The following is a 140,269-nucleotide window of genomic DNA, read 5'->3' on the forward strand; positions in this document are numbered from 1 at the left end:
GATGACTCATCGTCGCTCACTCAATCTATTAAGTTTTATGGAGCTATCGTCTTGAGGTACCTCTCTCAACATATGTTATTCGTTGCACATGATTCTCTCTTTAAAGAACTGTGATTTATTATTCTTGGATATTTGTCCTATTAGAGCAACTTTCTTCTTTGCATTATTCTCTCTAAAAATTTTGGAGACCATCATTCTCTTGGACTACTCCACCTTACTGAACAAATAGTGTACTATTTTATCATCATGAATGCACTTACTAGATTATGATTCTTTGCCAATACAATCCTCGATGTACCCCTCAGGACCTAGTAACATGTTGAACTTACTATACACTTCAGCTTCCTATAGACATATCCTTCATATACCAAAGAAAAAATTTTCATGCTCCATGATGTCGAGTTTCTATCGCCTTAGGATGGCCATGGGCAATCTATCGACCATATATAAACTCTTACATGAGCACTGAACTCTTTGATTAGCAATTCCCCTTACTTTTGTAAGCTTTACATAAATACTTCGATCGTTGAGCAACCCATCCCTTCTTACACAGTCGTATCATTTACCAAGCGTCATGGTTTGCCTTAAGCAATGTCAAATTTGATTGCCAACATCAAGCTATGGCTTAAACTCAACTATCTCAACTTTTGTACGTTATATGTTCTTCCTAATTTATTTGTACTCAGTGGTGCATATTGTGTAAAGAATTGATCATTCCTTTTAACGCCAATCTTATATACTCACTCTTTACAATATTCATATCTTTACATTTCTACGGTCATTTCTTTCAAATGATTTCACATGTTGGTTGCTTTGAACGTAACCCTATTAGGTCCTCATATTTGCATGCCAAGTGTTTTTAAATGTGTTTATCCTACTTTGATATCATACTTGATGGACTTAGCTGGTTTTGCCTAAGTCATGTGGTACTCTTACGTTTTCGTCCATAAATGAGCAATCTCATCGAAACTTTTTATGATCTCTTAAGTACCTAAAAAATAAAAGACGAGATAGAGAAAGCATTTGAGAATTCAGATATTTCAACCAATACTTGATAGATAATATAAATTATAAATATAGACTTCGAAACAGTAAACCAAACAATATCCCAAAAATCTATCTAATTATATACCACTTTGATAGCTCTAAAATATTATAAATATAATCATAAAAACTAATCAAAATAGAACGAGTAGGCTTAAAAGGACTCTCGTGAAGACATCACTAAAATTTAGAAACACATACATATATAAACATTATAATTATAATTACGGAATAAGATTTTTCGTGACCGGTAAACACGCTCGATCCTCCTTTTATATAACCTACTGCTGTGCTGAAAGACTCCGTCGGAACCGGCGGCCACGACGAGCTAAGGAGCGATGCACGGCCGGCCGCGGAAGGACCCGCGGCCGAAGGACGACGCCGCGAAGGCCGCGCATCTCCGCGAGCTCCAGGCCCAACTCCTCCACAACCACCGAAACCGCACGTAATCCCCCTTCCTCTTCCCAGGATGATCTGCTAACTCTCCCGCAGTCTTGATCCTTGAGGCGACGCAGGTACACCAAGGAGGCACTTGCTTCCTGCTCGAAGCTTTTGGAGATCAACCCCGAGGTCTACACCGCTTGGAACTACCGGAAGCTCTCTCTCCAGCACAATCTTGATGGGGTCGACGATCCCGACGCCCTCAAATCGGCGATCGAGGACGAGCTAAGAGTCGTGAGCTCCGATCCGTATTTTTCTCAATTGGCGCAGTAGTTCTCAAGTTCTGCTCTCTTTTTTATCAGCGAGCTTTTGATTTTGAAGGTGGAGATAGCATTGAGAACGAATCCGAAGTCCTACGCCGCATGGTACCACCGGAAATGGGTGCTCGGTCGCAGGCTCATGCCGGTTGAGTTCGAGCGTGAGTTCAGGCTTCTGGATCTGCTGCTGAACGCGGATCAACGGAATTTTCACGGATGGAATTACCGCAGGTCTAATTTTGTTTCTAGGGTTTTCTTTTTCTGGTTTTATTAGTCGTGGGGATAATTTGGATCAAGCTTTATTAGAATCTTACTTTCTCTGTTCTTCAGGTTTGTTGCGAAGTTGAAGAATGTGCCCGAGGAGGAGGAGCTGAAGTTCACAAAGAAGATGATCGACACTAATTTCAGCAACTATTCAGCCTGGCATAATCGTAGGTATGGATCATATAATTCTTTCTCCTTTTTGGAGAAGATGGAACATATAGTTCTTTGTTCTCTTCTTAGGGCCTTCTATTAGTCATCTGAGGTGTTACAATAATGTAGTAGTTTTCTTCAATCTTTCTCATATTTGTAAGTCAATGATATGCATCTGTTAGAAATACAGAGTTTGTTTGGTATGCAGCTTTCTAGATGGATAAATTTCTTTCAACTTAAAGATGTATGTATTATATGTTCTACTAGTCAGACAAATATATAGTTTTATAGTTAAATAAACATAGAAAACTTTTGAAATGCTCTTCTTGATCCTTTAACACTTGTAATTGTAACTTATTATTCTTATTCATCAAGAGATGAATCATTTGAAAGATGAATAAGGGTTGGATGTGTAGGCTAGCTAATGACTGATTCTAGTAATGACACCTAAATCCTATTGTTGGCTGAAGCTAAATTGCAGGAGCAATGTGAACTTTAAAGTTGGCAAAGCATATGTATTTTTTAGTACATTAAATTAAACATAACAATTGGTACTACAGTTTTGAGTGTGACAATATCTAAGAAATCCACATGCTTTGGCTTCATAAACGAATCTGGAAAAGATGCAATGTTTTGTATACAAATATCTGGGACTTGAGGCTTTTTTGTTGTATCTGTTTCCAGTAGGTAAGTCCTTGGTTCAAACCCCTATATTCAGCCTGAATCTTAACCATCAGTTGTAGTTTGAGTTATTATTGTATTATGACGCTTGATAGCAGCTTAATAATGGAGAAACAAATTAAAATCGTAGTATAATGCTAAAAAAAGGCCTTTTCCCATAAAGGAACAACGTTTACTATATTATGATATTGATGGTATCTATATCATGTGTGTATGTGTGTGTTTTCTTTTTGCTGTTGTCTCATCTGTTGCATTTTTTGCTTGTATCTTCTGGTGGATGCAAAGCTTTATGCCATATGTTGTGGTAGGCTGTTAGCTGATTCCATTTTATCAAATCATGTTCACAGTGCACTTCTATCACATCTGCTAACGAAAAAGTCCCAGGGCTTTGATTCTAAGAAGAATACTTTAACAGAGGAGTATGAACTAGTACATGATGCCCTTTTCACTGACCAAAGCGATCAAAGTGGATGGTTCTATCATCTCTGGCTTCTGGACCAGACAGTTTGTCTGGATGATCCACAGCTGATCTCTTCATGGCCTACTCATAAATCGGATCTGATTTTATCTGAGAGCAATAAGATCGATGGTTGCCAACTGTTTCCATCCTCAAATTCCAGATCCTTCTCTTTATTGCATACAGGAACATTTCCCATCATTCTCTATTTCAATAAAGCTGTAAAAAATATAGATTCATCTACTGTTATTGTCAGTTCCGTGTTTGTGACAAATGAAGATCTTAATTGGAGGCCACTCTCAACTAATAATTCAGGAGAAGCCTGTTGTTGGGTGACTTTTCTCACAGTTCCTGAGGAAAATTGCAGTAGTTCAACCTCTTATCCAGTTGAGGTTTGCCTTGACAGGTATAAGGATATTGTGTCATCAGATGTTTCTGATTGCAAAAATCCTTCAAAGTTCACATTTACAGTTGCATTTAGGGGTCATAGTTTAGAACAGACCAGCAAAGAATCTGTTGAGGAAAATGTTGTCTGGAAATATGTTGATATATGTAACCCACAGGAAAGTCCTTGTCTGATGTCGTTTGATCAGCTAAGCATCAATGAGGACCATGCAGAAGAAGGTTTCAAGTGGAATTTACAGACATTGTCCAATGAGATAGAGCTTTTCAGGGAATTCAATGATGAAGATAGGTTTGTCCCTTTTGCCCCATTAAATGGCTTAAGAATTTTGCTTTATGCTGTTTATATATTGGTGATTCATCTGTTCCTGACTTAAGGTTCATTAATTTTTTTGCAGTAAATTTGTGAAACTAACATTAGCAAGGCTCTTGGTTGCTCATGACTTAATGGTTCCAAATGGATCTCATAATCATATAAAGACTCATTCTGGTGAGGTCTTAACACTCTATGATGACTTGATGAAGTTGGATCCGTCACATAAAAGATACTATGAAGATGAACAAAGTGTCGTTCTAATGGATCAGGTAAGATTGATTCTATAATTGTCTTAATATCTTTGAACTTCATTTATCGGATTGTGTGCTTTTACCAGTGTTGGTGAAGATCATAAGCTGTGAAACTTCTCAAAGTCTCCAACAGAACAATTTATGATAATTAAAAGAACAAATGATAAAATGCTGTTTATTTTGATGTTAGGCTTTTCTGGCTTGAAGGGAATGGTATGTGTGGTCCGAGCAACATTCTGCTTACATGAGTGTCTTCCTTGTCTTGAGCTGTGACAATTAGTTTTGGATTTTGACAATGAGTGTGGTTCACCTAGGCAAGGTACAAACAATGGAATAAATTATATGTTCAATTTGGTCAAGTTGAGTACTTAGTGCTACAGAACACTGGTACATTCAAGAATCAGTAGATGGACCAGTTTCACCTGCATACTGGTTAGCATTGGTTGAAAGTTGAAACTAATGAAATTTTAACCAGTACATTAAACCAGTTAAAAGGGACAGTCCTGAAACAGAGTGAACCTGTAGTACTGGTTCATATAAAAGTTTGAATAATGAACAATAGATCCTAACCTTCAACAGTTTCAAACTTTGAACTTGACTTTCCAAGGTAGTGAGAGAGAAAAGAGGAACAATACAAGGAAGAACTACCATTAACTTTCTTCACTGTTTCCTCCCTACCTTTTTCGTTCCCCACTTTTTTTGGCAATAAAATGTAGTATAACATTCCACTGTCCGTAAGGTGGCTGGTGCCTGGTATGGGTCTGTATTCAACCTTGTTACCAACATAAGAGATGAATGCATGCACATGTTGTATATAGTCATACTAATTAAGAACAATCTGACGGCATAGGAGGGCGTGTGCCCCTGGCTCATGGAAAGTACCAATTCAAATCAAATAATGGAGAGTGATCTATACATATACACCACAGAGAGTAACTTTCTCAGAGTTGTTTGTGATTCATCTAGCTTCTAAACATGTCAATCCTTCATAACTCATTGATACTATAATTTCATGGCAACTACTCCAATTGGCTTCGGAAAAAGATACAGTATGACCTAGTGTTGATCAAATTTGACAGTAGCTATAAGGATTTAATCTATTTTTCCCCCTTGATGATTCACAAGGAAAGATGGTTGGTGAGCAACAATCCAGAACTATATAAATGTAGTTATCTGGTGATGGTTGGGGAGAAAGTAATTCAAATTTGACAAGTTTATTATCTATAAATCTCCATGTAAATTGATGGTAAACAGGTTTTAGCTCTCTAATTTATTCTAGTATCCGGCCCTCATAGTTATTTACTTTTTCGCTTAAATCACCACAAGGCTCTATGCTCTACATGGTTATGCAGTGTACCTACTTTATAAATCCATCATTAAATGATGATCCAATTTTTTAACACCACCCATCAAACAGAAACATGCTTAATCAACATAATCCTTTTTTTATTATCTTTGATACTGCTAGTCATTATTTGTGTGAATGTGTTGTAGGATTCTATCTGTTGCTATGATAACTAATATAGTTTTAAAAGTAAAATCCATGTGAATTGAACTTTGTATAAATGATGTCTGATAGAGGCTTTCCTCTCCCAGGTCCCCAGAGAAAGTGTGCTCTATAGCTTTTTAGGATCATAAGTGAGACATTTTGCAGAGTAGATTATATGAAGCCATGTCAGGAAATATGCATATGATTTATACCATCAGACACAACCCTTGAATTTACAGAAAATATCTCCTCATAATTTGCATATGGACTTGTGATCCATAGGATTGCATAAATAAGAAACATTTAACCTTACTAAATTTCATAATCAGGTCCAACCATGAACCATGGACCTAGGATACACACAACACGGCATGCATACACCGCCACTAAGTAATTGAGAAGTAGGCTTTGACATGGATTTTATATCTTCCATATATTGCTCATCTTTTTGTATATGAAGATATATCATGTAGAGAGATGTTTATGAAGATATAGCACTAATATATTGTCTCAAGTGCCACAAATTTTATTCTTGTGATTATTTTGCAGCTGACTTCTGATAAAGATTCTTTAACTAAGCATTGTTGGCAATTTGATGAACCTACTTCCTCAAGTTTCCATTGCCAGTATTGCCTTTGGCTCAATGAGCTATCGTTAACACGGATTGGATCTGTCAAGAATATATTGTGGGTCCAGATGCTAGATCTGAGTCATAACAAACTTCGGTCTGTTGAAGGTCAGCCATTCTTGTCTTTTTCCAGATGCAGCAAAAGTAGATTTCTAATCATGTTGCTTCAGAAAATTTTCAGTCACAAATAGATTTTTGATTTTCGGAGTCAAATTAAGAATGATATTGTGTTCCTGCTAGTGGATTCTTCATTTTAAATATTTAAATTCTCATGACATGATGCACCAAGAACAAGATTTTCTTCTATTGCACTAAAACATGTGAATACTCATTGCTGCAGCACAAACTATAGTTAAGTTTGAGTTTTTGTGAATTATTGATACATAGAGATTGACAGTTTTCTAGCAGCATTGCAACGTGTACGATGAATTGTTTTATCTTCCTGACAGTTTTCTAGCAGCACCGCAACGTGTACGATGAATTGTTTTATCTTCCTAACTGTTATAAATGTTTGTTCTATAAAGTAATGGCTTGTGTAAAGCTATTCCAAATTATTTCCTTGTTCGTTATTGTATCAAGTATACACTTGGGAAATATATGCACCACTTCCCTGTTGAAGAATGGGATCTGTTGGATAACACCATCATCAATTATTGTTTAGGTTCTTCTTTTGGACCTCAATCTTTTCCCTTTGTTATAATTATGCCATGTTTTTAGTGTAATTTGATTTTCACCCTTGTTAATTCTTGACTTGATATACTGCTCTATGATTTCTCTCTTTATTTCCACTTGTTTGTATTCTTCGGTGACTTCAAGCTCCAGAGGACATTGCTACTATGGTTAATCATACAGTAGGAACATTAGGAACATCTATTTTACTACTACAAGTGGCAACAACTTGATTCCGCCTTCCCTCAGAAGTTGCTCGCTTTTTGACAGGTTTGGAGGCATTACAGCTTCTTGCTTGCTTAAACCTCAGTAACAATCAAATAAGCAGCTTTACAGCCCTGGAGCCCCTAAAGCTGCTCAGTTCCTTGAGAGTACTTGATGTCTCTTTCAACATGATCGGTGCTCATGCGATCGACACAACAAGGTACCTCTGCTCATCTCCATTATCACATACTTTGGATGCAAAGCAACTCAATGTAGGATATGAGAAGGAAAATACGGAGGTGCGCGACCACTGGGAAGTCACGTCGCTTTTTAGGGCGTTGCGCTTAACGCAATTGGATATAAAGGGAAACGCAGTCCTGAATGAGAAATTTAGTGTGTTGGCGATCGAGTTGCTTCCGTCTCTGAAATGGCTTGATGGGAAACGTGTAAGATGATTACAATCTGACTTGAAAATTTTGTGAAGCTATACATTTATATAATCTGCGTAGAAAATTTTGTGAAGCTTCATTTATCATATGTTGTGCCTCATACTTTGCGAGATGTTTACCTTAAAAACAGATAGGGCAGTGGTAGCCAATGAAATATGGAGTTTGATTAATTTGTTGTTGACATAATTGACTTTCCAATTACAAGCTTATTCTGGCTTAGTGAAAATGAATACTGCAAAGTCTTTACTATTGCTGTTGCTTTTGGTTTTGGTTTTTGCGATTGGTCGGATGGTATGTTAAATATATTTAATAAAAAAGACAATTACATGTTATGTTAAAAATATAAATCACATGAATAATAATTTTTGTAAAATCTATGGTCTAAATGTGATGGTACTATCAAGCCCAAGTAGTGGTATCGCCTAACTCAGTCAAAAAATACTAGAATCATGATTTGTGGTCTCGTTACGACGGTAGCACTGTTCGATGTTGGTAGTAGTATCGTTAGTACTTAAAATTTCAAAGATTTTAATTTTTTATTTTATTCTTAAAATTTTTTGAGGTATATAAATATCCTACTCATGCTTGATTGATAAAGCACATATTTCTAAGCACAAAAGTATTGTAAACTCTCTTCTTGAGCACCGTTTGAATCTATTTCTCTTTTTAAGTTTCGAGACGATTTTAAGTTGTAGGAGATGAAAGATCTTGTAAAAGAGTGAGTGTGAAAATTCTTTCTTAGACTTGTTAAAAGAAAAAAAATTATAACAATGATAATTAATATTCGTTTGTTGGATTTGTGTTTACTTACTCATTTATTTTACTCATAACCCTTACTCATATTTTTGGTTAATTGTGTTTCTAATACGAATTTATCAATCAAATTTTAAAATCGATTCTAATTTACTATGATATTATTTCACCCTCTCTCTCTCTCTCTCTCTCTCTTGGTGTTATTATGATTCTAACATGATCTAAACATATATAGATGCATCGGGCTATAGAACGTTCCCTCATCCTCGATGGGGCCAAATTCAACCATAAGCGTCCCATATCTATGTAGCTAAATTCGATCATAAAATTTTTCTTTCTTACATCTAATGTGATCAAATTCGACCATCAATATCTTTTATATATATTCAACATGATCGAAACCAATCATAGCACATCTCTCGCCTCCAATGCAAACAAACTCAATCATAAAACAACCCTTACGTTCGACACAACTCAACACCCTCTCATGTCTACTAAGTGGCCTACAAGAATTACACAATTTGACAGCTCCAATGACGACTCATATTCAAAGTAACAAACACTTCAATCACACAAAGCTACACAACTCAACACCCACTCAAATTATCTTATCGACCCAACATGTCTGTCTACCAAGTGGCCTACAAAGGTTGACAATATTTGATGCCTCGAATGACTCCTCATATTCGCCAACTATATTGGCTTATCTTGAGCTTTATAAACCCAACAAATCCTATATTTCTTCTGTCTCACTAACTCAAAACAATAAAAGGGCTTTTGTTGGACATCCATTCATTTCCCGACCTCAAACTCATGACCAACTTGAGCTCAATCAAAAGGTTAGCTCACAACATGTTTGTAGAGTCCTCCAACACGCACGATCGATGTTCACAAGATTACCACACACTGAAATCAATGATAAAACATGAAGAGCCCACCGAGCACCTTGACTCAGCATTGTCATCATGAGATTCCCTAATGCACATGCACTCCAAACGGATGCGCCGACTGACGCTTCTGATATGTACAATACCATACCTAACCAAGTTCCAACATCCAATGACACACATTAATCATATGTGATGAAGCAACCCAAGTATTGGATCCAGTAATGCCATCTTGTATCGAGAAAAACAATGCAACAACAACAACAAACTGTATATCAATCTGTTGGGAAGAACGAGTTGTGAAATAGCATGTAGGTCTGACCTAGTTGATTCCCATTTATATCATAGCATCATATATTCCTTGGGAAGATAACAATTGATGAGGTGCCTGCAACAGTTCAATGAACTCACTCGGGTTACCGATAGTTTTGTTAGAATAAGATTCAAATGGCAATTCATTCACCTGTGAAGAGTGTGGAGTCTTCACTTTCAACAAAGTTGTAGTTGATACTCACCCAATATTTGTTATTGTAGCACCGATATTTGAGGGGAATCACCTTCCCGAACATCGTTAAGTTCTCTCATGGACCGGTTCCAGGCCACCAATGCTGCCCCAACTGCTGGCTCTAGCTGCAAACAGCTCAGCGCTCAGTGGCGAGAAAACAAAGAATGACTCAAGTATGGATCTGGTTGCAAAGTCGTATAATTTTAATAGAAAGTTATGAAACCCAGGTTTTGCTCATAAAATCCTAGTACCCTTATCCGGTTCAAAGCCAAAACACAAGATCAAGCTCTGCCATAGGTCTCTAAGATGTCAAAAGGAAATCAGATGAAGATAAATGGCAGTGCTTTTTTTTCAGCAAAAAATGCAATATTGTGTTTGCCACATTATTGAAACTAACAACTAACCAAAGAAATAAATAGAACTGTAAAGCTATTGGTATTATTAAGTGCATTTAACAGGATCAGATATTACAATTTTTTCCTTTTTTTGGGTTTGCATCTTATACATTCTTCAGTCATCTTATTGAATCCACAGGTTCTTTTCATATCTTATTCAATTTGTGAATGGCAAATATAATTGAGATATGTTCATATGCACATTAAAGTAAAAAAGCAGTGGCACAAACTTACGTATCTTTTTTGTTTGATCTGTGAAGACAAACAAGAATGGACATGGTGGCTTTCTCTTTTTTGTCCTCTTTTTTCGTATCTTGAGTGTGAATATGGACTCGGTTTCATGTTTACCAGTTTAACCAATCTATAGGGAAAGTATCAGAACAGAGTATCACATGAAGACTTTTAAAAGGGGCACACTTGAATGACAATATCTAAAATGAGATAAACAGAAAATGTAAACAAAAGTAACAGAACAGAGTATCACATGAAAACTTATAGAAGGAACACACTTGAACGACTGTATCTAAAATAAGCTAAAAAGACAAGATAAAAGGGGTGGAGGGGTGGGCTAATGTTTGTGAACCTTGGGTCGAATAGGTAGGGCCCCTGGGAAAATCTTGGAAACGCAGTTTACAACTTCCTTTCCAATATCCCATCTCTTATTAGCTTCAAGAACACCTCCAACCATAACAAGTGGGAAGGCCTCTTTGCCATCTGCAAATACAGAGCACCTTTAATCTACAAGAGAATGTGACTTACATACCAAAAGGGGAAAAAAATGGTCAAAGAAAGAAAATCACATTCAAAGAATCACACAATCAAGAACATTTAGTGAAAGTTGCAACCGATGCAGTCAAATGTCACACTACACCTTCGCCACACAATCTAAGTCTTCTAACAACTGCTATGATACTGTCTGCCAACTCCTGTACAGAGTCATATAATATCCTATTTGCAACTTCATCACCATCTTCAGCGGTAGATACCACAATGGGAACAAGTGCAGCAATACGAGCCCATGAGGGATCTGCATAAGTCCACCTGTGCAATAAAGACAGAAGAATTATTTGAATTCTCTAATCACAATAAGTTAGCTACAGCAGAAGCACTTCTATATGTCTGACCGTAAAAAGATTATGCAAGATACTGGCAGCTCCTTGCTATAAACATATGCCTTTCAGCTTTCCTTTATCTTGCATGTGTCCTATAGGCAAGAATTGATGCAGCACGCATATGCTCTCAATGAAATGATTGTATATGTTAGCAATTTCATTAAAATTTTACAAGTAGCTGCATAAGTAATTAACTGAAGGGGGAAGCAATCACTCAATATTGAGAAGATAATTAATTTCTAAAACTGCCAGCAATCAATGCATGTGTCAGTAAACTAGCCTGCACAGCAATCTCGTTCTTTCTGCTTCTAAGTTTCCAGTTTTTTTTGGAAAATATTCCTTTAACCACTATAACAGAAGATTCCAATTTGAAACAAGAACATCATATCATATTAGTCATGCAATAGATCTAGAAGTTAAAGGGGTACCCAATCAGTTCATCTGGTGAAGGAAGCTCAAGCATGTCAAGAATGCTTTTCGTTAACTTTGTCTGAGGTCCCCGACCATCATGTGCCCTAATCACGGCAGTCAATGCCTGTGCAGCAATGCCATATCCACTGCATATGCCCACATATCAGTAAATTTTCCCATGATCATACAACAAGAAAGAAGAATAGGAAAATATGATTAACACAAAAGTTATGCTCAATAAGGGCATTCAAGTATCATTTGTGTTTAGAGTGCATGAATAATGCATGTTATTTTAAAACCTCCATGGAAAAATACACCATGTTTGGAGACACTGATGCCTACTTAAGCAAGCACATAGACCCACATTTCAACAGAATGCATAATAATCTGACTAGTATCTCTGCAAAATGTGCCGCAACAGGTAACATGTTCCTAGAAAAGCTTCGACATCAGGAATAAAATGATCAAGGATTCAGGAGAAAGTTCACTTCACATCAAAGAGGCTCATGTGTTACACCAACAATGTTGACAAAAGGAATTCCATTTAAACAATATCTGATGTAATTTTTGAGTGAGAAGATTTAGAAGTAAAAATTAAAAGAATATAGGAATGGTGCAAGAATAGATAACAAGGTTTAAATCTCGGTCTAGAGCATTAATTTGAATAGCAGTTTTGGTGTGAATTTATGAACTAATAATCAGTACAAATCAAAACTGCATGGATCAAAACAAAAGTGAGGAAGGGGAGGAAAAGGAGAAAAGGAAGAAGACTGGTGGCAGTGGAGGAAGAGCAGGTGGAGAAGAGGAAGGCATGAACTAACAGGAGGAATATCAAACAGGACGAAGAGGATAGTGCCATGGTAAGGTCAAGGAGACGGCAGCACTGGTGATGCAACATCAAAGAGGACGAGGCCAAAGTGTTACAGGAGAGGAGAAAGAGAGAGCACATGAGAGAGCTTGTGTGGGAGAAAGAGAGAGAGATAGTGATCATGACAGAAAGAAATAAAAGAAACAAAAAGAAAAAAAAAGACAATTGTGAGTGACGCTATTAAAAAACTTAAAATGATTACCTTACTGCCTGATAGAATTCCATATCAAGTTATTCACTATCTAATACACCGTGTTATTTATCGCTTAGTATGGTGAGCTTACCAGGTGGTATGACCTCGATTGGATTGAATCGGATGAGATCACCTGGTCCACGTCCCAATTGGCTGTCAGACCGAAAAATACCAGCCCAAACTAATTTGTACAAACACAAACCTTGCTAGATATTAGTTATTTACCATGTCTAAATAGTTAATAGATAGGTGCAACCAGTAAACGAAGTTGTGGATTATGGAAGATCATATTACTTTTGAACTTGTAAAAAAGACAACAAAGAAGGGTAGGGGTGACTAGAAGAGACAAAAAATAGAAACCAACAGTATCAGAATTATTTCTATGTTGGTTTCAGAACTATTTCTATCTCCACTCAAGCACAAAGCTGTTATGTTACAAACTGGAAAATCTGATAGGATACCTAAACCATGGACAGGTTGTGAATTATCAATTCAATCAACACCAAATTGTAAGGCATTGACATTTCTATAACAATGTCCACATAAAAGCATTTGATCTTAACTTTGTATAGCGTTAATATCAAAAAGGAGATACTAAGATACCTAAATATCAAAAATGCATGAGAACATCATGTTGGAAAGTCTAGACAGCTAACAAAAAGTTAACAATTTAGTGGTTGTCCATCATCTCTCACTATATTAATTATCTGTCATCTCTCACTACAATACTTGTGTTCTCATTTATATGTGCTAAATATAATCATCTTAATGCAGTTTAGTTGTTTCATTCAACAATATCTACATCATCTAAATTTTAGAATGACAACAATTTCCAGGTATCACCCAATCCTCAATTTTCAATAGATATATAAACTAGGAGAAACCTAGCATCAGTTTGTGGTCAACAATAAAGTTGTGAGGTGCAATCTGAAAATTGTTGAGTGCAAACAATAAATGGATGATAAATCTTTATACATCGTGTATGTGCAAAAATCCAATTTAACTAGGCTAACAAAGATAACGAGTAAAAAACAACCTCCCCCAATCACCCAAGACTGGTCCTGCACCAGCAGCTCTGGCTTCTTTTCCATCCTCAGTGAACCCATAAGCAATGGTGCCTGTGCCTGCAATTAATACACAGCCATGGAGCTTTCCCATTGTGCCACTGGCCAATGCTGCAACGGCATCATTTTCAACATAAAACTTGACACTATTTGGGAATATATCTCTGTGAAAAGAAAAAAAAAAAGAATTAGCATATTCAGATGTAAATCAAGGCTAGAAAGTCTTCAAAGTCATGAGAGCATCTAAGACGATGTTCAAAAAGGATTCAAAATTGCAACGACAGAAGTATAGGAAGTTCATCTTTTCAAGTAAAAGTATCATACACACCGGAGCCAATCTAGTATCCTCTGTTGATCTGTAGGATGATTTACTCCAGATACGGCTAAGCAGACCGCTCGAACAGCTTTACGACTGTAGCAAGCCTTTGAAAGAGCTTGAGCCATAACCTCCTCTAGGGTCTCCCTTGCAGCATTTTCTGCATAACACCATCTATACACTATAACACCTTTGACAGTCATAAATTTAGAGCAAAGGTACATGCCACATTACTTGAGTTCTATCTATAATGTAGCTAAACAGATCCGGGTTTGCCGTACAGAGTTGTCCTGCCCGGTACGGGTGCCACATATTGGTCCAACAAGGGGACCAATACGTGGATTGCCCTATACCAGGTGGTACCATTACATGACCCCAGAACGGGTGATACGGGATCTGTACCAATTGGTAATAGTTGAAATTAAATCATTATTGACCTGTACTGAATGGTAATAGTCGGATTTCAACTGTTACCAATCAAGGGCTGAGATTGTCCCATTTTAAACGATCAATTTGACCATTTGAACTAGAGGAAAGGGCTTTTAAACCTTTTCCTCTCCTCTCTTTCAACTCATTTCACTCTCTCAAACTCTTTCACTCATATCTCTCTCTCATTCTCACATTTTCACTCTCCTAAACTCAACAAAGTTGCGATTTGTGAATTTGTGCATTACTGGAGCATCAATACATATATGAGGAAGCAATGAGGCATCGGCGACCTGATTCACAGTGGAAGCGTCGTGGTGGCAATGGGTCTATACCACAAGGAATCCAGAGGTCGATCGGCTAACATGAGGCAGCCAACTGCCCCTCAGTTAATCCGAATTGTCATAACAGGAGTGGAACTACTTTACATTGTCTTTCATAAGATCGATATGGACAAACATCCCCAAATGTCTTATCTTAGACATATGATGATTACAACCAGATATGAGGTCAAGAAAGCATTCAAGGATGGTTTTAAGGACGAGCAATACTTACAAATCATTGATCGCAAGGCTGAAGTTCATATGGATCAAGACATCCGTAATGCAAGTAAATTCATATTCAGTGTAATTTAATTCATAATTTTTAATATTTAAAAAATCCTTACTAACAAAATTATTTGTCTTGCAGTGTATTATCTAAATTCGACCATTCAATTTCAGTATAATCTTGGAACGTGATTGGATTTATTATCGACACTTAAAAAATGTTATATATCGACTCTTGTCAAACACTGTCAATGCTATTATAAAGGGCTGATTATTCCGAGAAACAATTGGTTTATTCTCTAACGTTGTAGTTGTATCGTGTCATTAGAATATGGATCCTGATAAGAAAAAGTTACACACATGTTGATTATAGACTATATTTAATATTAATTATTAGTTATGCTAATAAAATCCTATTTAAATCCTTTTGCAATCGAGTGGTGGCTATGATTTGGAGGGGACATACCAAATTTTATAAAGTTGTCATTCGTGTACTTTAGCAAATAACGACATCCAGTGGTTGTGAACGTAATTGGTCAACATTCGAATTGATTCACATGAAGGTCCGCAATAGATTATCGTATAGACGATTGGAGAAACTGATATATGTCAACTATAATATGTGGCTAAGGTTACGTTGTGCCAAGCCGGACAAAGAGTCGGAGGAAACAAAGATTAATTCCATCAGCCTCCAATTCTAAAATGAATATTTAGAACCAATGTTAGGGTGGATCGAAGCAACGATGAACTAAGAGGATCCTCTACTTAATGAGGCAGGAGATCCTCCATGTCCTGCACGTTTTAGCATCAAGGCAATAGAAGAAGAGGAAGCACATCCCTAATAGGAGGAAGATAACCCTTGGTCAAAACGTGGTAGAAGGAGTCGAACAATATTGAGTCAGACTACTCGAGGAACTAAACACCCAACCGTCACAATCATCCACTTAATGTGCAAAGGCAAAGGCAATCCGCACTGTTGGAAAGAATCGAGTCAGGTGATAAAACACATTCTCAATCACATTCAACAACCCACTCAGTCTAGAGACATGGCAACGACGTGGACAACAATGCCTTAACCAATGATCACGACGGCATTGGGGAGTCGATGGTCCCATCTTACACAATTTGAGGGTGGTGTATGGACCAAGGAGTAACACTTTATACATGTTACCCAAGAATCAAATTATAGAGCTCAACGAAGTACTAGTAAAGTTTATACACGGAAGGCGAAGAAAAAAATAGTGGATGAATTTGAGTAGATGCGATAAAGCTTACACGACGTAGACACAGAGTGAAGCTCGTCATATTCACAGTCATCGTATTATGAAGAATTTTACGGCTAATAACAATACGATGATAGTTGGTCATATTTCTCCGAGCAATAATACGATGATCGATCTTATGATACAGAGCAGCAAATAAATAACAAAAGTATAAGTTCTAAAATTCTCTATGCTCCACACCAATACATGCCACAATCATCCTTGCCTCAGGAGCTGTCATGAACACATGTGGTTCACGACAATCAAACTACAACCATCATATTGATGCACTAATGGCTTATGATATATCAATCTACTATGTGGGATCAATTTCGGGACTAAATCCGACAAACATATCAAATTAATATACAAATACATAGGATCGAGGACCTTGATCCACCGTCCGTGAAGTCCCATCATTCCTTTTAGTTGTAGAACTAGGTACATCCACCGATTGATTACTTAATTCATTTGAATCTTAAGGTTTAAGTTGTTTAAAAAATAATCCAATAATTCAAATTATTTATTTATAGATAATTCAATATTAATGGAAGGATGGTTCGAAACGTACCACAAAGCTATTCCTTCAAGCCTAAAAAAGATGTGTCACTATTCTTTCCTAATTTAGATTATTTATGCTAAAATTATACTAATTTATATTTATTTTTAACTTAAAAATCTTAATCTAACTTTTTCTATTTTTCAGATATTTTTGGAGCTATTTTCAGTGATTTTACTGTATCATCAATACATATCTATATACTGACATATAATATGTTAGTACGCCTCAGTACATACCATACCGACGGCTGGTCGATAGATTGGTATAGCCCGATAAGATGAACCTTGAAACATATAACTAATTAACTTTTAACCAACATGATCAAATGAATTTGCATTTGCATTTTGCTATCATGAATAAAAATCATAAAGAAAAAACTGTCTTATCAAATTGATTTGGCTTAAAATAGATTCACCACAATATTACACAATAAATACCCATGAACGGTTTGCAAATGATATTTATTGAACACGTCATACAAGAAAAAAAATCAGTTTTATGAAAGCTTTCTCCCAAGTTCTTATCAAGCAGGTATACCACTTTGTCCCTTCAGTCAAATGGATCCTCTCCTTGCAAGAATATAAAATGATAAAGCTAATAGTTTTAAGCAAAAAGAAGCTACAGAAAATAATTTAGGATCTCAACAATGTCCCAACGTCATCAAAAAATCTTTTAAACCAAGAATCATAATAATCAAATGTTCCTCTAAGAACCAAGATTGATGATGCCAACTCCTCTCCTATGTGAGGCATTTGCCACATTTGGGATAGAAGCCCAAGGCCAGGTAAAGGCTTAGGTATTTGCTAGATTGCAAAGAAAAATCCCAAGTTGTGACATCTCAGTTCATATTCGGCGACTTTATTCTTAAAAAAGCAAGAAAAGTCCCTAGCAGTGTGAAATATAAGACCTCTGAGCAGGTTAGGATCCAGCAATTGGGAAAAGAAAAAAGAACTTTACTTGAGCATGATTTACTGGATTACTAATTATTATCGTCTAGTTGATCCCCAAGTAAAAAACAAACAAAAGAATGTTTTAGAAAGGACACCCTACCAATATTAATACGTTAGAGAAAGCTTTTTATCTGTCTAACATTTTAGTCATTATCTTATCCATCAAGGACAAACCATCTGTTTTTTCTTGGCTCATCATATTCTCTCAACTTCCCTAGTAAGCCATGGTAGTTGCTAATTTCTGTATAGCCGGAGATTGCCAACAGCAAAATAGTCTCCCTCCTCTTCTATATAGTAGCTTCACCACAATGGTCAAGCAATATTACATTTCACAATGATGTAAAGGTTACATGGTGCGAAGCAAGATCATGAGAGAAAACTTGTGGAACGTATACAAATTATTATAACCTAAAAATGATGCATTGGAGAACAACAACAAACAGAGGACCACAAAGACTAAGATGACGGAAGATAAGTTCATCGAACAACATACAACCATTATGTTTGATAAAAGGCTGCAAGATATTGTCGGACAAAACATTGACATGGCAACATGATACAAACCAAAGCCATCCCACTCACATTCTAAAAGCGACAAGAACCAAAAAACCATTAAGATTTGACAGTAGAAAGAGTTATAAGAATCAAACTCAACTAGATTATATATGCCAAAAAAGTGAAGGACGCATATTATGGTTTGGCATGCACCCAAGAGGGCAAAAAGACTAAGAAACAGAGAGGGTAAGGGGATTACATAGTTGGATCCAATCAAGAAAACCATTTAATTTAATTTAAGTAAATAAAAATAAATTTTCAAAAAATAGAAATATCACACGTTTTCCTAAGGAGATATCTCAACCTACATTCACGCATTAGCTAAGGTTTCCACCCTAAGATATAAATAGGGCAGTCATGAATTATCTTTCAATCTCATATCAGTAACAGAAAGAAAAAAAAAACCAGTATGCATCCCTAGTACAGAGTTTGATCTGATATCATCAGTATACACCCATAGTACAGAGTTTGATCTGTAAAAATCAGTGAAAAGCTCCTCTCGTATATAGGAGTGAGACGCCGATCAGCGTCTCATCCGAGTGGGAAACCGGTACAAGAATGCGAGCGGCGGTCGATTAGAAATTTCTACGGATTAGAATAAATATATTAAAATACTAAAGATAAATTAGATAAGGGAAAATTTTGAGAGTCAATACCTCCGACTGAGTTGTGGTTGGAGCACCCACCGACGGCGCGGGAAAGGATGGGCAAGGGATCCGGCAGCGGCCCGGCGGCGGGCAGGCAGACGCAGACGGTGGAGGTGGTGCCCCCGTCGACGCCAAGGACAACACCGTCGGCGGGTCCCGTCGGCGCCTGCGCCTCCAAACCCCAAATCTCCCCGTTCCTGAACCGTTTCATCGCTGCCCCTCTCTCTCTCTCTCTCCCCCGGTCTTCCCTCCTTCCTTCCCTGGGGAAACAAACGGAAGAAGGAAAACGATCACACGAATCTACCACCTTATCCTCCCATCGATCCGCTGCGATGAATTCAACCACCACGGCACAGAATTGGAAGGCGAGCAGGGGGTTCGGATCGATCCAACTCTTTTGAGATCACAGAAGCAGTTTAGTCGGGAAGGGAATCGCATTCGCTGTGGACGGCACCGCGGTCGAACGAAGAACGAACGAAGAAACGAAGAAAATTAAACAATAACAATATTATTAATAGCTTCCTTGAGCCTGCATTGGGCCCCATTCGTCAGGAACGTGAGAGGCTGGATGGTAGGAGAAGCTTTTGGGGACGGACTCGGGGGCCGTGTGTCTGGGCGCATCGCAGTCCTTGGAAATCGGATATAGTAATATTTGATATGGAGTCCCTTTCATCCTCCCCGACTTAGGGTACGCGTTCCGGTACGAGCAGGGACGTGGCGCTCCAAATCATAATTTCCGAAAACAAAATATTGTACTTATTTATTTTCCAAAAGGACATCCCTATTTTGAGTTTTTTTCCTCTAATGTTTAAAATAAAAAATATGCTCATCTATTTATTTATTTATCTTTTTGCTCGATCTCCCTTTTTTTTTTTTAACTCAAATTCAGGTGAACTAATTTAATCGACTCAAAACTTAGATCGATTCAAAATAAATAATAACTAATAAATTATATAACATTGAAAAATTAATAAGAATATAATATTTAAAAAATAATAAACTTATTATAAAATAATGACATAATTTTAAGCTTTTACGGATTAAAGGCTTGGAAATAGAAAGATTATCATATAGGCCTTACTAAGTTCTTTGCAAGTTTTTTCTGAAATTGATATTTTTTAAAAAGGTGAAATATGAGTTACATAATTTTTAGGGTTATAGTATTTAAAAAATAATAGGTCTCCAATTTTTTTTTTCTCAAAACCTGTTTTTGATAAATGAATATATATATATATATATATATATATATATATAATTTAATGCTTTAAGGATTCAAATAAATAAAAAAAAATTAAATACTCAAGAATAAAATCATTTAAGCCTTTCTAAGTAGTTTACAAGGTTTTTTTTTTTAAATTTAATATTTTTAAACAATTTTTGGAGATTTGAGTTACATTATTTTTAAATGAAATTACACCGTATAATCTCGTTCAAAAATCTCCAAAACTTTTTTGTATCTTCAAATTTTCATAAAAGTTAATTTTGTTGAATGGGATCATATGTGGATTTGCCTTTTATCTCACTATGAAAGATATAAACATACACATGAGAGCATCCAACACTGATAATTAAATAGAGAAGAAACATTGTGGCATCAACCTTCCTTCCAACCCAAAAGTCTATTTGAGAGAAATTAACATATTAACCATCTATTTTTTTTTCTAAAGTAATTAGTTTGAAAATCAATTTTCAATTAACTTAATAAAATCGAGCCTAAGGGTCAACTTTCAACTCCCATTACAATTTTTTAGGATGGCAAATCAACCACAGGAAGATAGTAATACTTGGTATGAAGAACTCTACTCCAAATGGTGGAATCCTGAGTCAGATATTGATGAATACACTTCATTTCTAAAACAAATTTAGTAAGATGAAGTCATGAATCTAAAGTCATCACAAGATTTAAGAAGAATAACCATGGGGTCAATCCATAAGGTAAATAGTATTTGTTTGTCTTTTTTTTTATTGTAAAAGTTTTTCTAAGAATCCAAATGATAAATAAGAGAATTAAATTATATGACATTTAAAAAATAAAATTTTCATTATATATATGTATATACATATATTCAATTTCTACCTTTCTGGGTATGTTTACATGCTTTTTACTGTAGTTAATTTGGACCTTTTTTCCTTTGAGACAAGGAAGAGAAACTGTGTCAAATGGAGTAGATGGCAAGTCAACTCTTATCTGCTCAGGAATTCTTCAAGTTTCTTCTACCTCAGACAAAAAAGTTCTTCAAGTCATCATCTGATTTTTCTTACGGTCAGCTCATGTTTGACCATGTGTTTGGGAGTATCTACTAGTCAAACACATTCTGGAGCTCTGTTTCCTCTTCTCCTTATAAATTTCTGCCAGCATCTATTGACTTTGATCCACGCAATTTTGACTGTTCCTCACCTGACTCGTTCTTCTCAATGTAGCTACCCATCAAGTTGCCTTTGAACGAGGCAATTGGAGTCACCCTTTGCATTATTTATTCTCTTAGATCATCCTTGGCAGCAACACAGAAGAATGTGTCGGACAGAACGCATGTAATGCTGATAGATAACGTGGTGAGAATTGTGGTTTCTCATTTGGTGATTCTTCTGTTGTAAGTTTGATGCTCTCCTTCTAGAAATCCATCACAAGAAGAACAACATGAGCTAATAATTCTCTTGCATTACAAGCAGGTGTGGAACAAAGAGATGGAGAAGAAAGACAGCAGCACCGAAGGGGAATCAGGCACGGTCTCACCGGACGTTCGAGCTTTCTTCGACTTGGTCGATCGAGAAGGACGTCGTCGTCGTCGTTGCCTGGAGTTGCTGAATAAGAAGGAGGAGGAGGCGAGCTCAGGGAAGCAGCCAGCAAACAACGTCCTGCCATGGCAGCCCAAGTTCGAGATGGAAGATTTCGAGCTGTCATCAGAGAGAGTACAGCTCAGCTCAGCTAAGCCATGTTACGAAGGAGATGACGGTTGCTCGGGTAGAGGGATAAAGAGGAAGAGCGAGTTGACTCCTCCTCCTCCTTCGATCCATAAGAAACATGCTAGTAGTAGAAGATTTGAGTTTGATCTGAACAAGACCAATGATTCCTTCTAAGGTGAGCCACCTATGTGATGCTTGTTTCTTTGTTGTACTGATCTCCATCAACAGCAAATGTTGTGATGTTAAGATCCATCAGAACCTTTTTAATGGTTCAGATATATGAGTTGTCCACACTCGAATGCTTCTTTGGTCTTGCATGTGTTGGATTGCATCAGAACAGTCACCCAAAGATCTACTCCACCTGCAGTAACTTGGAGAAATCTTTACTGCTTGGCAAAAGAAATCAACAGCCTGATGGCAGGAAAGCCTACAAACTCACTCACTCTTAGGATGCTCTGAAGGGCATCATGATGAACCTATCTATCCAGGCTGCACTCACAATGATTCTTCTTCCCCAGCAGATCTCACTGTGCAAATGCAGTCACTCCTCCATTCCATTTTGCTCTGGTCTTATGTGAGCATGGCATGTGCCAACAATAAATGCCAGACCAGGTTGGTTTGTATGCATCTGCTGCGAGTAGATGTTTTGCTTCCATGAATGGCTTCATTGGAGCTGTGTCAAAACTTGCATGAACTTTAGTCACCGGGTGAAATATATGCCCAACACAGGAAGTAGTGATCTAGAGGACACAAAGTATACTGGAATTTGGCCTACAATGGCTGACAATGATTGATAGAACTTTATACTGGGAAACAAATGTTCTATCACAGCAGGGAGCTTGTGATGTGATCATTTACCAGTCACCAGAATCTTGGTGGTGAACCTGCTTGCTTTTGTGTATAGCAGGCTGAGTTACTCCTCTTTAGGTTTAAAGACAGTGGTGAAGTTGTGTTCTTGAAAAGCAACAAGTGGTGATACAACTTCTGCAGTGTAATAGATGTTATGTCTATTCAGGTCATATAAAATTAGGATTCAGGTTATATGGGATTAGATGTTAGAGGAGCTAAGACAATTCATCACAGCACTTTTCTTCTCCTCGAGGAAGAACAACAGCTTATGAATGGGGAAAAGGAAGTTTCTGAGATGACTCATCTCTTGGAAACAGAAGCAAATAAATCTTTAGGAAGCACAAGGAAAAGAAGTCCAAGAATGAAGTGGTTGTGGCATTCATGAACTGGTGGTTCTTCAGCCTTCACGCAAGGAGGAGGATGAGACCCTTCACGCATGAAAGAAACTGTCGAGGGAAGACGTGACTCATAATTTCACCTGACATTATGCGTCGTGTATTCTTCTTGGGATTAATTTGACGTGACATTATGACGACGAGATTCTGCTCGGACGTGCGAGAAAGTACACGTCGAACAGGCCAAATCTATGGACATCGGAGAAGGAATCTTAGTGCGAAGCTGCTGTTTCATGGATAGATTTTGCTTTCCACAGTCTCGTATGCACACCTTTCTTTGTGTGCGTCACAGACTCGAGTCTTTTTCTCGGCCATTGGTGGTGGGAAAGAGACGATTACGATGAACGAAATGGTTGATTTTGATCGAGAGTTCACGTAGTTTACCGCGGTTTTGTGATAGGATCTAGCAAAGATTACGTTTCGGCTTACGCTCGTAGATCATGTCGCGCGGAGAGCGTCGCTAACGTGCGCGACTCCTGCCTATATGAAGCCGCGACGAGAGCAAGCAGACGCCTCGCCGACATCACCACTCCGCTCTCTCTCTCTCTCTCTCTCTCTCTCTCTCTCTCTCTCTCTCTCTCTCTCCATTTCTTTCGGCTTTTGTTGTGCGGTGCATAACATTGGGAGATGTCGGCAGCGGCGGCATGGATGGAGCCGAGGCTGGAAGTGGACAAGTTGAGCTACGAGATCTTCTCGATGCTGGAAAGCGAGTTCCTTTACGACGACCACAAGCTGTTGCTCCGCTCCACGCCCGCCGCACCCGCCGCCTCCTGCGCAGTCGCTGGCAGGGTGCGAGTTCTTTCCGTCGACGCTGCTGAAGGCGTCGTCACAGGCGCCACCCTCGGCCGCCTCGAGGCCTCCCTCCGCAAGCAGTCCGGCGATCCCGACGCCCGCGTTGCCGACTTCTTCGACCTCGCAGCCGGGTCGGGCTCCGGGGGAGTCCTTGTCGCCTTACTCTTCACCCGCGGCCCCGACGGCCGACCCCTCTTCTCTGCTGCGGAGGCCCTCCGCCTGCTCGCTAAGCACCGCCGCCACCTCGTCTCTGGTGCTCGGCGGAAGGGGATACTGGGGGGCCTTCTCTGCCGATCGGGAGGTCTGCTCCGACGGGTGTTCGGGAACACAACGCTGCGGGACACACTGAAGCCAGTGCTCATCCCGTGCTACGACCTGGCGACGGGAGCACCCATCGTGTTCTCGCGGGCGGACGCCGTGGAGGCGGACGGCTATGACTTCCGTATGGAGGAGGTGTGCGCCGCCACGTGCGCCGGGCCTGCGGCAGTAGAGGTGCGCTCCGTGGACGGTCGGACGATGATCCGGGCGGTCGGGGGCCGGCTGGCGATGGGGAACCCAACGGCGGCAGCCGTCACCCACGTGCTCAACAACCGGCACGAGTTCCCCACCGCCGGCGGGGTGGAAGACCTCCTCGTCGTCTCGATCGGTGGAGCAGAAGCCCCGGCACCACACGGCAAGGCCCGGGCGCTGCTCTCGGAAGCGGAGCTCGTGAGGATCGCCAGTAGCGTCCACGCTGACGTCGTACGGCGCCTCGACTTCTCCCCTCCCGTCACTTAACTGCCAATAATTAATTTCCATTTTATTTTTTTTATTAAAAGACTAATATAATCTCCATATAAGAGAACAATTTCGGTATTAGCAGTCCAATATTTGGGTATTTCCGTCAATCCGCAGCCTCATACATTCTTTTGCTTGAAACTGACGTAGGTGGATCAAGCTGTGGCGACAGCGTTCGGGGAGTGTCGGGCCACCAATTACGTACGGATCGAGGTGGGAACTACAACAATACTTCTATCGTAGAGAGGGTTTTTGGGAATCGCCGGGCCTAATTGTGGCTAATAACTGCGTGGGGGCACTGCAGGGCAACGGGGCGGTGCCGGGGACGACGACCGCGGCTGCAGCGGGGGAGGGGATGTTGAGAGAGAGGGGGGTGGAGTCAGTGCTGTTCCGGGAGAGGAAGCTGTCGGAGCGGACCAACGAGGAGAAGCTGAACCTGTTTGCGGCGGAGCTGATCAAGGAGCAGGAGCGGCGGAAGCAGAGCACCGTGCCCGCGGTTGCTCTGAAGACCTCAGTGACGCCCTTCGAGTCCTCCTCATACTCCACCGCTACCTCCGCCTGATCGCGGTTGACGTTGGCCGATCCTCTTGTCGGGTGCATGCAGTTTGTTTCACCGGCAACCTCAAAGCATGTCTTAAGTCCATCGTGAGAGTTAACTCGATCATATTAATAATAGATGGCATATATTAAGTGAGAATAATATTGCTTATGTAGATGGCATGCTAATAATGATGATCTGAAAGTTCTATCAACCACTAATGACATTTATAGGCTTATGATAAAGTTCTAAATCGTATCAACTGAGACGTTGATAGTCCATAGTAAGGTTATGGATCAAACATAAGTTTCATCCGAAAAAATACATGCATAGATAGATAGCCGACAAATCTCTTTCCGAGATGTTTGAAGACTGTGGGGCTCTATAGTATCTTGGTTGGTAACTAGAATGGATTCTCTCACAACTTATTGTCAAATCACTGCCCCCTATATATATATATATATATATATATATATATATATATATATATATATATATATATATATATATATATATATATTGGGTTTTTCTTTGTCCTTATTTAAATATGTTTTCAGTTATAATTATGTTGATGCTTTAGATTTCGGACTATTTTAGATGATATCATCTGTGTTCCCCGATGATCGCGGCGGGGCGCGTGCGGAAAGGCCCGCACGTGCCGGGAGTCTCGCCGTTGAGTCCGGGAGGAGGGCAGTCAAAGATGTAGTGGAGGTGCCCACACGTGTTGGTCAACCGAACCCCAAGCTATATGGCATCCACGAAACAGAAAAGCTTACTGCATTCCAGTTCTTCTGCAGCTTCTTCCTCCTGAGCTCTCCTTTTTCTGGGCTTTGCCAAGTCACTATGACCAGTTATGTTAATGCCAGCAATGGCCTTCACCAAGTCGAGATATCTCATCTTCTACCTGCTTCATCTTGGTCTTCTGTTCAGCTTTGCTTCCTTCTGAAGTAGAGCTTGGTAATCTCTTTCCTTTAAATACACAAGTTAACATTTAACATCTCATAAGAATATGATCATATTTACCAAAAAACTTGAATTGGAGAAGAAGAAATGAAAAAATGCAGATGAAGATAAAAGGAAAGAACAATATTATGCTGTTAGGCAATTGAATATAGGATGCAATTAATCAGCAATATCAGATCATGATATAAGAAATTATGCAATGGGTAGAATACCACATTTAAAATCCCTCGAGTGTGATCAATCTCCAGCACTAGAGTTCACCAAGTTACATGAAAGCCATAAACATTGGGAAAAAAGAAGTTCATTGATCGATTTTGTAGCAATTTGTAAGGTGAGCAGACATCTAAAGTAGCACTCTTACCATTCTACAATTCGATCTAAAGAGCACAGATCATCAACATAAAGTCCAACAAAAATAATGAAAACCAATGCTTTGTAGGCTCAACTTACTTCCAGTCGCGGCAAAGTTGTACATGGTGGAAGTGTCATCAAAATTGTTTCTACATATGTATACTGATTACATTATTCACTAAGCAGATGTTACAGAAATCTAAAACGTTGATTACAAGGACAAACCTCGGAAAGAGTATGCATACAAGTATACTGGTAAAAAAACATCTCAAATCTAACTCAGTGATGAAATACAGCCTTCTGCAGTCACATCATTTTAAAGGCACTTTAACAAGACAAGATACCAATGATGACAAATGAAAGTGAACATTCAAAATGGTGAATGTTAATTCGTTCATCATGTTAGGAGTAAAATCGAGAATGTTGCCATCCAAAATGATCCTTCTCTATCACACTGTCATGATCTATCTCGCTGTGCACAAGATAATTCTTATTTTTAGCACATATCAAAATACATCAAGGCCCAATCCCAGTGTAGGTCTAACCCAAGGAAACCCTGATCTATGTTTTGACTCGATTGAAACATATCTACTATGCAAGTTAGCTAGTTCTATAAGCTTTAAACTTCATGGTTGTTTTAAGAGGTGGATTAGCATTCACCAAGGTGAAATCTCATTCATTCAATTAGAATATTTGCCTTTATTATCTTGAGTAGCGATTCAATTTTAATATCCATATTTAGGCAAGTTCAGCATTGATGTTAATAATAGTGAACAAGACATGCAACCTAAATGAATAGTCCAAAGCATAGAAACAAAAAACAATTATCTCTTGTCAAGAACCAGTTCAGTTTTCCGATAGTACTGTACTTATGTAAAGTGTTCCTATCAATCGAAGCTTTGTTTTCTTTCCTATCAAAGAAAGGATTTTAGTAATAAAAAACAGAGGATGATATCTGTTCTGTTATACTACTGCATCAAGGAATTTATGATCAACCATATTCTACTGCTATAGCCCTCAAAATCATGTAGAACAAAACCTATTGTAATGTCAATGCAACTTCAAAAGGAAGACATGCTGCATTGTCCTGCCAAACTTTATAAAAGGTTACAATTAATTCAGGAAAATAATTCCTTCTTTTTTGATAAATATGATGAGAAAATAGTTAGATCATTACCAAAAATCAAAAGAGATTCAATTAACTTGACCTTCTTAAACCATATCCATCTTCTCAACAAACAATTCAATATCACATGATTATCATTTTTATGTCATTTGCATGGCTAACAAAAGTTTTTATTATAGTTTCCAAAAATTTTCTACCAGTTAAGATATACCAGAACCAAAAATATTTCTCAAACATTCAACTATCAATCTAGTTTACCATTGATTACTGCATGGAAAAGAAAAATATAACTCAATTTCTGGTCTGACCTAACCTATTGTATTTGGAAAGGAATCACAAGCATCTAGCTATAGAATCAGTATCTGAACAAGACAACAATGGCCAGTAAGTAGCTCACACTTATCTAAAAGGTCATCTTGGAACTAAAGTCTACCTGCTGGCTAAGCAGTTTAACCCTTTTTGGCTACCAAGCTTAGAGTCAAAAGGATAAAACTGGTGGCATATTGGTAAGGCTACCAATATGCCTACACAACCATCGACCATAATCCTTCTTTCAAACGTAAAGGCCCAGTGTGCATCAACAGATGGAATTAGTACTGTCCTATGCTGAAATGTACTATAAGTCTGTAAGTTCTTCGCACAAAAGTACCGCATCCAGCATTTAAAGAGACAATATAACTCTTCCAATCAAACAAACCAAATCGATTAATGGATAGAACTACAGATGATCTCATTTTTCATCCAATCAACAGACGATAGCATATTCCACTTCAAGAAGTGCTACTTCTCGACCCCAAATCACAACCGATGGCCGTGAACCGAGATCTTTCAAGCAAACCAAAACCACATAACGATTTACCAGATAAAAGAAGAAGGCAAAAGAGAATAAAAATCAGCCTCCGGAAGATGAAGGTATGCTACAACCGGAATGCGTCGGGAGAATCTCTTCGAAAGCTTCAGCGCTTCCCCCGGCTGGTCCGGCCGTCTCCGTCTCCCACAGGGGATCGAAAGAGAAGACGGCGCGCTCTCAAAAGCCCTTGAGGCTTCGTTCGCTTATACGTTTCAATAGTTGGATTAGATCGCCGGGCCGCCACAAGAAGCCCATGGGCTTCTATTGGCCTTTCTTCGACTCTAATACATGGAGCCCATACTCTGGTACACACTATATATATATATATATATATATATATATATATATATATATATATATATATATATATATATATATATATATATATACGTTTGTATGCTTTTTTCTTATGACAATAATACGTCACAATGCCATAACTACTTAGGGTTTTTAGTTAAATTTAAATTATTTATATTTATTTTTTTTATTAATTTTTAATAGAGTAATTTTGGACTTCTGTACCTCTTTTGGTACCACTAATAATAATAATTTTTTTTTTATCTATTTTCGTAATACATGTTCTTACTATATTAACTGATTCATCCTTTTTTTTTTTTCCTCGATTAAAGTGAGATTTTATTGATCAGAAATGAATGTTTAAAAATCAATAGAATGATGTTATCTTGGTCTGCTTGGTATATTTGCAGAAGAGTGAATCAGCCCTATGGATTGATTGTTCATGATATGAGGTCAAGAAAGAAAGAAAGGATCAATATATACATGATGACTTTACTATTGTACTAAGGCCCACCTGCAAAATTATTATTATTATTATTATTATTATTATTATTATTATTCCTCAAAGCAGCTGCTAAATGGGCTAATAAAAATGTGGAATGGACATTGGAAGCAGCAATAGATAAGGAATTTGAATGCTAGCAGTCCCTACCTGGTTGAATACATTGTGCAGCATGCTGCTTGTCTATGATACATTTGGAAATCAATCATAGCTGTGTTTGGACCACATCAACCATACCTTGAGCTTTTGGATCCTTGTCCACAGAGTTCTTCTGTTGGTGTTGCAAAACTGTGCCACCAACCAGAGGCAGAAGAATGCCCAAACAAGGGAGGTTGATCTGTTTCTGCAGCCATGCTTCTTCATGTTAGCTCAACCTAGAACATGAGAATCATGTTCTAGAAACATGGACAACCATTTCCAGTCATGTTTCTTTTCTCTCTCTCTCTCTCTTTCTTTTTCTTCTGCTTGGATGCATTTTCTCTTCCAGGGGTGGTACATGTGATGTGTATGAGCATCATGGGGTGTAGCTGGTTAGCTGGTATAATAGCCCTGCACTAGTTCCACACCAAAGGTACTTTTGCTGTTGTCCTTTTCCCACCCTGGATGTGCAGCTAGGTTCCTGTCTCTCAACATGCCCAATTGGCTGGTAGATCAGAAGGCTGCTGCTTGCCTTTGCTTTTTCCGAGTCCTTTAGGGTTTCGATCCACCCAATTAATATCACTCGGTGCTGGCTTTTTCTGCCTTGGCCAGAGACCACAGGTCAGGTTGGTTCTCTCTTCTCAGGCTGGCATCCATGGCCAGGAGGACATGGTTCCATTGCTCTCATTGTGTCAGGCTTGCAAGCTCCCTTGTTTGTCAAGACCACACCCATCTGCGCTTGCCCACCATCATCCATCTACAGGGCTGGGAGAGTTGGATATAGCTCAGTGGTCCATCGGATTCAGGTGGTCCTCGATGCTAAGGCTGCACCAACACCAGCGGCAGGAGGGACATGAGCAGGTAGTTCCTTAACTGAGAGAAAAGCCTGTGCAAGAGGGAAGGGCAGATATGTATCCACCGGGCAAATAAGCATTCAAGTTTGTGAACATCTGTTCTCTCTCTCTCTCTCTCTCTCTCTCTCTCTCTCTCTACATGAGACTCCGTGAAGCACACAACAAGAGCATTCTCGTTCGGAGTGGCACCTCAGTTTCCAGCTCCTGATGGAGTCTGTAACACTGAACCGATGCGCTAAGCAAATGTGGTGGTGGAAGCACCATGATGATGATGATCACAACCTGGTATGTTGTTCCCTTTTTCTTTGACTCGGCTTACTGTCTCTCAACATTGTTAAGGACAAAGAATGTTGAGAGCCAAGCAGCACTGTTTCGAAGATGAAAAGAGTTAGCCTCTTCAAACCATCTCCTTGTCTCCTAATCTTTTCATCTCCTTTGGCCGGCCAATCCAAGAAGAAACAAACACCTAGACTTAGCTGCTCGCTCATCTCTACTCACATCAAATCCTTTTTGTACTTCCTATCTTGGTTGTTGCACCTGCTTTACAACCATTAACCAAAATGAAGGACTATGAGTTCTCTCCTGTGATGGAGCCTCTCTCTTTCTCATGCCTTTTTATTGTACACCCATGTGCGAGTAGGCCTCGCTAACCACACATTGTCTTTTGGCTTTGTCCATAATGATCGACTCCTATCATTTGATGCAGTGACCGAATAGTCAATCACAGTGTTCCATCGATGACTAACTAAAGTCTGTCTGTCCATCTCAGATGCTGTCACAAAGACAGCATTTGGTATTCTGTATGCATCCATGGCAACACTGGAACAGCAAGTTTAACTCACTCCTAAGTTTCATGTCTCAACAATAGCTAAGAAGATTATACATGCAGTCATGATTTATTTGTGAAGATATAATATATGTATATATATATATATATATATTCCCTTGGTATAATAGTGGCAGCATCTTTAATCTTTGTGTACACAACTTGAGAACAGCAGAAGTGGGGATTTTGTTGGATAGGCTTCTTTTCCCGAGACCTGAGAGTTCCTTTTGGGTGACATGCAAAGCTGCTCAGTCCTCGGAAGGGTAGAAAGCTGGGAGCCAAAACACTTGGGCTCTTCTTGCTTGCACCATCACCAACAAAAGCAAGGCAAAAGAAAAGTGAAGTGCCATGCATGAGCAGACCAAAACCAGTGCCTCGCATTCTGGTGGCTCCAATCCAATGGAGAGGCACCTGTGGCGAGGACCCCTCTCGCCTGCACCACCATGCAAAATAATGAGAGAGAAGGAAGACCAACGGTTGAGCTTTTCTCAAGGGGAGAAGGTAGCGAAGCTTTCATATCAGAGGTAATCCTATGTACTCGTATCACTACTAACTTACAACTGTTGCCGACATTGTGAGAAGGATGTATGCATGACTCCAGATTGAATGCAGAAGAAAGCACACAAGCAATGAGCTTGTAGGTAAATTATATAGGATCCAAGTAGTGAGAGATCAAAGCCCAAGAGCTACAGTTTCTTCTCTCTTTGAGGGATTGGATCTCATGGTGATCAGCTGCATAAGATGAAATGAGAGCTCCCAGACTTGTGTCCTCAGTAGTCAATGGACCATAAAATCATGTGCATATATATACATGAATCTGTGCCAGGAAAACAAAAGTGAAAGCATATGAATGGCTGTGACATGGATATCATCTGCACAGTCTCATCATCGGAAAGAGGGAGAACAACTATGAGATCACATATGATGCTCACATGTTCTTTAGGGTATCATAGCATATATGTATGAGATCACATATGTGAGAGAGATGCACACCTCAAGTCCCATCCAAGAATCTCTCAAGGATCTGACACATCAACCCGAACCCTAGAAAAGCTCAGCAGAGAGAATGACTTGCACTTGGAAACCAATACAAGAAAAACAATGCAATCCATGGATTCGAACAAAGCAGAAAGCGCAACATAAATAATTGCAAACAAAATAAAAGGGAACAAAGGATGAGAGGCATGAAATATTGTAGACAAAACTACTAAAAATGTCTCTACCCTTTACTCACACATACTGACGCTTGAAAGAATCATAGAACTTTCTCCACAAACACATGTCACGGAATCTTTGGTCTCATCCATACAGGTGTAGTGCAAAAACAGCTTCTATTTCTATATCGTTCAGAAGATCGTATGCTCTTTCTATAAAATATCACAAACAAGTAAAGAAGATGTTGTTTCATAGACTAAATCACACTTACATCCTCTCACCCAAACAAATGACAAAGGATCACACTTATCTAAACCTCTAGTTCTCTATCTCTGACATGAGCTTGGTGACAAGCCCCCTTGAGTCCTGCAAAAGAATGAAACCATCATCAAGAGCCAAACTTAAAATATGTGATCACATATGTACCTCCATTTTCCATATAATACAATCTAAAGCACCACACAAAGTGACTGCTACATCAAATACACAGAGAGAGAGAGAAAGAGAGAGAGAGAGAGAGAGAGAGAGAGGCATGCTTGGCTCCTTGCACGCCACCCACACTAGCTAATCACTCCATGGATTGGTCTATATGTGTGGCATACAGGGAGCCAGGCACGACCCGTTTCACCTGTGCTCTTTCCAACCATGATCTCCGCTCTGTATGGAAGAAAGACACCGAATACTTTGCTCGGTGGAAGGCAGTGAAGAGGCCATTCCTCATCCTTCCTCTTCCTCTCTCACAAACACAACTCTTCCCATGGAGAAAAGGAACACCACACCACTGGATCTAAAACCCTAGGCCAAACAGCCTCTGAAAGGAGATGAAGAGGAGGAGGAAGAAGGGATGAGAGACCAAGGTTGAGCTGAAGAGGATTTATAGCCATCAGGGAGGAGAGGATTTCCCTACCCAAGAGTAAACAGGCATTCAAATACTACCAAAAGGAACCACTTTTTATGGTGCAAACTCACCGCCCACCCTGGGAAAACCTCATCCCGCCTCCCCAAAACCCTAGCAGGGGCTGAGCTGGTTCTCTCAGCTGGACCTGGCTTTTCGTAGAGATAGATGGAAGGGAGAGTGTGCAAGCTTTTGATACTAGTCCCAGCTTGCAGGGCCTCATGAGAACAAAACAAGTAAAGCCTGCTGGCTTTCCTCACTCCCTTCTAAGGGATCCTTCTTTTTCTTTCTCTCTTCTGAACTGGGGTTTGTCTGGAGCACTTGGATTAACTTCAGATTCTTGCAGCCAACCTCACACGACCAATCAGAAATAAGACTGTGTTCTTTACGTATTATCAACACTCAGTACACCTTCTTGTTCATGTATATTTTACTCTTATCCTTCTTCTCATACACATGCCATACTTTTAATGCCTCTATAACTTTGGTTCTCCAAATGTCTCGATCGATATGTTTTCCATCACTCAACATGCCTGAACGAAAAAATTAGTATGATAGACTGCAATATGTGTCCGAGTCAATAATTCCCATGATGCATCACTATGCTCTTATAATCTAATATCCACATGCCACCTAAATGACATCCATGTAAATGCTGCATGATGTCACAGTGCCAATGTAATACTTATGCAACCCATGAGATACATACATCACATAATATTCATATGTATGACTGTATGTCATATCATATGTGCTTTGACCAGATCAAAAGATGAGTGAGGCAAGCTTTGAGATTTTAGATAAGTTTAAATGTTAAAGAACAATCATAAAAATAGCATATTTAACATGTAGAAATACTTGTAAAGGCTAATGAGTAACAGTATGGAATGAGTATAACTTTGTGTGATTACAAATTATTTATGAGTTAATAGAGGGCACTAATCGATCGATCCATTGCCTGCAAAGTTGTAATAAACTCTACTCTATTGGATGCGAGGATCTGTTTGTTCTCTCCAAATAGGTTGTGTTGTGGTTTAATTGAATTAGGAATGAGCTCTGAGCTCCGAGATAAAGTGCATTGGATCAACCTATTAACGTAATCTTTAGATATGTATTCATGAACAATGAATGAATCACTACTCCTTATCAGAGGCATAATTTATCCATCCTACAATGTTAATCGCACAATCATGTTTATTGTGGCCTAATGTGTCTGAAGAGCTCATTTCGCCAACAGTGTTTCGTACTTAGCTGAGGTCTCATGAACCCTAGAAGTGTTGCAAGTGGATCAACAGAGCCAGTTTATCATTATTTCTTGGTGTTATTGAAGGATATATGTTCGTATCGAGCATTCTAATATCGGTTTAAACCGAATACTTTTAGTCGTTCCTCCGATATGATTTGTCTGTATCATTGGTTTGAAGGATCATCTGTTGTGCATGCTAGTAGTTTCATATTAGCAACTTCAATGTTATACTTCCTAGCAACAAGTTTCCTTCTTCTTGGACATCATTTATTTCCTACTACTGCATGACTAGCACACATATATATATATATATATATATATATATATATATATATATATATATATATATATATATATATATATATATATATATATTCCTCTAATTCTGTGAGAATCTCTCAAGTAGATTCAGCAAAGCTTAAGATATCTTTAATGAGCAGGCCATTTGATCCTCCTTTGATGGTTGCCCCAAAAAGATGTGGAGAATAGATCTCCTTCGACATTTACAAGAATCAAAACTGCTCCTACTGTTGTGATGCATGCATTTCCCAGTTCATGTCGATGTCACCTAAACACATCACAAACTGTGATGATACAATCAATGGTTGGTAGAAACCAAAGTAAATTTGTTGTTTGCTTGCTTGCAAATCGATTTCAGCTGTTCTTGTAGAATGTAGACCTGAAGCTTAATTCTGTGAGTAGTATGGGAATAATGAACGGAATGATGATGCATGGTGGGTAGTCATATGTTAAACATCAATGCTTGTACAAGCATCCGACTTTGTCCAAAGAGTACTAATTAGACTAATAGAAAGGGAAGTGGCATAGTTGCCAAGGTCTTGAGATCAGCAAACTGGGAGCTGGTAATGGACCTTTCCATGTCACTTCCTAAAACATTGCATACTCTGCTGACTAAGAAGTGAGGAAAGCAACATCAGCTAACAACATATAATATTATGTTTGGCATCATTCATCAGGACAAAAATAGGCTACAATGATCCTCCAAATTAATGTTCCTACTTCTCTTTAATACTTAATTACTAGAAATATCACATGTTGATGCATTTAAGTGTGGATGGATTGCAAAATCCAACAATATCTCATTGAACTTTGGCAAGCTTTGAAGCCATTGCCAACTTCTGATTCCCAAATCTATCAGATATTGATTAGTTTTCTCCTTCCACCAAAATGAATTCAGTGAGAAAGATAAGTAGTATGTTCTTTTTTCTAATTTTGCAACAAGAAAGAAAATGAAATTATCATTGTGATTAACAACAGATGAATCACTTGGGTGGAAAAAAAAAAAAAAAAAAGTCTGATTCATTTGGCAAAAGAACATTTTGTGGCACTTTTAAGAGTGACCTCTAAATGAATTGAAGGTAGAAGAGATAGTCTAATTTCTTCCTTAGTGGCAAGATTAGTTGTAATGGGGATTTCCATTAGGACAAACAAACTCACTCTCTTACCAAAATGCTTTAGAAATAGAATACCTTTTAATTCATGCTTTTCCTACAAAAAGGTAGAAGCATGTTCCCAAAACATCTTTCTCATGACCACCCCACCCAAAGTCCTTCTCCTTGGAGGCTTCCCCTTGTACAATGAAATGCCCCAACAATGAGAGTGTTTTGTGCAATTGGATAAAGTTAAAGTGGGAATAAAAAATATTGCATGGGGGGAGTGGTTGAGACATCAAGCAATGGTCATGGTGGATAGTATTAGGATGTAACATGTTGGAGAGCATAGAATATTAGGTTTGGAAGGGGATGTGGACAAAAGACATCAACATGTGTGGCTTGAGAAAATCTTTGTCACATTCAAAGATCAGCTCACATATTTTATATGATTTGCTTTTCTGCTTTATTGGACATGCTTAGCACGTAAATTGATGCTTCTTTGGTCAAATGAGACGACAGAATCCATGTTTCACCCCATTTGAAATAATCATGATGGAAGTCTTTGTAAATTGTGCATGTAAAGTAAAGCCACTCACCACATAAGAAAGATAAAGCTACTGGTTGCATGTTTTATATGTCTTTCCAACTTGTAGACATCATAGGAATTGACTACTGATTAAGCTTTCCCTTAGTTGAGTAAGTATGTTATCAAGTACAAATTTCCACAAACAATATTATAAATATATTTATGGACATTCATACATGTCATTATGGTTAAAATCCTTTAAATACACATTATAAACATAAGAACATTAGTGAGGTTTGGGTATTCAAATATCTTATATTTTAGTCTAGCTAATGTGAACTATAGTTAATTGTGGTTAACCTGAATTTTCTGGATAATACTTGATATCATGATTCCTCAAATGTGTGTTTCTCAACATAAAATTTGTGATAGCCAATGAAGAATAATAAAATTGTGGGGTTTTACACATATATTCTTTCAAAATATATATATATATATATATATATATATATATATATATATATATATATATATATATATATATATATATATATATATATATATATATATATATATATGTTTGTGTGTGTGTGTGTGTGGACTCTAGAAATGCAACTAGTTGAGACATTTGACAAGTACTTGAGTAATACTTGATATTATGATTCCTCAAATGTGTGTTTCTCAACATAAAATTTGTGATAGCCAATGAAGAATAATAAAAAAAACATGCTAAATATTAACTTAAATTTGGAGTTAGCAATAGGTATATGCATAGGATGAGTCTCCTACCTTGAAGGAACTAATCCTCAAGAAAATGTATTGATGTTAAAGAAAATAAAAAGAAAGAGAGGAAAGTAAATAAGCTTAATTGGAATAAATATTTTATGCAACAAAAGAAAAATATCGTCTAAAACATTTGAGTTTTTATTTTGGACTTTGTTCCATACAATAAAGAGATATTTCGAAACTCTTGATTTGTTTAGATATGTGAAAATTTGGGAAGAATTTGCGCAATTAATGCTTGCTTTGAGATCTTCCAAATTAATTTTTTATGTTGGCAAGTTGGGTGAAGCCCAGATTTAAGCCCAAATCAAATGGATTGGGCCGACAGGCCCAACAGCATTGATTGATAAGCTGCCACTACTTGGATTTTGAAGCTCAAATAAAATAATTTTAGATTTTATGAAGGTAAAATAAATTAATCTCAACGAAAAAAAATTACATAATGGATAGGTAAAGGTGATTATAAGACTTTGAATTTTCTATTATTCAACCAATGTGAGATTAAATGTATTTATGATGTTGATATGTTTCATATACTCTCGTTCGATGTTACTCCTGTTGGGTGGCATATTTGAAGTCTACATGCTCCGGAAGACGCTATCCATGTCAATGGCAGAGGAGCGAGAGAGAGAGAGAGAGAGAGAGAGAGAGAGAGCACAGTCCATTTGAGCTCCTCTCTCTATGTGGATTCTAACTCAGATATCCTTGTCCTTGTCCCAGCTCATGGGTAAGCAATCTTAGCGAAAGCTTGATATCCATGATCATGAGAAGTGAGCATAAACCTATGAGAAAGATCTCTCTCTCTCTCTCTAGGAATAGAGAATGAGAATGTTGCACCAGAAACAAAAGGAATGCGTTTCTTCTTGAGCGCATGATACTGCACATTAGGATTTATGATCGAAGCAATGAAAACTAATGTTGGATCCTCTTCTTGGATCTAAACCATTGCTGAAGTAGAGTTCACTCGCAAGAAGCATGTGCCAAGCTCGAACATAAGATACCTCTTCTTCCCACTGCACGAGGAATAGCACTGTAGAATGATAAGAACTATAAGCTATGGAGTTTGTGTGTGTGCATGAACAACTACATTTCCATATCCTGACTAAAAAGGGTTCCACATATATGGCGAGCCATTCCCACTGATGTAGCTACCTAAGATTCTTGAAGCCATGCTTGGAGGGACCTCCCTCCATGGATCGCCCTCAGAATTGGTGCGGTGGTTCAACGCAGAGAGTATGACCTTATCAGAATAGCCCATGTCAAGTAATCCTCCCATACGAGGTGAGCTTATGGTTTGGAGGCTTCTTTCCACCATGGAGATAGGAGGAGGTGCACTAGTTGCTTGTGGTGCTGTGTGTGGGCTGAGGTTGGAGAAGCAGGACACTTGCTGATAACCTTCTGAGCTCGGCAGGGCTTGTTGGAAGGTGCTGTGGTTGTCCATGAGAGGAGGGAGGGAGGAAGAGGGTGTGTCGTCGTCGCCGGCCTCCGTGGCTACTGGGTCGGAGGTGACTCCCCTGCTCTTGTGGAATGCTCTACACAAGACCCAATCTTCCTGTTCAAAGCGAATCGGTTGGAGTTGCATAGAGTTCTTAGGAAAGAGCGAACGACGCAGATGATGCATCGTTCTGATACCATCATGCTCTCTAAAGACTCCCATGCATGCAGTAAAAGCAATTGCAGATGATGCAATAAGATGAGGTTTAGCGTGTCGATTGACCTTGAGAGAGAACTCGTGTGGATCGCCAGATGCTGCCATGCGGAACTCATGGATGACCCACTCGGTCTTCCTTCCCCTGGGAGCCCGTCCTCGGTAGAACACCAGCGTCTTTCTCATGCCAACGAGCACTCCTCGTCGGCTCACCTGCCGGTCTTTCCCCGTCGCCTTCCAGTAGCCTGATTCCGTGGCTCGGTTCGTCCGCCGCCCGGTGGCGTACTTCCTGTCCGGGAGGCTGAAGAAGTACCACTCCTTGCCGCCCACACATGCCACCTCTGTCCCACAGAAGACGAAGAAGAAGAAGAAGAAGAAGAAGAAGAAGAAGAAGACCACAACATCACCCACGAATACCTTGTCATTGGTTTCAGTTCATATGAATGATGCATTAGCACACTAATTTCTGCGACAATGTTGATATTGTTGCATGTCTTCGTAGCAGTTTTCGTTCTTCATCCACAATCTCAAAGCCTAGTTTCATGGAAGAGAAGGAATAGCGGCAGGACTACGGCGAAGGAAAGAAAAGATGAGCTTTGACAACGAGTCCTCCTCATCACACAGTGCATGCATACTATATATGAATTCGAAGCTCTATTTAATTAGGTTACAGTTTAGGCTTGTAATAAGTTGGAAGTTCCAAGCTACTAAGAAGTGCAATAATAATACATGGATCGAAGGAACATGCACAGGAAGGTGGGAGGCCACCGTGTATGGATTAAGATACATGAAGAAGAAGTGCAGAAGAGGCCGAACTGTTAGGGTAGCATAAAAAGGCCACGAGAAGGACAGGACGTGTGCAAGTTGCACCAGTTGGACGGAAATATCCTAACTGAGAAAGATGAAGATTTGGATCGATCCTGCTTTTAGATCTCTGCTCTGTGGACGCCAGAGGATGAGGTAAAGAATACTAGTTAAAGAGCGAGGCAAACAAGAGGAATCCATGTCGTATTCTTTTATGGGAGTCACAAGTTCTACTCGCACAGCAGCCGCTTCCAGGTAGCTAAACAGCCTACAAGTATGAAGAAGACGAAGAGCAAAGTAGATCGGATTTGTAGCTCCAAAGAAGGAGTATATTTATTTGGAGAAGGATATCTTGCAGAAAGGAAACCTAAAGCAGAGACAACTCTAGCGGTTCATTTACTCAGAATTAAACCTGGAAAAAAAAGGGAGAAAAGAGCAGCTATTGCACACACAGAATTCCAAGTCGCCGCAAATCAGGAACATGAAAGCAAATATCTGTTGCTGATAAGAGAGATTCGATGACGGTGGCCTTACCGGGAAGGTGCCATGGCTCGCACTTGTTGAGGTCAACGTCGATCATGGCCGGACAACCACACAGGCCACCGTCGCCGCTGACCTTCTTCATGAGGTAGTCACAAACCAGCTCCTCGTCCCGTGGGTGGAACCTGAACCCCGGCGGCAGTCTTGCCTCCACCATGCTCAAGAAGCTCATGCTGATGCTGATGCTGATGAAAAGAGAGAGAGAGAGAGAGGGGGGGGGTGGGGTGGATGGGCTTACTTGGTCATGAACAAGAGGAAGGAATCAACCCTACTGAAGAGGAGGAGAAGAGCTCAAAGTGGGTTAGAAGTGATGAAATGGGGGAAGAACATGAGGCTTTTATATATTTCTTTTTTCCTTGCTGATAAATGACATGAATAGTCAGTCTCATGCTGAGTTGGATCCTTGATGGCCCCATGCAATAAGTAGCATAAACACCATTTAGAAGAGGAAGAGGCATCTCCACAAAAACTCACTAAAAATCTTGGATTTAGGAAGGTGACACATCAACATTTCACGTGGTGCAACATAAGGTTGGTTCAATAATATAAGCGGCAATGCCGCATATGAAGCCAATCAACTTGATTGAGCCAAGCCTGAGTTGTGTCCTCCATAATCTTGGCTTCTATATGGTGATCAATAATAATGACTAGTAGAGCCATCAGTTCCTTTAACAGGATAAGGATTCATGGCATCTTGATGGAGGGGGGATGTAAGTGCCCCACCACTTTACATGCCATAACTGGGGGGGTGTTGTCCACCAATGCCCCAAGGAGGTGTCACACTTGAAAGGTTTGACGTGGGGTAGTTGCCCTCCTTGTCTTCCTGTAGAACGTGCTCTGCTCTGAAGAATCTTTGGCACCTGAAGGCCACCTCCCCATCTCACCCTTCTCTGATAGCAACATCTCCTTCCATTGCTACTGAAGCCAATGGGATACAGATATTAATGACTGGCTGGTCACATGACATGGTCCATCAGACAGACAGGTGAGGGGGCCAATCCTTGAGTTAAACTAACAACTATAGTTTAGAATACTCATAAGATGTGATGAATACATCATCATCGGTGTAAGATGAGATGATCTCAAATTCGCAAACTAAGCCAGTCAAATTAAGATGGTATGGATGACTTTGGCAATTTGAACAAACCTATCTAGGAGAGAGAGAGAGAGAGAGAGAGAGAGAGACACACACACACACACACACACACCTTTGCTTGCAGAACAAAGAGACACGTGGAGAGGCAATAACAAGAACTTCTTTCTTCCTGGAACGAATGTCATCAAGTGGCTGACTCTGTCCAATGGATTGCCTACTCTCTCTCTTTCTCTCTCTCTCTCTCTGCTCCATTTACTTTTACTGTCGTTTTCTTGGAACTATTGAATTGACTAAAATAGTTGGAGCATCTTCTTTTATAAAGTTGGTATACTTTTTCTGAGTTAATCCTCAGCTAGCTTTCTATTTTCTTTATGAAAAAACAAGTGCAAAATTCTTCTGCAACACCTTTCTATGTTGGGTGATCTCCCAGATATTTAATTTTTCTAATATCTCCAGCTTTTTTTTTTATTTTATTTTTTTCTCTCAATGCCACAGAATAATTGCTTGTTCTGATTTGGATAAACTATAGAGTACCATATAGTCTAATTAATTAGGTGGATAACACAACCCATCCACCTAATTAATTTCGTCCAATAAATCACCTTCTAATTGATCATAATTATTAGACTGCTACAGAAAAATAATAATAATAATAATAATAATATCAACACGGAATACATGTCCTACTTAAGACTAGTAATAAGAAATGTGTACAAAGAGATCACTAATAAGAATTAATGGCAGTAAACAACAGAAATGTGATCAAATTAATAAAAATCACACAGATAGTAGTTCCTCACTCCTGATCTGAAGTGAGGCAAAATGAAATGGCAACATCTCTCATAACGATAATATATGATATATTAAATCATGTGAAGAAACTATATGTGGTTTCTAGTCATACATATTTTGAATCCATTCAGAAAAAGCTTTTGTAGCTCTAATATATCACAACCAAAACCACAAGTATAAAGCTAAGTCATAGACTTTAATATAAAAAAAAGTATTCATTCCATATCAATAATTATATCAACTTAAGATATTGATCCAATATGTGTCATCTTTTCCGCTGAATCTAACGACTACAAGATCACAAACTCCACAGTTAAATAATTGTAGAATCTAACATAGAATTTGGTATTTATCATGTTCTGATGAAAAACAACAAGAAAAAAAGGTTTCCATATTTAAAATACCAGCTGAAACACACGGATTCTCTGAAACTCAAACCTACAAGGAGCAATACATGCAGAGGCACAAACCTTGACCATTGATCTTTCAACTTTCCGAAAGCAGACTTGTCACTAGATAATCATATCAGATGCTTGGTCAAACATCTATATTCTCCATATGATTAATACCAACATATTGAGAGTCCACATAGTTGTGTGGTCATTCAAGTGGTTGATCCCTTCATGGAACTAAAAGAATATGTGCCTGCAAGGAAGTCATAGTTAGGCGATAAGTGGATGCAAACAAAAACTCTCTTTCATTCCAACCTACTCCAATGAGAGACTTCAACACTAAATTTAGATAAACCTGTTGCTGGGTCCATGCTTCCATTTAACATGAAGCCAGGTTATAGTCATGGAAGGAAAATATAAAGCCCTTGCTTCCCACCAAAAAAGTAGAAGCAGATTAACATCCACAGCCCAGAGGTGTGATTCCAGCTGGTCAATAAATATTTCAACCTTTGGTTGAAAGCAACATTGCAGCAGAGTCCAAAGTTAAGTCTGCTTATCCCACCAATACTTCTTGGGTTACTATGAAAATCAAACTATCTAAAGTGGAAGACAAATGAGTATAACATTGGCTAAGCAGTTACAAAAGAAATATAAACTAACTTATCTAATTGCAATAGCACTAGAAATATTTTTCTCAAAAAAGAAAATTAGGAAGTTTTAAATGACAACAAGAAAGGTTAAACAAAAACATAATATTTGAGAACAAATAAGATATACTGATCACATGACATCATACAGATCCTAAAATATTGAGCCAATAAACACAGAAGAACAGCTTCTAGTATCGACAGCATTCTGATCTAGATCCTACTGTTTTTGTGATCAATGTAGATATTATCTTCTGGAGATTGTTTTTAACAAGGTCTATTGTATATGGAATTAACATGTTGGAACTGATTTGAGTTGAACTTGTACATAAAATACATAAAAAGAACAATAAACACAAAGGATTTGATCATCATCGCTTGAATAACAACTGTTACAATCAATTGTAAATGAAAACTCTGATTGACATTACAATGAGAACTATGAAAACATATTCAAATAGCCAACATTTCAACCATATAAAGTTTCAGGAAGGTAGGTCAAAGCCTGGATTTCATTAAAAGAAATTGACTACTATGCATGACATCTTGCTGGGACCATTCAATAATACAAGATGCAACTTATTCATGATGCAGAAAGCTAAGGGACATTTAGACTCTGACAAATAATGGATTCCGAATGGCATATCAACAACATGAAGAATAAATTAAACCAAGAAATTAATGCAAAAAATCTTGAAAATATGGTTCAGATGTTAACAATGGACCAGATTAATCAGTATAGACATTCAAGAAATGACATACAAACAAAGCTGTTGGTTTTGTGGTTAAACTGCCGCCGGTTTCCAGAACCAGTGTATGGATGCCAAATTATTTTTCCAGGTCCACTAGTAGAAATGGTTTCGGAAAATGAAAGCACTGATTAAATCAACACATGATGCATGATAAGCACAAGTTGCTTAATCTTTTATCCAAGAAATATCATACTTTGTTTCAACTTGTTGAAAGCTGTGGCCTCCTGAGATCTTATTCTAAACTTCAAGTAACCAACCGAGAACATTCATAGTATCCATTAAACTCTAAGTATCCTTTCCAATGAAAGAGAAGAATGACCAAGGACTTAATTAAGCAGAGTTGGTTGAAGGTAGGAAAACTATGATAGATCCATTTCAACAGCAAAATTTGTTTGACAACAACAAACAAAGGCTTCATTTTAGGTAATAATCAAGTCCAAGCAGCAAAAAATTTATTATTCAACAGCAAAATTTGTTTGACAACACCAAACAAAGGCTTCATTTTAGGTAATAATCAGGTCCAGGCATATATGGAACAGTCAACCAGGTTAGAAAACCAGATGCTGAGGAATAGCAAATTGAAACAAAAGAATGCTGAAGCTAAAAATGTTTGCTAAGGACTATTCTCCCCATAAACATTCATTGGTTTACTGATGGAATCTCAGTAAACAACAAGTCTGTGTTTAAAGATCAAAAATATTACATGCTGATTTAATAAACTATGTGCTATAAACTGTTCATGAACCAACTGAAATCGTGTCCAAGAATTTACTGTCAAATCCACCAGAAAATTAATTTATTCTTCTAGCAAAGTATTATATCATGTTGAAGATCATAAATTCCCCACAAATTCTTCAGTATATATGTAATAGCTCCTGGGCCTTGAAAATAATCAAATGGATAAACAATATTTGGAGGATAAAGAAAAGAAATGCAATAGTCAAATGGAACTGCTGCATGATGCTGCTTAGAACAAAACTATATATTCCACTGTATAACTATTAAAGATTCCAAATTAACAAAGCCATTTGTACAGCTGATAATTAAAAAAAATTCAGGCATTGCCTATAAATCACAGACGAGTCACTAAATTTACACATAATTCATCTAGGAACTAGCTTAAACTGTTTTACATGGCTGAGGTCTCGATATGGTTAACTTCTGAGAAGTGATCATCTCTCAGTTCAAAGTATGATACTTCATCTAAGCGATTCAGATCCCAACCCAATTCTACAATCTGGTTCACAATCTGGTGAGAGATGGATTGGAGTTGATCCAACCCACATCCATATCCAATTAGTTTATATCTCCAAATCATAGTCACACACTGGCCATATGCATGATTACTATATCATATGGTTCCAAAAGTCATAACATTTTTCTTCATCATAACCATCGAAGATCTCTTGAATACTTAAGATGCTGCTCATGGATGCAGAAATAAGTGTGGCTTCCCAGAAGGCCAGGGAAAACCTTGCATGCATACCATATTAGTAAATGACAAATACAAGAATAAATTATAAATAGAAGTAAACTATAAGAACCTTCATCAACTCAATCAACCAAATATGCAGAAATTTACATCATCCTAGTGTACATGTACAGCAGTAACCTTCAATTGATATTGATATGAATACATCTCATCTAGCCTAACTTACTGTTACCATCTGCAAAGCCTCTTTATAATCGAAAAACTGAGGTCTATTTTTAATGCTCTAAAAACATCATTGCTTCTCGACTAAATGAATGAGCAATTGAATCTTCATCTTCAGAATATATAATGCTGGCGAAGGGCCATTGAAGGCTTGAAGCTTTGCAGCTAGACCACTATAAGTCCTGCTTAAACCACAGAAAAAAAATAATGTTTTCTATACATAAGAAGCTTATTGCTGTCAATCAAATGCATTATCACCATGCTGACAGTAACAAACATATTTTGCTCGTAACATATCAACCAGTTCTTCATCAAGGTCCTCGAGTTCACCACCATCACGCAACTTAGGGTATATAGAAGCTATGCTACTGACACCAACAGTAACAATTTTCCATTGATTGAGGCTTGCAGCAAAACGAATAAGCTCAAGAGAAGATTTTTGTTGTGAATTTATGCATGATACGACTACTTTGAAGCTCTGTTCTTCAACTTCTTCTAAGCACCAGAATTCAGCAAGTGAAGAAAGCTCTACGTACACCTGCAACTCACGCAGCTGCCACTCCGGGTCCAGATTGTTCCAGGTACAGTCTTGTTTGATGCTTGGCAGGTATCCCAAATAAAACCAGTGAACTAATTTGACTAATGCTTTCCAGCTAATAGGAACTTTGATAACTTGCGAGCAACTGCATGCAGGAAAGTCTCTTAAAGTTTAAGACTACAATAAAACTGGTGTGACCATCAATAATTAATATAAACAGGACATATCATTAGTGAAGATTTAATAGCTAGCTTTTCAAAAATCCATACAAATCTTATCCGAATAGAAACTGCATACATGAACAGTTCGTTCTTTGGTTATACATATATATGTGCATAGTTCTGGAAACCCCATTGCAGAAGAACCAAAGCTTATGGTTTAGGGTTGGAAGAAAGCAAGCCATAGATTTTAATCACAAGAGGTTGGAAGTGAGAGCCATAGATTTTAATCAAAAGAGTCTAAATGACACAGGAAGAAAGCAAGCCACAGATTTTAATCACAAGAGGTTGGTGGAAGTGGCAGCCATGCATGGGTCTAATAAGTGTGCAAAACTCAACTAAATCACAAGAAATCTAACAGACAACATAAATGAGACGAAAATAGGTTCCTAGCATATAAGTAAAAATATATATATAAATAGATAGCCTATCAGATCTTGTTGGATAGTACTTAAGAGTAACGTATACACAATTTAAACATACAATAATAAAGGATTCTTTGTAAAATAAAAATTATTTCATGTGCCACCTAATGTGCACCATGGGATAGGTTGCATGGAGGGTGTCATACATGTGACCTGGGTACTTGAAAAATGCAGTTTGTACAACTTTCCCACCGATGACACATGCAAGTTGCCCTCTAATAGTGGCTACAATACAAGCCCCTAAAAGTACCAATCTTGGTTTTGAACATCAATAGTTAGTTTGTTCAACAACACTCTCAATATTGAGTTCTGACTGAATAATCAATTCATCTATCCTTTACAAATTTTTAGGCCTGCATAACAAATAAGTGTGAGTATTTTACAAGACTTGGATCTACCAAAATAGCACCATGATTGTGATCTGGAAAAGTAAAGAAGGAAAGGTCCCTATCAATTCACCCAATTTATTCAATCAAACATTAAATCCATGGACAATTAATGAGTAGTCTGTTGCTGCCTACTAGCTGATGCAGAATCAGGGAACCAGTAGATAACTTATGGCATAAAACTTAGTCGAAGTAGGAAACTTAATGTGGACATCAGACTAAGAGAACATGAAAAGTCAAAAAGCTATTAGAGATATTTTTCACTAAGTATACTTTTGAGTACATAACATAAAGGAACAATATAAGCAAGACATAGTACAAGGGGATAAGTACACATGAAAAAGCAATCAAGTATTATAGAACATGAAGAGAGATGCGATTATACAATCATACACGTCATGCCACTAACATTTCGATATAGATCCCTCACTGATAGGATCACAAATGTGTTTGCTTTATCCACATTTCTTTCTAAATATATCAGTTATATGATTGAGCCATTGAGGGAATCAATAGATGTCATTCACTGAAACCGGGTCACCTGTCATGCATTCCGGATTGGAACAGAGCCCGTAGATAATCGCAACTGGATAACAATATGATCTTGTGGGCATGCATATGTGGTACCGATGACCGGCATATAGCACAACTCCAAGAAACTCCCTCGATCACCTTTGCTTCCAATATAATATCTCTGTAATACACATGATATGCATTAGAATAATTGCTTGAGCTGAATGCATGGAGTACAACTAATCAATTTATATGTGACCGACAGTTACAATCATTATCATGGAACTCTCAAGGGCAAAAGAACTAAATAATCACATCTTGCTTGGTGTGGGATCTCAATGCCAGTTGATATAACAGTTATTTTTAACTCATCTAACTGCTCATTTTTCCCTTTTTTTACTTCCTTGAGTAGAAAGAACATATATTACAACAACATGAATTCCTAATCCAATATAAAAAATAGATACTTACGATAACTGATTTCCAATTGGTTCAAGTGCTTCAGAAAAATTGCAACTGGCACAAGCAGTGCCCCATTCTGGCAGTTTTCGACTAAGCATATCATATAAAGACTTCAATCCACAGTGCTTTGCAAGAACTTTCAGGGGTGTCCTGAGATTATCATCCGCCTGGATGAATCCAGTATAAATATATTCCAAAAGCTTTACAAAAGAAACACTATCCACACGGTCTGAGATTCGGATCTCATGCCTCATTTTTCTGTGATGATGTTCACTATTTTGATCTTTCCAATCATTCCAGGCACTTTTCTTTGGTAGAGATGTTTCATTAGACAGCAAGTACGGACACCTAGCCACAATAATAGGAGAATGGACTTGCAAGGACTGACCTTTTGCAAGTAGTAATTCAATGTCAGCTAGTTCGTTCTCGTCAATTGCTTTTGCTATCTTTTTGCCAAGCTTGCTTGGGAAGCCATAGAAACCAAAAAAGCTCAATATGTATGCCGAATACCATTTAGGGCCAGAGCCAAAGCTGTTATTCAAGATATACCACAGGCTTTCAAATAAATTATAAGCATCAGAGTTCCTACACTTTTTGCACACAACAATCTCTCCTAAAACTATTTTATGGTGGTTGCACACAATGTTGAGAAATGCAATCAACTGAGAAAGTGCCTGAAGGCTATAAAGTAAAATAACTTCTTCACCTTCCAAGCTACTCACATTACTTAAACAGCATTCTGTGCCATAAGAAATACTCTGCAGATGAGATGCGTTGTTTGACCTACCAATATGTATGTCACCATTTAAGCACATCATGATGATGGAAGACAGTGAGCTTATACCTTCTCTTTTGACAATAAGCTCATGATATTTCGGTAAAGTTGAATAGCATGCCAAACTTATGAGATTAGTTATTGTATGATAACTATCAGCTACTAAAGAGACATCCCCAGAAGCATTTAGTTTTAGGGAAGCAAGTACGTACTCCAAACAGACGTCACCAAAAGCTCTCAAAGTTTCTGAAAGATAGTATATAGCTTGTGAAGCAATGTACTTGCATGGTGAAAAGACCATCAGCAAAACTGCCCTAGATACAGGTTCAAGCTCATTCATGTAAGAAGACAAGGAACTGCATCCCTTACGCATCAAATCTGTTGCCACAGAGCTGAAAACCAACACTGGCATAAGCCAACAATTAACAAAACTATACTACGCATTTTATCAAAGAATCTAAATATACGGTAACTAACTAGATAGCAAATAACAGATAAAAGAAATTACTATAGAGTAAAAAAGAATTACCATGCACAAGAAATGAGAAAATCTAGGTAGCAGAGTGCTCCTTTAGTTTTTGAAAGAAAATCTTCTTTACAGTAAACTGCAAGGTTCCCAAGGATATCCCACACAAAGGGTCTTGTATCTGCAGTATTGTCATATATTATAGCTACTAACTCATCAGATGACAATGCCACTTTAGCTTCATAACTCACTGTGCAATCACCAAGAAGAATATCGAGAAGGACTCTATCAATCTCATGTTTCCAGAAATATGAATGATGGTTCCCGGCCCAACGCGTTAATAGTGTAGCACGACATGCCTCCAACACCAACGGCAACTGATCAGATGGAACCCTTTTGGAACATGAAGACCTCCATCCACCCAGTGCACCAACTAAGCCTTGAATAATAGGCTCGCAGTACAAGCCATTTAGCATAGAGCATGCATCTCCAGATCTCTGCAGATAGCAAAAATTTGAACTGCTTTCATATCTCTATGGATGCAAGAAAATAATCAACAGGTCACATAATATAATTCAGAACCATACACTTAGACATTGACATAGCCTTAGAGCCTCAATTCTAACACTGAAAGGGACAGAAAGTCCCATGCTTCGTACGACCATAGAGAGAAAATCCTTGTTCTCAAGAAGCTTCACAGCCACATTGCCACATAGAGCTGGCATAAAGATTAAGAATCAAAATTGATCAGAATATGCTCTGAAAGCAATTATCTACCATATTATGGAATAAATAGAGAATTACCATGTTGGGGATACCTAGTGCAGAATATAGCTTTAGAACAGCATTAGAAATGGAAATTTCAGATTGAGAACATCTATCTTGAAGAATGACCATCAGCTTACTGTTACTCCAAACCGGATATCTAGAGAGAGACCATCTCCGAAGTATAGACTCAAGAAGAGTTGCCATCACAAGGAAATATTCAATCGGTTGAGTTTCAATCTCATAATTTTGTAATGCGCACATGACATTGCCAACTGAGTCAGCTTTTTCCAGAGCTTTCCATATTTCCTTGAGAACTTTGCCTCTTGCTGGTCCTAGGTTTGTGAGGATGCGGTTTAATGCAATGGCAGATGAGATTGCAACAGGCAACTCAGATAATGACAATAAGCATGACAGATGAATAATAACCTCTGACATGGGATATCTGTGAATGGTATTTCCTAAGGTAGTAACTAACTTCTGAGCCACATCTGCTGCCAGGTCCAATATTCTTTTGTTGTCCGATTGAAGAATTCCTCCCAAGGCAATCACCATATCTAAAATGGAATCCTGCAATGCAATAAAAGCACTGGAACGGTTAAATTATATTAACTTAATATATAAACACTTTTAAAAACTCAATATAACATGTGCCACTGGAAGTTCTAATCATTTGCAGATATGTTTGTCCACACTTGGCAGGCAAGCTAATTACAGAATGTTAGCCACAACAAAAAATCAAGACAAATACCTGCATATCCTGTGTGATAGATGTAATCATATCGTCAGCATGCAAACAATGTTGACCATGGATTGCATCAGTGTCTTCAAATGGTGACCGAGCGCTTGAGCGAGGCGAGGCCCAAGCGCCTTGCACAGAGGATGGGCGACATGCTTCAATGAAGCGTCGTGTGGGCGCTCACCTGAACCCAAGCACCGGGTGCCTCGGGCAAGCAATGGGTTGAAGGTGAGCGATTGAATCGGATGGTCAACTCTGGTTCGATTGAACAGTAACTTAATTGGTTCAATTGAACCAACTAAGCATAATATTAAACCCCCCTCCCTCAACCCCCGACCCATAAACCCCAAGTACTTTGTCACCCTAACTCACCACTAGTTCCACTGCTGCCTTCATGTTCAGCTGCTGCCTCCGCCACTGACACTTCCTCTATTGTTAGCAGACGAGTCTAAAGGTCCTACTGCTGTAGCTTTCGTGTGCAAGTCCCTTCGCCGCTACTACTTCTGTGTGTAGCTCCTTCCACTACCAAGGGACAGGATCACAACTTCCTCTGCCACCGACGGATACATTTGAAGCTTCCTCCGCCCATGACATCATCGTCTGTAGCTTCCTCCGTTGTCGCTACCACCATCTACAGCTTTTTTCGTCACTACTATTGTTGTCCGCAGCTTCTTCCGTCACTGCTACCGCGGTCCAAAGGTTCCTCCGTCATCGCCACCCTCTCCTTCCCCACATTCCATTGTCAGTGACTCTTTTTCTCCCGCTCTACTTTTATGACTACTGTTAACAGTGGATTGTTAATTATTAACTAATATTAAAACTATTGTTAAGTGTTAACTACTATTACCATATAATAAACTAAAACTGATATTAATCCTTAGAACTATTAACCTATTTAGAACTAATTCCTGTTTAGAATTACCAATTCTTATTTATTACTATTAATCGCTATTTTAGAATTGTTATTAGTCCCTATTTAGCACTATTAATCTCTGTTTATTTAGAATTGTTATTAGGGTTTCAGGATTAATGACAATTGTACAAAGCAATTTAGAAGATTCATTAAAAATTCAAGGATCTTGCTTGGAAATACAATTATCTAAAGGATCCTAAAGATCCTAATGCAATTACTTACATATTCTGTGATAAGACTACCAAAGGTGGCATTTTCCATGCAAAACAACATCAAGTAGAGAACTTCAAGAACGCATCAACATGCAAGAAGTGTCCACCTTATGTAAAAGAAGAGTTCTTGGCTTATATGAAAAAAGATTCAAAGGAACGAATCTTATGGGATTTTACCCGAGAATGATGTTCAACATATTAAAGACAATGAAAAAGAAAAAGAAGATTAATCAGGATGTGTCAATGCCAGTAAGAAAGAGTATATAACAGAAAAGGAAAAAAAGTCATGATTCTTAAGAAGGGTAGAAAGGAACCGATGGACTTATATATGTATCAAGGATCATAGAATCAACAAGGTCAAACAAGAGCAAAATTAAGACAAACAAATATAATGATGCTTGTGATCAAGAAATAAGGGGAAAAAGGATTCAGCGCAATGCTCACTTCTTCTATCAAGTTGAACTTCCCCTTAATACTGGTCGTTTGGACAGTTTTAAAGAGATGATTGAAGCTATTAGAAGATATGATAAGGAATTAAAACCTCCAAACAAGGTTTGACATACAGAAACGTAGCGCTCAGTGTAGGCGGTACATATAGGTCCGATAGAGGATCGATACGGGCGATACATTAGTACACCCCAGTGTACCATGTGTCGGTACACTCAGCACAACTCGATACGTACCATATTGACAATTAGTCGATACACTGGTATAGACCGATAATGTGAACCATGCTTAGAAGTTGTGAGTTTCGAAGAAAGTGTTGGATTACACAGATGACTTATTGAAGGGCCACAGAATCATAAGTAAAGCATGGCTGTTCTATAATGTCAGATGCTTGGACCAAAAGGATACGTAGGAGTATAATTAATTTTATGATTAATGATTCTTTAGGAACCATGTTTGCAAGGTCAATAGATGCACCTTCTTTTATGAAATCTGGAGAAAAGATATATGAGTTGCGTGATAAGTTTGTGAAAGAAATTAGTGAACAAAATGTCATTCAAATTATAACCGACAACGAAAACAACTATGTGTTAGCTGGTAAGATTTATCTTTTGAATTTTTTAATCTTTTAATTATTATATGTCTCTAATTTGAATGAAAGAATTATGTGACTTCTAAGTCTTATCAATTTTGTTATCCTTTGTTTTAGGTAAATTACTTGAAGCAAAAAAGCACCACCTATATTTGACTTCATATGTGACATATTGCATTGATTTAATGCTGGAGGATATTAGAAAAATTTCTGACATCAAAAAGATTTTATAAAGGGCAATCTTTGTCATTGGATTTCTCTATAATCATACCAAAGCTTTGAATGTGATGAGAAAATTCACAAGCAACAAGGAATTTATGAGATATGATATCTCCCGATTTGCTACTTCTTGACACTACAGAGCATGCATCATAAAAAACACAACTTAAGAAACATGTTTACTTCAAAGAAATTGATGATAAGCAAATGGGTAAAAGAAATGAAAGCCAAGATGATCGATGATATTGTCTTAATATCATCCTTTTGGAATCTTATAATTTATACATTACAGATGAAAAGAAACTTACAATAGGATATATTTATAAGGATATAGATAGAGCAAAAGAAACGATTCAAAAGTCTTTTAATGGAAATGAAGAAAAGTATAAGAACATATTTGCAATTGTTGACGAAAGATAGGATTGTCAACTTCATCATCCATTATATGCAGCAGGATCTTATTTGAACTCAAGTTTCTTTTAAAAGAATACCTCCATTTAGTTTTATGCAGAAGTTGTAAATGGATTATATAAGTACATTGCAAGATCAATTCCAAGCCTAGAGGTGCAAGATTAGAACATACGTAAATTACCTTTATGCAAAAATACCGATAGTCTTTTCGGAATTCCTATGGTAGTTCAATCTAGGACAATTCTATCCTCGGGTATTCATAAATTTATATAATTAATTTTATGTATAGTATATTATTATTGTTAATAATAAAGTTAAATTTTACAGCTGAATAATGGAGTCTATTTAGAAATTTCGTCCCGAACTTACAATAATTGGCTATCAAAGTTCTTAGCTTGACTTTTAGTGCTGCGAGTTATGAGCAAAACTGGAGTGTCTTTGAGCATGTAAGGATCACAAAATATTTTTATTTCAACTAATCTATTCTTTTTTACATAATTGTATTAATATATTGTTAATTCATATAACATGACAGATTCACACAAAAAGAAGAAATTAATTAGAGCATCAACGATTACATGATCTGGTTTATATAAAGTATAATCGAGCATCAAGACTCGTCATGATTTACAAAATAATATTGATCAAATCTCATTACAAGGAATTGATAATTCAAATGAGTGATTGATGAGGGAAATGAGTGCGAACTTGCAAGATGTCGAAAGTGAGCTCGTATTTGAAGATAACATCTTGACATGGGAGATATGGTGAGAGCCTCAGGTGTTAGAGAATTGTAGATATATATAAAACATATGATAGAGACAAAAATAAGTGCAAAAACCTCAGGTTCATCTTCTGCCATTGTTGAAGAGGAGGAAACCTAGTTTGATGAAGATGGACAAAAAGAAGAGAAAGATGAGTGATAAGTTTGAGAATGACGATATTGATTATGATAATGATTGAATTTGATGTAAAACCTTATTGTTTTATGTCTTTTGACATTTTTATTATTAAAAGATGGATAATACGACTTAATACTTTAGATTTTTTAATTTAATATTATATTTTTATTTATATAATCATATTTATCAATTTTATTATATATTTTTATATTTTAATATTTTAGAGCGTCTCGCTTCGTTTGGGCGGGTGCCTAACGCCTCGAGCATTTTTAGACCTTGCCATTTAGTGCTTTTAAAAACACTAGATTGCATATTAACCTTCTATGATTGTTCTAAAATTTATATGCGATGCAATTTAATCTTAAATAAATCAAAATAAAAAAAGTTAATTAGTTATTTAAGCTGCTCTCTGTAAATCACCACTAGCTATCTAACATCTTTATATACACATGTACATGTATCCTGCGTCATTCTAATGCCCCATGAATCTAATCAGGTTTCTTGACCTAGCTTTAGATGTCTGTCACTGAAGTTTCTCGCAACTATAATTCATTTTGTTGTACTAGCAAAGATAATATAATGCATGGCAAGAAGGTAAAATTATACTATGAATCATAAAGTGCCATGCTTGCGGGTCAAATTCATATTTCCTTCCAACCAAAGTATTTCTTGACATGACATAAGCATGCATAAGAAACACATGTGTGCTTTGCTTCTAAAATGCAGATAGTCTTTTAAGAGAAATGTTGCATGTATGAATTTCCTAGGTACAAATCCTAGAAACTTCCAATCCATCCAGTGAGCAAACTGATGCCAACTTAAATAAAATAAAGAAGTTCAACAAATGGCTGAAAAATAATATACAAGAATCTAAAAAGTCCCATAGATGAAGTACAAGCCACTAGTAAGACAAACAGTTAGCAAGTAGTCTTCTCAGCATAATGTTTTTCTTTTGACACCACCAGCAATCAAGATTGGTTCATTGTATAAATCACTTCAGGACTAAAATCATGGAATTAACCAAAACTCTCACTAAAATTTCTCTGAAAATGTCCATGATAACAATTAGCAGATACATTTAGGTTCAAATTATTTTTAATTCTTCAACAAATTAAGTAATCAACAGTTCTCTTACTCAAAGGTATAAGACATGATCTCAAATCCCACAAATACCAGCTGTAACCTGGCATTCGGCACGTGCATCTGTGAGAATCTAAAACATGTATGTGATGCAATGTGCGTAAGCTAGTGGCCAGCTGGGAGAAAGCATGAACATTTTACTCCTTGATTTGAATTTTTTAAGCTTAAATTGACACAACCTAATAGCAACAATTACATAATGAAAAATAATCTCACCTGATTCTTTTTCTGCAAAGTTGATCATTTTGCACACTGATAGTAATTAGAAAAGGCCGAACAGTTATTCCAAGAACATGATTTATAAAGAAACATCCAGTCAAAAGCACACAAACTAATAAAACGTGTACGCAATGAAATACAATAAAACACCAATACACACAATAATAGTAATAACATTCATCAAATCAATAAAAACTATTCAGATATGTGTAACGAGGATAAGCAAGGCTTTTCTTTTCATGGGAAAAAAAAAGATTTGCACAAAGGTACAATGACAAACAAGAGCAGAACTTGTGGAAACACGCAAGACACTTGCAGTGTCAAAGTGGAGGTCATCACCTTCAACAGTGATGGATAATAGGTAGTAAGGATCAATGAGTAGCATCACCCTTGTTGATAACATTCCTGCCTTTGTTTCTTTGACATGTAGCACATGGAAGCCCCAATATTTTTCTATCACATGACTACAACCAGAGATTAATCCTCCCAAAAATAGTCCTAATTCTGTGTCTTTAATATTTCTAGAAAATCAAATTTGCATTCATGAGAACCGATGTCTAGCCAGAGCTAAAAATGTTATCTTGATTATAGAGTATAGACATCGTGTATACTTGGGAAACAGCAAATATCATGCATTTTTTACAATGTTCATGACTAAGGATACCTAAAATTGCTTGCTAATGACTCATATGATTGGATATAGTCATAGAAGTGGATGTTGGTACAAATAACAGAAAGTGATAAGGTATACTCGAGCCACAAACTCTCTTATAGGTGCTGGCGTTAAACTGAAACCTTATTTCTGCATGCAAAATACTCCAAGATTACTCTTCCGAGTAGCAAAGTATTCGTGGCTTGGATATGATATTGCTAAAACGCCACCTTCAGCAAAACAAATCCCAGTATTCAATGTCTTATTAAGGAAGTTGAAGGTTGAAACAAGAATTCTTTAAACTTAAAAGGTCTAACCAGAAAAAGATTATATGCTCACCTATGATAATACCCAGATTTTGAGAATCTGGCGTTTAGTACCCTCATCATACAATACCTGTGCGGAAAGTTTACCAAAACCAACCAGTGCTGACAAAATTCTAGAATTATATGCATGTAAGATAAGCATACATGAAATCTCAGAAACAAACAATGAACTGACAGCAAAGGTGATGGAGAGAGAGAGAGAGAAAGAGATACCTGTATAAGAGGATGTTGCAACAGAGTGAAAGATATACAACTGAGAAATGCATTCATTGATTTAAGAGCATGTGATTGAGTATCAGTATCCGTAGATTGCCATCTCTTGACTTTGCTGTTAGAAACTCTGCCATGTTAAAAGTAACAGCCCACTCAATCAGGGTTAAAATATCCAAAAAAAATTCCATAAGATTATCATAAAACTATGATAGCTCTGAATCAAACAAGCTACATAAAACCCAATGGAACAAATTAATCACAAAGATCTGAACCATTATAAAAATATGCTAAAAATTTGGCAGAGATTTTATTCCGTTGCTCCTAAAGCATTTGTTTCAACAACTGAGAGAATGTTATCGTGCATGCAACAAGACATCACATTTTCAACTGTCATAAAGAAAATCAAGCTTTGCAAGAAGTTAATATCTTACAGCTACATGACTTAGAATTCCATTTTTCTATTTGCTCCACAGAATAGCGAAGCTGTCGTAAAGAAAATCTAGCTTAGCCAGCAGTAGATATCTTACAGCTACACGTCATTGAATTCCATTTACTGTATGCTCCACAGAATAGAGGAGTTGAAATCATGAAGATTGTGAAGCCTAGCCAAGAAATCAGCAAAACAGTATGGAAATAAAAGATGCAATTCTCACCGCATGCAAATTGGAAAAGTTTCAAAAGTAGTACTTCATGGCAACAAAAAGCAACCAACAGTTCCTTTTAAAACTTCATCTAGAGGCTAAGAGTTATTTTAAGTTCTTTGTGAACCAGTTCTGAAATACCAACACATAAATCACAAATATGCACAAAAAAGGGAAACATAGCTATGCAGTTGAGGATCGAAGCAAAGAGATAAATAGTATCATCCAAGGGTTGCTAGGTCATTGGCCTGTGTTGCAATGTACCGTGCAAAGCGTGCATCATCACATGCCATGCTGACATGTGCTAGAAGATGTTCCCATACCACAAAATGATAATCCTTGGTCCAGATGATTAAAAAAATAAAGAGTGCTCTGTTAGCAAAGAGGTACAACAATTTCCTGGCATTCCTATAAAGTGACATGGCAAGTTTTTCATTCTTGAGGAGTTATGTGAATGAAAATCAGAATACACAGGTAGATGGACTTGAGATTCTATGGTGATGCAGGATCCAGTCAGCACCTTATCAATTGATTAAGATTACAATGTAGCTTGTCAGATTTTAAGAAACAAATTTGATATACTGACTGAGGGTTAAATATATATCATCCTCAAAATTTGTGGCTGTTTCTTTTCCTCTTAATCTGCACTCTGAGAAACCATCTCATATCAATTTGCTGCCTGATAAAGGAAATAACAAGTATGGCACAGCTTCTGCCATTTAGAATGATTCAAAACAAAAACTCATCCAAGTTCTTTACAAGGAAAAAAGTGAGTGACGTAGCCGCATACTCAGCTACAATATCTCTTGGAATCCAACTCTGCTCCTTTTTTACAACCAAAACCCAAGGAGAAAAAAGAACTGCTTTGATCCTTATTTTATAAATTTCCAATCTAGTAAAAATTGTAGGCACTTCTTCTCTTTTTGAGAGTGCACAAAAATTACAGAAACGTGGATCAATGTACTCATTCTTACTGCAGTATAAAGGCTGTTCCTATGATCAAAATCCTAGTCACCCAACTCCAAAAGAAGCAATCATACCAAGACACTAGGGCTTGCCCAGAGTCATTTTCTTGGACCTATTCAATTATTTCACGAACAAAAATTTCCTTTCAAAGAAAATTTCAAGTGGATTAAAAAATGTAAATAATTCTATTTTCTTTTGCAAGGTATATTGGTTCACAAGATCTTTACTTTCTGATTGTTGTTTGATATCAGTATTATGTATACAGTATGGATATGAAAAATTCACACACCACCACCATGTACATGCTAGAATATAAGTCGTTATATTATCATTATTATTCACTTTCATGGTGATCATAGGTGTCCACTCTGAAACCTTAGCTCCAGCAACGATAGGAAGAGTTAGTTCTTCGCAAGATAAGAATAGGAAGACATGGAACTCTAAATTTAAATTTACAAGGATACTAAAATTGGAACGCGTTGAGGATGAATTTCAAAGAAACCCTAAAAAGAACTAACCTACACGTCCAAACCCTAAAAATGAAACGGCCCAACAAGAAACAAGAATCATGAAAATTCACACAACCTATACATCCACCGCCCTACGGGGCAGCCAAAGCAAGTAATCCAAGACCCGGTCCCCGCGAGACGCGAGCCATCAATCCTCTCGATTTCATTGTTCTTTTATCTCTATCTCAGTGCGCCAAGAGGGCTTCACGACCTCAACCGGGCGACAAAACGAGGGACGACTGCGCACAAGAAAAGGAATCGGAGGAAAGAATATGAGAGGTGAGAAAGAAGGTTTACTTCATGCCGAGAGAGAGAGCCTGGTGCAGGCGCCGGCGAACGGTGACAACGTGATCGCTGATCTCCGGCTTCTTCCCCTTGCCGCCCATCTCGCGTCGCCCTCGCCCCAAACGAAGACGGGTCGGGCACAATTCAAATTACCACATCAACAAGAAAGGATTACATCGCAATATAAATGCTTTCAGCGGGCCTTCGGAATATTAAGTATTTATGATCGTGGGATTTATCCACATAATTAGTGTTAATTTAGTATTTAGATGTTTTATATTGTACATATATTATTAATTAATAAATGATGAGCCCATATTAACTATTACTAAATATAATTACCTGAATTTTGTTCGCTAATATTAATTTACAAACTAATAAAGATACGAAAATAGTTAGATATTTTATATTTTATTAATTTAAATTAGCTCAAATTAATTATAATCAAATGTGTCAATTTGAATTTTGTTAAAATGTAACGTTCCAATTAAGATTAATATTAATTTATAAATATTAGATGAATGTATCATTATTAATTTTAATTTAATTATTTTTAGTTAATAATTTGGGTCAAATAAAATCAATAGATGAGTTATCCTATAAAATCAAATGACTCGTTCCCTAATTTTCTCTTGGTTACAATGCTTTCCCAACTCTTTCATTCTTTTGTGTCATCAAATAATACCGAACTCTGTTGTGCTGGAGTTGCAGAACTATGAGACACAGTGCAGCGTCGTGGAACCAAGCCGGATGCCTCTTCCTCCCATGAGTGGATCGCAATCAGCAGTTGATGACTCATTTAAGGGCTCATGGGAAATGGTAATTGAACAGTCTATCGATTATTTCGGCGACAAAAGATATTGGATTCCAACTCAAGATCTTCGTGTTGTTGATGTTCTTCGCATTCTTGTCCAGCTTCAGCGTGAAATTGCTCACAGTCGGCAACTCAGATCACAGTCATCGGGATACTGAACAACTTGCACCTTCTTGTTCCTCGCGTTGGCCGCCGCTTACGTTTACTTCGCTGTGGTCATGCAAGGCAGCTGCTGTGGGGAGAGATTACAAAAAAATTATTAAGACAAAAAAAAACCCTTTAAAATATTAGTTTCTTCTATCCTTATGACTTGATGTCGAGTGTAACCTAGCGTGCTAAAGATTATAATGCATTCTAAAATCACAAGTGTTAGGGCACCTTATGCTATGATCGATGGATCAATATGGCTTGGTCCGATCCTAATTGTATAGAGTTACCCACATGGATGCTTGAACGAAGGTGGTCGACGTTAGGTTAGGTCCAGGCTTTATCTCTAGAATAGGTTCGAGGTAGAGCAAGGAGGCGCTCTTCCTCCCTTGTCGAATTACTACTTCTTCGTCATCGAGTTTCTACACACAAGTCGGGGTCGGGAGGGGAACTTCTTGACATGTATGACCAAAGTGCATTACTCGGGCACATATTGGACATGTATGACCGAGACACATAATTCGAGCACAGGTTGGACTATCTAGTCGACATACATAACTCGGGCATATACTGGACTATTTGGCTAAGATACATAGTTTTAGCATAGACCGGACTGTTTGGTCGAGATAGATAACTTTAGTGCTAGTTATAGGTGCCCTACAATTCAATCACGTGAGTGATGACACATGTGATATGATATGTATTCTTTTTGCATATTATTATTATGATATTTTCTCACTTTATATTACTTATTGGATATATATATATATATATATATATATATATATATATATATATATATTGATGTTTATGGATTTATGCAATGAGAATCAAATTGTGATAAGATCACAATAATAAGATCGATTCATCTTTAAACATAGACCCTAAATAATCTCGGTCATAAGTTACTCGAGATGAACATTGAGATAACCAGACACAATAGTGTATTATATACCTATCCATATGATGGAGGTGGCTGGTCTCATAGCTGCTCGTGTGGGGACACTAGGGATAAAGTGCAAGTATTCATTGGAGAATGAGTTCACTGATTGATCTACTTACGAAATGTTGGATGGTTGATGATGTCTTATTGTCAAACAACAATTCCGTCATCCTAGTGGTGTATCTAATCGTTAGACTTGAGACACTAAGGATATCCTATATGAGTACACCACTCTTTTATACTGGATTTATAGGTCTGGAAGTTCCAAATCTAGCACAACCGGGCATCGGGAGTGGCAACCAACCTTACGAGGGCTATTGAGTATCGATAAAGGATCATCCGCTCTTTGTGTCATAAGAGAAATATCTCATATGTTCTCTTGCTTAGATAAATCCATGGTCATGATCATTTAGATTGAGAGAAAAAGAGTTCTCTAGGAGAATCCGATTAGAGCGAGACTCGAGTAGAAATCGTATGGGCCTAATAGAAATTGTAGAAATCCGATTAGCACTATACCCGAGTAGACTCGAGTAGAAATGGTATACGGTCTCTAGGATATTATATGGATAAGGGACTATATATACGTGATAACTAAGACCATATAAGTCTAATGAATTGAATTCTCCTATATCATCTAGGGACTATGACGTAGTGATATAGTATTTCTGCAATCCATGAGTCGAGTGAATTATTATGGAGATAATAATTCACTGAGCTAAAATAAGTTCTAATAAGTATGACTCACGGCTAGCTCGATATTTGGCCTAGAGGGTCACATACTTATTGGATATCCAATAAATCCTTGAATTATCGGATCTTATATATGAGATCCAATAAGAGCCAATAATATATTATTTGGTAGAGATCCACTAATGTAATAGACTTGGATAGTTGGATGGAGATCCAATACCCAATATAGTAGGATCCATTAGGGTTAAGTTCATAGGGGGACTCTACAAATATGAGAGAACCAAAGGGCCATAGGCTAAACCCTTTTAGCTGCCACCTCCTATTCTCCTCTCCCCTCTCCTCCTCAACTAGTAGCCCCTATTTGGGGTGTGTGGATAGCAAGAAGGATCGGCCCCTTCTTGATTGCGTGATGCGCACAGCGAGGAGATTTGAGCAGCGGTCCCTGCCATTTGGATCACCTCTAGAGAGTAGGACATTTGACTTCCTTCATCCTCTCTCACATATATACAGGTTTTCATGGATATACGATCTCCTTATGTAACACATCTTTCTTATATATATAGTTTTTGATTTTATGGGTTTTTGCATACCTATCTTCGCATGACGATGAAACCTTCTTTTCTAAAAAAAATCTTAGATTTTTATTTTATGTTCTTTAGTTACATATGTGATGTCACCCTAGATTTTCCAATAGTATGGATGTTTGGAGCACCCTCATGGGATCCTTGACACAAATGAGGTGGTTCCGAGGTGGTCTTCATATAGCCCTGATTGTTTTGAGGTGGTCTTGAGGTCAGGCCAACGTGGATCCTAGCTCGTCAATGAGTCCCTACACAAAGGTCAATGCTAGGAGTGTTTCCCAACACAACCTCTTTGATACTCAAGTTAACTCTTATGGTGGTTGTGTAATGTAAAAGGGTTAATTGCAAAGAGATCTGACCCCTTGGACTACCGTTGAGGGTCGACTTTTATACATATTTGGTCGTGAGAATCACTTGGAATGATCGTAACGTCCCCCTCTAATGTTCCGTCAATCGAAGCGACAAGCCTATAATGGCTATAACGTGTTTCCGCTATCATTTTGTCAATGGGGGGCGACGAGCCTATAATGACCATAACGTCATTCCTCTAGTATTTCTCTTGGGGGGACCTATCGAGGGGAGACAGACCCGATTGATCACTCGTAGATTACTATATGTGAGGGCTGATCGGGTCGACCCAAATGGCCCCCCATGGACCATCATCCTCGAGATCAATAGACCATATCTTCCACCATACCAACACCCTATGAGGATGATTGGGTCCTCGCCTCTGTGACAACTAGAGGGATGAGATTGGTTATCAAAATATTTCCTATAAATATATATGCTTCAAATTTTTTATTTTTTATGAAATTGAGGCCTAAGTATTTGTTAATTTGGATTTTTTTATGCTTTAAATATTCTCCAATCAATTTTAGCACAAAAGAATTGACTTATTAGTACTCATTGTTATGTCAAGAAGAGATAAATTATTAAATATTTAAAATTTGAATGATAGATAAATTTTTTCAAAGATAAAAAATATTTATATCTTTTACCTCGTGTCCTACTTTAATTGAGAGACAAGATGAACATATCTCGTATCCCACTTTCTAAAACTACTATATTAAATATCTATCTTACAAAACATCTCTACTAAGTGTCCACAAGCATACATATAGCTCATAAGTGTTCATTAGTTTGTTTAAAAATCAAAACATATATTACAAAGCCAATTTAGATAATGAATTATTTAAATAGTTGGTTTAATAAGAGAATATAGTTTTTTAGATACTCAGTCGATATATTTGATAATTGATGTGATATTTGATAATTGATATATCCAATAGGTGTTAATTGAATTTCATATATAAATCTCAATTGATCCAAAGTAATGATCATATCATTTGTTCCACATTATCTATTTCGGGATGATTATTCTGATAAAACGATTATCTTAGTCTAATGGTCGAACTCAGGCGAGCGAAGGTATGAACATTTTTTGATTTTAGATGACTCGACATCAGTACAACATAAGGACTTTGATTGTTTGTCTCTATGTTGCTCGTTAATATTGCCATTCTTGTTTTTCAGACATAAGGACTTTGATGGGTTCATTCCTGAATTTTGATAAGAAATAACATTTTAAAGGGTTTTTTTAATCATTGCACAAATGGAAAAAAGATCTTTTTCGAAAATATAGAAAAAAAACTTAGAAACCTATTATTTTTCTTAAAATATCATATGTTAGTTTAGGAAGTCCCATATAGTCCCACATCGGGAAAATCAAGCTTGTTATCTCTTATTGGACATATAAATAAGGGCCTAGACTTTGAAGCCAAACATACAATAAGAAAAACCTAAGTGTTTACTTTGAGTTTAAGTCCACACTCAATTAAATAGTTTGGGCTTATAGTTTGGATTTTTCTTTTTTAGTATTTTCGGATATTTTATGGCATATGCACATCTTCCTAAGGTATTTGTAATTGTCCCTCTTTTTATAGTAGTAATTTGCTTCTCTATTGTCCGTGGAAGTAGGTCAATTGATCTCTGCCTCCCATGTATTTGCCATCGAAAGTTTACATATGCAGCAATGTAAGATTATTCTTTTTTGAATTTAAATAGTTTGGACTTATAGTTTGGATTTTTCTTTTTTAGTATTTTCGGATGTTTTATGGCATATGAACATCTTTCTAAGATATTTATAATTGTCCCTCTTTTTATAGTAGTAATTTGCTTCTCTATTATCCGTGGAAGTAGGTCAATTGATCTCTGCCTCGCATGTATTTGCCATCGAAAGTTTACGTATGCAGCAATGTAAGATTATTCTTTTAATCATATTTTTTATTCTCTTTCTCACACATTAATATCTTGGACAGTGTCAGCCTCCCATGACCACGACCAAGTAAACGGCAGCTGCTCCCAACGCGAGGAAGAAGAAAGTAAGTGTTAAGTATCCTGATAACTGTGATCTGAGTTGCTGCTTTCGGAGTGCTGACTGTGAGCAAGTTCACGCTGAAGCTGGACAAGAATGCGAAGAACATCAACAGCATGAAGATCTTGTGTTGGAATCCGCTGTCTTTGTCGCCGAACAATCCTGAGAAGACGCTCATCATACCACCAAATGTGATCTGCGTGGTGACGGTAGCAACTTTGGACATGGGTTTGAGCAACTTTATGATCCATGGTGTCAATCTGCGGTAGGCGTCTTCCTCCATGACAGTGAGGTTTCATGACGAACCAGACGATTACTCCGAGCAACAGCACCGGGGAGAGAGCCAGTGGAAGGTAACTCTCCAGATACGCAGATGCCACAACAGTTGCTGTCACTGCCAATAAGCCGAGTAAAGAGTAGCTCAGAGTTTGGTTCTACATCCTCGGTGGCGCGGAGTTCCACATCATCAAAAAGAGTCCCATCATGGCGACGAAGAACATTAGGAGGATGCTGACCTCCATGATTTGGCTAAGGGCTTGTTCTGAAGATTTCTTACTGTAACCTACTAAAGTAGCTACAAGCCCATTGAAAGCAAGGGAGGTGACAGTGGATGAGAGACTTTGGAATTGCTTCAGCTCCGACTTGTAGTTTTCGTAACCTGTTGCACCATGGTCATCTTCTGTTTGGATCGAGCAGCAGTAGATCAAGCCAATAATCAAGGATGGTGGAACTAGAGCAGCCAAAAAGTTCAGGAGTTTGGGTATGAGATATAGGAAACTAGCAGCTGTGAGGACCAACAGAGAACAGGAGATGATGATGAGTAGGGTAATTGGAGAGCTAAACTGGCCAGCAAGGGCAGCGGGATGCCGATCAGATAGCAAATTGGAGGTGAGAAACATAAGACTTAGCCCACAAAGAAGATCGGAGAAGGTAAGGATGCCACAGATAACAAGGTGCAACCGTTTTACGTGGCCTTTTAATTCTCGGAAGCCAGTAAAAAGTGTCGTCACTGCCGTAATATTGATGGTGACAATAATAAAGGATAACCCCAGAATTTGTTTCATCCAGTTCACATTGCCATGCCGTTCGCAGCTTCGATCGATTTGACCTTCTTCCATCTTTGTCCATGTCGAGGAAGCAAGAACAGAAAAGGTTAGATGCTTAGAAGAAAAAACGAGAAACGAAAACCGAGAAAACAACAACGTTAAGAGAGAGAGAGAGATAGTGTCTATAGTGTATTGTTATTGTACATATCGCTAGGGTTAGGAAAGAGGAGAACAGTTGATTGCTCTCCTAATTAATAAACTCACCCCCAGCTCCTCCGAAGAGAAGATTAATGCTCATCAAGAAGATGGATAGAGATCATATTACCTGAACCTGTAGACGAAGCTCCAGCTTTCCACCCATCAGATCCTGCAGGGGATGGGAACAGGCCGGATGACTATGAGAGAGAAAGATGACAGCGACGAGTGTAAGTAGGATGTTCTGTCAAAGACAGCGGCTCTCTCGACAGTAGGTTGCTTAGCTACTAAGCTTGTTGCTTGTGAAAGGCATAAGATGTTGGATATTGCGGAACTGAAACCACCGGAACAGAAAGCAGAATTGTTCGGTTCTAATTTCCATCGCTTTTGACCTTCTTTTATCTTTGTTTATGTAAAGGAAGAAAGAACAGAAAGGTAAGAGGGCTGAATGAGAAAAAGGAGAAACAAAAAACGAGAAAACCACAATCATTCTTCTGTACATAAATGTAAGAGAGAGAGAGATAGAGAGAGAGAGAGATCGTCTCTTTAGACTATTATTATTGTACATATCGCTAGGATTAGGAAAGTGTGGGGAAGAACACTGCTGAAAGCTGTAAAAGACATCGTTGCTTCGGATCATAGATTTAAACTGCAGTGGAGATGATGATGATGATGAGAATGAATCGATAGACTGTTTAATTACCATTTCCCATGAGCCCTCAGAGTCATCAACTGCTGATTGCGACCCACTCATGGGAGGAACAGGCATCCCGCTTGATTCCAGGACGCTGCGCTGCAACTCCTGCACAACATAATTATGTATTATTTGATGAGAGAAAAGAATTGAAGAGTTGGGGAAGCGTTGAAGTGAAGAGAAAGGTAGGGAAAGAGAGAGAGAAGCACTACTTGCTACCTCCTGTTTGTTCGAAGTGGAGATCGAGAAGAAGTTGACCTACTGAATGGAGAGAATTCAGAAGAAGAAAAATTAAGGGAGAGGGGGAGAGAACGTACGTTTGCTCTTCTCGTTTGGTTGCAACAGTTAGAAAGAAGAAGACAAAGGAGAAGAAGATGCATTCACCGTTCAGTTTCAACAGCTAGAAGAAGCAACTTAGTTGGAGAAGGAGGAGAACAATTGATTGCTCTCCCAATTAATATACTAAGCCGCAGCTCCTCCGAAGAGAAGAAGATTAATTCTCATCAAGAAGATGGATAGAGATCATATTACCTGAACCTCTACACGGTGCTCCTGCTATCGTTCCGTTGAGTGCCTAGAGGATGGGTCATTTTATAATGGACAAAGATGTGCTTCTAGATGGTCAAAGATTCTAGATGGTCAATGATTACGCAGCAATTCTCAATCCTACTTCTACTTCTGAAGCAAGAAGTGACTGTCGGGCTTAACGTCGGAACCTCTCCGTCAGCGATGACGATGATGACATAAACTCCTAGAGCTGAGAGATCGCTGACATAAACTCCACTTTTCCGATCGGCAGGAGTTTATGTCAGCAGTGGAGTTTAAATAAGGAAAAGTTCTTCTAGAAGCTCCTGTCAACATAAACTCCACTGCTGAGAGCTGAGAGCTGAGAGCTAAGAGCTGAGAGATCGGAAAAGTGGAGTTTATGTCAGCGATGACGATGTTTTCTCGTTTTTTGTTTCTCCTTTTTCTCATTCAGCCATCTTACCTTTCTGTTCTTTCTTCCTTCACATACACAAAGATAAAAGAAGGTCAAAGCGATGTAAATTAGAACCGAACCATTCTGCTTTCTGTTCCGGTGGTTTCAGTTCCGCAGTATCCAACATCTTATGCCTTTCACAAGCAACAAGCTTAGTAGCTAAGCAACCTACTGTCGAGAGAGCCGCCGTCTTTGACAGAACATCCTACTTCACTCGTCGCTGTCATTTTTCTCTCTCATAGTCATCCGGCCTGTTCCCATCCCCTGCAGGATCTGATGGGTGGAAAGCTGGAGCTTCGTCTACAGGTTCAGGTAATATGATCTCTATCCATCTTCTTGATGAGCATTAATCTTCTCTTCGGAGGAGCTGGGGGTGAGTTTATTAATTAGGAGAGCAATCAACTGTTCTCCTCTTTCTCCAAAAAGTCGCTTCCTCCCATGAGTGGATCGCAATCAGCAGTTGATGGCTCATTTAAGGGCTCCTTGGAAATGGTAATTTAACGGTCTATCGATTCATTCTCATCATCGTCATCTCCACTGTAGTTTAAATATATGATCCGAAGCAACGATGTCTTTTACAGCTTTCAGCAGTCGTTCTTCCCCACACTTTCCTAACCCTAGCGATATGTACAATAATAATACACTATAGACACGATCTCTCTCTCTCTCTCTCTCTCTCTCTCTCTCTCTCTCTCTCTCTCTTAACGTTGTTGTTTTCTCGGTTTTCGTTTCTCGTTTTTTTCTTCTAAGCATCTAACCTTTTCTGTTCTTGCTTCCTCGACATGGACAAAGATGGAAGAAGGTCAAATCGATCGAAGCTGCGAACGGCATGGCAATGTGAACTGGATGAAACAAATTCTGGGGTTATCCTTTATTATTGTCACCATCAATATTACGGCAGTGACGACACTTTTTACTGGCTTCCGAGAATTAAAAGGCCACGTAAAACGGTTGCACCTTGTTATCTGTGGCATCCTTACCTTCTCCGATCTTCTTTGTGGGCTAAGTCTTATGTTTCTCACCTCCAATTTGCTATCTGATCGGCATCCCGCTGCCCTTGCTGGCCAGTTTAGCTCTCCAATTACCCTACTCATCATCATCTCCTGTTCTCTGTTGGTCCTCACAGCTGCTAGTTTCCTATATCTCATACCCAAACTCCTGAACTTTTTGGCTGCTCTAGTTCCACCATCCTTGATTATTGGCTTGATCTACTGCTGCTCGATCCAAACAGAAGATGACCATGGTGCAACAGGTTACGAAAACTACAAGTCGGAGCTGAAGCAATTCCAAAGTCTCTCATCCACTGTCACCTCCCTTGCTTTCAATGGGCTTGTAGCTACTTTAGTAGGTTACAGTAAGAAATCTTCAGAACAAGCCCTTAGCCAAATCATGGAGGTCAGCATCCTCCTAATGTTCTTCGTCGCCATGATGGGACTCTTTTTGATGATGTGGAACTCCGCGCCACCGAGGATGTAGAACCAAACTCTGAGCTACTCTTTACTCGGCTTATTGGCAGTGACAGCAACTGTTGTGGCATCTGCGTATCTGGAGAGTTACCTTCCACTGGCTCTCTCCCCGGTGCTGTTGCTCGGAGTAATCGTCTGGTTCGTCATGAAACCTCACTGTCATGGAGGAAGACGCCTACCGCAGATTGACACCATGGATCATAAAGTTGCTCAAACCCATGTCCAAAGTTGCTACCGTCACCACGCAGATCACATTTGGTGGTATGATGAGCGTCTTCTCAGGATTGTTCGGCGACAAAGACAGCGGATTCCAACACAAGATCTTCATGCTGTTGATGTTCTTCGCATTCTTGTCCAGCTTCAGCGTGAACTTGCTCACAGTCAGCACTCCGAAAGCAGCAACTCAGATCACAGTTATCAGGATACTTAACACTTACTTTCTTCTTCCTCGCGTTGGGAGCAGCTGCCGTTTACTTGGTCGTGGTCATGGGAGGCTGACACTGTCCAAGATATTAATGTGTGAGAAAGAGAATAAAAAATATGATTAAAAGAATAATCTTACATTGCTGCATACGTAAACTTTCGATGGCAAATACATGCGAGGCAGAGATCAATTGACCTACTTCCACGGATAATAGAGAAGCAAATTACTACTATAAAAAGAGGGACAATTATAAATATCTTAGAAAGATGTTCATATGCCATAAAACATCCGAAAATACTAAAAAAGAAAAATCCAAACTATAAGTCCAAACTATTTAAATTCAAAAAAGAATAATCTTACATTGCTGCATATGTAAACTTTCGATGGCAAATACATGGGAGGCAGAGATCAATTGACCTACTTCCACGGACAATAGAGAAGCAAATTACTACTATAAAAAGAGGGACAATTACAAATACCTTAGGAAGATGTGCATATGCCATAAAATATCCGAAAATACTAAAAAAGAAAAATCCAAACTATAAGCCCAAACTATTTAATTGAGTGTGGACTTAAACTCAAAGTAAACACTTAGGTTTTTCTTATTGTATGTTTGGCTTCAAAGTCTAGGCCCTTATTTATATGTCCAATAAGAGATAACAAGCTTGATTTTCCCGATGTGGGACTATATGGGACTTCCTAAACTAACATATGATATTTTAAGAAAAATAATAGGTTTCTAAGTTTTTTTTCTATATTTTCGAAAAAGATCTTTTTTCCATTTGTGCAATGATTAAAAAAACCCTTTAAAATGTTATTTCTTATCAAAATTCAGGAATGAACCCATCAAAGTCCTTATGTCTGAAAAACAAGAATGGCAATATTAACGAGCAACATAGAGACAAACAATCAAAGTCCTTATGTTGTACTGATGTCGAGTCATCTAAAATCAAAAAATGTTCATACCTTCGCTCGCCTGAGTTCGACCATTAGACTAAGATAATCGTTTTATCAGAATAATCATCCCGAAATAGATAATGTGGAACAAATGATATGATCATTACTTTGGATCAATTGAGATTTATATATGAAATTCAATTAACACCTATTGGATATATCAATTATCAAATATCACATCAATTATCAAATATATCGACTGAGTATCTAAAAAACTATATTCTCTTATTAAACCAACTATTTAAATAATTCATTATCTAAATTGGCTTTGTAATATATGTTTTGATTTTTAAACAAACTAATGAACACTTATGAGCTATATGTATGCTTGTGGACACTTAGTAGAGATGTTTTGTAAGATAGATATTTAATATAGTAGTTTTAGAAAGTGGGATACGAGATATGTTCATCTTGTCTCTCAATTAAAGTAGGACACGAGGTAAAAGATATAAATATTTTTTATCTTTGAAAAAATTTATCTATCATTCAAATTTTAAATATTTAATAATTTATCTCTTCTTGACATAACAATGAGTACTAATAAGTCAATTCTTTTGTGCTAAAATTGATTGGAGAATATTTAAAGCATAAAAAAATCCAAATTAACAAATACTTAGGCCTCAATTTCATAAAAAATAAAAAATTTGAAGCATATATATTTATAGGAAATATTTTGATAACCAATCTCATCCCTCTAGTTGTCACAGAGGCGAGGACCCAATCATCCTCATAGGGTGTTGGTATGGTGGAAGATATGGTCTATTGATCTCGAGGATGATGGTCCATGGGGGGCCATTTGGGTCGACCCGATCAGCCCTCACATATAGTAATCTACGAGTGATCAATCGGGTCTGTCTCCCCTCGATAGGTCCCCCCAAGAGAAATACTAGAGGAATGACGTTATGGTCATTATAGGCTCGTCGCCCCCCATTGACAAAATGATAGCGGAAACACGTTATAGCCATTATAGGCTTGTCGCTTCGATTGACGGAACATTAGAGGGGGACGTTACGATCATTCCAAGTGATTCTCACGACCAAATATGTATAAAAGTCGACCCTCAACGGTAGTCCAAGGGGTCAGATCTCTTTGCAATTAACCCTTTTACATTACACAACCACCATAAGAGTTAACTTGAGTATCAAAGAGGTTGTGTTGGGAAACACTCCTAGCATTGACCTTTGTGTAGGGACTCATTGACGAGCTAGGATCCACGTTGGCCTGACCTCAAGACCACCTCAAAACAATCAGGGCTATATGAAGACCACCTCGGAACCACCTCATTTGTGTCAAGGATCCCATGAGGGTGCTCCAAACATCCATACTATTGGAAAATCTAGGGTGACATCACATATGTAACTAAAGAACATAAAATAAAAATCTAAGATTTTTTTTAGAAAAGAAGGTTTCATCGTCATGCGAAGATAGGTATGCAAAAACCCATAAAATCAAAAACTATATATATAAGAAAGATGTGTTACATAAGGAGATCGTATATCCATGAAAACCTGTATATATGTGAGAGAGGATGAAGGAAGTCAAATGTCCTACTCTCTAGAGGTGATCCAAATGGCAGGGACCGCTGCTCAAATCTCCTCGCTGTGCGCATCACGCAATCAAGAAGGGGCCGATCCTTCTTGCTATCCACACACCCCAAATAGGGGCTACTAGTTGAGGAGGAGAGGGGAGAGGAGAATAGGAGGTGGCAGCTAAAAGGGTTTAGCCTATGGCCCTTTGGTTCTCTCATATTTGTAGAGTCCCCCTATGAACTTAACCCTAATGGATCCTACTATATTGGGTATTGGATCTCCATCCAACTATCCAAGTCTATTACATTAGTGGATCTCTACCAAATAATATATTATTGGCTCTTATTGGATCTCATATATAAGATCCGATAATTCAAGGATTTATTGGATATCCAATAAGTATGTGACCCTCTAGGCCAAATATCGAGCTAGCCGTGAGTCATACTTATTAGAACTTATTTTAGCTCAGTGAATTATTATCTCCATAATAATTCACTCGACTCATGGATTGCAGAAATACTATATCACTACGTCATAGTCCCTAGATGATATAGGAGAATTCAATTCATTAGACTTATATGGTCTTAGTTATCACGTATATATAGTCCCTTATCCATATAATATCCTAGAGACCGTATACCATTTCTACTCGAGTCTACTCGGGTATAGTGCTAATCGGATTTCTACAATTTCTATTAGGCCCATACGATTTCTACTCGAGTCTCGCTCTAATCGGATTCTCCTAGAGAACTCTTTTTCTCTCAATCTAAATGATCATGACCATGGATTTATCTAAGCAAGAGAACATATGAGATATTTCTCTTATGACACAAAGAGCGGATGATCCTTTATCGATACTCAATAGCCCTCGTAAGGTTGGTTGCCACTCCCGATGCCCGGTTGTGCTAGATTTGGAACTTCCAGACCTATAAATCCAGTATAAAAGAGTGGTGTACTCATATAGGATATCCTTAGTGTCTCAAGTCTAACGATTAGATACACCACTAGGATGACGGAATTGTTGTTTGACAATAAGACATCATCAACCATCCAACATTTCGTAAGTAGATCAATCAGTGAACTCATTCTCCAATGAATACTTGCACTTTATCCCTAGTGTCCCCACACGAGCAGCTATGAGACCAGCCACCTCCATCATATGGATAGGTATATAATACACTATTGTGTCTGGTTATCTCAATGTTCATCTCGAGTAACTTATGACCGAGATTATTTAGGGTCTATGTTTAAAGATGAATCGATCTTATTATTGTGATCTTATCACAATTTGATTCTCATTGCATAAATCCATAAACATCAATATATATATATATATATATATATATATATATATATATATATATATCCAATAAGTAATATAAAGTGAGAAAATATCATAATAATAATATGCAAAAAGAATACATATCATATCACATGTGTCATCACTCACGTGATTGAATTGTAGGGCACCTATAACTAGCACTAAAGTTATCTATCTCGACCAAACAGTCCGGTCTATGCTAAAACTATGTATCTTAGCCAAATAGTCCAGTATATGCCCGAGTTATGTATGTCGACTAGATAGTCCAACCTGTGCTCGAATTATGTGTCTCGGTCATACATGTCCAATATGTGCCCGAGTAATGCACTTTGGTCATACATGTCAAGAAGTTCCCCTCCCGACCCCGACTTGTGTGTAGAAACTCGATGACGAAGAAGTAGTAATTCGACAAGGGAGGAAGAGCGCCTCCTTGCTCTACCTCGAACCTATTCTAGAGATAAAGCCTGGACCTAACCTAACGTCGACCACCTTCGTTCAAGCATCCATGTGGGTAACTCTATACAATTAGGATCGGACCAAGCCATATTGATCCATCGATCATAGCATAAGGTGCCCTAACACTTGTGATTTTAGAATGCATTATAATCTTTAGCACGCTAGGTTACACTCGACATCAAGTCATAAGGATAGAAGAAACTAATATTTTAAAGGGTTTTTTTTTGTCTTAATAATTTTTTTGTAATCTCTCCCCACAGCAGCTGCCTTGCATGACCACAGCGAAGTAAACGTAAGCGGCGGCCAACGCGAGGAACAAGAAGGTGCAAGTTGTTCAGTATCCCGATGACTGTGATCTGAGTTGCCGACTGTGAGCAATTTCACGCTGAAGCTGGACAAGAATGCGAAGAACATCAACAACACGAAGATCTTGAGTTGGAATCCAATATCTTTTGTCGCCGAAATAATCGATAGACTGTTCAATTACCATTTCCCATGAGCCCTTAAATGAGTCATCAACTGCTGATTGCGATCCACTCATGGGAGGAAGAGGCATCCGGCTTGGTTCCACGACGCTGCACTGTGTCTCATAGTTCTGCAACTCCAGCACAACAGAGTTCGGTATTATTTGATGACACAAAAGAATGAAAGAGTTGGGAAAGCATTGTAACCAAGAGAAAATTAGGGAACGAGTCATTTGATTTTATAGGATAACTCATCTATTGATTTTATTTGACCCAAATTATTAACTAAAATGTAAATAATTCTATTTTCTTTTGCAAGGTATATTGGTTCACAAGATCTTTACTTTCTGATTGTTGTTTGATATCAGTATTATGTATACAGTATGGATATGAAAAATTCACACACCACCACCATGTACATGCTAGAATATAAGTCGTTATATTATCATTATTATTCACTTTCATGGTGATCATAGGTGTCCACTCTGAAACCTTAGCTCCAGCAACGATAGGAAGAGTTAGTTCTTCGCAAGATAAGAATAGGAAGACATGGAACTCTAAATTTAAATTTACAAGGATACTAAAATTGGAACGCGTTGAGGATGAATTTCAAAGAAACCCTAAAAAGAACTAACCTACACGTCCAAACCCTAAAAATGAAACGGCCCAACAAGAAACAAGAATCATGAAAATTCACACAACCTATACATCCACCGCCCTACGGGGCAGCCAAAGCAAGTAATCCAAGACCCGGTCCCCGCGAGACGCGAGCCATCAATCCTCTCGATTTCATTGTTCTTTTATCTCTATCTCAGTGCGCCAAGAGGGCTTCACGACCTCAACCGGGCGACAAAACGAGGGACGACTGCGCACAAGAAAAGGAATCGGAGGAAAGAATATGAGAGGTGAGAAAGAAGGTTTACTTCATGCCGAGAGAGAGAGCCTGGTGCAGGCGCCGGCGAACGGTGACAACGTGATCGCTGATCTCCGGCTTCTTCCCCTTGCCGCCCATCTCGCGTCGCCCTCGCCCCAAACGAAGACGGGTCGGGCACAATTCAAATTACCACATCAACAAGAAAGGATTACATCGCAATATAAATGCTTTCAGCGGGCCTTCGGAATATTAAGTATTTATGATCGTGGGATTTATCCACATAATTAGTGTTAATTTAGTATTTAGATGTTTTATATTGTACATATATTATTAATTAATAAATGATGAGCCCATATTAACTATTACTAAATATAATTACCTGAATTTTGTTCGCTAATATTAATTTACAAACTAATAAAGATACGAAAATAGTTAGATATTTTATATTTTATTAATTTAAATTAGCTCAAATTAATTATAATCAAATGTGTCAATTTGAATTTTGTTAAAATGTAACGTTCCAATTAAGATTAATATTAATTTATAAATATTAGATGAATGTATCATTATTAATTTTAATTTAATTATTTTTAGTTAATAATTTGGGTCAAATAAAATCAATAGATGAGTTATCCTATAAAATCAAATGACTCGTTCCCTAATTTTCTCTTGGTTACAATGCTTTCCCAACTCTTTCATTCTTTTGTGTCATCAAATAATACCGAACTCTGTTGTGCTGGAGTTGCAGAACTATGAGACACAGTGCAGCGTCGTGGAACCAAGCCGGATGCCTCTTCCTCCCATGAGTGGATCGCAATCAGCAGTTGATGACTCATTTAAGGGCTCATGGGAAATGGTAATTGAACAGTCTATCGATTATTTCGGCGACAAAAGATATTGGATTCCAACTCAAGATCTTCGTGTTGTTGATGTTCTTCGCATTCTTGTCCAGCTTCAGCGTGAAATTGCTCACAGTCGGCAACTCAGATCACAGTCATCGGGATACTGAACAACTTGCACCTTCTTGTTCCTCGCGTTGGCCGCCGCTTACGTTTACTTCGCTGTGGTCATGCAAGGCAGCTGCTGTGGGGAGAGATTACAAAAAAATTATTAAGACAAAAAAAAACCCTTTAAAATATTAGTTTCTTCTATCCTTATGACTTGATGTCGAGTGTAACCTAGCGTGCTAAAGATTATAATGCATTCTAAAATCACAAGTGTTAGGGCACCTTATGCTATGATCGATGGATCAATATGGCTTGGTCCGATCCTAATTGTATAGAGTTACCCACATGGATGCTTGAACGAAGGTGGTCGACGTTAGGTTAGGTCCAGGCTTTATCTCTAGAATAGGTTCGAGGTAGAGCAAGGAGGCGCTCTTCCTCCCTTGTCGAATTACTACTTCTTCGTCATCGAGTTTCTACACACAAGTCGGGGTCGGGAGGGGAACTTCTTGACATGTATGACCAAAGTGCATTACTCGGGCACATATTGGACATGTATGACCGAGACACATAATTCGAGCACAGGTTGGACTATCTAGTCGACATACATAACTCGGGCATATACTGGACTATTTGGCTAAGATACATAGTTTTAGCATAGACCGGACTGTTTGGTCGAGATAGATAACTTTAGTGCTAGTTATAGGTGCCCTACAATTCAATCACGTGAGTGATGACACATGTGATATGATATGTATTCTTTTTGCATATTATTATTATGATATTTTCTCACTTTATATTACTTATTGGATATATATATATATATATATATATATATATATATATATATATATATATATATATATATATATTGATGTTTATGGATTTATGCAATGAGAATCAAATTGTGATAAGATCACAATAATAAGATCGATTCATCTTTAAACATAGACCCTAAATAATCTCGGTCATAAGTTACTCGAGATGAACATTGAGATAACCAGACACAATAGTGTATTATATACCTATCCATATGATGGAGGTGGCTGGTCTCATAGCTGCTCGTGTGGGGACACTAGGGATAAAGTGCAAGTATTCATTGGAGAATGAGTTCACTGATTGATCTACTTACGAAATGTTGGATGGTTGATGATGTCTTATTGTCAAACAACAATTCCGTCATCCTAGTGGTGTATCTAATCGTTAGACTTGAGACACTAAGGATATCCTATATGAGTACACCACTCTTTTATACTGGATTTATAGGTCTGGAAGTTCCAAATCTAGCACAACCGGGCATCGGGAGTGGCAACCAACCTTACGAGGGCTATTGAGTATCGATAAAGGATCATCCGCTCTTTGTGTCATAAGAGAAATATCTCATATGTTCTCTTGCTTAGATAAATCCATGGTCATGATCATTTAGATTGAGAGAAAAAGAGTTCTCTAGGAGAATCCGATTAGAGCGAGACTCGAGTAGAAATCGTATGGGCCTAATAGAAATTGTAGAAATCCGATTAGCACTATACCCGAGTAGACTCGAGTAGAAATGGTATACGGTCTCTAGGATATTATATGGATAAGGGACTATATATACGTGATAACTAAGACCATATAAGTCTAATGAATTGAATTCTCCTATATCATCTAGGGACTATGACGTAGTGATATAGTATTTCTGCAATCCATGAGTCGAGTGAATTATTATGGAGATAATAATTCACTGAGCTAAAATAAGTTCTAATAAGTATGACTCACGGCTAGCTCGATATTTGGCCTAGAGGGTCACATACTTATTGGATATCCAATAAATCCTTGAATTATCGGATCTTATATATGAGATCCAATAAGAGCCAATAATATATTATTTGGTAGAGATCCACTAATGTAATAGACTTGGATAGTTGGATGGAGATCCAATACCCAATATAGTAGGATCCATTAGGGTTAAGTTCATAGGGGGACTCTACAAATATGAGAGAACCAAAGGGCCATAGGCTAAACCCTTTTAGCTGCCACCTCCTATTCTCCTCTCCCCTCTCCTCCTCAACTAGTAGCCCCTATTTGGGGTGTGTGGATAGCAAGAAGGATCGGCCCCTTCTTGATTGCGTGATGCGCACAGCGAGGAGATTTGAGCAGCGGTCCCTGCCATTTGGATCACCTCTAGAGAGTAGGACATTTGACTTCCTTCATCCTCTCTCACATATATACAGGTTTTCATGGATATACGATCTCCTTATGTAACACATCTTTCTTATATATATAGTTTTTGATTTTATGGGTTTTTGCATACCTATCTTCGCATGACGATGAAACCTTCTTTTCTAAAAAAAATCTTAGATTTTTATTTTATGTTCTTTAGTTACATATGTGATGTCACCCTAGATTTTCCAATAGTATGGATGTTTGGAGCACCCTCATGGGATCCTTGACACAAATGAGGTGGTTCCGAGGTGGTCTTCATATAGCCCTGATTGTTTTGAGGTGGTCTTGAGGTCAGGCCAACGTGGATCCTAGCTCGTCAATGAGTCCCTACACAAAGGTCAATGCTAGGAGTGTTTCCCAACACAACCTCTTTGATACTCAAGTTAACTCTTATGGTGGTTGTGTAATGTAAAAGGGTTAATTGCAAAGAGATCTGACCCCTTGGACTACCGTTGAGGGTCGACTTTTATACATATTTGGTCGTGAGAATCACTTGGAATGATCGTAACGTCCCCCTCTAATGTTCCGTCAATCGAAGCGACAAGCCTATAATGGCTATAACGTGTTTCCGCTATCATTTTGTCAATGGGGGGCGACGAGCCTATAATGACCATAACGTCATTCCTCTAGTATTTCTCTTGGGGGGACCTATCGAGGGGAGACAGACCCGATTGATCACTCGTAGATTACTATATGTGAGGGCTGATCGGGTCGACCCAAATGGCCCCCCATGGACCATCATCCTCGAGATCAATAGACCATATCTTCCACCATACCAACACCCTATGAGGATGATTGGGTCCTCGCCTCTGTGACAACTAGAGGGATGAGATTGGTTATCAAAATATTTCCTATAAATATATATGCTTCAAATTTTTTATTTTTTATGAAATTGAGGCCTAAGTATTTGTTAATTTGGATTTTTTTATGCTTTAAATATTCTCCAATCAATTTTAGCACAAAAGAATTGACTTATTAGTACTCATTGTTATGTCAAGAAGAGATAAATTATTAAATATTTAAAATTTGAATGATAGATAAATTTTTTCAAAGATAAAAAATATTTATATCTTTTACCTCGTGTCCTACTTTAATTGAGAGACAAGATGAACATATCTCGTATCCCACTTTCTAAAACTACTATATTAAATATCTATCTTACAAAACATCTCTACTAAGTGTCCACAAGCATACATATAGCTCATAAGTGTTCATTAGTTTGTTTAAAAATCAAAACATATATTACAAAGCCAATTTAGATAATGAATTATTTAAATAGTTGGTTTAATAAGAGAATATAGTTTTTTAGATACTCAGTCGATATATTTGATAATTGATGTGATATTTGATAATTGATATATCCAATAGGTGTTAATTGAATTTCATATATAAATCTCAATTGATCCAAAGTAATGATCATATCATTTGTTCCACATTATCTATTTCGGGATGATTATTCTGATAAAACGATTATCTTAGTCTAATGGTCGAACTCAGGCGAGCGAAGGTATGAACATTTTTTGATTTTAGATGACTCGACATCAGTACAACATAAGGACTTTGATTGTTTGTCTCTATGTTGCTCGTTAATATTGCCATTCTTGTTTTTCAGACATAAGGACTTTGATGGGTTCATTCCTGAATTTTGATAAGAAATAACATTTTAAAGGGTTTTTTTAATCATTGCACAAATGGAAAAAAGATCTTTTTCGAAAATATAGAAAAAAAACTTAGAAACCTATTATTTTTCTTAAAATATCATATGTTAGTTTAGGAAGTCCCATATAGTCCCACATCGGGAAAATCAAGCTTGTTATCTCTTATTGGACATATAAATAAGGGCCTAGACTTTGAAGCCAAACATACAATAAGAAAAACCTAAGTGTTTACTTTGAGTTTAAGTCCACACTCAATTAAATAGTTTGGGCTTATAGTTTGGATTTTTCTTTTTTAGTATTTTCGGATATTTTATGGCATATGCACATCTTCCTAAGGTATTTGTAATTGTCCCTCTTTTTATAGTAGTAATTTGCTTCTCTATTGTCCGTGGAAGTAGGTCAATTGATCTCTGCCTCCCATGTATTTGCCATCGAAAGTTTACATATGCAGCAATGTAAGATTATTCTTTTTTGAATTTAAATAGTTTGGACTTATAGTTTGGATTTTTCTTTTTTAGTATTTTCGGATGTTTTATGGCATATGAACATCTTTCTAAGATATTTATAATTGTCCCTCTTTTTATAGTAGTAATTTGCTTCTCTATTATCCGTGGAAGTAGGTCAATTGATCTCTGCCTCGCATGTATTTGCCATCGAAAGTTTACGTATGCAGCAATGTAAGATTATTCTTTTAATCATATTTTTTATTCTCTTTCTCACACATTAATATCTTGGACAGTGTCAGCCTCCCATGACCACGACCAAGTAAACGGCAGCTGCTCCCAACGCGAGGAAGAAGAAAGTAAGTGTTAAGTATCCTGATAACTGTGATCTGAGTTGCTGCTTTCGGAGTGCTGACTGTGAGCAAGTTCACGCTGAAGCTGGACAAGAATGCGAAGAACATCAACAGCATGAAGATCTTGTGTTGGAATCCGCTGTCTTTGTCGCCGAACAATCCTGAGAAGACGCTCATCATACCACCAAATGTGATCTGCGTGGTGACGGTAGCAACTTTGGACATGGGTTTGAGCAACTTTATGATCCATGGTGTCAATCTGCGGTAGGCGTCTTCCTCCATGACAGTGAGGTTTCATGACGAACCAGACGATTACTCCGAGCAACAGCACCGGGGAGAGAGCCAGTGGAAGGTAACTCTCCAGATACGCAGATGCCACAACAGTTGCTGTCACTGCCAATAAGCCGAGTAAAGAGTAGCTCAGAGTTTGGTTCTACATCCTCGGTGGCGCGGAGTTCCACATCATCAAAAAGAGTCCCATCATGGCGACGAAGAACATTAGGAGGATGCTGACCTCCATGATTTGGCTAAGGGCTTGTTCTGAAGATTTCTTACTGTAACCTACTAAAGTAGCTACAAGCCCATTGAAAGCAAGGGAGGTGACAGTGGATGAGAGACTTTGGAATTGCTTCAGCTCCGACTTGTAGTTTTCGTAACCTGTTGCACCATGGTCATCTTCTGTTTGGATCGAGCAGCAGTAGATCAAGCCAATAATCAAGGATGGTGGAACTAGAGCAGCCAAAAAGTTCAGGAGTTTGGGTATGAGATATAGGAAACTAGCAGCTGTGAGGACCAACAGAGAACAGGAGATGATGATGAGTAGGGTAATTGGAGAGCTAAACTGGCCAGCAAGGGCAGCGGGATGCCGATCAGATAGCAAATTGGAGGTGAGAAACATAAGACTTAGCCCACAAAGAAGATCGGAGAAGGTAAGGATGCCACAGATAACAAGGTGCAACCGTTTTACGTGGCCTTTTAATTCTCGGAAGCCAGTAAAAAGTGTCGTCACTGCCGTAATATTGATGGTGACAATAATAAAGGATAACCCCAGAATTTGTTTCATCCAGTTCACATTGCCATGCCGTTCGCAGCTTCGATCGATTTGACCTTCTTCCATCTTTGTCCATGTCGAGGAAGCAAGAACAGAAAAGGTTAGATGCTTAGAAGAAAAAAACGAGAAACGAAAACCGAGAAAACAACAACGTTAAGAGAGAGAGAGAGAGAGAGAGAGAGAGAGAGAGAGAGAGAGAGAGATCGTGTCTATAGTGTATTATTATTGTACATATCGCTAGGGTTAGGAAAGTGTGGGGAAGAACGACTGCTGAAAGCTGTAAAAGACATCGTTGCTTCGGATCATATATTTAAACTACAGTGGAGATGACGATGATGAGAATGAATCGATAGACCGTTAAATTACCATTTCCAAGGAGCCCTTAAATGAGCCATCAACTGCTGATTGCGATCCACTCATGGGAGGAAGCGACTTTTTGGAGAAAGAGGAGAACAGTTGATTGCTCTCCTAATTAATAAACTCACCCCCAGCTCCTCCGAAGAGAAGATTAATGCTCATCAAGAAGATGGATAGAGATCATATTACCTGAACCTGTAGACGAAGCTCCAGCTTTCCACCCATCAGATCCTGCAGGGGATGGGAACAGGCCGGATGACTATGAGAGAGAAAAATGACAGCGACGAGTGAAGTAGGATGTTCTGTCAAAGACGGCGGCTCTCTCGACAGTAGGTTGCTTAGCTACTAAGCTTGTTGCTTGTGAAAGGCATAAGATGTTGGATACTGCGGAACTGAAACCACCGGAACAGAAAGCAGAATGGTTCGGTTCTAATTTACATCGCTTTGACCTTCTTTTATCTTTGTGTATGTGAAGGAAGAAAGAACAGAAAGGTAAGATGGCTGAATGAGAAAAAGGAGAAACAAAAAACGAGAAAACATCGTCATCGCTGACATAAACTCCACTTTTCCGATCTCTCAGCTCTTAGCTCTCAGCTCTCAGCTCTCAGCAGTGGAGTTTATGTTGACAGGAGCTTCTAGAAGAACTTTTCCTTATTTAAACTCCACTGCTGACATAAACTCCTGCCGATCGGAAAAGTGGAGTTTATGTCAGCGATCTCTCAGCTCTAGGAGTTTATGTCATCATCGTCATCGCTGACGGAGAGGTTCCGACGTTAAGCCCGACAGTCACTTCTTGCTTCAGAAGTAGAAGTAGGATTGAGAATTGCTGCGTAATCATTGACCATCTAGAATCTTTGACCATCTAGAAGCACATCTTTGTCCATTATAAAATGACCCATCCTCTAGGCACTCAACGGAACGATAGCAGGAGCACCGTGTAGAGGTTCAGGTAATATGATCTCTATCCATCTTCTTGATGAGAATTAATCTTCTTCTCTTCGGAGGAGCTGCGGCTTAGTATATTAATTGGGAGAGCAATCAATTGTTCTCCTCCTTCTCCAACTAAGTTGCTTCTTCTAGCTGTTGAAACTGAACGGTGAATGCATCTTCTTCTCCTTTGTCTTCTTCTTTCTAACTGTTGCAACCAAACGAGAAGAGCAAACGTACGTTCTCTCCCCCTCTCCCTTAATTTTTCTTCTTCTGAATTCTCTCCATTCAGTAGGTCAACTTCTTCTCGATCTCCACTTCGAACAAACAGGAGGTAGCAAGTAGTGCTTCTCTCTCTCTTTCCCTACCTTTCTCTTCACTTCAACGCTTCCCCAACTCTTCAATTCTTTTCTCTCATCAAATAATACATAATTATGTTGTGCAGGAGTTGCAGCGCAGCGTCCTGGAATCAAGCGGGATGCCTGTTCCTCCCATGAGTGGGTCGCAATCAGCAGTTGATGACTCTGAGGGCTCATGGGAAATGGTAATTAAACAGTCTATCGATTCATTCTCATCATCATCATCATCTCCACTGCAGTTTAAATCTATGATCCGAAGCAACGATGTCTTTTACAGCTTTCAGCAGTGTTCTTCCCCACACTTTCCTAATCCTAGCGATATGTACAATAATAATAGTCTAAAGAGACGATCTCTCTCTCTCTCTATCTCTCTCTCTCTTACATTTATGTACAGAAGAATGATTGTTGTTTTCTCGTTTTTTGTTTCTCCTTTTTCTCATTCAGCCCTCTTACCTTTCTGTTCTTTCTTCCTTTACATAAACAAAGATAAAAGAAGGTCAAAAGCGATGGAAATTAGAACCGAACAATTCTGCTTTCTGTTCCGGTGGTTTCAGTTCCGCAATATCCAACATCTTATGCCTTTCACAAGCAACAAGCTTAGTAGCTAAGCAACCTACTGTCGAGAGAGCCGCTGTCTTTGACAGAACATCCTACTTACACTCGTCGCTGTCATCTTTCTCTCTCATAGTCATCCGGCCTGTTCCCATCCCCTGCAGGATCTGATGGGTGGAAAGCTGGAGCTTCGTCTACAGGTTCAGGTAATATGATCTCTATCCATCTTCTTGATGAGCATTAATCTTCTCTTCGGAGGAGCTGGGGGTGAGTTTATTAATTAGGAGAGCAATCAACTGTTCTCCTCTTTCCTAACCCTAGCGATATGTACAATAACAATACACTATAGACACTATCTCTCTCTCTCTCTTAACGTTGTTGTTTTCTCGGTTTTCGTTTCTCGTTTTTTCTTCTAAGCATCTAACCTTTTCTGTTCTTGCTTCCTCGACATGGACAAAGATGGAAGAAGGTCAAAGCGATCGAAGCTGGGAACGGCATGGCAATGTGAACTGGATGAAACAAATTCTGGGGTTATCTTTTATTATTGTGACCATCAATATTACGGCAGTGACGACACTTTTTACTGGCTTCCGAGAATTAAAAGGCAACGTAAAACGGTTGCACCTTGTTATCTGTGCCATCCTTACCTTCTCTGATCTTCTTTGTGGGCTAAGTCTGATGTTTCTCACCTCCAATTTGCTATCTGATCGGCATCCCGCTGTCCTTGCTGGCCAGTTTAGCTCTCCAATTACCCTACTCATCATCGTCTCCTGTTCTCTGTTGATCCTCACAGCTGCTACTTTCCTGTATCTCATACCCAAACTCTCGATTTTTTTGGCTGTTCTATTTCCATCATCCTTGATTAGTGGCTTGATCTACTGCTGCTCGATCCAAACAGAAGACGACCATGGGGCAACAGGTTCCGAAAGCTATAAGTCTGAGCTGAAGCAATTCCAAAGTCTCTCATCCACTGTCACCTCCCTTGCTTTCATTGGGCTTGTAGCCACTTTAGTAGGTTACAGTAAGAAATCTTCAGAACAAGCCCTTACCCAAATCATGGAGGTCAGCATCCTCCTAATGTTCTTCGTCGCCATGATGGGACTCTTTTTTATGATGTGGAACTCCGCGCCACCGAGAATGCAGAACCAAACCGCCAGAGTTTTCTTCCCTAAGGTCCTGAAAACTCTGAGCTACTCTTTACTCGGCTTATTGGCAGTTACAGCAACTGTTGTGGCATCTGCGTATCTGGAGAGTTACCTTCCACTGGCTCTCTCCCCGGTGCTGTTGCTCGGAGTAATCGTCTGGTTCGTCATGAAACCTCACTGTCAGGGAGGAAGACTCCTACCGCAGATTGACACCATGGATCATAAAGCTGAGCTCAAACCCATGTCCAAAGTTGCTACCGTCACCACGCAGATCACATTTGGTGGTATGATGAGCGTCTTCTCAGGATTGTTCGGCGACAAAGACAGCGGATTCCAACACAAGATCTTCATGCTGTTGATGTTCTTCGCATTCTTGTCCAGCTTCAGCGTGAACTTGCTCACAGTCAGCACTCCGAAAGCAGCAACTCAGATCACAGTTATCTGGATACTGAACACTTGCACTTTCTTCTTCCTCGCGTTGGGAGCAGCTGCCGTTTACTTGGTCGTGGTCATGGGAGGCTGACACTGTCCAAGATATTAATGTGTGAGAAAGAGAATAAAAAAGATGATCAAATGAATAATCTTACATTGCTGCATACGTAATCTTTCAATGGCAAATACATGGGAGGCAGACAGAGTCATAAAATAAGACTTTCTCTAAATTCTGCATGGTTGTTGAATGTATATGGACGATATTTTAAGAAAAATAATAGGTTTCTGGGTTTGTTTTTCTATATTTTCGAAAAAGATCTTTTTTCCAGTTGTACAATGATTAAAAAAACCCTTTAAAATGTTATTTCTTATCAAAATTCAGTTTGGAATGAACCCATCAAAGTCCTTATGTCGGAAAAACAAGAATGACAGTATTAACAAGCAACGTAGAGATAAACAATCAAAGTCCTTATGTTGTACTGATGTCGAGTCGTCTCAAGGAACAAAGTGCAGTAAAGATTATAATGCATTCTAAAATAAAAAAATATTAATACCTCCGCTCCCTGAGTCTGACCATTTGACCAAGATAATCGTTTTATCAGAATAATCATCCCGGAATAGATAATGTGGAACAAATGATATGATCATTACTTTCGATCAATTGAGATTTATATATGAAATTGAATGAACACCCATTGGATATATTAATTATCAAATATCACATCAATTATCAAATATATCGATTGAGTATCTAAAAGAGTATATTCTCTCGTTAAACAAACAATTTAAAGAATACATTATCTAAATTGGCTTTGTAAGATATGCTTTGATTTTAAAAACAAACTAAATGAACACTTATGAGCTATATATATATATATATATATATATATATATATATATATATATATATATATATATATATGCTTGTGGACACTTACTAGAGATGTTTTGTAAAATAGATCTTTGATGTAGTTCTCAGTCCTTTTAGAAAGTGGGATATGAGATATGATCATCTCGTCTCTCAATTAAAGTGGAATAAAAGGTTTGAGATACAAATAATTTTCATCTTAAAAAAATTTAACTATAATTCAAGTTTTAAATATTTAATAATTTCTCTCTTCTGGACATAACAATTCCAACAAATTTGACTTTATCACTTAGAATATTTAGAAGCTAATGTCTTTGTAATATGCAAGAAGACCGAACGAGTAATAATAAGTCAATTCTTTTGTGCTAAAAAAACCCAAATTAATGAATACATAGGCCTCATAAAAAATAAAAAAATTGAAACATATATATTGATAGGAAATATTTTGATAATCAATCTCATCCATCTAGTCATAACATAGGGATGCGATTGGTATGTTGGAAGATATGGTCTATTGGCCTTGAGGATGATGATCCATGGCGGACCATTTGGGTCGGCCTAATTAGCCCTCACAGATAGTAATCCATGGGTGACCGATCGGGTTTGCCTCCCCTCGATCGATCCCCCTGAGAGAAATGCCAAGGGAATAGTGTTACGATCATTACAAGCTCATTACCCCCCATTGATTGAATGATAGTGGAAAGATGTTACGACCATTACAAGTGATTTCTCCAACCAAATATATATAAAAGCTAACCCACAACGTTAGTCTAAGGGGTCGGATATCTTTGCAACTAACCCTCTACATTACACAACTACCCTAGAGCTAACTTGTGTGTCAGAGGGGTCATGTCGGGAAACACTCTCGGCATCGACGAGCCTAGATCCACCTTGGTTCGACCTTAAGGTTACCTCGAAATGATCGAGACCATGTGAAGATTGCCTCGGAGCACCCCATCTATGTCAGAGCTACCATGAGAGTGCCTTGAATGTCTCTACACCTTCAGGTCCAAATCGAGCTAGGTTGACTCAACCATCGATGATAAAACCCCATAACATTTTAGCGCTAGAAGAAAAACCCTAAATGTCATAGTAACATCCACTCATGAACTCTCTCAACAAGTGCTTTAGTGAGGAGGCTCTACCCCCAACCCGCAATACCTTTATGCAAGGAGGGCAGCCACCATCCTTTCCTCAGGTGGTTGAGTCTACCTTGATGAAAACACTAGGGCTTCATAGGTGCAAATTCAATAACCCAGGACTAGCACCTTCGGGGATAAATTCGAGACACCTAGTCATCCCCACTAAGGCCTTCCTAAACTTCATGCAATAAGTGCAGGCCCTCTCGGGGATAATGCAAGTCATTGCCCCGCTCCTTCCTCAGCTAGCTTAATAAGCTGCGCCGTCATCGCAACCATGGCCAGTGCCTCAACCCCCACTTGCACCCGCACCCGTCAAGGTTCCTCTGACTTATCCATCATCGACAGCCCAGGACTATCATCGACCAACTAAAATGCCAATTGGAGCCCCTCGCGCTCCAATAGTGGAATTCAATGTACCTCTACACCAGGGGTCAGTCTTACATGAGTCAGAGACCCAATCGACATATTCAATAGAAGACTCCTAGAGGGCCCAACTACAACATATGGATCATCTTTTGGACATGATGCACCAAGAATTCCAACTGTGAAGGCATAGACAACCCCACTTTGGGTCATTCCCCATTCATCCAAAGCATCTAAGAGGAGCTAATTCTGGCAAACTTTTGCCTTCTATTCTTAGAGGCCTTCAACGACAGCTTCAACCCAATAGAGCATACTACAACTTTCCAAGTTCAAATGTCATTGTATGGCACATTAGACGCCTTGATGTGTTAAGCATTCCCAACGACACTGAGGGGCTCGACACGAGAATGATATAATTACTTAAAGTCACTTTCGGTTTTCTTTTTCGCTTAACTCATAAAGGAATTCAAATTTTACTTTCTCGGGAATGTGCACCTAAGGTCATCTATGACGAAGCTGCTCAAACTAAGACAGAGAGAAGATGAAGCCTTTTTAAACTTTATCATGTGGTTTACCAATAAAATTTGAGACATGTAGGATGCCCACCCCTTTCTAGTGATATAAGCTTTTATGATGGGCAAAGAGACCACTTGCATTTTTTTGTCACTGGTGGAAAGACCATCGGTGACAGTCCCTAAAATACTTCAAAGAGCTAATCATTACACAATTGCGTAGGTGATTATCTCACATAACCACGAAGAAACTCATAAAAGACAACACCAAGAATCTCCTTGTTGAATCTCGGATTTTGATGATAAAACCAATTGATAAGTGTTTATGATTTGATATGCATTTTGAGTGATGCAGGATGCTTCGATCAGGATGAGACAATTAAAGCAGAAAGAATCATGTTGGGCCGGTGGAACATGTCAAAAGATTTGACGTCGAGCCGGATTATCGATCGACGTATCGACAGAAGTCTTCGGGCTAGGGATTTAAGCATCGGGCTAAGAAGAGCAAAAATTGCACCACATATATCGGAGTTGCGGAGGTCAACTAGCGGATTGGGCAATAGGCCGCAAGAGAGGATGATGCATCGAAGAATCAAACAAAGCGTTAATGGACCAATGACATGCCGAACAACATGATTCATGCTTAGTAATAATTGTCTAAATCGAAGTATATTTTTACATATGCATGATTAACTATGACAGTAAGGCATAAAGCAAAATGAAGTCCCGAAGTCAAGAACGTGATTTTGTTACGAGTTCGAGAGTTCATCGGAAGTTCTACCGGAATTGATCGAGAAGTCCAGGAGCTTGTCGAAGAAGCTCGTCGAACCTCACCAAGTAGATCATCATGAAGTCTAGGAGCTTGCCGGGAGTTCGTTGGAATATTGTCAAGAGATTGTCGGAAGCTCACCGGAAGAAACCTAGACTTACAGACTTGTTTTACTTAGTAAATATCATAAATTTTATAGTTAGGATATAATTAGGATTAGAATTGGGCCAACCCACTTAGAGGATAGTTGGGTCCAAGTTTAGGCTGTGTTGGGGCAAGAGAAAGGCTCAAATAGTGACCAAACAGGTAAAATCGTCGTGGCATAATTTTTGAGACTGTGTCAAGTGGTGGTAACGCCCAGACAAAGTCTTCTAGGTGGTGGTACCACCAGACTGGGCAATTGTACCACCCAGTGTCAGACTGTAGGCGGTGGTATCGCCTAATGTAGGCGATGGTATCGCCCAGTGTAGGCGGTGGTATCACCCAGTGTAGGCAGTGGTACCGCCCATACCCTAAAATTTCGGGGATTTAAATTTTTGGCTCCAAATTTGAATCCATTTGGGGCCTATAAATATCTTAGCTATTCCTGCATGGATTAGCAAGAAATATTGAGTAAAACTATGTGATTCTAAAGTTGTAAACCTTAGAAAGTTGAGTTCCTTCCTCCCAAAGCTTAGAGAGAGTTCTAAGGGAGGTTTGAGAGGGATACCTTGTAAAATAGGGTTATAAAAGGTTGTCTCATAAACCAGTGATAAAGAGACAAGGGGTGTAAAAGGGTAGTTGGTCTTCACTTATTGAAAGAAGACCGATAATGGATGTCGGTGGCCTCGACAGAAGAGGAATCGACGAAATGGATATAGGTCACGATGACCGAACCACTATAAAAATTTGGTTTGCAGTTCTCTTGTGCAATTTATTTTATTGCAAACCACTTTATTTACTTTACATCAACCATGCTCTTCCATACACTTTCAAAGTTAATACCTTTATGAAATGGTTTTTCATTGTAAACATATTTAATCATAACGAAGTTTTGAATCAACATAATTTTTATCGCTGCTCTAATTCACCCCTCATCTTAGTGTCGACTCTTTTCTTAACACTCCTTGGGTGATGACCTTAAGGAAATATGGTCAACCTGAGATACCCCACTCAAGGTCCGGGTCAATTCCCCTCAATATGCTAAGGACCGAGATATTCTTGTAAGTAAGGGAAAATGGATTTCTAAAAGACCCACAACCGATGAGGACCCCCATAGGAAGGAGAGATAAATCGAAATACTACCATTTTCACTATGATTGTGGTCATGATATCAAGAAGTGTCATGATTTGAAGGACCAGATTGAGGAGCTTATCTGTCGAGAACATCTCGGGAGGTTCATTTGTAAGCACCGAGAGCCTTTGCCTCACCCATAAGGCATAGTGGAAAAATAAATTGACATCATCATCAGTGGACTCACCATGGTCATGACATCGAGAAGTGTCATGATTTGAAGGATCAGATTGAGGAGCTCATCCATCAAGTACATCTCGAGAGGTTCATTTGTAAGCACCAAAAGCTTTTGCCTCACCCACAAGGCCTCGTGAAAAAATAAATTGACATCATCATCGATGGACTCACCTCAAGAGGGGATAGCTCCTCGGGACATAAAGCTTACTCCCAAGCTACCATCGAAAAATGCTTGAGGCTAGAAAAAGGTGTAGAAATCACTTTTAAAGAAGAAGAGACAGAGTACCTCAGCCCAAACCATGACGATGCATTAATAGTCTTAATAAGGATAATCAATTCTTAGGTGAAAAGGTTCATGATCGATATAGGTAGTTCCACTGACATACTTTCTTTTGATGCTTTTCAAAAGCTTGGATTGTCGGCTAATAACCTCTTCCCAATGACATATTCGTTGATGGGATTCATGGATGACTCTATCTGCCCACTCGAGACTGTAAGCCTACATATCACATTCGACAAAGAACCCTGCTCTAAGACGCTATTGACCAAGTTCATCATGGTAGATATCCCCTTAGCCTACAACACAATTACTGGCTAACCTACTCTCAGCCAACTAAAGGCCATGGTATCCACATACCAAATGGTAATGAAGTTTCTAATGAGGGTTAGCATCGAGGAGTTAAAAAGCATCTTAAGAGAGCTCTAATAATGCTACTTGACAGTAATCTCAATGCTGAAGAAAGCTAAGTCCGAACCGGTGCTAATGGATCCTTGAGATTTTGGTAAACCATTATCACACCCGAAGCTAGTAGAATAGTTGATCAAGACACTGTTAGATAAGGCTTGGCCTGACTAGGCCAAACCTAAAGGACTTCTTATTGATCGAAGATTGTCAAGAGGCATTTGAAGGATTATGTTGCCGCAACTATCCTCCTCCATCTTGGGCAAAGTGTTAAGCTTGTACCTTTCGATTATTAGCTAGGTTGTTAGCTCAATGTTACTCTGGGATGACTCGGGAACCCAACGACCCATATATTACGTTAGCCATGTGTTGAGCGAGCTTGAGGAATGCTGCTCTCCTATCGAGAGATTAACATTCATGTTGGTATTAGCAACAAGGAAGTTGCATCCTTGTTTCTAAGCACACCCTATATGAGTGATTACTGATCAACTGTTGAGATAAGTCCTTTCATAACTAGATGTTTCAGGATAGATGCTAAAGTAGTCAATAGAATTGGGAGTGTTTGACATCAAATATATCCTAAGGATCGCCATCAATGCTTAAGAACTGAAGGATTTCATTTCAGAACTGATTGATATAGACGAACACACTACCTCAATGTGGATTTTGTTTGTAGATGACTTAGTTACTATATAGAGGGGGGGAGCGAGACTCATGCTAAAGGCCATAAATAACCAAGTGTATGAGCATGTCATTCGATTTGAGGTCAAAATCTCTAACAATGAGGCTAAGTATGAAGCACTCTTGTCAGGGCTTCGATACTCGAGAACTCCAAATGTAAGAGCTGGCAATATTTAGTGACTCATAATTGGTCATTAGCTAAATGGATAGAAGTTACGAAACCCGAGATGCAATTATGGCAAAGTACCTGGCCGAGGTACATCGCCTCATATGTAATTTCCCCTAGCTCACTATGCAGAAGATTCCTCGGGCTGAGAACACTCAAGCAGACACGATAGCAAAGCGATCTTCCACCCAATCATAAAAGAAGAACCAATCGATGGTCGAGGTGCTTCCCGCCCGATCTATCAAAGATGCAATATCATCATGGTCGAGGAGGAGTTGAGCTAGATAGATGAGAACCTATGCTACAAGAGGGACAGAACACTGCTCATCAACCCCTTGGTGGCTTAGAGGGTTGAGACCACCAAGCATGATATTGTATAATTAATGATCGCTTGTGTTATAGGTCCTTCAGCTAGCCCCTCCTCTAATGCCTGTCACGATAAGAAGTCGAGAGAGCACTGACTGAGGTACACGAAGGAATCTATGAGGAGTATATAAGGGGGTGCACCCTTGCCTTCAGGGTCCTTCTACAAGGATTTTACAGGTCAACCTGGCGCAAAGTTGTGATTGCCTATGTCTAAAGGTACTAGCAATGCTAAAAGTTCGATCAAGTATAATGCTAGCTTGTGCCCCACTTGAGCCCGATCGACTATGCATGGCTCTTCGCCTAATATGGAATGGACCTCTTGGAACTTTTCTCGCCTATTTTGGGCCATAAAATGTTACTCATTATGGGAGTGAGTCACTTCATAAAGTGGGTAGATGCTAAACCACTAGCATCAATCATCGAGAAGTAAGTTGAATAATTTGTCTAGAGGAATATAATCACTCGCTTCAAAATCTTGAGAGCTCTCATCATGGACAATAGAACCTAGTTCAACAATAGTAGGTTTAAGGAGTTTTGTCATTTTTATGGGATTCAACTAAGGTTTAGCTCTGTGGCTTACCCCCAAACCAATGGTCTGACTAAGGTTACCAATCAAGCTATTCTAGAGGGACTAAAGAAAGGGTCATCAGAGCAAAGGGCACCTTGGTGGATGAACTCTTGAGCATCTTGTGAGCATCCCACACAACACCTAAAATTGGCTCAGGTGAATCGCCATTCAACTTAGCATTTTGTACCGAAGTCGTACTCTCACTTGAGATAATCTTCCCAACTCATTTTGTGGAAAACTTCAATGCTATATCTAAAGGACTTTAAGCTGAACTTGACTTGATCAATGAGGTCAGAGCTAAAGCACATCTTCGAATCCTAAGATACAAACTAGCAGTAGCAAGGCTCTATAATTATGGAGTCCACTTATGGAAGGTCGGGATCGAGGATCCGGTGCTTTACAAGGCTGAGGTAAGTGACCCAACTAGATCCCAAGGAAAGTTAACTTTGAGCTTGAAAGGACCTTACCATGTGGTAGAGGTTGGTCAGGACAAAATGTATAACCTCAAGACCACAGAGGGTGTAGCGCTGCCAAGGACTTAGCAAATTGCCAACTTAAAAAAAAATTATTCGACCCGTGCTAAAGAACGACGGAGGCTCCGAGCCATATATGCCCAAGGTGTGTGAGTTGAGAAATCAGACCCATGCCAAAATAAATCAACTATCTCATAGGCATTGGGCCAAATGTGCTTGTGGTGTGTGAATCGAGAAACTCGACCTACACTAAAAAATCTCTGTTACAATGGAGGTTTTAAGCCAAATATGCTTGAGGCATGTGAGTCAGGAAAATTTGACCTATGCTAATACATATGCTATTGGGAAATTTGGGTCAACATCACATACGCAACGAGAAAACAAAAGACAAAAATCATAGATTTCCCAGATAAAAAAATTTCTTATCGGCATACGAAGATTAGTGCACAAAAACCTACACAATAAAAAAATGCACATATATAAAAGATGCATTACCTAAGGAGATCGTATATTTATGAAAACTTACAGATCTATAGGAGAGGATGAAGGAGGTTAGATGTCTTCCTCTCTAGCGGTAATCCACACAGTAGATATGACAAAGACGCTCCTCAAATCACTGCACAATCTTCCTCTTCATGCGCACCATGTGATCAAGAAGGGATTGCCCCTTTTTGCTATTCACATGCCCTAAACTAGGGCTATTAACCAGGGAGGAAAGGGAGGGAGGAGTACAGAAGGTGACAGCCAAAAAAAGTCTAGCCTATGCTTCTTTGGTTTCCTCCCATTTATAGATGTTCATGTCAACATAACCCTAGTGTATCCTACCATATTGGGTACTATATCTCTATCTAACTACCCAAGCATTTGTTATTAGTAAATCTCTATCCGATAATATCAGTAAATCTCTATCCGATAATATCTTATTAGCTCTTATTAGATCTTATCCACCAGATCTAATAATTCAAGGACTTATTGGATATCTAATAAGATAAGACTCCAACGGATATCTCATATTTGAACCTCTACTCGACGTAACGCATTTCATATGTGTGTGACCCTCTAGACTCAATATCAAGTTGGCCGTAAGTAATATCTGTCAGAACTCTTTCTGACTCGGTGAATTATCATAAGAGATGATAATTCACTCGACTCATCGATCATGGACATACTAGGCCACTATATCATAATCCTTAAACGATACAAGGGAATCCAATCTATTGGACATATTTATCTTTAGTTACAGTATATCTATAATCTCTCATCTATCTTGAGAACATATATAATATTTCTGTCGTTACAATAAGAGCAGATGATCCTCTATTGACACTCAATTTCCCTCATAAAGTTGGTTGCCACTCTCAATAATCGACTATATTAAATCTAAAATTTCTTGACCTATAAATCCGGTATCAAAGAGTGAAGTACTAATATAGGGCATCATTGGTATCTCAAGTCTAAGGACCAAATACACAACTAGGACGATGGAATCACTGTCTAATAATGAGGTATCATAAATCATCCAACGTTTAGTGAGCAAATCAATCAATGAACTCATTCTCCAATGAGCACCTGCACTATATCCCTAGTGTCCCCACACGAGCAATTATAAAACCAGTCATCTCCATCATATAGATAGGTATACAACACACCAGTATATCTGGTTATCTCGATGTCTCTCTCGAGTAACCTACGGTCAAAATTATTTAGAGTCTACGTTTAAAAGCGAATCGATCTCATTATCGTGATTTCGTCACGATCCGATTCTCATTGTATAGATCCATGAACATCACAATACATGCAACAAACAATATAAAGTGAGAAAAATATCAATAAATAATAATAAATAAAAAGAGTACATATCGTGTTGCATGTGCTATCACTCATGTGATTGGCTTGCAGGGCACCTATTTATAGTATCTACTACAGTAGAGATGTCAAGGCAAATGTGCCTGAGGTGAATAGGACAAAAAAATCCACCCCACAGTACGATGGAGATAACAGGTCAAACGTGCTCAGGGCATGTAAGTCGAAAAAATTCAACCCGCACCAAGACTAATTTACTATAGAGAAAGTATAAAACCAATATACCCGAGACACTTGAATCAGAGAAACTCGACCTACAAGATAAAATCTCAAATGCTCTTGTATCGTAGGAGCTAAATGATGTGCTACAAACCTTTTTTTTTTTATAAAAGCTCAGAAGTATGCCTTTGGGGGTAGGACAAACGATAAGGAATATTTTGACAATCAATCTCATCCCTCTAGTTTATCACCACAAAGATGCTAACATGGAAAAACAAGGACCCAATCATCCCCACAGGGCATTGGTATGGAGGATATGATCCATGGGGGGCCATTTAAGCCGACTTGATCAGCCCCCACAAATAGTAATCTACGGGTGATCGGTTGGGTCTACCTCCCCCTCAGTCGGTCCCCATAAGTGAAACGCCAGGGGAATGACATTACTATCAACATAGGCTCGTCACCTCCATTGATGGAACAATAGTGAGAAAGTGTTACGATTATTACAAGCCTACCGCCCTCGTTAATGAAACGTTAGAGGGGAGATATTACAGCCATTATAAGTGATTTTTCTGACTGAATAATTATAAAAGTCGACTCTTAGTACTAGTATAGGGGGTCGAATATCTCTGCAACTAACCCTCTTATATTATACAACCACCCCAGAGCTAGTCATGTCAGGAAACATAATCTTTGTGCAAAGACTCATCAACGAGCCACACAAAGATCATCTCAAAGTCACCTCATATGTACCAGAGCTGCCACAAGGGTGTCTCAGACATCCCGATGGCAAAACCCCACGACATACATAATATATAAATGATATTTTTTCTTCGTACCATCAATATATACTCTATTCTTCTTGTTTGTGTTCTTGCTTTCTTGATTGCTCACAGTACATCAAACAGAAGGGAAAGTTTACAGAAATCTTTCAAACTTACATGTGCAGATCTGTGTTAGGAAGGTGATCCTAAGATAAAACGAACTGCGAAAGGAATAAGCAATCATATGTAGAACAATAGTAATTTCTAGCACAAATTGAAGGCACACCTTCTCTCCTGATGGAAAGGTCACACAAAGAACCCAAAGCGAAAGCAAGAAGAGAGAGTGTGTAAAGATGCCGGCTGACCTCCGCGCGTCCATGCTTGTGCCGCTGCTCCGGAGTTATCTCCTTCGCTCCATGTTCGATTGAGGTCAAGTCAATCGGGCAAGCTTTTCCATTGCAAGAATAGTCGAGACTTGACCTGTGCTTCATGCCATCCACTCATCATCTCATCAGTGGATGATGATGCTGATGGCTGTGTCTGAATTCGGATGATCCCTTTCTTGGCAATGATGCTGAATTATGTTCATTGGCAGAAGATGAGGATTGCAATGGGTGCACCGATTTCAAATCAAATCGGGCAAATTCGACATGACCGAAGTCAATGAATCCGAATCCAATTAAAATGCGCTGCAAAGTTTGATCCGCTCATGCTCTTATCGGATTCGGGACCGGTCGGGTCCGGAAATTCTCATCTTACACGGGGTTCGGGTTAAGTCGAATCGGACCCGCTAACATCCCCTACGGCTACTTGTATCGTTTCAAATTTCAAACTTTCAAACGACCTCAAAAAGCGAACTCTTCCCGTACTCAGCTTTCCTCGCCTCCCTCCTTACCCTCTCGCCGTTCCCAACGAAGGAGCGGACAGAACCCTCGAGCTCGGCGTATCGTGTCGTGAAATCCGCTCCAAAGATGAAGAGAGCTATAAATCAGGACAGGGATCGGAGACCAACGCTTTGTGGCGGCGAAAGGTCTTAAGCCCGCTCCGCTCGTCGGGGGTTCCTTCGGGGTTGTTCTGGAGCTGCAGCAGACTCCCGATTCTCGAGAAGACCCCCTCGATCGAACCCCGATTCCCGGTTGCAAGATCGTGGCGACCCGATCTTTCTTCGCGACATGGAGCTTGCATATAGCTAAGGTACGTCTTTCTCTGCCCGGTTTGGGGATTTAGGTTTCGTCCTGGTTCTTGGAAAGCGTCAAGGTTGGAGCTTTATGATGTTTCCTCCAAATGGGATTTGTAGTTGATGTTTTTGCCTGTGTCACCGACCTAAAAGTTTTTGTTCGGGTAGTAGAAAGATCAATTTAGTTCCTTTGTGATGGTTGCGGGCTTTTGCAGAGTAGAAAGTTCCTACAGCGTTAATTTGGGATTTTGGTAAGTTTTAATTTCATGTATGGGCTTTTCCCACTTCTTCAAGAAATGTCATTGCCTGTTTCTTTTAGTTTCTCTTCTTCTTCTTTAGTCTCTTTCTTGCTTGTTATGATGTGAAGACCCATCGACGGTTAGCAACTTGACTAGGTTGAATTACAAGGCATGGAAAGCGAACAACTTGCTTCTCCATCATTTTCATACAGTAATATATTTGTGTCTCGTTATCTTTAAGATAGTAGATGATGAATTATTCATATGGAGAAAACCTTTTCTTGATGGCTATCAGCACATACAATTAACCAACCTTCAGTTTCTCTTGGTTGCAATTTCTTTGTTCCCCAAGTAGGAATTGATTTCATGCCATCATATGAATCCTTTTGAGTCGGATTCTTGATAACTATGACTGGAACCATCATGCTATATGAGTAAAATCGGATTCTTTATTGTTGTTCGTAACTCACCGAGTCCTGGCTTATGCAATTGTTCAAGTACAGGAAGCTTTTCGATAGAAGCGATGCATGATCGTGTTCTCAGGAAATTATTTTTTCTTCTTTTTTGTTAGATTTTTCAGGATATTGTTCATCTTTGCTAAATCATGAATAATTGTGCCAGTGAATTTTAGCTTGCTGGGCTCGTGCTGGATTCAAAATGAGAGAAGATATTTCGTCCAATGCCCGAACAAAGTTTGCCAAGTGCTCTGACCATAATCAAATTATGAGCACCAACACTAAATCCAGTGGGAATCCTGTAAAGCCGAAGTCTTCTTCGTCGTGGGGATCCCACTTTGTCAAAGGCTTCACCACAGATAAGAAATCCAAACAGCAGACGTCAATTGCCAACAAGAAGCAATCTATTGCTAGCTCAGATATCTCAAGTCAGAAGAGCCACTCTGTGCCATACCATTCTCGGGTTAGACGATCTCTTGTAGGTGACTTGCCATGCTCAGCTAATGCTGCTCAAGTTCATCCTCATGCGATTGATTCCCATCGGATTACATCCGCTGCTTCTCATGACCTATTTCTGGAGCTGGATCGCTTGAGAGAACTCCTTCGAGAGGCTAAAGACAGAGAATCGACATTGCAGTCTGAGCTGCTTCAGTACAAGGAAAACCCAAGAGCTCTGGAGCTTGAGAAAGAAGTTGACTCAAAGAGAATCGAAATTGAGAAGCTCACATCGAGAGTCGGTTCATTGGAAGCTGAAAAAATGAACCTTTCGGAACAATTGGCCTCTTTGACTTCGAGCCTGCAAAACTCCCAAGGAGCTGATTCATGTGCACAGATACAGAAGCCATCATACAAGAATTTAGAGATCGAGGTTCTTGAGCTGCGCCGGCTGAACAAGGAGCTCCAGTTTCAGAAGCGAAATCTAGCATTTAGGCTTTCCTCTGCTGAATCCCAACTTGCTGCTCTCGCAAAGGTTACTGAGGTACTATAACTAGTAATTCTTTCATGTTAATGTTATGAGCTCTATCTCTTTCAAGAATACTGATCTTAGTTTCCCTCCCTCTCCCTCACTCTCTCTCTCTCTCTCTCTCTATGTAATGCATGCAGAGTGATGTGCTGGCGAAGGTTCAAGCTGAAGCATTACTGTTAAAGCACACAAATGAGTGCCTAAGCAAACAAGTCGAGGGTCTGCAGATGAGTAGGCTCAATGAAGTTGAGGAACTTGCTTACCTTCGTTGGGTCAATTCATGCTTGCGCCATGAACTCAGCAACTCAGACAAATCACTCAGTAAGACCTCGGATTTAGATGATCAGTTTGACAGCAAGAGCTGTGACAGAGTCATCATGACAACAGCTGATCAAGACGACAACTCAGACAAATCTGCACCTCTCGAAGTATGTAATTCTAACCGAGCAGGCCTCATCAAAAAGCTTGTGAAATGGTCTGAAAACAATGAAGAATACCAACATATAGATTGTGAAACACTGTTGGATAAAGACTGGATAGAGGCCAAGGAAGGGAGAAGCCCCTCGCGAAGACACTCTATCAGCGGACCGAAGAGAACGGTAGAAGACATTGCAATTAACAAGAGAAGACAATCTGATAGTTTTGTTTCTTCCAAGGAATTACATGATGAAACATTTACTCCTGGAGATTGTCATCCAACAAGGGATAAGCACTTGCTTCTTGTGCAAAAATATGATCTGCTCGGCACTCAAAGTCCAAGATTCTCTGCAAGCAAACCAGAAAGTTTCAAGGTTGCATCTTTGGATGTTGAAAAACGTGCACTCCGAATTCCCAAGCCTCCTCCAAGGCCTTCCAATTCGGTTCCTAATGTAACAAAGGCAGATGGGACGGTTCCACTGCCGCCGCCGCCTCCACCACCACCACCGCCGCCTGCTTTTCGAAAGTCCTCCACAAGAAAGACAGGGTTGGTGCAGAGAGCCCCACAGGTGGCAGAATTGTACCATTCACTCATGAGAAGAGACTCAAAGAAGGATCCTTCTGGTGGAGGAATTTGTGATGTCCTTAACGTTGCAAATGTCCGCAGCAGCATGATTGGTGAAATAGAGAACCGATCCTCCCATCTGCTTGCCGTATGAGACACAACCGATCACTATTATTTCCGAACTAAGTGTGTTTTTAGTACATTTGAAGCATAATATTTATCTTCTTCTCCTCTTTCTTCTGCAACCAGATAAAGGCAGATGTCGAAACACAAGGTGAATTCGTGAAGTCCCTGATAAAGGAGGTTAACGATGCTGCATATCATGACATTGAAGATGTTGTTGCATTCGTGAAGTGGCTTGATGACGAATTGTGCTTTCTTGTGAGCATACTTGATCAACACTTCCTTTGTAGCCTGGCAGTTTTGAAGAACCTCTAAATCAATTTGCCTTTATTTTTCGAAGGTTGATGAGCGGGCAGTGTTGAAGCACTTTGATTGGCCTGAGAAGAAAGCTGACACTCTGCGAGAAGCAGCTTTCGGATATCGTGATATGAAGAAACTGGAGTCTGAAGTTACAAATTATAAGGACGATCCTCGTCTACCTTGTGATGTTGCATTGAAGAAAATGGTTGCATTATCCGAAAAGTAAGACCATTTAGTGCTTTCTTGAATCACATTACTCTTTAAAATCCATGTTTATTGTGTAATTGACACCAATCTGATTCATTTTCTCATGGAAAAAAAGGATGGAGCGAAACATTTATAATCTTTTTCGCACAAGAGATGTGATGATAAGCCATTGTAAGGAATTCCAGATACCGACAGATTGGATGCTGGATTGTGGTATCATTAGCAAGGTACAAATTCTCAGCACATCATCAATGGCTATACATAATAAATTAATCGAAGGCTACTTATTCTAAAGATGCGGTCTTGTCTTTGTTCATCCAATGAGCTGTACTACTGCAATTGCAAACTTTTCATTCATTTTAAACCTTCTTGGCAACATTTGGTTTATGCAGCCATTTCTTTGTTAAAATGAAAGGACTGGAATGTATTCGAATGTTTAATCTTAACTTGCTTCCTAGTGATTCCTTCAGTTGGATGGTTGCAGATAAAATTCGGATCGGTAAAGTTAGCTAAGATGTATATGAAAAGAGTAGCAACAGAACTCCAGACGATGGGAGTCTCCAACAAAGATCCCGCTTTGGAGTATATGCTTCTTCAGGGAGTGAGATTTGCTTTCAGAATTCATCAGGTATGTGAAGATAACCGATGGAGTATAGTAACCAATGTTTTCTCAATAGATTTGATCTTGGTGGCTTTCAGAATCTTTAATGCTATAATTATTGTAGGTTGCCATTTCTACTTTTGTTCAGTAAATAAACCAAAAAATTCAACCTGCATAAACGTCATTGCCAATAACATTATGCTTGAGTAAATTGTGGAGAACAGAATTTACTTACAATAACATGGTAAATAAATGGTTGATGGTCAAAAAATATTTCATTGTAGAATGTAAGTCTGGTTTTGGGGTTTCTACTGCTTCCTAGTTAAGAACTTTGGCTCTGGCTCTCCTCTTTATACTGTGTTCTTGACAATGCCTATTCGATACGGTCGATAAGGATGTAGAAATTTTTGGGTACCTCCTCAAACAATTGATTTATTTTGTTCATGGATTGTTGCCTTGGACTAAGTTTCAGTGGCCAAACTGAGAAAATATAAAGAAATCCTTTTCGATTACAATCTTAAAAGGGCATGAAATATCGAAACAAGGGGACATTTGACTTGTTCACAATGAAAAGATCATGTTTTTGATGATTATATGCTGAGGTTAAGTGTCTGCATCGCAGTTTGCCGGAGGGTTCGATGCAGAGACGATGGATGCATTTGAGGAGCTGCAGAACCTCGCATACGTTAGAAACAAGGCATAGGAAAAGAAACAGAAGCTTACTATCTCGGTAAGCAACATACGATCGATGTGAACACGTTGCAGTAGTGTTCGCCATGCTTGTTCATGTAATGCTTTGTTTTGTACATGTTGTGAAACCACTGCAGTGGAAACCACAAACGCTGCAGGGTGTGTGCATGCTTGGTTGTGACTGTCACAAAGGAACGCTAACCAAACGTTGTGAGAGAGACTATCTTTTGTGTTTTCTAGGGTAGTTGAATCGTTTTTGTGGCAGTGTCAGCTGTTCTGATGATGTTTGCAACCGCAATTTGCTAATTGCTACAGCTATGGATTGAAGAGATGAAGGTTTCTGACCATAAACCGAATCAGTCAAAACTAGAATTGAAACTGGTCAACGGTTTCGAACTGAGGAACCGTTCGGTTCCGGTTCCAATTCCTCTTTTGTCATCTGGACCTAGTGATGCCCGCTCCTCTCACTCTTAGGTTAGTCTATCCTCATCCTCGACACTCATGCTTGGCCAATGCTAGCTACCCTCCTCTATCGTTAGACCGTTGGTCAGACGATAGAGGAGGATAGCATTCGACCTGACTGTCATCGAAAAACATCTTCCGAATTCGATCTTCGTACAAGAAACACCTCGAGAGATTTTTGTTTTCACTACGAAAATATCTCGAACAACCTTACACATACAACATTCTCGACTTTTAATTTTTGCGTGCTAAGAAAAGTCAGGTGCAGACAAAAAAAAACCAGATAAGTGTACAACACAAACACGTGGAGGCACTGCATATCCCAACATATCATCACATCGACGAGAAAAAGGGGAAGACAACCATACAAACATAGAACTGGGTCTACTAGTACAAACCAAATGCAACATTTCTTAGGATCACTCTGCCATCTCCTCTTCCTCTTCCTCGTATTCTTCATCGTCTGCTGTTGCATCTTGGTACTGTTGGTACTCCGCCACCAGATCATTCATATTGCTCTCGGCCTCTGTAAACTCCATCTCGTCCATGCCCTCTCCAGTGTACCAATGCAAGAAAGCCTTCCTCCTGAACATGGCTGTGAACTGCTCGCTGACCCTTCTGAACATCTCCTGGATGGACGTTGAGTTCCCGATGAAAGTGGAAGCCATCTTCAGCCCCTTGGGTGGAATGTCACACACGCTCGACTTGACATTGTTTGGTATCCACTCCACGAAGTAGGAAGAGTTCTTATTCTGAACATTGAGCATCTGCTCATCAACTTCCTTCGTGCTCATCTTCCCACGGAACATGGCAGAGGCAGTTAAGTACCGGCCATGACGGGGATCAGCAGCACACATCATGTTCTTGGCATCCCACATTTGCTGGGTCAATTCAGGAACTGTGAGGGCCCGGTACTGCTGTGAGCCCCTGGAGGTCAAGGGTGCAAACCCTACCATAAAGAAGTGGAGGCGGGGAAAAGGGATGAGATTTACAGCAAGCTTCCGGAGGTCGGAATTAAGCTGCCCAGGGAATCGAAGGCAGCATGTTACACCACTCATTGTAGCAGAGATCAGGTGATTAAGATCGCCAACTGAAACATGAAAAGGATCAGCAATGTCAAAGAAACAATGCAAATTGCAAATGTATTTTGAACTTAATAAAGTGTATAAAAAATCTAGGCCAACAAAATGGAAAACTTGAACTGCATTTACATAGGAATGTTGTACTTGTAAACAAAGAAAAGGCATGTTGAAGCACAAGATGACTGATTGCTCCCAGAAAGACACAAAAGAAGAAAAAGGTAATAAAAAATGTAAAAGAGGCATGGAAAAGATAAGCAACTACGGTTATTCTTGTAGCAAGGCATTACATATTTAATTTTAGTAAAAACAAAGAAGCGCATCAGGACATCCCCATCTTCTTAATTTAGACAAATTTTAAAAAAATGATTCTTTAAATAGCATAAAAGAGAATACATGGATATGCAGATAGTACTCACAAGTAGGATTTGCAAGCTTCAGAGTGCGAAAGCAGATATCGTACAATGCTTCATTGTCAAGGACCATACACTCATCAGCATTCTCAACAAGCTGATGAACTGAGAGGGTAGCGTTGTATGGCTCCACAACTGTATCAGACACCTTTGGTGATGGGAATACAGAGAATGTGAGCATCATTCTATCTGGGTATTCCTCCCTGATCTTAGAGATAAGAAGGGTGCCCATGCCAGATCCAGTCCCTCCTCCCAATGAGTGGCACACTTGGAAGCCTGCAGGGCAACAAAATAGTTTAAAGATTAAACAGCAGGGTCGCAGTTTTGCTTGCAGCATTAAGTACATAGAACACCACATAAACAAGAAGGGGCAAAAGACAAATAAAATCTGACATATGCTTGCAAATGAAGACCAGAACTTATTAGACAGAGAAGCCACTGTAATTTTTTCTGCAGCTGATATCAACAAAAATCTATGCAAGAGGGGACCGAGTTCTCAGCATCATGACTGAGAAACTTTGGGAGCCATTCATAACTTTTCTTCTGTACCGCTTAGGAGACCAAAAGTCAAATTTTACCAATCAACATCCATAAGAACTTATCCACTCTGTAAGAATTGACCGACAGCAGAGTTCATAGATGTACTCTTTAGACAGCACAAATTCTATATTTCTCTATGGTATATGCGGATCGAATAGTGATCACCACAAAAAGGCAAGATGAAAGTTGAAATATCTTTGATTTGTTTCAAGTTGATCAAAGCTAGAGAAGCAAATGAACAGGTGCCACTAGTAAATTCTATTCCCAATCGAACATATAACAGTATTTAGACATGTAAACAGCGGACTCTACCCTTTTACATGACCAAGTACTTGTAGCTGAAAATTCAATTTCAGCAAAGCATGAAGTCCTAGACAACCCAATAGGCTAAACCAAGAAATGAGAAAAGAGGGAAAATTCAAGTCTTGTAATTTCCATTTCACTTATCTTGACAGGTCCTAACTTGGATAGGTCATAATTACAAAACACCATTTCACTCTTTATCGTTTGAACAAAAATCACAAGAACAGGTCAATTAAAAGCTTGATGTACCAAATTCACAGGCTTGATTATTAACCTCATTCCAATTTCTAAATATTATAAATGGAAGATCTGTTGAGACTTCAGATTTCTTGTCAAAATCAATAAATTCTGCAGGCTACTTTGATAATAGAAGACCAAAAAAACAACAAAAATGCTGTAGTACATGTGTAGAGCAGCAAAATAATCACAGTATGTTTTCATTTGTTAGATCGAAGCCCTCTAGATTAATGGAAAAAAAATTGCAGAATAAAGATCCCGAGATTACTTTATCAGGAACCCTTAATACACCCAGATCTCATGCAAAAAGACGTAAGGCAATAAAATAACCATAAAAGGACAAAACTTTGTCCATGCTTATAAGAGATCTGAAAGACTTATGGATATCTATACGCACTAACCGACACTCAATTAGAAGCTCCCACCGAAATAACACAAGATCTACAAAAAAAACATACCGACTTCGAAAGAAGAACGAAAGAAAGAGGAATACCCTGCAAGCAGTCGCAGTTCTCGGCTTCCTTCCTGACCACGTCGAGGACCGAGTCGATGAGCTCGGCGCCCTCGGTGTAGTGCCCCTTGGCCCAATTGTTCCCGGCGCCGGACTGGCCGAATACGAAGTTGTCAGGCCTGAAGATCTGGCCGATGGGCCCGGATCTGACAGAGTCCATGGTCCCAGGCTCGAGATCCATGAGCACAGCGCGAGGAACGTAGCGTCCGCCGCTGGCCTCGTTGTAGTAGACATTGATCCTTTCCAGCTGGAGTTCGGAGTCACCAGTGTACTTCCCGGTGCCGTCGATGCCGTGCTCGTCGCAGATCACCTCCCAGAACTTGGCCCCGATCTGGTTCCCGCACTGCCCGCCCTGGACGTGGAGGATCTCCCTCATCTTCGCCGCCGCTGGCCGGAGCGCTCGATAGGGCTAGGGATCCGGATCGCCGAGGAGAGAACGAGAGATCAGAAGCAGAGGAGGGGAGCAATTGAAGGCGGAGAAAGCGGCAGCTCAAGATTTGAGATCCGGAGCAGCCTTTTATAGTGGGGACTCTAAGATCTCCACACCTGCAGTATCTTACCGCACGCTGTAAATGTAGCGATCAACCGATGATCATGGTCCTCCACAGCCTCCGCCGTCCATTCAAAATTTAGATGGAGCGTCGCGGTGACCAGAACGAGAGTCGTTTCCGTGCCGCGGAGACTAATTATAAGGACGCTCCCGCCTAGGATACTAATTCGACGGTATAGATAAGCCCAGATGTGCCCGTCACAGCACAATGATAGGGCGCGGGCGTGCCGGAGAGGAAGGCGACCGCAAACCATGGTTAAGTTAAGCTAAAAAAATTAAAGGCAAAATTGCATATGCCGACAAAAATAACTCGTTTTCGTATTCTATCAATACAATTTGATTGAAAGAGGCAGTGAGTGACAGACGTACTTCATTTAGTAGCATAAGATCAAAGAGTATTATTGTTTCACTGTAGGGAAAACAACATGCAAACAGCTGACTGCAATTGTTTGCTTATTGGAGTGTTAACATGGATATGAAGAAGCTGCAGTGATGTTGCTTCTTCAATTGTTGGTGCCCAATTTAGAACTGAGCTTGAAGCCAGTCGACGGTCTTCTTGTCCACCTGGAAAGCCTTGGCGAGAACATCGTCGGAGATGGGTGGCTTAGACCCGAACACAGCGTCGGCGATGGTGATGGTGCCAGGGTTTTGGCTACTGAGAGCACCGATGGCGACGGTGTTGGTGTACCCAGGGTTGAACTGGAAGTGGATGAGGCCTCGAGGGAGCACAAACACATCACCCTTCTTCAGCATCTTGGTGAAGAGACGGTTGCCGTCCTCACCGTTGGAGGTGACGAAGCCGACGAAGAGCTGTCCTTCTATGACGGTGAATATCTCGGTGGCACGAGGGTGAGTGTGGGGCGGGTTGAGGCCTTTGGGGACGTAGTCGATGCGAACCATGGAGATACCGAGGGTATTCAGTCCTGGAATCTGGTTAACGTTGGCTGGCGTGACATTGAACCCCAACTTGTTTCCTGTATCGCCGGGCATGTCGAGGCCAGACAGAGAGAAGTCGTCGGTTTTCACAACCTTGGGGTCCTTGCAGACGAATCCATTCACCAGCACTGCAGCAGTAAGAATAAAACTCGATCAGTAAACGTGCATCAGGATAGCCATGGGAACATAAAAAGGTCCAAATGGCAAATATTATCATCATCGAATAAGGTTGATGAAACATGGTACCTTTTGTTGGGCTCAGCCCATAGGTGGGCTTGGACGGTTGATTTGGGCATTCAGTTCAAATCTGATTTATTAAAAAAATAAAAATATATAATTTTGAGGTTTTTGTTAGACAATCAATCAGTTAAACTTCATCGATTTTAGTCTAAATTTTATATGAAAAATCCATAAGTTTAATGATGTCGATATACAGTTTATCCTCTTTGAGATACTTTTCTGCTATATTTACTTGGTGAGACTTAAAATACATTTGATGATATGTTATTATTGAATCAAGATATGTGTTTTTGATATTATTATGATCCTCTAGTTATTCTGGAAAAGATTTATTATAAACCTATTATCATTATTTATTGGTGACGATGGAAGTTTGAAGTAGACTTCGGTCTTATGATTTTTTTCTGGATTGAATTTTTCACGTAAAATATTCGATGTCTTATTTTGTAATTGATTTATTATTCTACTGTTTATGTTGCTCTAATTAATATTTACTTTCGATAATAAATTGATATTTTGATGAATAATCTATTTTGATAAAAAAAAAAAAAAAAAAAAAATTTCACCATAATAATTTTTCTCAACGGCTTTGGAGTTCATATCAGCGACGCAGAAGTCTTGAAGAGGACTAGGATCAGAAGCCAATGCATGAGAGGCAGCCAAGGCAAGGAGAGCAATGAGAAGGATTTTGGCAGCCATCCGTAGGCTTTAGGGTGGATGAAGTTGCTTGGTGCTGTGATACAAATGGTTGAAGGAGAATGATACACATGGAGAAGCAGTAGGCTCCGAGACGTTCTTGATCATTAGGTGAAAGAGTTGAAATGTATAACGTGTTGGGTGCCATCTGCTTGCTGGGCATGAAGCTTTTTGACAGAGTCGCAGTGATTGCTTGCCTTCCTTGCTTAACACAAAAAGACTCACTATCCGACTCAGTATGGCCAACCAAATCCACACCCAGTTCTCCAAGATTGCATAGTGTCCACTTGATCTCGTCAACGTTAATATATGTATGTGTGTGTCGTCAGCAATGACCGAGCTCTTCATTAGGGCACGCTGAAGAAGTAAATGAACGCAAGTGGTGGATCCATTGAATGAACAAAATAGTCCAAGCTAGATTTCTAGGATGACATAACGCTACCAAAGTCGTGGGAAGTTTCGCAAAGATGTCGGAGATGGGTATGAAAAGAACATACTAGTAATGGGACTATTTGTATATCAGATTATGAATAGTTTTGGCCCAAAAGGTATTTCTATCCTGTAATGGGACTATTTGTATATCAGATTATGAACAGTTGATCTCTGAAATCTCATCCCTCGTTATACAACCTTGTTTGTCCTACAACTCGAGGTAATAACTTTCCTAAGTTATTTCGGGATTTTTTTGGTATTATGATTGTTGCGTAAATTAACTTATAATTGATGTATTTTAGTAAATAAATCCACATGAATATATAAAGTTTACGAAGCTCAAAGAGGATAGAGATAACGTGGATAAAAGTATGCATATAATATGGAATGTTGCACTCTATCCTATGATCTTCCGGTGGGAGATAGTTAATTCGTAAAGCCTATCAACTATGCGATAATACGCTAATAAAGATACTCACGAATTCTGAAACATGACGCACTTCATACGTGCTTTTCATAACATAGAAAGGCTGCTTAATTCCATTACAATAGCAAATGCAAACAGGTAGTCCACTGTTTGCTTATTGACACCAAAACACAGGAGCTAAGAGTGCAGCTTATTTGATTCCTCCGACTAGTTTTTCTTCGCGAACTGAGCCTGAAGCCAGTCGACGGTCTTCTTGTCCACTTGGAAAGCCTTGGCGAGGATTTCATCCGAGATGGGGGGATTCGACCCGAACACAGCATCGGCGATGGTGATGGTGCCAGGGTTTTGGCTGCTGAGAGCACCGATGGCGAAGGTGTTGGTGTGCCCAGGGTTGAACTGGAAGTGGATGAGGCCTTGAGGGAACACGAACACATCACCCTTCTTCAGCATCTTGGTGAAGAGACGGTTGCCGTCGTCGCTGTTGGATGTGACGAAGCCGACCAAGAGCTGTCCCTCTATGACGGTGAGGATCTCGGTGGCACGGGGGTGAGTGTGGGGCGGGTTGAGGCCATTGGGGATGTAGTCGATGCGAACCATGGAGATGCCGAGGGTGTTGAGTCCTGGAATCTGGATCACGTTGGCAGGCGTGACTTTGAACCCCAACTTGTTGTCTCTTGTATCGCCAGGCATGTCGAGGCCAGAAAGAGAGAAGTCGTCGGCTTTCACAACCATGGGGTCCTTGCAGACGAATCCATTCACCCGCACTGCAACAGCAGAAGGAAGAAGCAAACTCGGTCGGTAAACATGCATCAGGAGAACAAACGCACCGAAGGAAATTAATCTGGATACTATGAATACCTTTAGACTCCATATCTGCGACACAGAAGTCTTGAAGTTGGCTAGGATCAGAAGCCATTGCAAGAGAGGAAGCCATGGCGAGGAGAACAAGGAGAAACATTTCGGCGGCCATCTGTAATCTCTTAGATGGATGGGATTACCTGGTGCCGTGATACAGTGGCCTGGAAGAGACGGGTATATATAGAGAAGCAGGCTCTGAAACATTCATGATCATTAGGTGAAGGAGATGAAAAGTATACCATGTTAGGTTGCTTTCTTCTTGCAATATATTTTCTATAGCCGTCACCTCGTACGAGATCCATACGATGCACAGTAACCATTAAATTTGTTGACGTGTCTCGGTAACCTAATCCATGACCACTTTATATGTATATATATATATAATGATGGAGCTTTTAGTTTGATCATGGTGAAGTGTAAAATGGACTCTTACGTTCGACAGCATAATCCACCACGTGAGATTTTGGTGACGACCTTACGCTACCAAGCAAGAGGAGAAGTCAGCAAAGATGTGGCAGATTAACTGAACAAGCTAAGGGCAGGTAGAAAGAACAAGAAGCCAAAGATGTGATTACCAATTTGTCCTTGTCGGGTCTTTGTGTACTGCTACGGCTGATACCGTGTATTATAATTTAGGTGTTCTATGTCATCTCCGACTATTTTCATCACACTGAGACGTCGCGTGCATGTTGCAATGAAGTATGTAAATACGTAAGTTCTTAAGAGATTATAAGTTGATATAATGCTGTCCAAGAATAGTAAGTATGTTGATAGTTGCCTCTACGTTAAACGCTTATGGGATCGTAAGTTATTAAGAGATCATAAGAGGTTTTGAAAATACAAACTCTTTGTATATAGATATACAAGAATATTGTACGATTTAGATAAAATCAATTATATTCGTGATAAAAATCAATGAGGTTAGGTGAGATAAAATATTTTTTAATTAAATATCTAAAGTAAAATTAACATATGAACATCATATTGTTAGCATAAAATTTATAATCATATTATCTATAATACGAAAAGACTTTTATGTCAAAATTTAAAATCAAATAATAATGGATTTAAACAATATTACGATGCATACCTTTCGTTGTTATTTAGAAGAATAAATATTATCTGATCTACAGGCGTATCATCATCGGATCTAAATGAAATACTTCTATTTAGCTCTTAGAGATCATATCTATTTATAAACAAAAGCAAAGAGTCTAAGATAAGATATTAGAAGAGTTCCTCCAATAAGGATATCCTAGGAATCCTATTATAATATAAATTTTTTTTTTATTAATCAATAATCATAATCAGAATTCAATCATATCTATAATATATTTTACCTAATTAAATATGACCACATAATCTAACACTCAATCATAAATCCATAAAAAAATCAGAATTTTTGAACTCATTTCAACCGAGTTCCCAAAAAGTTTATTAAGTAAATAAGATATTATTATGAATACAAAACATTTTAAAGTTTTATAGATGATAATTCTTTTCTAGAAGGTTCTGCCAGCGAGGATGAATAAACAAAAAAGAAAAATATCGATCTAATATTTGTAATTTATATAAATATAAACATTTTTCGTCCATCCAACTCAGCAACCTCTCTGGCAATCAGAAAGATTTCAATAACGATCAAACAAAGGCTAATCGATTATTTCAGTCATCAGATTTTGGTGGCAACGACATGTTACCAAACACCATAAAGAAGCTCTCAAAGTCCGACCACGAGACAAGACAACGTTGCCAGTACGAATCCGACTCCGTTTTTCGACCTCGTTCCATACTGTATATTACGATCGAAGTGAACTGTGTCATCTTCAACTATTTCACCATCACACTGTTTATATATTATTATGGTCTATTTGTGATTACAATTTCGGGAATTCTTGGTGATGACTTGTTGAAGTTATGATCGTGTTATACAATATCTCATGTTTCAGTCATAATATTTGCATAAATTGACTTATTACCGGTATATTTTAGTAAAGTTGTCTGCATAGATATATAAAGTTCATGAACCTGAGGGAGGATAAACATAAGGTGGATAAAGAAGTATGCATATATATATATATATATATATATATATAATATGAGATATTACACTTTTTGAGGATGCTGCACTCCATATAATCTATAATCTTCCAGGTGGGAATTACTATCATATGATCTAAATATTGAAATAGGACTCATGGATTTCTTTCTTAAAAATCAAGTTTTATTTATTATATTTAATGACGTGTTTATATGAAATTTGCAACAGTACACCAATCGTATGTCAATAGAGATGACTCAAGAATTCTGAAACATGACACACTTCATACGTACTTTTCATAACATAGAAAGGTCTCTTAATTCCATTACAATAGCAAATGCAAACAGGTAGTCCACTGTTTGCTTATTCACACCAAAACACACGAGCTAAGAGTGCAGCTTAATTCATTCCTCCGACTAGTTTTTCTTCGCGAACTGAGCCTGAAGCCAGTCGACAAGCTTCTTGTCCACTTGGAAAGCCTTGGCGAGGATTTCATCCGAGATGGGGGGATTCGCCCCGAACACAGCATCGGCGATTGTGATGGTGCCGGGGTTTTGGCTGCTGAGAGCACCGATGGCGAAGGTGTTGGTGTACCCAGGATTGAACTGGAAGTGGATGAGGCCTTGAGGGAACACGAACACATCACCCTTCTTCAGCATCTTGGTGAAGAGGCGGTTGTCGGTGTTGGATGTGACGAAGCCGACTAAGAGCTGTCCCTCTATGACGGTGAGGATCTCGGTGGCACGGGGGTGAGTGTGGGGCGGGTTGAGGCCTTTGGGGATGTAGTCGATGCGAACCATGGAGATGCCGAGGGTGTTGAGTCCTGGAATCTGCATCACGTTGGCAGGCGTGACATTGAACCCGAACTTGTTTCCGGTATCGCCAGGCATGTCGAGGCCAGAAAGAGAGAAGTCGTCGGCTTTCACAACCATGGGGTCCTTGCAGACGAATCCATTCACCAGCACTGCAACAGCAGAAGGAAGAAGCAAACTCGGTCGGTAAACATGCATCAGGAGAACAAACGCACCGAAGGAAATTAATCTGGATACTATGAATACCTTTAGAGTCCTTATCTGCGACACAGAAGTCTTGAAGTTGACTAGGATCAGAAGCCATTGCCAGAGAGGAAGCCATGGCGAGGAGAACAAGGAGAAACATCTCGGTGGCCATCTGTAATCTCTTAGATGGATGGGATTACTTGGGGCCGTGATACAATGGCCTGGAAGAGACGGGTATATATAGAGAAGCAGGCTCTGAAACATTCACGATCATTAGGTGAAGGAGATGAAAAGTATACCATGTTAGGTTGCCTTCCTCTCGCGATAATATTGTCTATAGCCGTCTCCTCGTACGAGCTTCCTCTGTTGCAGGGTAACAAATAGGTATTTTGACGCGGTCTCAGTGATTGCTTGAATGCATGCGTTCGCCGCCACAGAAAAATAGTTCTTTAGTTTAATGCCAACCTAATCCATGACCACATTGCATACACAATAATGGAGCTTTTCAACCTAATCCGAAATCCACCGGGTGAGATTTTGGTGACGACGTCAAGATACCAAGCACGATGAGAAGTCTGCAAACATGTGGGAGATCAGGAGAACAAGAGCAAGGTTGCGTCAAAAGAACAAGACAATAGTGTGTCGTTGCCAATTTGACTTCGTCTGATGCCGTGTATTATGATTCAAGTATTCTTTGTTAGTACAAAGTATGTATGTATGTATGTATGTATGTATGTATAGCATGCACGACATCGCCCTTCAGTAGTGTGTCAGTACAAAGTATGTATGTATGTATGTATGAATAGCATGTATGTATGTATGTATTATGATTCAAGTATTCTCTCTCTCTCTCTCTCTCATTTGGGAAAGTGAGATCATTTGTAATCGTTCCGTGCAGAGAAAGAGTCTACCAAGAGGAGCTTAGTTATTCTCCACTTGGTTTTGGTCAACGACTATATCTTGTATGTAGTAAATGCCATTCAATCGACAGGGTTTTGATGATGGCAGGTCGCTACCAAATGCCAAGCAAATTCATGGAACCAGTGGAGCATATGGATCCACCAGAAGTGCTAGTGAACCAATGATCTCAGTTTGACTTCATCCAACATCAAGTACTAATAATGGAAGGCGTTTTCTGTCACCTTCGAACATGACCAGGACAATGCGTGCAGCGACTTCATCCAACATCGAATTCTATAGTGCAAGCGTTCCGTGTGCGTTGACTGGCATTATATACATCGCGTATACGAGTACTGACACCTTCCCTCTTCATCACAACATCACATTGGAAATCGTGTTCATCGTTATGTGATACGTGATGCGGTGGGTAAAAGAAGCCATACATGAACTGAAACCTTCGTTCTACATATTCTTACAATCGAGAATGAGTCTGACTCGATTTTGTTGATTAGCATACACTAAAATTAATATAAATTCAGCATACACCAAACTCAATATATGTAATTAGGCTCACTTAATTATTATTATCTATGGGACTAATCTAACAACCTTCTCTTCATAATATGAATATATATATAACCTAACTTTTTAATTCTTGTTAGGCTCATCTTCCTCATCTTTTCAATCTTCATCTCACATATCAACATTTCATAATATTTCAATATATTTTAAATAGCTTTAATTGAGTTTATAATGAGCTCAATAAAATGGTAAATCCTAATTATTCAGAGTCGGTCGAGTTTAACACTAACAAATAGATTTGCTGCAATGTGGCTTTGCAATTAATAATGATCTCATCAGTGATCTCGCTCTCAATTGTTGACTCTTAACATCATATTTATTTCGGGTTGGAAAACATGAGGATTATTTCGATCACTACAGAGAAAACGAACAGTAATAACATGCAAACGCCTGACTTCGATCGATCGCCAAGTGTTTGCTTATTGGAATGTTAACATGGATGTGAAGAAGCTGCAGTGGTGGTGTTTCTTCAGTTGTTGTTGTCCATCTAGAACTGAGCCTGAAGCCAGTCGATGGTCTTCTTGTCCACCTGGAAAGCCTTGGCCAGAACATCATCGGAGATGGGCGGCTTCGACCCGAACACAGCGTTGGCGATTGTGATGGTGCCGGGGTTTTGGCTACTGAGAGCACCGATGGCGATAGTTTTGGTGTGCCCAGGGTTGAACTGGAAGTGGATGAGGCCTCGTGGGAACACAAACACATCACCCTTCTTCAGCATCTTGGTGAAGAGACGGTTGCCGTCGTCGCTGTTGGATGTGACGAAGCCGACCAAGAGCTGTCCTTCTATGACGGTGAGGATCTCGGTGGCACGAGGGTGAGTGTGGGGAGCGTTGAGGCCTCTGGGTGCGTAGTCGATGCGAACCATGGAGATGCCGAGGGTGTTGAGTCCGACGAGCTGGTTCACGTTGACGGCGGTGACATTGGAGCCGACCTTGTTTACTGTGTCGCCAGCTTTGTCGAGTCCCCTGAAGAAGAAGTCTTCGGCTTTCACCACCTTGGGGTCCTTGCAGACGAACCCATTCACCAGCACTGCAACAGGAGGAAGCAAACTCGATCAGTAAATATGCATCGGGAGAGCAAACGCACCGAAGGAGATTAATCTGGATACTATGAATACCTTTAGAGCCCTTATCTGCGACACAGAAGTCTTGAAGAGGACTAGGATCAGAAGCCATTGCAAGAGAGGAAGCCATGGCAAGGAGAGCAAGGAGAAGCAATTTGGCTGCCATCTGTGTAATCTTTAGGATGGATGAATCTGCAATTGGTGTTGTGATACCAATGGCTTGGAGGAGATGGGTATATATAGAGAAGCATGCATTGACATATTCCTCATAAGTTGGTGAGAGAGTTGAAAAGTATGACATGTTAGGTTGCCTTCTGCTTACAATAATGTTTGTAGACTTCCCCTTTTACGTAGTTGTTATCAAGATATTGACGCAGTTTTGAGAAAAGGTCTAAGAAAAGCTTCCTCTTCACCGTCAGTTTCTTATACGTAGTAAATGCATACACGTTGTCGAACCATGCAATTGGCAGTATAGCCAATTAAACAGATGGGAAACCAGTGGGTATCTCATTCTGACTTCATCTAACATCAGATAGTATAATGCTAGCCTTCTTTGTCACCTTCAAACATGACCACGGCAACACGTTGCGTGCATGACCAACATCAAATACTATGTTGCAAGCGTTATATGTGAATGCAGTGAGTATAATATATATGGTGCATGCTTGCACAAGTAGTGAACAACTTCCCACTTTTTTGCAACGTTAGTATATTAATGGGTTAAGATCTCACATAAATCTCTCCCATTAAATCTAAGTTAATAGACGTTACGTGGTATGACATACTGAGTCATAATAAACTATTAATATAATGACACATATAATTTAAGGTTAAGATATATTTTAGCCCCTATGGTTTTGTCCATAGATCTATTAAGCCCTTGTGATTTATTCGTGTCTAAAATAACTTTTATATTTTAAAAAATATAGCATAAAACCCTTCCCGTTAAGTCTGAGTTAATAGATGTTGGAATCTATTTACATAGTATGTTGACTCAAAATAAACTATCAATATAATAACACATATAATTTAAGTAAAAAAAATTGAGACTTCCATCAATGGTGGGAGGAGGCGTTATCGTGGAAGCGACCACTAGCAGTAGCACCGAGCTGCTACTACCTAGCAGGGTGTCATACCAGGCCTCTCTCGCATTGACAATGAGCTCAAGAACTTCTGGATGTCACTTACCAACTCTAAGGCACATGCTACCATGGCGTTGCTCACAATTGCGAACTGCACCCACTCTGATCGTAACGAATACCGCCATACCTTGTAAGCCACCTCCCTCACAAAGCATGACATCATGAAGACTAAGAGTAGCAGTAGGAGTGGTTGAACTGGTCCATATATGCCTCCCGCACCCGCTCGCTCTCCTTGACCAGCTTATTAAGGAAAGAGGAAGCGACAGATGAAGGCAAAGAGGCAGAGATATGAGAGGTCGGAAGTGAAGGAGAGGGAGAGCTGGACCGTCACGTTATAGGCATGGTAGGTGGAGGTCCAAGAGAGGACGAAGTGGGAGGTAGTAGAGATGACTACGTGCCTAGCGTTGGACTAGCCGATGCATATCCACCTAAGGCAAATCCGGAAGCTTGTTGAGAGTGGGTCGACCTATGATTGCATTATACACCGAGGGGATGTCAACCACCATAAACTTGGTCATTATCATTTTGTTATAGGGTCCATCGCTAAATGTGACATATAGTCTCATGGTCCTTAGAGGGGAGATGGAGTTCCCTGTGAACCCCATCAACAAAAAAACTATAGGGGGTGAGATTATTAACTGAGAGCTTAAGTTTTTGAAAAGCGATAAAGTAGAGGATGTCGGTAGAACTATGTTGATCATGACCTTATATACTCAGGAGTTAATCATTCTTATGGAAACTACCAAGGCATCATCGTGGTTTGGATCGAGATACTTTGTCCCTTCTTCCTTGAAGATTATTTCCAAGTTATCTTTTTTATCTTTGGTGCTTCTCGATGGTGGCTCAGGCTTAGGCTTTATGACTCAAGATGTTGTCCCCTTCCAAGACAGGTCCACCGATGATGACGTCGATCTACCTCTCTATCGAGCCCTAAGGTTAGGGTGAGGGTTCTCGAGGTCTCTGGAAGAATCTCCGGAGGTGTTCCCGATAAATCAGCTCCTCGATTTGTTCATTCAAATCATGAAAGTCTTCCGTGTCGTGGCCATAGTCATGATGGAAGCGGTAATACTTGGATCTGTCTCTTCTTTCCAATGACATCTTTGTCAATTAAGGGTTCTTCAAGAACCTTTTTTCCTTTATTTATAGGAAGACCTTAGTTCTCATAATTTTAAATGGGGTCAACTCGAGTCTCGAGCGAGGCAGCTCGGGTCGATCTTATTTTCTTCATCGAGGTGACCTCAGGGTTTGAGCTAATGGTGGTTGCTCATGTCATGGCCACTTGCATGTCTCCTCGTGCTTACTTAAGACCATCACCTTGGTGGCTATGTATTGGTTGGCCCTTTAGAGGATCTTGAGTACTATTGCAAGAGTGCTTAAGCCCCATCATCAAGGCTTGAATCACGAGTGATGGATGTGCTTCTTACATGCATTGGACTTTAATGGTGAATCGAGCGACAAAGTAGAGAGTATCTTTTCCTCCCCTTGCTTGAGCTCGAGCAAGATTGTCACTAATGGCCTTCGGCATATATTCCCAAGTATGTAGAGTTCAAACTCCTTTATTTATAAGCTAAGTAAAAGAGTCAATCAAGAGTAGCTTCAAACGAGTGTACCACTCTTACGCTAGACTTCTCAACAGTGTCAAGAACACACAACACATCAAAACGTCCAAGGTGTCGTAGAGAAACATCTAGGCATGAAAAGTGGTAGTATGTTCAATCGGATCAGTATTGTTATCAAAGACTTCTAACGATGGGAGGCGAAAGTTGGTCGGGATTAGTTTCTCTTGAATGTTCTAGGTGAATAGGGACCGACTCGAGGTGGAATCGGCCAAATTCTCCCCGCTAGACCACTAGAGCTAAGCATAGTCTATTTGTTGTCGTTGGACCCTTAAGGAGTCATCCATTGATTTAATCCTGAATTCGGGTGGAGCAGAGCAATGATGCAACAATGTGCTGAACTCTACGGTTGGTAAGCGGGGTGCTCCTTCGATTGGCAATTCATCGGACCTTTGGTGATCCTGAGATGCTAGTATAGTTTTTCTCAAAAAGAGAGCCTCTTGGCATGATACCAGGGGTTAGCTATTATACCTAGTCTATGGATGGAACAACCTACAACTACCCCAACGTCAACCTACAACTACTCCAACGTCCCTCTTTGACGTTTTGTCCACATGGGTGACAAGGGAGAGACAGGTCTGAACGACCTCCCTTGGATTGTTGTCCATGAAAGCAAATAAGTGGAGGGTGATTATGGTAGAACCCTTGCAGATTCTAAACTTGGGGTTGATCTCTTTAGGGGATCGGCCTCCTTGGAACTCTATAGGGGTTCCTCCCTCCAAGTTGCTGCTCAAAAGCTGCAGAAAAGATTCATCTATTGCTTATCAAAAGAGAAGGAATACATGGCTATTTATAGGGCTTCTAAACCCTAACTCCTAATAGGACTCCTACTTAAGACTCTTACTTCTAACCAACTCCTAATATGACTCATAATCAAGACTCCTATTCTCTTACAACTCCTAATTCTTCTCTAAGAAAAAACCTCCTAACAGAATGTCCCTTTCAATTAGGACTCTCATAGTTAGTCCTAACAGAGTGTCCCTTTCAATTAGGACTCTCCTAGCTAGAGTCCTAACAGAATGTCCCTCTCAATTAGGACTCTCCTAGCTAAAGTCCTAACAGAATGTCCCTCTCAATTAGGACTCTCCTAGCTAGAGTCCTAACAGACCCGCCCTCTTCAAATCAGCCTTGTCCTCAAGGCTGAGATTCCATGAACTCAGGGAACCGGGTCTTCAGCTCCTCATATGGTTCCCATGTGGCGTCTTCAAGTGGTAGATTATTCCAATGCACTAGTACTTCAGTAGAGGGATGTCGGCAACGCATCACGATCCTGCGATCGAGGATGGCCTGTGGTTGGGCTTGAATAACTCCATTCTCAGTTGTGTTGGGCAGTTGGATCTGGGGTGACTCGTGTTCTCCCAACTTGGGCTTTAGGCATGATACGTGGAAGACAGGGTGAATTTTGGCATCTTCAGGTAATTTAAGTCTGTATGCCATGGCTCCAATACGCTCTGTGATCTGATAGGGCCCATAAAAACGTGGGGATAGCTTCATGGAGGCTCGAGTGTTGATAGAGAGTTGCTTGTATGATTGTAGGCGAAGATAAACCCAATCTCCCACTGGAAATTCTCTTTCACTTCGTCGTGTGTCGGCTTGCTGCTTCATTCTGGCTTGAGCGGTAGAGAGATTATCTTTTAACAGTTGTAAGAGTTTGTCCCTATTAATTAATTCTTGGTCAACCTGATCTACCTTGGCCGAGCCAATTACATACTTTGGAATCACAAGTGCTAGTCGACCATACAATGCTTCATAAGGGGCACATTTTATAGATGAATGATATGTAGTATTATACCACCATTCGGCCCAAGGAAGCCATTTTGCCCACTCTTTTGGTCGGTCGCTAGCGAAACACCGGAGGTACGTCTCTAAGCACCTATTTACCACCTCTGTTTGGCCGTTAGTTTGTGGATGATATGCTGTGCTCATCTTGAGTTTGGTGCCTTGTAACTGAAATAACTCGGTCCAAAATTTACTAGTGAAGATCCTGTCACGATCACTTACGATGGACCTTGGCATCCCATGCAGTTTAACAATATTTTCTATGAAAATCTGAGCAATACTAGCAGCAGTGTAGGGATTTCTCACAGCACAAAAATGAGCATATTTCGTAAGTCTATCAACCACCACGAGAATCGTGCTTTTACCTTTGGAAGATGGCAGCCCTTCAATGAAGTCCATGGAGATGTTAGTCCACACTGAGTCTGGTATGGGTAGTGGTTGTAGCTTCCCTGGATTTGCCACAGATTCACCCTTGTGCTGTTGACATACATCACATTGTGCCACATATTCAGCAATAATTTTTTTCATCCCTCTCCAATAAAAATTTTGCTTCACTCTTTTGTAGGTTCTTAGGAATCCAGAGTGCCCTGCTGAAGGTATAGAGTGCATTTCATGCAAGATGATTGCGATGCAAGGGGAGTCAGGTATAAGCACAATGCGACCTTTGTAGCGTAAATCCCTCGAATTCCAAGTGTAGTGGGCTATTGCACTTGGATCCTCCTCCAATTTTTTTATGATCTTGCTGATCTCTGGATCCTTCTTCTATTCTTCCCTAATGTCCTCGAGGAGACCGGTGGTAGGAAGGGAGATGGCTGAAACCTTAGCTTGTTCAGGTAGCCGTGAGAGTGCATCTGCAACAACGTTTTCTTTCCCCTTTTTGTAAATAATTTCATAATCAAATCCAAGAAGTTTGGTTACCCATTTTTGCTGCTCAGGGGATGATATCTTTTGCTCCAAAAAGTACTTGAGGCTTTTATGGTCAGTTTTAATTTGAAATCGCCGGCCGATCAGGTAGGGTCTCCACCTCGTTACTGCGTGTACAATGGCAAGCATCTCCTTATCATATACTGACATATTTTGATGGGAGGGAGATAATGCCTTGCTAGTGTATGCGAGTGGTCGACCATTTTGTATGAGAATGGCTCCAATTCCGACTCCAGATGCGTCGGCCTCAATGATGAAGGGTTTATTGAAATCCGGTAGCGCAAGCACCGGCGTTGTTGTCATGGCTGCTTTAAGTTTGTCGAAGGCAGCAGAGGCTTTGTCCGACCATTGGAAAGCATCTTTTTTCAGTAAAGAAGTGAGTGGTGCACTGATCTTCCCATAGTCCTTAACAAATTTTCGGTAGTAGCCCGTTAGTCCAAGGAACCCCCGCAGTAATTTCACGTTTGTAGGTTTCGGCCAGCCTTGCATTGCCTCAATTTTTGTTGGGTCTACCGCCACTCCTTCTTCTGATATTATATGCCTAAGGTACTCTACTTTTTGCTGGAGAAAGCTGCACTTTGGTTGCTTAACAAAAAGAGTATTCTCCCGAAGGATCGTCAAAACAATCCGTAAATGCTGAAAGTGAGTCTCAAGAGAAGGGCTGTAAACGAGAATATCATCGAAAAATACCAGCACAAATTTACGAAGAAAGCTCCGAAATATATCATTCATGAGACTTTGAAAGGTTGAAGGAGCATTAGTGAGTCCAAAAGGCATTACCAAGAATTCATAATGGCCATCATGTGTGCGAAATGCAGTTTTTGGAATGTCATCGTTACATACCCGAATTTGGTGGTAACCGGATCGGAGGTCCAACTTCGTGAAGACTCGAGCTCCTTTCAATTCATCAAGAAGTTCATCCACCACTGGTATTGGGTATTTGTCCTTGACGGTGATGCCATTTAAAGCTCGGTAGTCGATGCACATCCGCCAAGTTCCGTCCTTCTTGCGTACAAGTAGCACCGGTGAGGAAAAGAGGCTGCAACTTGGTCGAATCACCCCTGTTTCAAGCATCTCCTTTACGATCTTTTCAATTTCATCTTTCTGGAGGTGAGGATATCGGTATGGTCGAGTGTTCGCTGGTGGCTTGCCCGGAAGGATTGGAATTCGATGGTCATGTTGCCGAGAAGGAGGAAGACCACGCGGTTCAGCAAATATGTCGGCAAATTCAGTAAGCAATTGGGCAAGATTTTGATCTTCAAATTCTATTTTCTTCCCCTCTGGTTGCTGCTGGAGGTGCATCAAAAAGGCACCATTTACCTTGTGTAAAACTTTCTCCATTCGTTGGGTCGAAAAAGTGGTAACGTTGCTTCCGCGCTTCCCGCGTAGGATGATCTGTTTGCCCTTACAGTAGAATTTCATAATTAATTTAGAAAAGTTCCAAGAGACATCACCTAGTGTAGTCAGCCATTCTATACCAAGCACTGCCTCATAGTCATCGATTGGTAGGAGGAAGAAATCGGTGATAATTTCTTGGTCTTGTAGTAATAGTTTCACTTGCGGGCATCTTTGGTCGCACTTTAGGATTCTACCGTCGGCAACCTTTACATCGAACTTGCTGCAACCTTCAATATGCAGTGCCATCCGAGCAGCAACCTTACTATTCAGGAAGTTATTAGTGCTACCCGTGTCGATGAGAACAGTGATCGGCTGTTGTTTGAAAAGGCCACCAACTTTCATCGTTTGCGGATTTGAATAGCCGGCTAGTGCGTGTACCGTAATGTCGGTCGGCTGTGGCTCTTCTTCCATATCTTCTTCTTCATGTTCAAGGCTCTCTTCTAGATGTTCAATGACCTCTTCTTCTACTGGTTCAATCATAAGAAGTCTACCCTTTTTACAGCGATGCTCGCGGCTCCACGGCTCGTCGCAATGCCAAAATAACCCCTTCGCAGATCGCTCCCGAAGTTCTTCTCTTGTTAACCTTTTCGGTGCAGGGACTCGGTTGATAGTAGGGGGGGCTGAGGGCTTTAGTATTGTAGGTCGTGGAGTGATCCTTGTCCTCCGGGCTTCATGGTTCAATCGCTCCTCTTGAAGTCGTGCGAAAGAGATGGCTGCCATAAGCTTGTATGGTTGTCGCGCCTTAACTTCTCCCCGGATCTCCGGCTTTAAGCCCTCAATAAAAGTCCCTAATAACTGTTTTTCAGACCAATCACGAGTTTGATTAGATAACCTTTCAAACCTGGTTTGGTACTCCTGAATGGTGGAGGTTTGTCGGATCTTTGCTAGTTGTCCGTCAATGTTCTCGTAATAAGTTGGTCCGAAGCGGATCAGTAGTCCTTCTTTGAATTGTCACCATGAAAGGGCTCCATAAGTGTGTTCAAACCAGTCAAACCATTGTATGACATCCCCTTCAAGATGTATAGTTGCAATTTCCACCATGGATGCATCCGCAGTTTTATGGTACCGAAAATATCGCTCAGCGCGCGAGATCCAACCAATTGGGTCTCCTTCTTCCCATCTAGGGAAGTCCACTCTCATGCGCGAATAGTTGGGGTCGGTCATAGAGCCTCCCCTCTCTTGGAAGTCATCCCTTTGGGCATGATGTGATTGGTTAGAGCTCTCTCTTTGATGTGATTTCTTCGGGCTTGGTGGTCGGCCCAAACTGAATTCAGTAAGGAGAGTCCGAATCTTATCCTCCATTCGTGCCTCAAAGGCTTCAAATTTAGCATTGATTGCGTCCTCAGATGCCATAGTATATGACTCCAAATCTGTGATGTTAAGATCTCTCTTTTGTTGACGAGTTAAAGGCATGTATAGGTTTGATAAAAATCAGTGAAAGTTTGCTGCAGAATTGTGTTGTCTTGTAAGAGCAGAATTATCGTCGAAGAAACAACGGTTTCTCGACGAAATCTCCACAAAAATTTGAGAGATTTGAGGAGAGAGTTGACAACAATATCTCAGTTTATATGATAGCAAGGATGTCCATCAAGAAAATTTCGACAGTAACAGCAAGAAAATTGGTGTAAGTTGCGATAGTAGAATTCTCGTCGAAAAATTTCAGCAACTTATGATGAAAATTTGCAGCAATATAGGAACGATTTTTTTTTTTTTTGGATTTTCGGATAGGGATAAATAAATTGCAACAGCAGTAAGGTAGGAAACCAGAACCTGTTGCAATTCACGGGGAGATCAAAGGTTGATCTGCGGTAGTGGAGATGATGGTGGAATTCGGCGACGATCTTTTAAGCAATTGTGGGAATTGCTTTGGATGGTTGTGGAGGGTTGATGGATGGCAATGGAAGGGCAGCGAGATGCCAAGAACGCTGCTCTGATACCAGGTGGTAGAACCCTTGTAGATTCTAAACTTGGGGTTGATCTCTTTAGGGGATCGGCCTCCTTGGAACTCTATAGGGGTTCCTCCCTCCAAGTTGTTGCTCAAAGGCTGCAGAAAAGATTCATCTATTGCTTATCAAAAGAGAAGGAATACATGGCTATTTATAGGGCTTCTAAACCCTAACTCCTAATAGGACTCCTACTTAAGACTCTTACTTCTAACCAACTCCTAATATGACTCATAATCAAGACTCATATTCCCTTACAACTCCTAATTCTTCTCTAAGAAAAAACCTCCTAACAGAATGTCCCTTTCAATTAGGACTCTCATAGTTAGTCCTAACAGAGTGTCCCTTTCAATTAGGACTCTCCTAGCTAGAGTCCTAACAGAATGTCCCTCTCAATTAGGACTCTCCTAGCTAAAGTCCTAACAGAATGTCCCTCTCAATTAGGACTCTCCTAGCTAGAGTCCTAACAGATTAAGACCTTTTCTTTCCATGCCAGCCTTCATATGGTGAGAAGTGTCAGATGATAATTGGCCATCAATATGTTCTGTATCAATTAACATATATTAAAATGATGATTGACCTCGAGGTAGCGTTGAGGTGGTACTTGCACTAAGACCAATGTCACGAGAAATTTTTCGACCTGATGTCTCTGATGCTCAAGTTAGCCCAATATACTTTTTGAGTATAGGTTTTTCACGAAAACAGAGCATATTGGTATGATGCATGGAGTTAACTTTTATGCCTGATCTATGGAGAGAATAACCTACTACTGTCCTAACATCCCCATTTGACATTTTGTTAATAAGAGATTGGGGACAAGAGGGAGACATGCCCAAATGATCTCCCTCGGACTATTATCCATATGGGTAAACCAGTGGAGGGTGATTGAAGCTTTTTTTTTTTTTCTAAGCCGGTCTTCACACGATGATATATGTCAAATGGTGATTGACTACTAACACATTTCATATATTCAATTAAGAACTTCAAATTTTATGTTATAGACCAAACTCAATATATGTAATTAGACACTCTCAATTATTATCTATGTGACTAATATAAACATTATCTTAGCACATCTCGTATTCAATCAGTCTCCTTTCTATTTGTAAAGGTCTGTCAATAAGCAAAACTATATGGATCAATAAATCTATTCTATTTGTTGGTTTTTCAATTCAACTGAAATCCACTGTTTGATTTTGTTAATTTAGAGTCTCAGAACTGAAAAGACATCACTTAGGAAAGAAATAACATTTGGTTCTAATAAGCTCTCGATTTCATTATTTTTAATGTGATGTGGGATTTATATTTAGTATCTTGTCATAAGATTCATGTAATCGATCCTAAATTTATTATTTTATTAGTATCATTATTGTACCTTATCGTAATATTAGAGTACCATGCTTGACGTTAAACAACATAACACCGAATCATATGATTTTGTGCATTCAAAGTGGACCCAAAAGACATCTCAGGATAGAAATAACATCAGGATTCAATTGGTTGGTACTTAGTCAGAGACAGTTTCCATAACATATAAGCCATATTCTATCACAAATACAAATGCAAATAGTTATCCACTGTTTGCTTATTTAAAGCACATAATTTCAGCACGTCATGTCAACTTGCAACAACGAAGCTTTCTAGTTGTTGTTGTCCATCCAGAACTGAGCCTGAAGCCAGTCGATGGTCTTCTTGTCCACCTGGAAAGCCTTGGCCAGAACATCGTCGGAGATGGGTGGCTTCGACCCGAACACAGCGTTGGCGATGGTGATCGTGCCGGGGTTTTGGCTACTGAGAGCACCGATGGCGACGGTGTTGGTGTACCCAGGGTTGAACTGGAAGTGGATGAGGCCCTCAGGGAAAACAAACACATCGCCCTTCTTCAGCATCTTGGTGAAGAGACGGTTGCCGTCGTCGGTGTTGGATGTGACGAAGCCGACCAAGAGCTGTCCTTCTATGACGGTGAGGATCTCGGTGGCACGGGGGTGAGTGTGGGGAGGGTTGAGGCCTTTGGGCCCGTAGTCGATGCGAACCATGGAGATGCCGAGGGTGTTGAGTCCGACGAGCTTGTTCACGTTGACGGCAGTGACCATGGAGCCGAGCTTGTTTCCTGTGTTGCCGGCTTTGTCGAGTCCCATGAAGAAGAAGTCTTCGGCTGTCACTTGCTTGGGGTCTTTGCAGACGAATCCATTCACCAGCACTGCAGAAGCAACAAGAAAACTCGATCAGTAAACATGCATTAATCGAAAACGTGGACATGTAGATACGGTGTTCGATCCTTAAACTCGCCTTTGGAGTTCTTATCGGCGACGCAGAAGTCTTGAAGAGGGCTAGGATCAGAAGCCATTGCGAGAGAGGAAGCCATGGCAAGGAGAGCGATGAGAAGGATTTTGGCTGCCATCTTTAGGATGGATGAAGCTACAATTGGTGTTGTGATACAAATGCACGAAGGAGATGGATATATAGAGAGGGGGAGGGGGAGAGAGCCAGGGTTGAAACATTCTCGATCATTTGGTACGAGAGCTGAAAAGTATGCCTTTTGCTTATAATAATAATGTCTATAGACTGTGAGTGCTTCTTATCTTGTGCAGAGAAAGAGTCTACCAAGAGGAGCTTAATGTTTTGGTCAACGAAGATTTCTTGTATGCCATTCAATTGACAGGGTTTTGGTGATACGTTCACGTCGTCGAACCATTCAATTGGCAGTATAGCCAATTAAACATGTGGGAAACCAGTGGGCATCTCAGTCTGACTTCATCTAACATCAGATACTATAATGCAAGCCTTCTTTGTCACCTTCAAACATGACCAGGGCAACACGTTGCGTGCATGACCGACAACAAATACTATGGTGCAAGCGTTATATGTGAATGCAGTGACTATTCGCCACGAAATCGAGGAGAGCTGTAGCAATTGGGAGAGGTAGTGTTTCAGCTCTTAGATTGCCTGCTAGCACTTTTCGATCTATAAAAATCTTTTAAGATTTTTCAATACTCGAAAGAATAACAGACACTTATTGGGATAGGAATCATCTAAGTATTGCTATTTGCCCTGCTAACTGATGCACTTCTTGCTAGTTACTATAATTCAATCATGTGAGTAATTGCACGTGTGACACACTATGCAATCTTTTGTACTTATTATTATTGGTATTTTCTGACTTTATGATTATGTGTTGCGTATATTATAATATCCATGAATCTGTGCAATAAGAATCGGATTATAGTGAGATCACGATAATGAGACCGATTCGCCTTTAAGCATAAACCATAAATATTCTCAATCGTATATTATTCGAGAAGGATATCGATATAATCAAACAAACTAGTATATTGTATCCTCATCCAATTGATAGAGGCGGCTAGTCCCATAGCTACTCGTGTGGAGATACTAGGGATACAATACATATGCTAATTAGATAATTAGTTCATTAATTGATCCACTCACAGAATGTTGGATAGTTGATGATACCTCATTATTAAACAACGATTTTGTAATTCTAGTTGTGTATCTGGTCCTTAGACTTGAGATATCAAAGATATCATATATAAGTACTCTACTCTTTGATACCAAATTTATAGGTCTCGAAGTTTCAAATCTAGCATAACTAATAATCGAGAGTGGCAATCAATCTTATGAGGGTAATTGAGTAGTGATAGAAGATCATTCACTCTCGGTATCATGAGATGAAAGTCCTATATATTCTTGCTTAAGTAAATATCTAATCAGGGTCATTCAGATTGAGAGAGAAAGAGTTCTTCTAGAGATTCTAATTAGAGCAAGACTCAAGTAGATTTTGTATGAGCCTGACTGAATCATGCTTGGTATATAGTCTCTAGGATATTAAATGAATGAGTGATAAATACATGATAACTGAGGATAGATAGGTCTAATTGATTAAATTCCTCTGTATCGTATGGGGACTACGACATAGTGGCTTAGTACGTTTGTAGTCGATGAGTTAGTGAACTATTATGGAGATAATAATTCACCGAGTTAGAAGGAGTTCTCATGTGTACGACTCATGATCAACTTGATATTGGGCCTAGAGGGTCACACATATATGATAGGTATTGCGACGAGTATAGGTTCATATATAAAATATCCGCTGAAACCCTTGTCTTACGACTTTATCTTGGTAATCTTTTCAATCTTCACCTTACATATTAACATTCCATAATGTTTAAATATATTTTGAATAACTTTAATCAAGTTTATAATGATCTCAACAAAAACATAAATCCCAAGTATTTAGAGTCTGAATAATAAAATATGCTCCTAGCGATAAAATCAAAATAAAATGTATACTCCCAAAATAACTTAACTTGCAGCTAGACATCTTACAATTTGATTTGTAGATATCAGACTCACAAAGATGGATGTTCTTCTGAAATATTTTATAAAGTTTATAAATATTTTAAAAGGCTTAATTACAATAATTTGTTGTTCTTAATCTTTGCCTTGTGAAGATGCTATGTGTAGTTGAAGCATGCTTCCTATGAAAGGTCATACACTTCTTTTGAGACAAACACCCATCCTGTCGGAAGAGACGACAACGAACTATTTGTGATCAACCAATTGGCTATCTATAGGTTGTCATCGTTACTAAAAGATTCTTTTGCTTGGATGATGGTAGGTGATTGTATGCAGAAAGTTAACCAAAACCACAGGCGCAAGTGAGATGTTGACTATTAAAAATTCATCAATGGATATATATATATATATATATATATATATATATATATATATATATATATATATATATATATATATATATATATATATATATATATATATATATATATATATATATATATATATATATATATATATATATATATATATATATCCTTGGCTAGGGTCATTCGGATTGAGTGAGAAAGAGTTCTCCAAGAGAATCCGATTAAAGTGAGACTCGAGTAGAAACCGTATGGGCCTGACAGCACAATGTCCGATATATAGTCTCTGAGATATTAGATAGATAATGTACTATAGGTACATGGTAACTGAGGATAGATAGGTCCAAAGGATTAGATTCCCCCGTATCGTTTGGGGATTACAGCGTAGTGGCCTAGTACATCCGCAGTCGATGAATCGAGTGAATTATTTTGAAGATAATAATTCATTTAACCAAAAGGAGTTCTAATATGTATGACTCACAGGTAGCTCAATATTGGCCTAGAGAGTCACACACATATGATAGGTGTTTTGATAAGTAAAAGTTTATGAGATATCCATTTGAGCTCCTATTTTATTGGATATCCAATAAGCCATTGAATTATTGGATCATATCCAATAAGAGATTATTGGATAGAGATTCACTAATATGAAAGACATGGATAGTTGTTTGGGGATCTAGTACCCAATAGGGCAAGATCTATTATGGTTAAATTAATAAAGAGCCTCTATAAATATGAGGGAACCAAAGGGTCATAGGCTAGACCTTTTTTACTACCACATCTTATTCCCTCTCCCTTTCTCCTCCTCAACCAGTAAGGGCATGTGAAGATTTAGGCAGCGATTCAAGGAGCGTCTTCATAGCCACTACCGTGTGTATCACTACTAGAGAGGAGGACAATTGACCTCCTTCATCATATTCTACACATATATAGGATTTTAGTAATATGCAATCTCCTTAGATAACACAACTATCTCATACATGGTTTTCAGTTTCACGAGTTTTTGCATACCAATCTTCGCATGAAAATGAAATTTTTTTTGTGAAAATATAGGATTTTTTGTTTATGTTCTTCTGCTGCGCATGTGATGTCGCCCCTAGATTTCTCAACATTAGCATTGTCAGGAACACATGACACATCAGAGCATCCGAGATTCCATAGAGAGGCATCTTAGTGCAAAAAGCGATAGTGTGTTCAATTGAGTTAGTGTTATCGTCAAAAGCTTTGAGAGGTGAAAGTTAGTTGGGATTGGTTCCTCTTGGATGTTCTAGGTAAACGAGGACCAACCTAAGGTGGGATCAATGAGATTCTCCCCCTTGGACTATCAGAACTCCCACTACATCTAGTATAAGTGTTGGTTCATTTGCCATAGCTAGACCCTCATAGAATAATACATTGAATCCATCGTTTGGGTCTTAAATTCGGACAGAGTAGAGTGGCGGTGCAATGGTGCACGGAACTCCACGATTAGGGAGCGAGACACTCATTCAGTTGGCAGTTCCGAGGACCTTGGGTGATCTTGAGATGCTAGTATCATGTTGGTTGGAGGGATTCCGATAGATGTCAGTGCTAGTGGCAATTAAAGTGTCGACCATTACTGATATGGTAGTGTCGCTTATTAGGCTAGTTGAGATAGGAGTGGGGTGATAGCTTGCATCATGCCCGTGAGTGTCTGCGCATAATGGGTAAGGTTCAGAAACACCTTGATGAGGATGAGCAAGTGGCTCGAATTTGTCCCTACGGGTGAGAGGCCAAGGTCATTAGATAGATGCCAATACCTCATCGATGCTAATGCCAAAATGTACATATACATATGTGAGAAGGGGGGCAATTGCCCCTTGAGTAAAAGTGATATAGATTGGAGGCACGACCTCCTCGCTAGAGCACTCGTTGAGAGGATTGACGGATTGATGTTCCTACAACATCAAACCATTCTTCTAGTGCTAAAATGTTAGAGAAAATCATCGTCAATGTTCGAGTCAAGCCGACATTGTCCAAACACAAAAGTATAAGAGCATCCGAAGTAGATCCAAGATGGTTTTTGAGTGGCTCTAAGGTTGTGTTACTAGTCATAGGTACCTTGCAAGCCAATCACGTGAGTGATGACAAATGTGATGTTGACATGTAATCCTTTTACTTATTATTATTATTTGATATTTTATCACTTTATATTGCCTGTTGCTTGAATATATTGTGATGTTCATGGATCTGTGCAATGGGAATTGGATCATGATGAGATCACGATAATGAAGCATGGGCAAATATTATCATCATAGAATAAGGTTGATGAAGCATGGTACCTTTTGTTGGGTTCAGTCCATAGGTGGGCTTGGATGGTTGATTTGGGCATTCAGTCCAAATCTGATTTATTAAAAAAAATAAAGATATATAATTTTAAAATTTTTACTAGACAAAAATTGGTTAAATTTCATCGATTTTAGTCTGAATTTAATGTGAATAATTCATAATTTTAATGATGTCGATATACAATTTATCCTCTTTGAGATACTTTTCTGTTATACCCATTTTGTGAAACTTCAAATTTTTTCTTTTATGAAATCCATCTAATAATATGTTATTATTGAATTAAGATATATGTTTTTGATGTTATTATGATCCTCTAGTTATTCTGAAAAAATTTATTATAAACGTATTATCATTATTAGTGATAGTGAAAGTTTGAAGTACACTACGGTCTTGTGATTTTTTCTGGATTAAATTTTTCACGTAAAAAATTTAATGTCTTATTTTATGATTGATTCATTATTCTACTGTTTATGTTGCTCTGATTAATATTTGCTTTCGGTAATAAGTTAATATTTTAATAAAAAAAAATCTATTTTGCAAAAAAAAAATATTTCACTAAAAAAATATATGATATGAACATATCAGCAACGTAGAAGTCTCGAAGAGGACTAGGATCAGAAGCCAATGCATGAGTGGCAGCCAAGGCAAGGAAAGTAATGAGATGGATTTTGGCAGCCATCTGTAGGCTTTAGGGTGGATGAAGTTGCTTGGTGCTGTGGTACAAATGGTTGAAGGAGAAGGATACATATAGAGAAGCTGTAGGCTCTGAGACGTTCTTGATCATTAGGTGAAAGAGTTGAAATGTATAACGTGTTGGGTGCCATTTGCTTGCAGGGTGTGAAGCTTTTTGAGACAGTCGCAGTGATTGCTTGCCTTCCTTGCTTAACGAAAGATTACACAAAAGACTAAGTCAAGCTATCGACTCAGTACGTCCATCCTAATCCACCTCCAGTTCTCGAAAGATTGCATAGCGTCCACTTGATCTTTATATATATATATATATATTAGAATCCCCTTCTAGCATCAAAATATTATTGGAAATCATCATCAAAGTCCAATTCAACTGGGCATGGTCCAAACCCAAAAGTGTATGAGTATTCTTAGCTTAAAACTATCCTAACGTTCATATTTGATATTTATTAACATGGGACGAAAGAAGAGAGACAGGCTCAAATGATCTCCCTTAGATTGTTGTTCATGTGGACAAACCGATGGAGGGTGATTGAGACTCTTTCATTCTAGACTAACTAACCTTTACATGATGAAGAATGATGATTAGTCATTAACATGTTTTCTATCATAACATATACTAAAATTATTATAGATTCAATTGTTAAACAATATCTATGTGAATAATATAAATATTATCTTAGCCTATCTGTCTCATAACCTAAAAGACATCTCTTAGGAAAGAAATAAAATTTAGTTCTAATAACGTCTTGATTTCATTTTTCTTCTGGGATTTATATTAGTATCTTGTCATAAGATTCATATAGTTGATCATAAATTTATATTATTATTATTATTATTATTATTATCGTACATTATCATAAGATTAGAGTATGATACTTACGTTAAACTACCTAACACTAAATCATATGATTTTGTGCATTCAAAGTGGACCCAAAAGACATCTCAGCATAGAAATAACATCGGGACTCAATTGTTTGGTACGTAGTAAGACAGTTTCCATATAACAAAGAAGCCATATTCTATCACAAATACAAATGCAAATAGTTATCCACTGTTTCCTTATTTAAAGCACATAATTTTATGCATGTCATGTCATGTCAACTTGCAAGAAAGAAGCTTATCCACTGTTTGCTTATTTAAAGCACATAATTTTATGCATTTCATGTCATGTCAACTTGCAAGAACGAAGCTTTCTAGTTGTTGTTGTCCGTCCAGAACTGAGCCTGAAGCCAGTCGATGGTCTTCTTGTCCACCTGGAAAGCCTTGGCCAGAACATCGTCGGAGATGGGTGGCTTCGACCCGAACACAGCGTTGGCGATGGTGATCGTGCCGGGGTTTTGGCTACTGAGAGCACCGATGGCGACGGTGTTGGTGTACCCAGGGTTGAACTGGAAGTGGATGAGGCCCTCAGGGAACACAAACACATCGCCCTTCTTCAGCATCTTGGTGAAGAGACGGTTGCCGTCGTCGGTGTTGGATGTGACGAAGCCGACCAAGAGCTGTCCTTCTATGACGGTGAGGATCTCGGTGGCACGGGGGTGAGTGTGGGGAGGGTTGAGGCCTTTGGGCCCGTAGTCGATGCGAACCATGGAGATGCCGAGGGTGTTGAGTCCGACGAGCTTGTTAACGTTGACGGCAGTGACCATGGAGCCGAGCTTGTTTCCTGTGTTGCCGGCTTTGTCGAGTCCCATGAAGAAGAAGTCTTCGGCTGTCACTTGCTTGGGGTCTTTGCAGACGAATCCATTCACCAGCACTGTAGAAGCAACAAGAAAACTCGATCAGTAAACATGCATTAATCGAAAACGTGGACATGCAGATACGGTGTTCGATCCTTAAACTCGCCTTTGGAGTTCTTATCGGCGACGCAGAAGTCTTGAAGAGGGCTAGGATCAGAAGCCATTGCGAGAGAGGAAGCCATGGCAAGGAGAGCGATGAGAAGGATTTTGGCTGCCATCTTTAGGATGGATGAAGCTACAATTGGTGTTGTGATACAAATGCACGAAGGAGATGGATATATAGAGAGGGGGAGGGGGAGAGAGCCAGGGTTGAAACATTCTCGATCATTTGGTACGAGAGCTGAAAAGTATGCCTTTTGCTTATAATAATAATGTCTATAGACTGTGAGTGCTTCTTATCTTGTGCAGAGAAAGAGTCTACCAAGAGGAGCTTAATGTTTTGGTCAACGAAGATTTCTTGTATGCCATTCAATTGACAGGGTTTTGGTGATACGTTCACGTCGTCGAACCATTCAATTGGCAGTATAGCCAATTAAACATGTGGGAAACCAGTGGGCATCTCAGTCTGACTTCATCTAACATCAGATACTATAATGCAAGCCTTCTTTGTCACCTTCAAACATGACCAGGGCAACACGTTGCGTGCATGACCGACAACAAATACTATGGTGCAAGCGTTATATGTGAATGCAGTGACTATTCGCCACGAAATCGAGGAGAGCTGTAGCAATTGGGAGAGGTAGTGTTTCAGCTCTTAGATTGCCTGCTAGCACTTTTCGATCTATAAAAATCTTTTAAGATTTTTCAATACTCGAAAGAATAACAGACACTTATTGGGATAGGAATCATCTAAGTATTGCTATTTGCCCTGCTAACTGATGCACTTCTTGCTTGTTACTATAATTCAATCATGTGAGTAATTGCACGTGTGACACACTATGCAATCTTTTGTACTTATTATTATTGGTATTTTCTGACTTTATGATTATGTGTTGCGTATATTATAATATCCATGAATCTGTGCAATAAGAATCGGATTATAGTGAGATCACGATAATGAGACCGATTCGCCTTTAAGCATAAACCATAAATATTCTCAATCGTATATTATTCGAGAAGGATATCGATATAATCAAACAAACTAGTATATTGTATCCTCATCCAATTGATAGAGGCGGCTAGTCCCATAGCTACTCGTGTGGAGATACTAGGGATACAATACATATGCTAATTAGATAATTAGTTCATTAATTGATCCACTCACAGAATGTTGGATAGTTGATGATACCTCATTATTAAACAACGATTTTGTAATTCTAGTTGTGTATCTGGTCCTTAGACTTGAGATATCAAAGATATCATATATAAGTACTCTACTCTTTGATACCAAATTTATAGGTCTCGAAGTTTCAAATCTAGCATAACTAATAATCGAGAGTGGCAATCAATCTTATGAGGGTAATTGAGTAGTGATAGAAGATCATTCACTCTCGGTATCATGAGATGAAAGTCCTATATATTCTTGCTTAAGTAAATATCTAATCAGGGTCATTCAGATTGAGAGAGAAAGAGTTCTTCTAGAGATTCTAATTAGAGCAAGACTCAAGTAGATTTTGTATGAGCCTGACTGAATCATGCTTGGTATATAGTCTCTAGGATATTAAATGAATGAGTGATAAATACATGATAACTGAGGATAGATAGGTCTAATTGATTAAATTCCTCTGTATCGTATGGGGACTACGACATAGTGGCTTAGTACGTTTGTAGTCGATGAGTTAGTGAACTATTATGGAGATAATAATTCACCGAGTTAGAAGGAGTTCTCATGTGTACGACTCATGATCAACTTGATATTGGGCCTAGAGGGTCACACATATATGATAGGTATTGCGACGAGTATAGGTTCATATATAAAATATCCGCTGAAACCCTTGTCTTACGACTTTATCTTGGTAATCTTTTCAATCTTCACCTTACATATTAACATTCCATAATGTTTAAATATATTTTGAATAACTTTAATCAAGTTTATAATGATCTCAACAAAAACATAAATCCCAAGTATTTAGAGTCTGAATAATAAAATATGCTCCTAGCGATAAAATCAAAATAAAATGTATACTCCCAAAATAACTTAACTTGCAGCTAGACATCTTACAATTTGATTTGTAGATATCAGACTCACAAAGATGGATGTTCTTCTGAAATATTTTATAAAGTTTATAAATATTTTAAAAGGCTTAATTACAATAATTTGTTGTTCTTAATCTTTGCCTTGTGAAGATGCTATGTGTAGTTGAAGCATGCTTCCTATGAAAGGTCATACACTTCTTTTGAGACAAACACCCATCCTGTCGGAAGAGACGACAACGAACTATTTGTGATCAACCAATTGGCTATCTATAGGTTGTCATCGTTACTAAAAGATTCTTTTGCTTGGATGATGGTAGGTGATTGTATGCAGAAAGTTAACCAAAACCACAGGCGCAAGTGAGATGTTGACTATTAAAAATTCATCAATGGATATATATATATATATATATATATATATATATATATATATATATATATATCCTTGGCTAGGGTCATTCGGATTGAGTGAGAAAGAGTTCTCCAAGAGAATCCGATTAAAGTGAGACTCGAGTAGAAACCGTATGGGCCTGACAGCACAATGTCCGATATATAGTCTCCGAGATATTAGATAGATAATGTACTATAGGTACATGGTAACTGAGGATAGATAGGTCCAAAGGATTAGATTCCCCCGTATCGTTTGGGGATTACAGCGTAGTGGCCTAGTACATCCGCAGTCGATGAATCGAGTGAATTATTTTGAAGATAATAATTCATTTAACCAAAAGGAGTTCTAATATGTATGACTCACAGGTAGCTCAATATTGGCCTAGAGAGTCACACACATATGATAGGTGTTTTGATAAGTAAAAGTTTATGAGATATCCATTTGAGCTCCTATTTTATTGGATATCCAATAAGCCATTGAATTATTGGATCATATCCAATAAGAGATTATTGGATAGAGATTCACTAATATGAAAGACATGGATAGTTGTTTGGGGATCTAGTACCCAATAGGGCAAGATCTATTATGGTTAAATTAATAAAGAGCCTCTATAAATATGAGGGAACCAAAGGGTCATAGGCTAGACCTTTTTTACTACCACATCTTATTCCCTCTCCCTTTCTCCTCCTCAACCAGTAAGGGCATGTGAAGATTTAGGCAGCGATTCAAGGAGCGTCTTCATAGCCACTACCGTGTGTATCACTACTAGAGAGGAGGACAATTGACCTCCTTCATCATATTCTACACATATATAGGATTTTAGTAATATGCAATCTCCTTAGATAACACAACTATCTCATACATGGTTTTCAGTTTCACGAGTTTTTGCATACCAATCTTCGCATGAAAATGAAATTTTTTTTGTGAAAATATAGGATTTTTTGTTTATGTTCTTCTGCTGCGCATGTGATGTCGCCCCTAGATTTCTCAACATTAGCATTGTCAGGAACACATGACACATCAGAGCATCCGAGATTCCATAGAGAGGCATCTTAGTGCAAAAAGCGATAGTGTGTTCAATTGAGTTAGTGTTATCGTCAAAAGCTTTGAGAGGTGAAAGTTAGTTGGGATTGGTTCCTCTTGGATGTTCTAGGTAAACGAGGACCAACCTAAGGTGGGATCAATGAGATTCTCCCCCTTGGACTATCAGAACTCCCACTACATCTAGTATAAGTGTTGGTTCATTTGCCATAGCTAGACCCTCATAGAATAATACATTGAATCCATCGTTTGGGTCTTAAATTCGGACAGAGTAGAGTGGCGGTGCAATGGTGCACGGAACTCCACGATTAGGGAGCGAGACACTCATTCAGTTGGCAGTTCCGAGGACCTTGGGTGATCTTGAGATGCTAGTATCATGTTGGTTGGAGGGATTCCGATAGATGTCAGTGCTAGTGGCAATTAAAGTGTCGACCATTACTGATATGGTAGTGTCGCTTATTAGGCTAGTTGAGATAGGAGTGGGGTGATAGCTTGCATCATGCCCGTGAGTGTCTGCGCATAATGGGTAAGGTTCAGAAACACCTTGATGAGGATGAGCAAGTGGCTCGAATTTGTCCCTACGGGTGAGAGGCCAAGGTCATTAGATAGATGCCAATACCTCATCGATGCTAATGCCAAAATGTACATATACATATGTGAGAAGGGGGGCAATTGCCCCTTGAGTAAAAGTGATATAGATTGGAGGCACGACCTCCTCGCTAGAGCACTCGTTGAGAGGATTGACGGATTGATGTTCCTACAACATCAAACCATTCTTCTAGTGCTAAAATGTTAGAGAAAATCATCGTCAATGTTCGAGTCAAGCCGACATTGTCCAAACACAAAAGTATAAGAGCATCCGAAGTAGATCCAAGATGGTTTTTGAGTGGCTCTAAGGTTGTGTTACTAGTCATAGGTACCTTGCAAGCCAATCACGTGAGTGATGACAAATGTGATGTTGACATGTAATCCTTTTACTTATTATTATTATTTGATATTTTATCACTTTATATTGCCTGTTGCTTGAATATATTGTGATGTTCATGGATCTGTGCAATGGGAATTGGATCATGATGAGATCACGATAATGAAGCATGGGCAAATATTATCATCATAGAATAAGGTTGATGAAGCATGGTACCTTTTGTTGGGTTCAGTCCATAGGTGGGCTTGGATGGTTGATTTGGGCATTCAGTCCAAATCTGATTTATTAAAAAAAATAAAGATATATAATTTTAAAATTTTTACTAGACAAAAATTGGTTAAATTTCATCGATTTTAGTCTGAATTTAATGTGAATAATTCATAATTTTAATGATGTCGATATACAATTTATCCTCTTTGAGATACTTTTCTGTTATACCCATTTTGTGAAACTTCAAATTTTTTCTTTTATGAAATCCATCTAATAATATGTTATTATTGAATTAAGATATATGTTTTTGATGTTATTATGATCCTCTAGTTATTCTGAAAAAATTTATTATAAACGTATTATCATTATTAGTGATAGTGAAAGTTTGAAGTACACTACGGTCTTGTGATTTTTTCTGGATTAAATTTTTCACGTAAAAAATTTAATGTCTTATTTTATGATTGATTCATTATTCTACTGTTTATGTTGCTCTGATTAATATTTGCTTTCGGTAATAAGTTAATATTTTAATAAAAAAAAATCTATTTTGCAAAAAAAAAATATTTCACTAAAAAAATATATGATATGAACATATCAGCAACGTAGAAGTCTCGAAGAGGACTAGGATCAGAAGCCAATGCATGAGTGGCAGCCAAGGCAAGGAAAGTAATGAGATGGATTTTGGCAGCCATCTGTAGGCTTTAGGGTGGATGAAGTTGCTTGGTGCTGTGGTACAAATGGTTGAAGGAGAAGGATACATATAGAGAAGCTGTAGGCTCTGAGACGTTCTTGATCATTAGGTGAAAGAGTTGAAATGTATAACGTGTTGGGTGCCATTTGCTTGCAGGGTGTGAAGCTTTTTGAGACAGTCGCAGTGATTGCTTGCCTTCCTTGCTTAACGAAAGATTACACAAAAGACTAAGTCAAGCTATCGACTCAGTACGTCCATCCTAATCCACCTCCAGTTCTCGAAAGATTGCATAGCGTCCACTTGATCTTTATATATATATATATATATTAGAATCCCCTTCTAGCATCAAAATATTATTGGAAATCATCATCAAAGTCCAATTCAACTGGGCATGGTCCAAACCCAAAAGTGTATGAGTATTCTTAGCTTAAAACTATCCTAACGTTCATATTTGATATTTATTAACATGGGACGAAAGAAGAGAGACAGGCTCAAATGATCTCCCTTAGATTGTTGTTCATGTGGACAAACCGATGGAGGGTGATTGAGACTCTTTCATTCTAGACTAACTAACCTTTACATGATGAAGAATGATGATTAGTCATTAACATGTTTTCTATCATAACATATACTAAAATTATTATAGATTCAATTGTTAAACAATATCTATGTGAATAATATAAATATTATCTTAGCCTATCTGTCTCATAACCTAAAAGACATCTCTTAGGAAAGAAATAAAATTTAGTTCTAATAACGTCTTGATTTCATTTTTCTTCTGGGATTTATATTAGTATCTTGTCATAAGATTCATATAGTTGATCATAAATTTATATTATTATTATTATTATTATTATTATCGTACATTATCAT

General features: G+C 39.1%; 15 protein-coding genes and 2 long non-coding RNA genes across 26 annotated transcripts; 4 read left to right on the forward strand and 13 right to left on the reverse strand.

Annotated features, from left to right (window-relative positions):
* Positions 1-1,324: 1,324 nt before the first annotated feature.
* LOC135674672 (geranylgeranyl transferase type-2 subunit alpha 1-like) lies at positions 1,325-7,775 on the forward strand. The gene is made up of 8 exons (XM_065184750.1): positions 1,325-1,489; positions 1,560-1,719; positions 1,807-1,973; positions 2,073-2,177; positions 3,185-3,988; positions 4,095-4,281; positions 6,302-6,488; positions 7,320-7,775. Exons 1-8 carry the CDS (start codon positions 1,383-1,385, stop codon positions 7,706-7,708), a joined length of 2,106 nt encoding a protein of 701 aa, XP_065040822.1. The 5' UTR covers positions 1,325-1,382; the 3' UTR covers positions 7,709-7,775.
* A 1,599-nt stretch (positions 7,776-9,374) lies between these two features.
* On the reverse strand, positions 9,375-19,641 carry LOC135674673 (uncharacterized). 2 transcript variants are annotated; one of them, XR_010513666.1, is made up of 8 exons: positions 19,166-19,641; positions 14,219-14,366; positions 13,863-14,054; positions 11,783-11,911; positions 11,114-11,283; positions 10,826-10,956; positions 9,806-9,972; positions 9,375-9,730 (listed from the first exon to the last, which is right to left on the reverse strand). XR_010513666.1 is itself a non-coding variant. In XM_065184751.1 (8 exons), the coding sequence occupies exons 1-7, from the start codon at positions 19,365-19,367 to the stop codon at positions 9,868-9,870; spliced, it is 1,077 nt and encodes a 358-aa protein (XP_065040823.1). In that variant the 5' UTR covers positions 19,368-19,641; the 3' UTR covers positions 9,375-9,730; positions 9,858-9,867. The 2 variants fall into 2 exon arrangements, 1 of the variants encoding a protein (XP_065040823.1); XM_065184751.1 differs by having other exon boundaries at positions 9,858-9,972.
* A 4,076-nt stretch (positions 19,642-23,717) lies between these two features.
* LOC135674675 (patatin-like protein 3) lies at positions 23,718-25,573 on the forward strand. Its single transcript, XM_065184752.1, has 3 exons — positions 23,718-24,837; positions 25,024-25,086; positions 25,178-25,573. The coding sequence occupies exons 1-3, from the start codon at positions 23,932-23,934 to the stop codon at positions 25,433-25,435; spliced, it is 1,227 nt and encodes a 408-aa protein (XP_065040824.1). The 5' UTR covers positions 23,718-23,931; the 3' UTR covers positions 25,436-25,573.
* A 73-nt stretch (positions 25,574-25,646) lies between these two features.
* Positions 25,647-28,902, reverse strand: LOC135674676 (uncharacterized). 2 transcript variants are annotated; one of them, XR_010513668.1, is made up of 2 exons: positions 28,776-28,902; positions 25,647-26,380 (listed from the first exon to the last, which is right to left on the reverse strand). It is a non-coding gene; the product is annotated as an uncharacterized LOC135674676 (long non-coding RNA). The 2 variants fall into 2 exon arrangements; XR_010513667.1 differs by having other exon boundaries at positions 28,711-28,868.
* Positions 28,903-31,319: 2,417 nt separating this feature from the next.
* On the reverse strand, positions 31,320-33,687 carry LOC135674677 (uncharacterized). Its single transcript, XR_010513669.1, has 2 exons — positions 32,312-33,687; positions 31,320-32,135 (listed from the first exon to the last, which is right to left on the reverse strand). It is a non-coding gene; the product is annotated as an uncharacterized LOC135674677 (long non-coding RNA).
* Positions 33,688-38,295: 4,608 nt separating this feature from the next.
* LOC135674678 (NAC domain-containing protein 21/22-like) lies at positions 38,296-40,603 on the reverse strand. Its single transcript, XM_065184754.1, has 3 exons — positions 40,304-40,603; positions 39,035-39,306; positions 38,296-38,869 (listed from the first exon to the last, which is right to left on the reverse strand). The coding sequence occupies exons 1-3, from the start codon at positions 40,479-40,481 to the stop codon at positions 38,420-38,422; spliced, it is 900 nt and encodes a 299-aa protein (XP_065040826.1). The 5' UTR covers positions 40,482-40,603; the 3' UTR covers positions 38,296-38,419.
* Positions 40,604-45,518: 4,915 nt separating this feature from the next.
* LOC103986318 (BTB/POZ domain-containing protein At1g04390) lies at positions 45,519-59,745 on the reverse strand. 7 transcript variants are annotated; one of them, XM_065184757.1, is made up of 10 exons: positions 57,176-57,302; positions 56,976-57,075; positions 56,324-56,866; positions 50,620-50,760; positions 50,244-50,525; positions 50,013-50,143; positions 49,489-49,922; positions 48,194-49,351; positions 47,751-47,903; positions 45,519-46,325 (listed from the first exon to the last, which is right to left on the reverse strand). In XM_065184757.1, the coding sequence occupies exons 3-10, from the start codon at positions 56,385-56,387 to the stop codon at positions 45,881-45,883; spliced, it is 2,808 nt and encodes a 935-aa protein (XP_065040829.1). In that variant the 5' UTR covers positions 56,388-56,866; positions 56,976-57,075; positions 57,176-57,302; the 3' UTR covers positions 45,519-45,880. The 7 variants fall into 7 exon arrangements, 6 of the variants coding, with proteins under 6 accessions (XP_065040829.1, XP_065040827.1, XP_065040828.1 ...); XM_065184755.1 differs by having other exon boundaries at positions 50,244-50,760; XM_065184756.1 differs by having other exon boundaries at positions 50,244-50,760; positions 56,976-57,032; positions 57,176-57,277.
* Positions 59,746-65,559: 5,814 nt separating this feature from the next.
* Positions 65,560-67,607, reverse strand: LOC135674028 (uncharacterized). Its single transcript, XM_065183439.1, has 4 exons — positions 67,592-67,607; positions 67,070-67,168; positions 66,497-66,538; positions 65,560-66,243 (listed from the first exon to the last, which is right to left on the reverse strand). Exons 2-4 carry the CDS (start codon positions 67,133-67,135, stop codon positions 65,560-65,562), a joined length of 792 nt encoding a protein of 263 aa, XP_065039511.1. The 5' UTR covers positions 67,136-67,168; positions 67,592-67,607.
* Positions 67,608-83,472: 15,865 nt separating this feature from the next.
* On the forward strand, positions 83,473-86,260 carry LOC135674679 (uncharacterized). Its single transcript, XM_065184758.1, has 4 exons — positions 83,473-83,490; positions 83,914-84,012; positions 84,544-84,585; positions 84,839-86,260. The coding sequence occupies exons 2-4, from the start codon at positions 83,947-83,949 to the stop codon at positions 86,045-86,047; spliced, it is 1,317 nt and encodes a 438-aa protein (XP_065040830.1). The 5' UTR covers positions 83,473-83,490; positions 83,914-83,946; the 3' UTR covers positions 86,048-86,260.
* Positions 86,261-97,639: 11,379 nt separating this feature from the next.
* Positions 97,640-102,847, forward strand: LOC135674680 (protein CHUP1, chloroplastic-like). 2 transcript variants are annotated; one of them, XM_065184760.1, is made up of 8 exons: positions 97,640-97,976; positions 98,820-99,632; positions 99,758-100,747; positions 100,849-100,980; positions 101,063-101,244; positions 101,345-101,456; positions 101,714-101,857; positions 102,453-102,847. In XM_065184760.1, exons 2-8 carry the CDS (start codon positions 98,856-98,858, stop codon positions 102,531-102,533), a joined length of 2,418 nt encoding a protein of 805 aa, XP_065040832.1. In that variant the 5' UTR covers positions 97,640-97,976; positions 98,820-98,855; the 3' UTR covers positions 102,534-102,847. The 2 variants fall into 2 exon arrangements, with proteins under 2 accessions (XP_065040832.1, XP_065040833.1); XM_065184761.1 differs by lacking the exon at positions 102,453-102,847 and having other exon boundaries at positions 101,700-101,825.
* Positions 102,848-103,136: 289 nt separating this feature from the next.
* Positions 103,137-106,561, reverse strand: LOC135674681 (tubulin beta chain-like). Its single transcript, XM_065184762.1, has 3 exons — positions 106,048-106,561; positions 104,481-104,750; positions 103,137-104,072 (listed from the first exon to the last, which is right to left on the reverse strand). The coding sequence occupies exons 1-3, from the start codon at positions 106,439-106,441 to the stop codon at positions 103,402-103,404; spliced, it is 1,335 nt and encodes a 444-aa protein (XP_065040834.1). The 5' UTR covers positions 106,442-106,561; the 3' UTR covers positions 103,137-103,401.
* A 404-nt stretch (positions 106,562-106,965) lies between these two features.
* Positions 106,966-107,675, reverse strand: LOC135675179 (germin-like protein 12-1). The gene has a single exon (XM_065185453.1). It carries the CDS (start codon positions 107,603-107,605, stop codon positions 107,138-107,140), a length of 468 nt encoding a protein of 155 aa, XP_065041525.1. The 5' UTR covers positions 107,606-107,675; the 3' UTR covers positions 106,966-107,137.
* A 1,726-nt stretch (positions 107,676-109,401) lies between these two features.
* On the reverse strand, positions 109,402-110,365 carry LOC135674682 (putative germin-like protein 2-1). Its single transcript, XM_065184763.1, has 2 exons — positions 110,205-110,365; positions 109,402-110,110 (listed from the first exon to the last, which is right to left on the reverse strand). Exons 1-2 carry the CDS (start codon positions 110,314-110,316, stop codon positions 109,554-109,556), a joined length of 669 nt encoding a protein of 222 aa, XP_065040835.1. The 5' UTR covers positions 110,317-110,365; the 3' UTR covers positions 109,402-109,553.
* Positions 110,366-112,509: 2,144 nt separating this feature from the next.
* LOC135674683 (putative germin-like protein 2-1) lies at positions 112,510-113,467 on the reverse strand. Its single transcript, XM_065184764.1, has 2 exons — positions 113,304-113,467; positions 112,510-113,209 (listed from the first exon to the last, which is right to left on the reverse strand). Exons 1-2 carry the CDS (start codon positions 113,413-113,415, stop codon positions 112,662-112,664), a joined length of 660 nt encoding a protein of 219 aa, XP_065040836.1. The 5' UTR covers positions 113,416-113,467; the 3' UTR covers positions 112,510-112,661.
* A 1,548-nt stretch (positions 113,468-115,015) lies between these two features.
* LOC103986308 (putative germin-like protein 2-1) lies at positions 115,016-115,986 on the reverse strand. Its single transcript, XM_065184765.1, has 2 exons — positions 115,843-115,986; positions 115,016-115,754 (listed from the first exon to the last, which is right to left on the reverse strand). The coding sequence occupies exons 1-2, from the start codon at positions 115,952-115,954 to the stop codon at positions 115,213-115,215; spliced, it is 654 nt and encodes a 217-aa protein (XP_065040837.1). The 5' UTR covers positions 115,955-115,986; the 3' UTR covers positions 115,016-115,212.
* A 10,070-nt stretch (positions 115,987-126,056) lies between these two features.
* On the reverse strand, positions 126,057-127,038 carry LOC135674684 (putative germin-like protein 2-1). The gene is made up of 2 exons (XM_065184766.1): positions 126,880-127,038; positions 126,057-126,790 (listed from the first exon to the last, which is right to left on the reverse strand). Exons 1-2 carry the CDS (start codon positions 126,989-126,991, stop codon positions 126,231-126,233), a joined length of 672 nt encoding a protein of 223 aa, XP_065040838.1. The 5' UTR covers positions 126,992-127,038; the 3' UTR covers positions 126,057-126,230.
* Positions 127,039-133,217: 6,179 nt separating this feature from the next.
* Positions 133,218-134,270, reverse strand: LOC135586123 (putative germin-like protein 2-1). The gene is made up of 2 exons (XM_065184768.1): positions 134,112-134,270; positions 133,218-134,022 (listed from the first exon to the last, which is right to left on the reverse strand). The coding sequence occupies exons 1-2, from the start codon at positions 134,221-134,223 to the stop codon at positions 133,463-133,465; spliced, it is 672 nt and encodes a 223-aa protein (XP_065040840.1). The 5' UTR covers positions 134,224-134,270; the 3' UTR covers positions 133,218-133,462.
* Between the last annotated feature and the right edge of the window lie 5,999 nt (positions 134,271-140,269).

Source organism: Musa acuminata, chromosome BXJ1-5 (genome assembly GCF_036884655.1).
Source record: "Musa acuminata AAA Group cultivar baxijiao chromosome BXJ1-5, Cavendish_Baxijiao_AAA, whole genome shotgun sequence".
NCBI lineage: Eukaryota > Viridiplantae > Streptophyta > Magnoliopsida > Zingiberales > Musaceae > Musa > Musa acuminata.

What these genes read in the sequence shown, in the direction of transcription:
- LOC135674681 (XM_065184762.1), bottom strand. Translation starts at nt 106,441, where the DNA reads ATGAGGGAGATCCTCCACGTCCAGGGCGGGCAGTGCGGGAACCAGATC. An exon ending in GAACTGCGACTGCTTGCAGG is followed by an intron (nt 104,751 to 106,047) that starts GTATTCCTCTTT and finishes GTTGCCCTGCAG; the next exon opens with GCTTCCAAGTGTGCCACTCA. An exon ending in GAAGCTTGCAAATCCTACTT is followed by an intron (nt 104,073 to 104,480) that starts GTGAGTACTATC and finishes TTCATGTTTCAG; the next exon opens with TTGGCGATCTTAATCACCTG.
- LOC135674675 (XM_065184752.1), top strand. Translation starts at nt 23,932, where the DNA reads ATGTCGGCAGCGGCGGCATGGATGGAGCCGAGGCTGGAAGTGGACAAG. An exon ending in GTAGCGTCCACGCTGACGTC is followed by an intron (nt 24,838 to 25,023) that starts GTACGGCGCCTC and finishes AAACTGACGTAG; the next exon opens with GTGGATCAAGCTGTGGCGAC. An exon ending in CCAATTACGTACGGATCGAG is followed by an intron (nt 25,087 to 25,177) that starts GTGGGAACTACA and finishes GGGGCACTGCAG; the next exon opens with GGCAACGGGGCGGTGCCGGG.
- LOC135586123 (XM_065184768.1), bottom strand. Translation starts at nt 134,223, where the DNA reads ATGGCAGCCAAAATCCTTCTCATCGCTCTCCTTGCCATGGCTTCCTCT. An exon ending in CGCCGATAAGAACTCCAAAG is followed by an intron (nt 134,023 to 134,111) that starts GCGAGTTTAAGG and finishes TTGCTTCTACAG; the next exon opens with TGCTGGTGAATGGATTCGTC.
- LOC135674683 (XM_065184764.1), bottom strand. Translation starts at nt 113,415, where the DNA reads ATGGCCACCGAGATGTTTCTCCTTGTTCTCCTCGCCATGGCTTCCTCT. An exon ending in CGCAGATAAGGACTCTAAAG is followed by an intron (nt 113,210 to 113,303) that starts GTATTCATAGTA and finishes CTGCTGTTGCAG; the next exon opens with TGCTGGTGAATGGATTCGTC.
- LOC135674684 (XM_065184766.1), bottom strand. Translation starts at nt 126,991, where the DNA reads ATGGCAGCCAAAATCCTTCTCATCGCTCTCCTTGCCATGGCTTCCTCT. An exon ending in CGCCGATAAGAACTCCAAAG is followed by an intron (nt 126,791 to 126,879) that starts GCGAGTTTAAGG and finishes TTGCTTCTGCAG; the next exon opens with TGCTGGTGAATGGATTCGTC.
- LOC135674028 (XM_065183439.1), bottom strand. Translation starts at nt 67,135, where the DNA reads ATGCCTGTTCCTCCCATGAGTGGGTCGCAATCAGCAGTTGATGACTCT. An exon ending in CTGAGGGCTCATGGGAAATG is followed by an intron (nt 66,539 to 67,069) that starts GTAATTAAACAG and finishes CATCCCCTGCAG; the next exon opens with GATCTGATGGGTGGAAAGCT. An exon ending in AGCTTCGTCTACAGGTTCAG is followed by an intron (nt 66,244 to 66,496) that starts GTAATATGATCT and finishes ACATGGACAAAG; the next exon opens with ATGGAAGAAGGTCAAATCGA.
- LOC135674678 (XM_065184754.1), bottom strand. Translation starts at nt 40,481, where the DNA reads ATGAGCTTCTTGAGCATGGTGGAGGCAAGACTGCCGCCGGGGTTCAGG. An exon ending in CGAGCCATGGCACCTTCCCG is followed by an intron (nt 39,307 to 40,303) that starts GTAAGGCCACCG and finishes TCTGTGGGACAG; the next exon opens with AGGTGGCATGTGTGGGCGGC. An exon ending in CACACGAGTTCTCTCTCAAG is followed by an intron (nt 38,870 to 39,034) that starts GTCAATCGACAC and finishes CGCTTTGAACAG; the next exon opens with GAAGATTGGGTCTTGTGTAG.
- LOC135674680 (XM_065184760.1), top strand. Translation starts at nt 98,856, where the DNA reads ATGAGAGAAGATATTTCGTCCAATGCCCGAACAAAGTTTGCCAAGTGC. An exon ending in GATCCTCCCATCTGCTTGCC is followed by an intron (nt 100,748 to 100,848) that starts GTATGAGACACA and finishes TTCTGCAACCAG; the next exon opens with ATAAAGGCAGATGTCGAAAC. An exon ending in ATTGTGGTATCATTAGCAAG is followed by an intron (nt 101,457 to 101,713) that starts GTACAAATTCTC and finishes GGATGGTTGCAG; the next exon opens with ATAAAATTCGGATCGGTAAA.
- LOC135675179 (XM_065185453.1), bottom strand. Translation starts at nt 107,605, where the DNA reads ATGCCCGGCGATACAGGAAACAAGTTGGGGTTCAATGTCACGCCAGCC.
- LOC103986318 (XM_009404288.3), bottom strand. Translation starts at nt 59,677, where the DNA reads ATGGGCGGCAAGGGGAAGAAGCCGGAGATCAGCGATCACGTTGTCACC. An exon ending in GGCTATGTCAATGTCTAAGT is followed by an intron (nt 49,923 to 50,012) that starts GTATGGTTCTGA and finishes TGCTATCTGCAG; the next exon opens with AGATCTGGAGATGCATGCTC. An exon ending in TTTCTCATTTCTTGTGCATG is followed by an intron (nt 49,352 to 49,488) that starts GTAATTCTTTTT and finishes GTTGGTTTTCAG; the next exon opens with CTCTGTGGCAACAGATTTGA.
- LOC135674672 (XM_065184750.1), top strand. Translation starts at nt 1,383, where the DNA reads ATGCACGGCCGGCCGCGGAAGGACCCGCGGCCGAAGGACGACGCCGCG. An exon ending in GTGTCGTTCTAATGGATCAG is followed by an intron (nt 4,282 to 6,301) that starts GTAAGATTGATT and finishes ATTATTTTGCAG; the next exon opens with CTGACTTCTGATAAAGATTC. An exon ending in CAAACTTCGGTCTGTTGAAG is followed by an intron (nt 6,489 to 7,319) that starts GTCAGCCATTCT and finishes GCTTTTTGACAG; the next exon opens with GTTTGGAGGCATTACAGCTT.
- LOC103986308 (XM_065184765.1), bottom strand. Translation starts at nt 115,954, where the DNA reads ATGGCAGCCAAATTGCTTCTCCTTGCTCTCCTTGCCATGGCTTCCTCT. An exon ending in CGCAGATAAGGGCTCTAAAG is followed by an intron (nt 115,755 to 115,842) that starts GTATTCATAGTA and finishes CTCCTGTTGCAG; the next exon opens with TGCTGGTGAATGGGTTCGTC.
- LOC135674682 (XM_065184763.1), bottom strand. Translation starts at nt 110,316, where the DNA reads ATGGCCGCCGAAATGTTTCTCCTTGTTCTCCTCGCCATGGCTTCCTCT. An exon ending in CGCAGATATGGAGTCTAAAG is followed by an intron (nt 110,111 to 110,204) that starts GTATTCATAGTA and finishes CTGCTGTTGCAG; the next exon opens with TGCGGGTGAATGGATTCGTC.
- LOC135674673 (XM_065184751.1), bottom strand. Translation starts at nt 19,367, where the DNA reads ATGAAACGGTTCAGGAACGGGGAGATTTGGGGTTTGGAGGCGCAGGCG. An exon ending in GTCTTGGGTGATTGGGGGAG is followed by an intron (nt 11,912 to 13,862) that starts GTTGTTTTTTAC and finishes GGGCATATGCAG; the next exon opens with TGGATATGGCATTGCTGCAC. An exon ending in TCACCAGATGAACTGATTGG is followed by an intron (nt 11,284 to 11,782) that starts GTACCCCTTTAA and finishes TTTATTGCACAG; the next exon opens with GTGGACTTATGCAGATCCCT.
- LOC135674679 (XM_065184758.1), top strand. Translation starts at nt 83,947, where the DNA reads ATGCCTGTTCCTCCCATGAGTGGGTCGCAATCAGCAGTTGATGACTCT. An exon ending in CTGAGGGCTCATGGGAAATG is followed by an intron (nt 84,013 to 84,543) that starts GTAATTAAACAG and finishes CATCCCCTGCAG; the next exon opens with GATCTGATGGGTGGAAAGCT. An exon ending in AGCTTCGTCTACAGGTTCAG is followed by an intron (nt 84,586 to 84,838) that starts GTAATATGATCT and finishes ACATGGACAAAG; the next exon opens with ATGGAAGAAGGTCAAAGCGA.